Source organism: Ambystoma mexicanum, chromosome 2q, assembly GCF_040938575.1.
Source record: "Ambystoma mexicanum isolate Mex_15411 chromosome 2q, UKY_AmexF1_1, whole genome shotgun sequence".
NCBI classification, from domain to species: Eukaryota; Metazoa; Chordata; class Amphibia; order Caudata; family Ambystomatidae; genus Ambystoma; species Ambystoma mexicanum.
This window is the reverse complement of record NC_090924.1, coordinates 624,931,790-625,075,968: the sequence shown is the minus strand read 5'-3', so window position 1 is coordinate 625,075,968 and position 144,179 is coordinate 624,931,790. Positions and strand designations below refer to the sequence as shown.

General features: G+C 47.6%; 1 protein-coding gene across 1 annotated transcript; it reads left to right on the top strand.

Moving 5' to 3' along the window:
• Positions 1-47,469: 47,469 nt before the first annotated feature.
• On the top strand, positions 47,470-142,781 carry SNN (stannin). Its single transcript, XM_069647794.1, has 2 exons — positions 47,470-47,599; positions 142,354-142,781. The coding sequence occupies exon 2, from the start codon at positions 142,379-142,381 to the stop codon at positions 142,640-142,642; it is 264 nt and encodes an 87-aa protein (XP_069503895.1). The 5' UTR covers positions 47,470-47,599; positions 142,354-142,378; the 3' UTR covers positions 142,643-142,781.
• The last annotated feature ends 1,398 nt before the right edge of the window (positions 142,782-144,179 follow it).

Below are 144,179 nucleotides of genomic sequence, written 5' to 3'. Positions count from 1 at the left end.
CACTGTTCAACTATATACAAATCACCAATCCAGGGTCCATGAGGCCAACAAATGTAATGAAACCTACAAAAAAGACCTACCTAATAATGAACTATATACAAAAATGCGGTGCATTGTCCAAGCGGCCCAAAATAAAAAAAAACAGAATGGAAACCTAACACTATCTAACTATTTACAATGGCAGCGGGCTAGTTCGACGGCTCACTTATTGATGTCCCGGGCCAGGGCATCATCGAACTTCCGCTCAATGTCCTCGAGGCGGTCCTCTTCCATGGCCCAGAGGGTTTGCAGGGACGATGACATGTTCACCTCCAACTCCCTGCGAATTGCCTCGCAGCACTCTGCCCGCCTCAAGGCCCTCCGCATGGAGTTCTCCGCCCTGACCATTGTGAGCCGTGCCTCTTCCGCCCGCTGCCGCTCCGCATCTATGGAATGGCCCAACCGCTGCCACACAGAAGACACTTGAAATCCGGGGTCCTCCTGCTCTATGGCCGATGCCTGCCCCTCCGATGTTGAAGGCCCCGAGCCATCATTGCTCTCACCATGTTGCTGCTGCTGTGCCTGCGCCCTGGCTCTTGCTGCCTGCACATCCTCCTCCGGCTGGGGTGCAGTTGTCGTGGTGGCCACCCCTGCTGGACGTCCGACTCCCGACTGTGGCAGGGATGTGTCCTCCACCAGCCTGGCCGCTGGGTCAGGGGCAGCTCCACAGGGTATCCAGGTGACACAGGGGTGGGAAGATGGCATGGAGGACGACTGGCGCGTAGGAGGTTCAGGTGAGGAGGGGGTCGCAAGAAGGTCCAGCACACGGAGGAATCCAGCACCGGTGACCCGTCCCAGTAGGTCAACGTTTTCAAAGAGGCATGTGAGACGACGTGCAGTCTCTCCACGAAAACACTGCAGGTCACCTCGCATGCCCCGTTGACGCAACGCTATCCCACTCAGGACAGGCTCAACATGGTCCCGGATAGCCACTTCCGCATGGAGAGGAAGGCCAGTTGTCGTGCGCTCATCCCCTCCCTGAAAACGGGTCTGGACGTAGGCATCCCTGCTGGTGCCAGATGATGCAGTGACAGGATCAGGAACAGGATCACACACAGGCACCTCTGCGGCGGCCTGTGCTGCCTCCTGTCCCTGCCCCTGCACTGCACTACTAGCACCAGTGGAATCCCCACCTCGAGACCCCGTGTGTGTCCCTTCCACGGCCTCCTCCTCCACCAAACCCCCCACCAACCTGGATGACTCTGTGCCATCTTCCTCTGTTGGACCCTGTGGGGTCTCAGCTGCCCCTTCTGCTGCCGAGGAGTCCACCTCCGACCTCTGCCTCTTGGACCTACCCTCGGCAGCTGTGGCCTGGGACACGGCACCAGACTCCTCACTCCCCAACGAGATGACAATCTGGGAGGGGAGCCGGGCCTTGCGTCTCCGGCTGGTGGTGCGATCCCTGCCGCTGTGCTCCACAGCACCCTCTCCGCCCTCTTCATCAGTTGACGCTGCAGACAGGGAGAGATAAAACACAGACATCAGGGCACTGTACAATGGACTGATACACACATGACAGTTGCACATGAGTGGCAGTGTCAAACTTCAGACATGGCATCACACTCCACGACACACATGTCATTTCAACTCACACACATGAGCATTTCCACAGCAATATTGCACCAGGCAGCAACATCCATACACATACAACAGCATGAACAGCCGAAGGTGAGCCTGACCTCACATGAAACACAGGGAGTGCACTAAACACGCACACACGCCACCACAATTACATGCATGTCTACATCTCCTCCAACTGGAGCAGCGATGCGATCGCCATACATGTCACATGTGGCATTCAGCCTTCTACATATCAGTGTCACGTGCATCCATGTTGCATCACAGTTGCACACTTGTCAAATACACACACATGCACATGTACACAGTGCAGATACATGCAGCAGGAACCACCATCCATGTGTGACACCACAACCATGCCAACGTACATACACAGAAATTCAAACATGTGTGCTACCACACCTGCATTTGCACATCATGCTTACCAACACATACACCATTGATGTGTCTCACACCTAAGAGGACTCACATGTGGCAGCCTCACACCCCTGTTCATACACATCCCAACATGGCCCTATGAAAACACATGTGCAACCTGCATACTACTGGCACACCACGACACGCACAGCGTCCAATCAGTATGCATGTACACTTACCACTCAACTCCAGACGGGTCTGTCTCTCAAGGACCTGGACGTGGAGCGCTGGGCATATGTGTTCCAGGACCCTCATCTGGTGGTCGGACAGGTGGCCCTGGTGCCCCTTGGCATCTGCTGCCTTCAAGAGGTGCCGGGCCTTGTTGAGGGTCCTGGACCTGAAGTCCTCCCAGCGCTTCTTGACATGGTGTAAGTCGCGGACTGCCACCCCCTCCGCGTTGTTGGCAGTCACGATGTCCATCCAGATCCTGGTCTGTCCTTCCTTGTTGGCGCGCGAACTTCCAAAGAGGGCATCATACTGACCCAGGACTTGCTCCACCAGGACACCAACTTCCCTGGCACTGAAGCTGGTGGCTCTCTGCCTCTCTGGCTGGGGGTTGCCAATGTTGCCAGATGGTGTTGTGCCCGACATGGCAACCCCAGAGGCAGGAGTGGGTGGGCAACTGGATCCTGGGGCTGGGCTGTGGAGCAATGGTATCCCAGTCGGGAGTCTTCGGTTCCAGCAGGGGTGGTCACAGCAACTGCACCCCTGGCTGACGTGCAGGCAGCAAATAGGAGGGCACATGGGCAGCAGGCAGTCAGGCAGCAGCAGATAACAGGTGGGAGCATGCTCGTGGCTCTGGGGGGCAGTAATTCGGCCTTCTCGGGTGGAGCGTGGTCTTCCGTGTGTTGTTGCGTGGCCAGCTTGATAGGGAGTGATTTGGCACGTGAAAATTTTGCACGTCAGCGTGTAATTCGAGAAAAGGCATTCACGTGTAAGCGCGTCAGCAGACGTACGCGGTTTCATTGGACCAAAGGCCCTTAGCGCGTAAGCGCTTCTGTGACGTGACTCGCGCGGGCATTTCACTCGTGACGTGGGCATAGTGGTTCAGCGCATGTGGAAAAACTGCACGTCCGCGTGTGTATGCGTGTAATCCGAGGAAAGAGCCTACGCGCATAAGTGACGTGACGCACGCGGGCGTTTCCATCAACACGGGTGCATGTTCATCGTACACGTCCAAAAACTGCACGTCCGAGTGTCAGCTCGTGTAATTGGAGGAAAGGGCCTTAGCGTGTACACGCGTAAGTGACGCTGTACGTGTGGGCCGCTTTAAAAGGTACGTATAGGACCCCATTCCCTTGTAAGTGCTCTTCGTGGAGAGCGAGTGGGTGAATTCTGTACTTCTTGTCGGTTCACACGCGATTACTTCACAGCGTTTCAAGTTCGTACTCCCTGTTACCTATGACAGCGTTCTTTATTTTTTTTGGGCCTGTTTCTTCAAACAGCGTTCACTTCTTCTTGTGTCCTGTCTCCTCAGACAGTGTACAGTTCTTCTTTTGACAGGGGTGTTGCCTACGCGCACACGCACGTTTTTTTCATGTTATTTTTCCAGGCAGACGGTGAGATACGCACGCATTTACCAACTGTGCTTGCCCCGTGTGTCGCCGTACCCCTTCAGAGGTCATTGTAGGCTGCGTGAAACACACGTACGCTTGTTTTTGTGTTTCTGGGTGCCACAGCGTAGTGCGGGTTCATTTTTCCACGCACATGGTCTACGAGGGGTTGCGTGCACGTTACTTTTTGTTTTTGGGGTGCCTGTGCGTTGCGTGACTCGTCATCTTCCCCCAGGGGTCACAGACAGCCTTGCTAGAGCACTAGGGTACGAATTCCATCTAGTACCCTACCCCTTTCATCCCCAATTGCCCAGGACAATTGTTTACTGCAACTCCCATACGCACAACAACATCAGTGCCATGTTTGGGAGGCGACCTAGCGGTAAGGGAGGCAAAGGTGACCGACCTCCAAAAGGTGGGCGTGGTGGGCGTGGTAGGGGACATGGCCAGGATTTGCAGGGTGCCCCTAGACCCCCGTGTGTGGAGGACCAATCAGGGACACCCATGCCCTCCCCTGGTTGAGGGAAACGTAGCTGACACCATCCTAGCTCAGCCCTTGTTGGACCAGTCCATTGTGGCACCTGAGCCGGCACAGGATGACTCCCAGGCTGACTTCCAGGTCAGCAAGTCTAAGCCACGTGTGTCGTTGCATGTTGGTGTCACCAGGCCACGTGGATCTGGGGCAGCGATGTCATCTGCTGCCCCAAGTAGGCAGGGTGGGGAGGCTGCAGGGGCAGCTGCAGCTCTATCCACCCCAGCTCTGAGTCTCCCAGCGGGACAGTGTCGGTCCTGGTCCATCAAACTGACGTTGCCCCTGCCAACATCACACTTCAGCCAATGCCTGCCCCAAGACCTATGGTCATTGTGCCTTCGCACACTCCGAGTACCCAGTCCGCCCGCGCTTCTGGCCCTACTGACCAGAGCGGCGCAAGCCACTCAGGTTCAGCTCCACCTTTGAAGAAGAGGAAGAAGGGTGCTCTGGCACTACAGACTGAGACCCCAGACACGGCTACACAGTCCGGCACGTCAAGAAAGCCTAGCTTTAATGACCCCAAACTTGATGCACTTGTGAGCTATGTGTCGGCACATAGCCGCGAAATGTTGGTGACTGCAGGGTGCAAGACCACACCTGGTCAACGTAGGGCACACTGGCAGACCATCGCGGACCGCATAAGTGCCCTTGGATTTGTGAGGCGCACAGCTGATGATTGCTACAATCGGTGGAATGACCTGAAACGCAGAGCAAAGAACAAGCTGGCCTCAAATCATGCCGCTACTCTGGTGACTGTCGGTGGGTCTCCACAAGAGGACAACAAACTCACTGAACATGAGTCTGTTGCTGGGACCTTCATCACAGAGGAACAGATCCAAGGTGTGGGAGAACTACCTGATTACAACGCATTGTCCGGTGGGTGCCCATGCATGTGTGTGTAATCCATGTGTATGTTGTTTGGGTGACGGGTTCTGATTGAGTGCCAGGTGAGGGTTTGTACTCCTGAGTGTTATGGGTCACCCATTTGCTTCCTCCCATACATTCACGTGCCTTGGATTTGAGTATGACTGTATCCCTTCTGCCCACAGTTGCCAATTACACCCACATTAGTGCACTTTACCTTGAACTGTCATCTTGCAACTACATTGTTCACATTTTGTAAGTGTTCATTCAGGCTGATTGTTTCCACTCTCCCATTGTTACTATGCATTAATCTGCCCTATTGCAACATATGTGATATGCTTCGGTCATTGTTTACAGCCCACACTGGGCCACTACTTTTACCTGGTTATGTTAATGATTACACCATTCAGGCCGATGGAGTATTGGGCTGCAGACCTTTTTTACTAGGGCCTGTTTGCATGTGGAAGATGACAGATGTCTCCTGTAATGTTAAAGTAACCAAGCATTGATCAGCCCACAATGACTGTGTTATTGGACACTGGATGTGTTTCACTGTGTGGCACATGCATATTTTGCAACACTATTCAGCATCAATCTTCGCATCATGTCGATGTGACATGGATGTGTGACAGTACTCATTCACTGACATATTGCTGTAGTTTTGTAATTTACCGTGGCTATGCTACATGACATCTGTGTGGTGGCATGGGTCATGTATGTGTATTGGACATGCCACTCACAGCCTGATGTGTGATACCAGTGCTACCCAACATGCTGCAAATGTGTTGCATATCCATCTTGCTCTCCCCAGTGTCTGCCTTTTTGACTCCATTTCCAACTCTTTCACAGTGCATGCATGGCAGGGTTATAGTCATGTGGGACATGTGTAAATTATGTACTGGATCTCTGGCTTGTCAAGGCCTATGTGTGTGCTATGGTGCTCATGCCTGATTCCATTTGTTGTCTTTCATGTTTTTGCAGGTGATGACGCACTTGGTGCTGTTGAGGAGATGGTGCAGACCGAGGAGCAATCTCAGGCACGACCAGGCACCAGTGGGGGACGTGGTGTGGTGGTGGGTGAAAACCCAATGTTACTGCAGACCATACTGTCCAGGGGTGCCTCTGGGTGCACCTCCCCAGACCTCTATTCAGGTGCTGAGTCGGATGATGGGACTTATGCGCAGTCGCAGGTAAGTGTTTCTGGCAAGGATTCTGTTCTGTCCAACCCACCTGGACCAGGGGTAGAACTCTCTATGGGGATGTCAGTTTTGGTAGGTCCGCCTTTGGCAGTTACGGATGCAGGGTCACACTCCACAGCATCTGATCCTGTTCCTGGGCCAGCAGATCAGAGGGGGAATGCAGTCCTGCAGCCTCAGGCAGTGCCAGCACAGCAAGGTGCAGATCGCCTTGCCCCAAACAGGTGTGGTGCCCGTCGACGCGGAGGCCGTGGCCCACCAGGCAATACTGTATGGGAAAACTCCATGTACAGTATGGCAACCCAACAGGCAACATCAGTAGAAATGATGGCTCAGGCAATGGAGAGGGTGGCCACTTCCATTATCCCCCCTGAAAGGCAGATGGAGCAACAACAGCAGGCAACAGACTCCATTTGCCAATCACACAGGGAAGACATGTTGGCATCCAACAGGGACAGACGGGCAGCACTGGAGACTCTGCGCGAATCCATATCAATAGAGTCCCAGGGCCACAGGGAAGCCCTGAGGGTAGAACTACATAACCTCAGACAGCCTCTGGTTGCACTTGAGGCTTCCAGTAATTTAAGGGCAGAACAGCAGCTGGAGCAGCTCACACGTTCGCTCTCAGTTGAGCTGCATGCAACACGTGAGGAGATCCAGGCATCACGCGAGGCCATGCGTGCAGAAATGCAGGCAACCCGTGATGTGCTGCATGGGGATCTCCGCACTTTAATCCTCCAGAATCATACCTTCCAGACTCGCATGCTTGCTGCTATGGAGGACCATACCAGGGCTTTGCGTGGGCTGCCTCCCATAGTGCCACCGCCTCCTGATGCAGCAGCAGAGGATGAGCAGAGCGACAGCAGTTCTCCCACAATGGCATAGCCATGCAGGCCATGAGCCCAAGGAGGAATTGTTTTCACAACATCCACGCAGGTGGGTGTTCGTGTGCACCCTGTCCTCGAACCTCCTGGGTGGCCTCCCCCACCACCCCTTGGCCCCCACATGGCCATTTTTGATTTTTGATTTTTTTTTTACAGAGTGTTGCCTTGTGTGGCTCCCGTGGGCATCCACTGTATTCCGGCTGGGCACATGCAGGCTTGTCCTGAGTTTGGGTTAGATGCTTGGGTTCGTGAGACACACACCCCTCCTGCTTCCCGTTTCCATAGGCTTGCAAAGGGTGTGACCAAGTGACAGTGAATTACACAGTGACGTTGGGCTCCCATGAGCTGTGTGGGCAGTCTGTAGTCAATACTGTGTAGACATCCCTAGTGGATATTGTTGTTGTATTGTACACTGCATGGTGTATTGATATGTGCTTGTGCATCCATGTCTTCCTCCTAATCTGCAGGTTCCTTCCTCATGTCTTCACAAGGCCGTCTACTTTGCAGATGCAGTTCATGAGACATTTGCGTGGCAGCAACACTCTACAGTTGTAAGTAAGGGGTCGATGTGCTGGCGTATTCAGGTTGTAAGACTACCACTACTTGAACTTAGTACTGTCATGTTTTTGCATTTTTCCATGGTGTGTTGCAGCATTGTGTTGGTGGTAAGTATTTGGTAATGCGTGCTGTTAGTTATACATTACTGGGAGCATATTGTGTGTGGGCAGTTTCCATTAGGGACAGTGTACTTTGTGACACTTGTGTCAGGTCTTGTGCATTGCTTTGTTTGCTTTCACATTGCATGACATGCCATGGTGTGTTTGGTGGTGGATCTGGGGAGGGGTTGGGTGACATGGCGCTGTTCTCATGTTGTATTTAGCAAGGGGTAATGAATTTAGCAGCATAGATGTATGTCTTTTGATGACACAGCATTGGTGGTGTCACACTTCCAGGTGACCAATCTCAGGCTGGTATGGTTGTGACAGTTGACTGTCCCTTATGTCATCATCATTGATTGTCATTGATTGTCAGCTGGTATGTGCCAGGGCTGTGTGCACTCCACAGGGGTGTGATTTTAGGTGAAGTAATTAGCCACCAGCTGCGTACGGGATGCCTCACCACGTGCCCTTTCCCCTCCCATGCGCAGCGGCCGTGCATGTGGTTGGGGATGTGGGGGCACCACCATGTCCACCGGCAGGCCCCGGCGTGTTGCAACGTTGTGCAGGACACATGCTGCCACTATGATCCTGCACACTACTGGGGGAGCATATAACAGCTGCCCACCAGAGCGGTCAAGGGAGCGAAAGCGTGACTTGAGCACTCCGAATGTGCGCTCCACTATGCCCCGGGTTGCAATATGGGCTATGTTGTATCTTACCTCGGGTGACGTGGTGGGGTTCCGAATTGGCGTCATCATGTGGGTGCTGAGAGGGTAGGCACTGTCCCCTGGGGAGGTGGTGATGGGTATCATTAGTGGGGTTATGAGATTACTCAGTATCTGACATGCATGCATGTGCAAAGGCATTTATACTCACCAAGCAGCCATGTATCGCCATGCCGCCCAGCTTCTAGGTCCCGGTTTAGGGTTGACATTCTGTAAATAAAACTGTCGTGGGTGGACCCTGGATAGTTGGCATATACTGAGGTGATGATTCCCTTGGCAGCACATACTACCTGCACGTTGATGGAATGCCAGTGCTTGCGGTTTCTATAGATGTGCTCAGATGCTCTGGGGGGACGTAGAGCCACATGGGTGCAATCAATGGCACCTAGCACTTTGGGGAATTGTGCCACCCCATAGAAATCCTGGACGGCAGCCTGCCTTTCTGCAGGTGTTCTGGGCAGGTATATGTGCCTGTGGACTGATGGGCGTGCAGTCATGATGGCCAACACCTGGTGTTGCCAGCGTGACTGCGTGGCCTGTGACACCCCCCACTATAGCACTTGGCCGCTGAAATGATCCAGTGGCCAAGAAGTGCAGTACATTGAGGACCTTCACCAGGGGGCTGAGTGCTTGGGAGCACAGGGTGGGTGATGTGAGGTCATCCTCCCACTCACTCACCAGGTCGAGTATTATGTGAGGTGGAAACCTGTTCCTCCCATACACCTGGTCATCAGGCATCCCAAAAAGGCTGGCTCTGGGTGTAAAAATTCTGGGCCTGACTATCCTCCTCCTCCTTCTTCGGTATCCCACGACCACTGCTGCTAGGAATGGTATATTCATCTTGGGTGTTTGAGCTTGTTTGTTGTTTGCGCGCACTTTTATGCTGCGCGGGTCCACGTACGCCTGCTTCCTGCTGGCGTACGTGTTTCCGGATTAGCTTGTCTTTTTTGGCGCACGCATTAGCCCCGTTCGATTCCATGAATATGTGTTGTAGACACGCGTGTGGGCGTTCCACGCATTTGCCTCCTGTACTTCCCCCGTGACGCCCACATCCGTTCCCCATTCTGCGTGTTACGCCCCCTGTTCCGCCTACTTTTGTTGTGTGCGCTGCACTATGTGCGCTTTCGCTGTGCGCTTAGCGCACGCTGTTTGGAGACATGTGCGCCAGCGTGCGCCACGCAGAATTTTAGCGCACATCCAGGGATTTACACGCGCACGGACTTCCATGAATCGCTGTGCGCGGGTTTCACTGCGATTTTCGCACTTGCACTGCGATTCGCACGCTTGCGCCGAAAATGTCAGCGCACATTAATTCCGTGAATCGGCCTCTAAATCTGTTGTCTGTGTCTTACTTCATGATGCCTTCCCAGAAATCAGTACAAAACCATCAACTAGCATTGGTTTTGTTATGAGGACAATTTATGATGAACAGTGACTTTGGGAGGGTTTGTTGATGCGTATGTCCAACATGTTTCTGAATTCCCTCCTCTTCTGTCTTCCGGTGGGTCTCTGTGAGGTGGTATGGCTGGAGCAGAATGAACTTCCAGTTTTGATTTGGTGTACCATGTCAAGGGCCCACCACGATCATTCATAGAAGACTTCTGAAAACTGTTACAGGTTGATCCATGGGTCTTGTCGTTGGTTAGCCTCAAGATTAGTAGGGATTAGTTATATTAAAGCTTGTGTGTCTGAAGAATGGTTTCATTAGGGAGGTCATATCGGGTTGTCGCCATACTTGCAAAATGCGATGTGATAAACGTGACTGGTCCTCCTTTTGTTGTCCTGTTGACCTAGGTAGTTGTGGTCACTGAGTACCTGTGTAATACGATAGGGTTCATGTCACTGGGCAGTTAACCTTTTTTTCTGATGTTATCAACAAGACAAGGACCTGGTTTCCTGCCTTGAACCTTCTCTGTTGAGTCCCTCGGTGGTACAGCACTTTCTTTTTCTCCTGGCTATCCTGCAGTTGCTGTTGGGCAAGACTCGGATGCTCCTTATGTGGTCTTGGGTAGCTGTGGCGAACTCTGCAATCCCCACTTCCTTATCTGGATCGTCTTTCCCTCCTTCCTTCAGAATGTCAAGGATATCACAGATTTGCCCTCATAGACCAGTTATAAGGGAGAATAGTCTAAAGAAGGTCAGGGCATTTTCCTGCCAGAAAAGAAAAAAGGCCACAGTAGCAACTCATTCTAGCTTCTGCCGTCCATTCATACACATTTCCTGAGAAGGGTTTTTAAAGGCTGATTAAATCACTTCACTAACCCATCTGCCCAGCGGTGGTAAGTGGAGATGTGGGGGGTCTGCATTTTCAGCAGTCTCTTTATCTCAGTCATTGTGTGGGACAAAAATGGGGTTCCCTGCTTTGTCAGTATCTCTTTTAGGAGCCCTATCCTGGAGACGTAGGGCATCAAGCATTTAATCATACTCTATGCAGTGTACTCCTCATGGGGAAAGCTTGCGCATACGAGGGGCATAAGCAAATTTAACAAGGATGTATGGGAAACAAGACAGCCATGCCTCATGTGGAAAATATTACTTAATAACAGGCAGGAGTTGGAGGGAGAAACTCACAACAATGAGCCCTTCTGGAAAACAAGGTAGTCCAAGCACCATTTTTGGTTTTGTCTAATGGACCAGTGGACAGTAAAAACAGCTGTGTACATGTTCCAGAGTTTTTGTGACCCCGCCTTGCCATTGGTAGGGCTCGGGAAGCTGAGGACTAGCAACATTGTATCCTCAAAACTCCTGAGATTACTGCGGTTCTCCCGAACTCTGTGAAATTACTTCTTTGATGTTACGTTTGAGGCTATAACTGTATCTGAACACACACTACGGATGCTGAGTAAATAGAAGTGAGTTCCCAGGAAGGGAAAACGTGTGTTAACTTTGCTGGAGCTTTGGATCTGTTCAGAGAGAGCTTCAAACTTTTGCAGTTGCGGAGAAGCTGTGTTCATGGTGGTACTGTGACCGTCCTCTGCCATGCGCTTGGGACCAAGGACAGTTGACCAGGGGATCATCCCCATTACTTTTACTGGACCATCATCCTATGCCTCACCAGCCCCCTATGTCACCACCAATGTAGTCCCTACAACCAGACAGGAGACTATGTCACAGTGGTTAAGATCCTTGTTAGGAAGAGTGCTCCTCCCCTGAGACACTGGCAGGCTCAGCACATGCTGTCGACATTTAAGGATGGAGTGAGAAACACCAATGAACTTTGGGATTTGAATACACCAGAGGGTCTCACGTGGAAACAAGTACACGACTGGGTCGGACGAACAGATGAGCAGTGCAGTTGTGGTAATTGTTTGTTTAACTTTTACTTGGCATCTGTTGAAGAAACTGGTTTTCTGCTTAGTCCTCAACCTGTGGTGTTTGTTCTTGCTAATGAGGTATGGGGGTGAGAAGGTGCTCAGAGTATGAGTTTGTTTTGAACAAACTACTCTGTGCATGTCCAGGCACACAAAAGCAGCTTCCTTGTCAGTCACTGCAGTTCGACCTAACAAGGAGAATGACAGTAACGGAAAGAGTCACTGAACGATTGAGAAAGAGAGATGAGAGATGAGATGGTAAGAAAGAGAGAGAGAGAGACAGAGAGAGTGAGAGAGAGAGAGAGAGAGAGAGAGAGAGAGAGAGAGCAAGTGAGTATTATAGTGAAACATAAAGAGGGGAGAAGAATAAGAATAAATGATACGAAAAAGGAAGGAGGAAGAGAGTGCCTGTTAGAGTTAAAAGGACATGAGAAAGAGGGAAGAACGTGAGAGTGTGTGAGAAGGAGAGGTGGTGTGGGGGAAGCCAATCCGAGAGAAGGCAAATGAAGTGACGAGAAAACATGAGAACTTGTAAAGTAATTAATTTATAATACACCCATAGATAGAAACATGGTTGTAGAGAAACAGGACTAGAGAAGAAAAGTGCTTTACAAAGAAATGCAAATTAGAAAGAGTGACAGAGACCAAGACAAAGTGAAATGGTAAAAGAAGAACGGCGAGAGTAAAAGGGGACAGATACAAATTGAAAGGGTGAAAGAGAAAGAAGGCAAAGGTGACACCTGCATAAAGAAAACATCAAAATGGAAAAAGAGAGACGCACTGAAAGTAAAACCACAGGTAAAATGCAAAGGAGAGGTTTTCAGAGGGAAATGGTTAAAGAGAACTGCAGATGAGAAGAATAAATAAAGCTAAAAGACCCGCACACTCAGAAAATGATCCTCAGAAATAGAAAAGGTGAGACTCACAGAGAGAGAAGGGGTAAAGAGACACACATTATGTTTGCTTACCTGATTACCTGCACTCTGCCTACTTCAAGCACTGCCTTCTGTGCTTACTGTGTAAAATGGTATCTGATCAATTCATGCTTAATGGGTACACATGAATCTGGCCAACTTGTGCTTGCTGGATATAATGGAATCTTCTCATGCTATACTAACTAGACAATGGAAACTGGTTGCGACATACTAAACTGGGCATAATGAAAACTAGAAGTGATGTGCTAATTGAATGTTATAGAAACGGTGAGTTATATGCTAATTGGAACTAATAATTCTGTTAATGCTATATTAACTAGGCACAACTGAATCTGGCGGTGATGTGGTAACTGGACATAATGGGCACTAGAAATGATGTGCTCACTGGACATAATGGAACTTGACCATCTGGGCATGGTAGGAAGTGATAATAATAATTTGCTAAAAGGTGATGGAAACTGAAAATGATAGGGTAACGGTGTACTGACTAATGTTTCAGGGCCAATATGCTTTAAAGTGCACCATTTTCCATGCAATTAAATGTGTGCCATGAACGGACAAAGCTATGCACCCCTCATATTCTCTCAAGATCAGCCGGCAGCAAAGAGGCCATCCACTGGATGGAAAAAGCCTGGCAACAAATAAAGTCACAAACTGACCTTGCAGTACTCAAACACTTACACAGACCCGCGCACACCCTCATAAAAACCCTCAACCACATAATACTCTACAACCATAAGTAAGGTAGCTGACAAATGTAAAACCTTCTTTCGGGCCCCGATAGACCACAGACGTATTCCTATCTCTGAACCCTCCTACCACAGTCAATGGAAAAATGTGGTCCCATGAATAATGTATACAACAATAAAATATCAAAAATGAAAACTCTTATTGATGACGTCACTCTAAACCAGAACCCCCACGGATTTTGCCATGGAAGGTACAAAAATGGTCAAAGTTCATGCCCATTTCTGGAGACAAATACTTCAATAATCTTAGATCCCTCAGACCTACCACATTGGAGAATTGTCAGGTAAGGACAAAGGCAGTGAATATGGCAAGGGAAATGTGCACAATATCACACAGTGGATAGCTTGAGTCAAACAACATACACACAGGAACCAAGACTCATGTATACTAAAACCCAGTAGTGCAAACAGAGTGTGACAACAATACAAATATATGAAAAGGGATGTGGGGTAAGCACTTAGAAGCTCCTTATGACTGCAAGGAAAGTCGGCAAGCTCCTTTCCCACAATTGCTATTACAGGTACTGACAGCGCTAAACCCACGTACAGGGCAAGCAACGACAGGATCTGTGATCTAACACTCTTGATGGTATTGAATAAGGAACTTAAAAACAGTACTCACGAGGATGAGAAATACCACTTGAATGTCAGCAAGCCCACGAAACCTGTTGATCAAACAGGGACCCAGAAAGGCTGTAAGAGCAATGGAAGGATAACTAAATACATAAGACTCAAGACAAGGGGCAAGTAGGAATAGTAATTACAGAATAGTGAGGAAAACATAGGCATTCACAGAGGAGCTAGCTACAACCGCACACTACACCTAATAATCAATGGGAAATATATGCAAAGGTGCAAGGGAAAACATGGAATGGATTCCAAGAGAAAGTAAGGGAACAGGAGCAGGGAAAACGAAATTACAAGGGCAAACTTCCCCCACCCATCCAAGGAAAAAGGCAGGAAGCTAATCTAGAAAGAGGAAAGACTAAAGTATCAAGGTTTACAACAGCAAAGGACAAAGAAATATAGAACACAGGAAAACTGGGCTGCACCGAAAGGGAAGGCACTGAGAAAAGCTGCCTGGTAACAGAGGAAGACAGAAAGGGAATCTTGGAAGCAGAAATCAATTAAGCACATCAATTCGAAATCCAAGGATAAGGAACAAGAAATAGAAACTTGGAACTAGGTACAAAGCTAAGAACCGGGAACAAGGGACTAGTCACAAACAGGAACACTGCATCAATGACCAGCGCTGGACTGAAGCAAACATAGGCTTTTAAACCTGCTTAACGAGCACATGCCGCAGGTGTGCTGCTTGCTGCACCCGCAGCCACAGTTGTTGCCTATCCTCCACCCAGCCTTTTCCTGCAAGGGTGGAGATGAAGCTGTGGGCCAGGCATTCTGGGAAGCATAGTCATTTGATTAAAGCAGCATACTGGCTGCCAAAAACCTGGAATGGATCCAGAAGGGAAGTAGTTTGGAAAATAAGGATTTAGTGCTCCCAATTCATCACAGCACTGTAGCATAAGGTTCGGAAGGAAAGTCCAGTAGGGAATAAACCCCAAATCATGCCCCCAAGTGGTGGGAACGGGAACGAAGGGACCGAATTGTGACAACAATTGCATCCTCCCCTACTCCATCACCAAACACATTAAGGGTCGTGTTTTTTTGCCGATCGTCCAAAAAATAATTGTTAGCCTCTCACAAGGCAACGTCCCCCCTCCCTCTAAAAACAGGTATATGTCAGCCTCACAAAAAGATGAACCTTGACCCTGGCGACCTTTCAAACTATTGAATAATTACCAACCATCCATTTCTGGGAAATGGAATTGAAAAAACATAACCTTACGGTTTCATTGGCAAATAGGCAATCAAAGACTATTATAGGCCTACCAATCTGGGATCAGGACGAGATGTAATCCCAAAACAGCAACCATGCAGGCCCTGATAATGCCCTGCACATCATGTACAAAGGGGGCCATGTCCTCCTGGTCCTACGTGATCTTTTGGCTGTGTTTGACACAGTTGAGACTCCTCCTCACTTCACCCAACATGGATAGGCTTAAGGCCTTGAAATATCCACTCGCCCACTAGCATAGCCGAGTAATTTTTAGACGGGTCAAGTACCATTGTCATTGTACTTGCCCTATCCTATCCTCCTCCTCTCCCACCCCTTGTTCCTGTTTAAGGTTGACACTACCCCAATTGCCGTCAGGCATAGTAATTTGTAGCTGCCTTCCTTCTGCAGTTATCCTCCTCTCCCTTCCCCCTTTTCCTTTCTATTATCTAAGCACTTACTCCTATTATTGTCCCCTGACCATGATATGAGCTTGTCTTTCCCTCTTGTCCTCCTTGTCCTCTCCTCCCTCCCCCCCAGTACTACCTTGATCAGATGCCATTTTGTTCCTCTCCTCTTCCCTTCTCACCCATACCCCTCTCCTCCTCCTCGTCCTTGTGTCACTCTTGCACTGCAACAATTGCTGTCAGGCATAGTAATGTTACTGTTAGTATTGTCTCCTTTTTTCCCTCCCTCACCTCTCCCTTACTGTTTCATGCACTTGTACTATCTGTTATGATATGATCGTTATTCTCACATTCTGATTTGTTTCAAGGACCTTTAAGAATGTAACTGTATTCTCCCATGCCCCCTCCCTCCTTGAAGCGCTTTGAAACGAATTGTGTATAGGCGCTATACAAATCAACAATCAATTCAATTCAATACTCGACACTGTGGTCAAGTGTCTCTTGTCAAATGTTTATATGCACGAATGTCACTGTCTGTAGCTACCCTCAAGTAGTGCACCAGTTTAATACTAATACCTGTAAGTCATAGCTAGGCAATTTGGCAATTTACCATTCAAGCTCGTTTGTGAAGTTGGTATAACGGGTGGGCACTGGAGCTTCTCTGAGGTGTATATATGTACTGAGAACTAAGGGGCCTGCCTGCCAGGGGATCAGCCTGCTTCTCATTTCTGTAAGAAGAGGAATTCACAGAGGCACCATCACTGAAACCTGGAAGTAGTTGGCACAAAAACCGGTATTTGTGTGGCCCAAACCTGGTGTGGTACAATAAAGATCGTGCATTGGCAAACCAGCCCTGCACAGAAATAATTAGATTTCCTAAACGTGTCTTTTTATGCAATTGACAATTTAGTCCAAAAAATGATTCTCTATCGATGTGTGTATATTGGGAATTTATAAGCGCAAATCCAAGAGTGTGGTAGGCTTGGTAGCTCAAGCTCTGCTTTTGAGTAAGAGAGGCATTGCTAGGGCCATGAAAAATGAACACATTGTCCTTAACAGAGTTGTTTAACGGCGGTGTGCTGGTAAGGCATGGTGCTCAGAGAAGCCGAAGCCTTGAAGGTGGCCTGGGCTGTGAGGCCAGAAGTGGCCATGGAGGGCAAAGGATTACCCGACATAGCTGCCAACAGCAGTTTCAATGGCACCTGGCACACCATCTGTGAGGCATTGACCGACAATCCCTGCAACCTAGCCTCCCAACTCAACAGTTTCAGCAGCAAGCACTGAACCAACCACTACAGATTCATTTTGGGGTTTGGGAACCCAGAGCGAAGGCTAGCTGAGCTTCAATTGGAAGACTACAAGAAATCTGAGGAAGTGAGAAGGGCAATACCACATCGACATAGACTTCGGACATATGCACATTCTTGACAGGACAGATCAGAAATGAGGGACAGGGAAGTAGGGGCAGCTGCTTAGGATCCCAGAGCATGTGGTGTCCATGGCTGTTGTGGTCACAACGCACCTGGGCACACTAGTTACCCAATGTTGAGCACCAAAATAGATATGCAAGTTGTTGCGCTTCAAGTGTAGTTAGCTTGGAGACAGCAAATTCCTAGTTAATGTATATTTATGAAAGGCCCTGCTCAGCCATATTTTCACGAGTGAATATTGTGCCAAACGTAGGCAGCTGACTGTAGCCCGTTCTGCATGCCTCTGCCACTGCTTTAGTGAAATAAGACAGACATCATTACTGAGGGGCTGCACTGTGAGACACAAAGGACTGACTCTTTGAATAAACACATGCACTATTACTCTTATTAATATCATTCTGTATCCGTTTGGAGCAAAGTATGTTCTTCCTGGTAAGCTCATGCACTATTTAGTGTTACTTGTGTTTAGTAAGTCCAAACCCTAATTCATACTCTAACCTTATCCTGGACCTTGGCTGATAGTCCGTTGTCTATGGGAACATTTATCCTAACCCTAACTCAAATCCTAATGTTTAGACTTATTCTAACGCTAACTGGAACCAACAAGCTACTGCAAACTCAACGCCCATCAACGCCCATCACCGAAACATATTATAGCCCTTGCATTAGCCTCGCCTAATGGTACTTCACAAGTGGGAGATATTGTACTCTCTCTGGTTTATAGAAAATTCGGTTCCAACATGTCCAGGAGGAGGAGAATATTGATAAGGCACATTAACATTGCTGATAATGTTTCTTTATGCGTCACCATGTTTTTTTCAATGCAAAAAACATGATGCCATCCAGTTCATGGGTAGAGTTCAATTCTCTTAGGTTGTGTAAATAAACTAACTTACTTGACCTGCAGGTCCAGCAGGATTTGAAAGATTTTTTGAGCCATGGCCTTTGCCGCCTTAGACAGTTAGACATGCATCAGCTGGTCCAGACAATGGGAAACCACAGATCACTGGGCCTTCCGGGCAAGTGGAGAGTCCCTCTAAGCTGCACCTTATGACAAGTCGTCTCCATCCTCTACAACAAGCCTCTAGGAGTCAGCTATCTTCTTTCATCAACATGACGAATCGTACTGCAAGGCGATACCCGGGCCTCTCTCCCTTTCACAGAATCCCCGGATCTAGGTGTAGCCTCGATCTAGGTTTGCCATACACTTAAACTTCTGGCACTGTGAAACACAGGCCTTTATCCAGTACAGGATCCTCTAGGTTTCGACTCTGTCTCTGCTTATTATACAATGACACCAGCTACAATATGAAACCTGGGCACATCACTACAGGACTCTCATCTCTAGACCTGGACATAAAAGCATTCTCGCAGCCTACGGTACGTATAACTCACACCACTAGCCTGGACACACGCCGCAGGCACGGCCAAACATCCATGCACGATAGCGCATGTCTATGGCTAAGCACATCCGGCCTAGTTTCACATATAGCCGCTCCGACTGAAACACCTGATGTACCCCAACACCTCTGCCACTAGCATACAGTGACCACCTCCCGAAAGGAACCGGTATAGCTGGCCTCACATAGACTCTCCTGACAATCAGCAATCTATCTATAACCCTCAAGGAGCACCCACCCACGTGTCTAACCTCTTCTGGGCTGCTTAGCCGAGACTTGCCAGCCACCCAAGTCTTAGAATGGCAAACATGCACACACGCATCTAAGCTATTCCCCTAGAATCTCTAACCACATCGAATACGGTCACCAAGGGCGTTCAACCAAGGAAAAAGCACATTGAGGCCACACAAGTGGGGAAAGAGCGCTATATATATAACAAAATACAATACAATACAACATGCAGTTGATACTGTCAGACAAACCAGGCTCAAGCAACAATTACAGGTGATGGTAAACAGGTGATTTATTTATTAGCTTGCAAGTCCAGGAAAGCAGCATCCTGTCTCTAACCAAGATACACCTAACTGACCTGACCAGCTCTCCTTATAAATCGCTGGTCACCTGGCAAGAGAAGATAAAAGAATGCTACAACTAGGCCCGCTAACACACTTATACTGCCTCCCTGCAAAACAATGAGCCCATTCATTATAGAGGCTAGCCACCTTTACTTTTCATTGTTAAAAGTGATGTGAAGTGATATTGTTCCAGTCAAGCATGACCTGACGAGGGGAGTGAACCTCTTCCTTGAGGGGTTACTCCTAGTCCCACTTCATCAGTCAAAAGGCATAGTTCCCCCACCCCCTATGACAACATCTGGGTTTAATCAGTGATCCATTGTTCTATCCAGTTGAGCCACTCAGCTAAGGTCTGCAACCTTGCTCCAGTAACCAAGAGGAGGCCAGAATCCAGAGCCCTCAGTTCTGAAGCGCATGTATCCTCCAGTTTATTTATTTATTTAACCGTATAAAGCGCAAAATATGGCCCGAATGCATCTTAGCGATGTTGTTTGGCGGTACAGAGAAGACTCATCAGCAAGAAATGCCTGCTGACCAATTAAAACAAGAAGGACTTAACTGCCCTTCGGAAGGAGGGGTGCTCCTCTGTAGCTCGGAGCGCCAGAGGGAGAAGATTCAACAGCGTAGGAGCCGTGACCGAGAAAGAGTAGAGGAGCGCAGCTGCCTAGTTGGATAGTAGCGCTCTATCTTGTCTTTCAAATACTCTGGCTCTACGTTATACAGAGCTCACTGAGTGACGGGGGCATCATGTGCCAACCTTGCTGCAGCATTCTGGAGTACCTGCATACATTGTAGCTGATACCTGGGTTGTGTCAGGTAAATACTGTTACAGTAGTCCAGTGACCCCATGATCGTTGATGTAATCAGCATGGTATGGCTATCTGAGGGCTATCTTCCTAAGGATTTTATGTTTCCCAAACCCAGCATTACACACTGCTGAGATGTGATTTTCTCGTGACCCACTGGGGAGAGGTCTCACCCCTAGGCTTTTCACCAGTGCGCAGACCGTTGGACAAGGGCGGAGCGACTCGGGCCAGAATTGAGAATTCCACAGGCTACTGGCCGATTGGGGACCAAACACCAGAACCTCTGTTTTATCCCCATTCAGCTTTAGCCAGTTGGCCGACATCCATTTGCCTATCCTGTCCAAGCAGTCCCGAAGTTTGGTAGCAGGTTCAGATTGAGGGGAGTCAAGCTGAAACATTGATTGTCGTCGGCATAGGTATAAAAAACAACTCCAGATTGCCCAATCAAATCAGCCAGCAAACACACATAAGGATTAAAAAGAAGAAGGGATAGAGCAGATCCTTCGGGAACCCTACAGGTCACACCATGGGTTGTGGATTGGCAAGCTGGAAAGGAGGCGGTCTGTGTCTGTTCCTCAATGAAAGACTCAAACCATGTCATTAAGGACCCAGTAACACCCGCCTGCTCAAGGCGGGTCAGAAGGATGTCATGATCCACAGTCTTAAAAGCCACAGGGAGGTCCAGGAGAATTAACAATCCAACCTCCCTGCGGTCCAGGAGTAGGGCTAAATCGTCCAACAGAGATATCATAACGGATTCCGTACCCCTTGCTGGGCGGGATACAGACTGAAAAGGATGCAGTCAATTGTTATTTTTCCCGAAATGTTGACAGCTGTGGTATGATGACAGCCTCCATGAGCTTCATTGTGGCCGGGAGAAGGGAGATGGGCATATAAATGGCCACCGCCTGAGGATCTACATTCAGTTTCTTCAGAAGAGGAGTAACCACTGCATGCTTCCGCGCATCTGGAATTACCCCAAAACTGAAGCAATACTGAAGAGCTGCTGTAATCATGAAGAGGCGCTGTAAACAGGCAAATGGTTCGCTGCAGGAGGGCCTTTAAAATATGGAGTGGTACTGCATCAAAAGGTGATGCTGATTTCAATCCATTCAGGGACTTCCATACAGTGTCATCATCAATGGGATCTAAACAGAACAGGTTTGCCACGGCAGGTGCAATAGGGCCCCTTAGAAAGGGACTCTATGGTCCATGTTCCCCGTCGGCTACTTGTCCATTCGTAATTGCCTGATGAATATCCCAGATTTTGTCGGAGAAAAACACACTACTAGCATTACACTGTGATTGTGGATCTGGTTGCCTGCCCTGTATTTTGGCAGGACAGGCAGTCCGTTTTTTAGCCACCCTGAACAATTCCCTAGAGGAGCATGAAGCTTGCGCTATCCTAGTAGCATAGAAGTTAGATTTCTCCTCTAGGATCATCCTGTGGTATGTTAGCACAGCTTGTTTGTAAGCATTGTGGGCTTCAGCTTCGTAATTAAGCCGCCATTTCCTTTCAAGGCAGCGACAGGCCTGTCTCTGGGCACAAAGCTCAGAAGTAAACCATTTCATTTTCAGTGATGGATTCTACAATTTTGCCAACTGGGGCCTTATTACGAATTCCAAAAGGCGAGGTTACTGAGAATGCCAAGTTTACTTTATTTGGCAAACTGGGAATGTTAGAATTTCCTTGGAGTGTCAAATTGGGAGCATGTAGCAAATGTCAAGCTTACTAGGAGTACAAACGGTACAAACGTATGAGTGTACTGTCAATGTCAAAGTGGGACTTACTTGTGGTGTCAGAGTGGGAGCCTGCTGAGAAAATCAAGCCTACCTGCAGCTTGCTGGGAGAGTCAAACTGGCAGATCGCATGGCATATCAAACTTGTAGCTTACAGAGAATGTCATGTTACAAAATGACAGTATACACCACGACATGACAAATCATGGCATAACATTTGACATGACATCACATATCCAGATATATGATATGTCAAGACAAGACATATCATGAGCTGGGATACCACATGACATGTGTTCTCGATTATAAGTAACCAAACATCTTTGAGCTATCTAATGTCACAGATCCAGGAATTGGATGATCAGCTAGCCTTCAGCGAGGCATTCAAAACCTGGTTATTCCCAGCCGCTGACTAATCTGTCAGCCCATCTTTAGCCTGCCTTCAACACCAAGATACCTTAGGGCAAGACTCTGCAACCTTTGACTTTCCAGATGTTTTGGACTACAGCTCCCATCTGCCTTACCCAGCATAAACAACGGTGAGGGATAATGGGAATTGTAGTTGAAAACATCTGGAGAGCCAAAGGTTGCAGAATCCTGCCTTAGGGTGAACAATGCCCTTTTTCAATAAGTAAATAATTAAATCATGAAATAACATTAAAATGGCATCGAATGACCGATGACTTATTTTTATTTGGGGTCTTAGTATATTTCGAAATTCCCCCTCCTGGTTGCTTTTTCTGAGCCCTTTGTAGGAAAAGAGCAAGAATGGAAGAGGGGAAAGGGTTAAGTAACAAAGAAGTGTCTAGTGCTTTTCTGAATTTTTGATGGTCTGGTTGAAGTTAGGGGTGTAGAAGAAGAGTTGCAGAACAAGGGACATGATTCATTATGACATTACATAGCATGACATATCGCAAAATGACATTGTAGCATGACAGGATAGTCAAATATTTGTGCTTGCCTCTTCTTTTATGGCAGGCATGAATTGCTGGGTGTAGAGCCAGAGCACTGACCACGTTCACGCTGATCTTAGTGTGCAGCAGCACCTGGAGCGTATCAAGTGCTGGACGGGATAACAATAACTGTTTTCAGCCCCAAATAATCTGTCTGACTCAAAGAATATGGCAAAGTACTGCTTTATTATCAGTTCAATAAAGTAGGGGAATATGGCAAGCATAACAGATCGCAGCTCACACACTCTCAAATGCATTTCCATTACACAAAGTCTTTATACCCCAATATACGTCAGCTAGACATGAACCTATGTGGCAAATAGTAAAAACCTATCGGGCGGAGGGATACATTAAGGGAACATACCTACAGCTTATTTAGGTGTTAGTAACATCATTGGTTGCTACTTATCAAGTAGAATATTAGAATAACAGCAGTAGATTGGCTTCTGTAACAATGTATAGTCCATCATCACATGGGCCATCCTGATTGGCTGGCACCCTCTATCTACCTTAGACATTCAGCTTGATAGCAGCACGTAAGCAAAACGAAACTCAGGTGGGGTGTAACAACGTCAGACAACTGCCCATTTGGCCTATTAGCCTATCATCTCTCATCAGCTAGGCTCCAAGCCAAGGCCTCTTCTTTGCAGTTGACCTTTTTGACTGTTCTCTTTTCCAGAACTTTAAAGGGAGTCTGGAGCCTTATGATAGGCATTGTTTTCTGGTCTTGCACCACGTGTGAGGAGACATGGTTTGTCAATATTATCCACCTATTTAGTGCTATTTGATTTAATTATACTGGGTGCTATTACTCGCTTTGGCCTCTGGAGACTTGGTTGCTCCGTCTGGGTTTTGCTTTCTGCATTGTTAATTGCCCAATACTTGGCACTCGGAAATGTTTAATCCTTTGCTTAATCTGCTAAAAATATGTCTTGTGCACATGGTTTATCCCCTTCAACTCCTTTTGTACCCTGCAGTTGTTTCTTGCTGCGGCATACTTGATCCGAAGCCAAACAAATATTCTTTGTTCTTACACAAATTTGTATCCCAGTGCCTGTCAGCTCTGCAGCCTTGGTCTCTCTCCTTGGGGTTTTTAGCTTACTATTTTACGAAACCGACGTCCATTTTGTCATCATGGCTGCTTTACCTGTGTTATATTTTTTACTGTAGCAACATTCTATATTTCTCATCTACCATGCATTTCTGTTTATATACATCTACTGCATCTCTTCTCACTTATCTTCTCAGTATATATGATTTCCTTCCCATCCACATGTTTGTTTACTTTGTTACTTCAGTCACATCTTCATTGTTTAAGTATTTGTATATCGTTTCAGTGCACCATTGTGTCTTGTCTTCATGACGACACTTTACTTCTGTCAGACTTCACTTATATTTCTTCTATGTCCCATGGTGTCTGCACACTGCCTTCTACCATTTCAGTTCAAGGGTACATTCAGTACCGTTGTCTGAGCGCATGACCTCTTTCTTATCTTCGATGCGGTATTGGAACGATACCAGGCGTCATGCACCGTGATTTCTTGCTACTCTTCCAATATGACGGTGGTGAGGGGGTGGGCTCCATGAGTGACATGTACATCTACTTCTCTACATTAGCAATAAAGCAGTGAGAGCATCATTGGTGTTAGAGGTTGTATGATCATGTTTCCACTGAAGCTTGTATCTGTTCTAACACCCACTCAAGTGTCATTCAATCGGGGTTCTTACCAGCCAGATTTGCACATTGTGCTGCTGCTACAATTAGCGATGCAGTTGTGGTCACCGAAATTGTGCTGTCTCAGTGCTGGCATGAAGACCGACATTGGGCTGGTACTGCCAATGATGTAAATCCTGACATTGAGCCAGTGCGAAACACATCTATGTTCAGTAATTTCACTAGCACTACACCCGGGTCTAATCCACCCACTGCTCCACCACAAAGACTAGTGTAATTTGGGTCATTAGACCAGTGCGCTTTGAACCAATGTACATGTGCCATAAAGAACTTTCCACAGGAAAATGCTTTTTGAGGCCCCATCCAGAGCTGAGTCCTTGCAGACTGGCTCGCCTGCACGATCAGCCCCACGCCATCCACAAAGTGAATAGACACGGCTTGTGGGGGCATGCTCTTAATTGCTAAATCCACCAATGAGCCCAATTCCAGAACAGTCTTGGTGAAGCCGGGATGCCTGGTCACCCTACCCCACCCCCCACTGCGCTTTGCTTTATCTAAGTATGGAGGGAAAAAAGAAAAAGAAACTTGCGTGGGAGTGAATGATAGTCTACAAGTTGCGAGGCAGCCAACCCTCACAGTCCACTTTCCTGTGCACAAAATGTTTTCTCCTGGAGATTCTGGGGGTCTCTTGACCTGCCCAGATCCAGACTGAAGCAGCAGCGTGTAAAGGTAATTAAAACCAGCACTGCAGGTGGGCTCACCCCGGGCTTGACGGTAACATTGCCCTGCCGCAAGTAAAGGTAATTAAAACCAGCAATGCAGGTGGGCTCATCCCGGGCTTGGCAGCAAACGCGCCCTGCAGCGTGTAAAGGTAATTAAAACCAGCACTGCAGGTGGACTTACCCCGGGCTTTGCGGCCACGGCTCTGTGCAAACCCGACCCATGGAAGCCCCGAAGAGCTCATGGTTTCTGAAGCAGCTTGCAGACACGGTATGGGCCTCATTACAACGTTGCCAGTCCAGAAACAACGGTGCTGGTAATGTTACCAGCACCGTTGTTTCCAGACCGGCAAAGTACAAGTCCGCCTGCCGGAGCCACTGTGCCCGACAGGTCTGACCCTCCCGGGCACAGGGCCACGGTAGGCAGACTTTCACAGAAGGGAAACAGTGCCAGTGCTTCCGTGGTCCCCATTCCCACAAGGTATAGGAATGGGGACTTACAATTTACTGGCATCTGACTTCCCGGACCACCAGGGTTGGAATCCCCTGGTGTTACGGGGAAGTCAGGTGCCAGTAAATCATTCCGAGTCTGGCAGGGTTACTGCTGGACTCGGATGAGGCCCTATTTATCAGTTGGCAAGTGACAGCAGCTATGCTTCTGGTTGTGTGTCATAGGTTCGCAGGTTCACCAAGAATCCCCGTATTTGCTGTGATTTTCCTCGGGCTGGATAAACAAAATTGACATTTCTTAATAATTCCATCCGCGCGCACAGCACGGCGAGAGTGCATGCACCATACAGCAAAATTAACATCCTCACCTATCATCTGATGCTGAAAGACAATGGCCCTCACTATAACTCTGGTGGCTGCGGCCAGAGTTGTTTTTTCCCAGCACCCACGAATGTGCGGTAACCGGGTCATGCCGAGTTTGGCGGACCCAGTAATTGCCTATTCGCGGGTGCCGTTATGGCCGGCCTCCTGGTCCCCATTCTGCCCAAAAGGAGAGAATGGGGGTTGGGAGCATGGTTGCACTGGCACCGTTTATAACGGTGCTGGTGCAATCATGAGTTCTGTTTGCGGGTGCCGGTCTGCACGCCTGGTCAGACCAGGCGTGCAGAACTCATATTGTGTTGGAGAGGTAACAACGGCGCCGGTAGCCCTACCAGCGCCGATGCTGCCTCTCCGCCACACTCATAATGAGGCCCAATGGCTGCCCAAGTAAACACACACAGACTGGAGAAACACCCACATCATACTGACATAACACACTGCTCAGCCAATCAGTTGCTGCTTAAATCAGAAACACTCGACCAACACCCCACAAATCACTATATGAACATTTTGAAAGACATTTTAGACCAAGACGTAACTATTACATTCACTTGTTTATTTGAAATACAAAATACATTAAAATGTGTAACATAACTTCAAAGCTGTAGTAAATATTGTTTAAGGCATCAATAAAATCAAATAACTTTTTCTTCACATTAAACTATATGGCCGCCATTTCGGAAGTAAAAATGTCTGACAAATTCACCACACTATACAAATGAAGGCAAAGAGTGCAAAAAGGGGTGTAGTTTGGGGTGAGATTGGTGGGAATGGGAGGAAAATCATATAGATTTCACTTGGGTGTTAAATGGGTGGGACACATAGCCAAACAACACAAATCCATTCTCATATGTCATCTAAATTGAAAAGCCTTAGAGACCCTCATTAAAAGCCCCTATTTGAAGCTCTTATGTTAAAGCTCTTACTTTAATGACAATAGTTTTGGCTTAAAGGTAGCGGCTTTCAGTGCCACCTAATAGCCCAAACTAAAACGCACAGTAGTTTTAAGCTAACTGACAGGATAGCCACACATTCAGTTGACAGATGTTTTAGTGATTAAAGGCTGACACTGAAATTGATATGTTTAGATATGTTTAGATTGACAATGTATACATCCATGCTCAGTTCTATTTAAGCCTATTCGTGGACCCATGATTTGTAGTGCATTATCTAAATTGAAGCAAAAAGGCATAAAATAACTTCCTGTGAGTACTCGATGGAAATCTGTCAGCATATTTTTGTATGTGACCCAACTTCGGTAAGATATTGTAATATTTCCTCAACAGAACATGTTTTGAGATCTTAATATAATGTTGCATTCGATTATACTCAAGTTATTTGTTTTATATCCATTGTCATATTGTTTGGGGACACACCAATCTCTGTCAATAAAAATGTGCACTGCTTCGTGTAGGCAGTAACAGCCTGCTTTCTTCTTATAGATCTCCTATAAATTGTTATACAACATAGGATTGGCAGCGTTATATTTTTCATATATAGGAAAAGCTGTCTCCATTTTATTACTTCAGCAAGAGAGGAGAGGCCCAACTCCACCCTAATGATTGCCATAGGAATAGAACAAACCTTTCCATACGGTGCATTCCAGAACAGATGCGTTCCATTTGCTAACCATATGCATTTCTAAACCATATAATAATGTAGGCATCACTTTTCCTTTATAAAGTTGGTTCAATGGTAGCAAGGAAAATCCTCCAAATCTATAATTGAATTTACTCAGAGCCACACCAAGGGGGAGTTTTTGTTCTTAGACTGTTGCGAACTAGGGCCTCTTCATTAGAAGATGAAATAAAGAAGGCTACATCAATACGTAACTTTATTTCTTCGTCTTTGTAAATTGACAAATTCCACACACAAATCTAATTCTTTTTCGAATTTATCAGGACTCGGGCTCAAATGGTTTGATTTGACATTTTGCTCTATAGCAGCGGTATTCAAACTGTGGGTCGCGATCCCCCAGGGGTCCGCGGGTGCATCCCTGGGGGGCCCTGAGAGCTCAACATGAAATATAAAAAATAAAAATAAAAGATTTTTTTTTGGTGGATTGGAAGAAATGGGCAGAGGTGGCTCACATGGTCGGGCTGAAGCATGAAACTGTCTCAGGCAACAATGAAAAAGTGGCCCGCAGTTGTAAATGGATATTCATTCCTTTAGTCACAGAGTGGGCCTCATTACAACTATGGCGGTACGGTAACAACAGTGACGGTGCGCTAACAGCATCGTTGCTACCGTACCGTCATAGTACGAGTTGTGCTTGTGGGTGCCTGACAGCGTGCCAGGTCTGACCTGGCAGACCGTGTGGCACCCACGAGCACAGCTCGTTGGATGCACCGGCACCGTTATTAACAGTGCCGGTGCATCCGAGCTCCCGATTCCCATTGAGCCCTTGGGGCTCAAATGAGAATGGGAATCTACCGGTACCGGCACCCGCGAAAGGGCAATTATCAGGTCCGCCTAACTCAGCATGACCCGGTAATTGCCCATTCGCGGGTGCCGGACCCATATGCAACTCCGGCGGCAGCCGTGCCAGTTTTAACGGCACAGCTACCGCCAGGGTTGTAATGAGGCCCACTGTTTCAATAGTACCCAAGGGGGTGCTTTGTGTTAAAATGTAAGTAAATAGTGATATATTCAGCAACAATGGTCAAAATGACTAACTGCATAGTTAAGTAACTCATCAAACTGGTCCACATTGGCCAAAATGGTGGCCCATTTTGACTGGCCCACATCAGCATTTTACGTTTTTGGTACAGGCATTGCCCTAAAGGCCAGTCCGAGCCTGGCGGCTCATCCATAATGGCGAGGGGGCGCCCACCCAGTGGCCCCTCACCCATTATGGAGGAACTAAGGAGCCAGCCCAGTGAAACCGTGAGCACTCCCTCAGCTGCATTTTCCAGCTGATGGAGTGCTCCTGGGCTGGCTGAGCTGTCAAAGGGAAACACTGTTTCCCTTTGACAGTTCAGTTTAGTTCCCCAGCCGCACATGCTCACTGAGCCATGCAAGTGCTGCAGCGTTTTGATTCGCCAGCATTGCATAGCTCATTGGAAATGCTGACTGGGGCACTGCATGTCTGTATGTCCGAGGGGGAGCTCCTGCGCTTACTCGCACATACAGACAGAGCAGCCTGGAGCAGGGCGTTTCAGCACCCACACGCAGGCCAATGCAGAAGGTACGTTTATGTTCATTGTTTTTATTTAAACATGTGTATGGATGCGTGTATGCTTATGTTATGAGTGATTGTATGGTGATGGATGTTTGTGTGAATGATAGAGTGATTGCTGTATGAATGTGCAGCGCCTTGCATACACACATAATCATGTTGATTGTGTTAGGCCCAGTGGGGCCTAGGGGACAGGGATAGTATCTTTTTACGGGACATCTATCATAGATGTCCAGTAAAAAAATGTCATGCCTGCCCCCTGGGGGCCCCCCAGCACCAATTACAAACTGTTTGGCTATTTACCAATTTTTTTGTTAAAGGTATGCTCTACAATGCAACATTTTAACCCATTATTTAAAACAAAATCACAGGGGGAAACCCCCCCGAACCCTCCTTTTTGGTTCGGGCTCCCTCACTATGCTCGGTCCCTATGGCATTTTTGGGGGAAATAGTTATGCCCCTCCACATAAAAAAAATCACCAGTCGCCACTGGCCCTCATACTGTGTTGCGAACGGGATGGGGGGAACCCAGGGACTATGGTGGGAGCACAATGGGCGGGAACCATGGGATAGTGGTGGGAGCAGAGTGGGGAGAGCCCAGGGTGTGATGGGGTGGGGAGAGAACAGCAAGTGGGTAGGAGTGGGATGAGGGAGACTGTGATGGGAGCAGGTGACGGTGCGCAATACATACTGTCCATTTGGCATTTCTGGGAGGTCCTGACCTGCCCACATTTTTCTCAGGGGGGCCCCGGCCAAAAAAGTTTGAAGAGCACTGCACTATTGCCTTGAAGGTGTTCTGTAAACCAATCGGCCTCTAGACTAAAATTAAGATATCTGCAGACGCCAACCATAACACCCGTTGTGCTATTTTGGATGGGGGGGCACTCTTTCCTTGCTGTAATGTTTGTAACATATCACCTATATATAAATTACATAAGCAGGGAGCCAAATAGAACCCCTTCTTTAAACCTCTGAAAGTAAGTATTTCTTTAGTTAGTACACATGAAGTGTACGGTATACAGTGCTTATGGCAAAAAAAAAACAAATGACATTTTTAACGAAACTGAAATAACGAAAATACAGAATTTTTTTGTAAAATATATGTGGGGGTGGGGTAAAGGGTTACATCTTGTGGGGAGGGGGTTGGGTGCGTTTTTAGCAAGGGGAAAGAGGAGTTTGGGGGGACACCCCCAAAGAAAACGTAATTTTTTTCATTATTTATATTTCGTTATAATTTCATTTGTTATTAATTTATTTGTTTTATGCCATGGAACCGAAGTGTCCAACCTTACTTGAACCACAGTATCCATGTAACACAACAAATTTCCGCACAACCTCAGGTACTCGCATCTCTTTCAATTGTAACCATAGATTCTCTCTATGTACCTGATCAAAGGCAGCCCAAGGCTGATTCTAGGGACAGGGAAACCAGGCAATGGCCAGGGCGACATATGGGAAAAGGAGGTGCATCAGGGATACAGGGATAGCCTGTAAACCTCCCACATGGGAGAAACGCAAGCCTTATTATTGTAACATCCACTAAAGGCAACAGGGAAATGTGGACAGAGGCAGGGGACAATAGCCTGCCATTCCCATATCCATCTACCAATGCAGCCAAATGCTTAAAGGAATGGTTTGCCCAAAAAATGTTATTGCAAAAAAAGATGGGCAATAATAAACAAATTCGATTGCCACTTTATTTTTTTAAGTCCCTATGTAAAATTTTGAGAAAATGAAGCTCAATAATTTAAAATGTAAGCACATGGGGGCATGCATTTTGTGAAATGGATGCCCGCCTGTGCTTGCTTTTGCGGCAGTAATGAAGGAAAAGCCAGCCAGCTGTAGTAAACAAAAGCTACCACTGGGTGGCTTTTCTTTCATTGGTGCCGGGACTCGGAGCTCTTGAAGCTACCGCACACATCAATACAATGTTATTGTGTTTGAAAACGCTACGGAGGAGCCTGAGAAACTTGGAAAGAAAATCTGCAGCGTTTTCAAACAGAACCGCGTGGGGAGCCCGAAAGCCCCAAATGGGAAAGCAGCTTTAGGCAGAAACACAACGTGGTTGTTTTCTGAAATGCTAAACGCTGCAGTGTTTCTGCCTAAAGCTGCTTTCCCATTTGGGGCGTTCGGGCTCCCCGTCGGGAGCACCGGAGACCCAAAGTGATAGCCACGGCAGCAGAAACACAACATGGTTGTGTTTCAAAAATGCTGCGGTTTTTCTTTCCAAGTTTCTCAGGATCCTCCGAGCCGGAGGAGCCTCAGAAACTTGGAAAGAAAATCTGCAGCGTTTTCAAACACAATAACCTTGTATTTATGTGTGTGGTAGCTTCAAAAGCTACCGCAAACATAAATACAACGTTTTTAAAGCTACGGTTTTATTTCTAAGTTTTCCGGGCTCCTCCAGCCCACAAAACTTAGAAAAAAACGCAGCTAATGTTTATTTTTATTTAAAGAAATAGCACTTACCGAGATGCAGCTGCAGCTTTTCTGCCTGTAGTCTCCGGTCTCCGTCCTACGAGTCCTGGCACCAATGAAGGAAAAGCCACCCAGTGGTAGCTTTTGTTTACTACAGCTGGCTGGCTTTTCCTTCATTAGTGCTGCAAAATCCAAAGCAAGCACAGCGGCGGGCATCCATTTCACAAAATGGATGCCCCCATGTGCTTCCCTTTGAGCTTCATTTTCTCAAGATTTTACATAGGGACTTAAAAATAAAAGTGCCAATCGATTTTTTTTATTATTGCCAATCTTTTTTTGCAATAAAATGTTTAGGCGAACCATGATTTTTTTAAGGAATGCTTGCGCCTCCCACATTAGCATCTCTTTGTGAAACTAAACATCCTTACATCGCCCCACAACCTTGGACAGTGCGATAATTGCTAAACAGGGACAGTGAAATGCCAGAATGAAGGTTCGGAGTTTTATGATAGACTAAAAAGGCCTTTTCTTTTTTTTTGCCGACTAAATCGAGGGCCAGAGGCTGCCTGCAAGAGTAGGAGGTTGTGTGGCCATGGGTGGAAGACAGAAGTAAAAGGCCAAAGGAAGGCTTAATATATAAGAAAGGGGGGGTGGGCATTCATTTATGGTCTTGTAGAATGTAATAGGCTCATTTGCTTCGCTGTGTGAAGTTTTAAGACGATCAAATGTATGATTCCATGCCATTTGGACACCATGGTGGATTCTTTGGAATATCATTGTTTTCTGGTCTGTTAATTTAGTTGAAACCAAAGAAAGACTACAACACCCAGAATGCACTTATCTGTTACATGAAAGCCAGGTCTATCGAGCACTCTATCGAGCAAGTGTTAAGATGACATGGAATCACAATGCCAAACCATGCTGTTTTCTAGGAGACAAAGAAAACCTTGAGTAATAACGGAAAAAATCATATTGTTACCCATTAGATTTGCTGTTGCACTTAAAGTTTTAGGAACAAGGCCAGGAGTTGGAAAAATGGGAGGCTAATTTTAGAGTTTAGGGGATAACTGTGTTTGTTTGGTGTTGAATGCATCTAAAAGCAAGTTCTTGCATTCGTGTGTGTCTGCTATTTACTGTGAAAAACGGTATGTGCAAAGGTAGAAAACAAGCATTAACAAAGACAACAGTTTTAACTTTTGTATAGTGAAAATGTTTTCTTTGCTGCTATTCTAAACATTTAGGTCACATGTACCCTCATGATTTGCCTAGCGGTAAAATAGCATGTCCATGTTACCATAATTTGGTAGATTTTGCCTGGGTATGTTCACATACAACATATTAAATGTGTTGTCATTATACAGTAAGGTACTTTCATCACTGACAAGTACTCAAACAAATTGCCAGCTTTTATCATCAGACAACAGCAACTCACACAATTTACTAGGTGTTTCAATATGTTGGCCTTACACCTGAATTGTAAAATAATAATTTTGAGATTTCATAGAGCTTCGTGTAGATGAACCACTTCTAAGCTCTGTAATAAAAAGTGCAATTCTATGACAAGACTGAAGGCGAGCATTATGCTTCAACTTCTTTAATTTACCACTCTTCAGCAGTTTCAACAAACTCAAAAAACCATAACAAAACACTGAAAACAGTCTGAACAGACTTTTCCTTCTTTTGAACTACAATCCCCATAGTCTCTGTAGTCCATCTCACGCCTTGCTCAGTTTATGACCACATCCTGTCCCTGAGTTCCTCCTCTTCTTTTACTGCTCTTCAAGAAGATAAGTACTATTTTATTCAGCTCCCTATAGCAATGTAGTAATCATGGAATAGGGGTAGATTGTGCACTTAATTAATGAAGGATACCGCAAAGGCGGGCAGGGAAATCATTACAATTGTAAAGTTATCGTTGTCTCAGATTGCAAGTTTAAGGTTGCAGGGGCAGAGCGCGTACGTGTTGTAGCACGTTTCATTTTCGTGTGAGTTATCTGTACTATCGCCTTCACGGCGAGTACTTCCCACGGCGCGGACACCCCGTGCCATATGACCGGCACTTCAGGGGTTGCAAGCCGATGCCGTGAGAACCTGCGGTGAGTCGAATCGCGCTGTCAGGGAGCCGCCGGCCCCTCCTTCAGGGTAGCCGAGGCAGCTGTATAGGAGAGCAGCCACGCTACGGAGGCAGTAGCAGGCCCCTCCTTTATGGAGGCGGAGTCTGCCACTCTCGGGAACTGAGGCGTTCCCCGGTCCCCTCCTTTGGGGAGGAGGGGCATTATCTCAGCTCGTTTCCGCATCGCATGTTCTCTGCGACGCGGAACAAAGCGGACCGTGTATTGATAGCCAAGCCCGGCAGTGAAGGAACGAGCTACGCTCATAGCGAATTCTGGAGTTCCCCCGTTACAGAATTTAGCAGAGCGCTTGACTACACGCGCTGACCACTCGGAAGCAGGCTGCGCACGCGGAGTGCGGGAAGCAGCTGGGGGCAGGAGCAAGCAATCTGATTACCTAATACAAGGTGCCCAGCTCAGAGGGGCCCACCAAGAGACACACGCCTATCCCAGGCGACCAAGAATAGTGTAATAGTCCGGTGCCGCCACAGTAAAAAAAAAAAAAAAAAACTATTATATTTTGTAGAATAAACGGGAGGAAGAAGAGAGAGTTGATTCTATCTCTGTCCCGTCAATAGCATCTACAGTGAAAGGGGCGTGCTGCGACAACTTTCGAGGTATTTAAGGCACACAGCATCCTTGCGAGATGTCGGAGTTCGAGTGGAGCGCAGAAGAGCAGCCTTCAGACCTAGCTGCCAGCTTCAAGGAGGTGCAGGGTAACTCACTGATAGATGCAGTGGCTCTAGGGGTTAAACCCCTACAAGATAGGCTGGAGTCCTTAGAGGCGATGCTACAACAGCCAGTAGACAGCACCATACGGACTGACCGCACGCCCGCAGAACCCTCAGAGAAAGGGTCACAGGGGAGTATCAAGGCCTGAAAGAAGAATGCCCCTCTCGACCTCCAGGGCCCTTTGGAAGGGGCAAAAGAAAAGGCCCCAGAGGTCACCGACGCCTTCGCAAAGCTCTGAGCAGCATATTTGCAGCGTCAGACAGTGCCGGACCGCACGACCCCCTCTCCAGGGGAAGAGTATGATGGAGAAGATAACCCAGGCTCGGAAGATGAGCCGGAAGATGGGGAACCTCCCTCTCAGGATGAGGATGAGTTGAGAGAGGAGGAGGAGTGCAAACCCAGCAGAGGAAAGAGACTCCGCAAGGAGAAACACCTCGAATAAAAGGAGGAAGGTATGTTTGATCCGGACAGCATCCGCAATCCGAGGTCGTCAGACTGGCAGCCCTCGCCGAGAGTGGCACAGTATTTGACCAAGAGGCTAAGGAAGGCGCTGGACAAGGAGGTCCGTCAGAGACTTCGAGCGAAGTGCCCAAGGCCAGACCTTCCAGGAAAAGTGGCCGAGACGCCAGAGTCAGACCCCAAAATGCCAACTTTTGTTTCAAAGACAAGCAAAGACCCCCGTAAAGGCATTGATAGATCTTGGAGGAGTTGCCAGGAGAAGGTGCTGGATCTGGCCGGACCACTCGTGAAATCATGGACCTGGCAGAGAGAGCCAGGGATACGGGGGAAGAGGTAGACCCCGACGCCCTAGCAGGCTGGGCACAGAGGGCAGTACGCCTTTTGGGGAATGCGAACTGCGCCATCGCTTCCGAGTGCTTTCCAGCGATGCCTGAGCATTACAAACGGTTGCGGGTATGAGCCTAGAATTCGTTCACCCGGCCGCGCAGGGGCACAAGCCTCATCAGCAGCGTCTGGGGCGCGCAGAGCAGAAGCTTCTAGACCAGGAGCTAAGCCTACTAGCAGCAAAGAACGCCACAGAGAGGTGCAGGGGGGACCCCGAATTTATAAGCAATATGTTTCTGGTGCACAGAAAAGAGAAGGTGCGCCCAGTCATAAACTTGAATGAACTAAACGGTTGGATAGTTTACCGACATTTCAAGATGGAGGGCATCCATCAACTCTGAGATTTGCTCAGAGAAAAGGATTGGCTGACGAGACTGGATCTGAAGGATGCCTACCTAACGTTACCAATAGCAGAAGAATTCAGAACTTTCCTAGCTTTTCGCTGGAGAGGACAGCTTTGGCAGTTCAGGACCATGCCCTTCGGGCTTGCCTCTGGGCCTTGGGCCTTTACCAAGGTAATGAAGCCAGTAGCGGCGGTAATAAGAGAGAAGGGAATAAGATTGATCATCTATGTAGACGACCTTCTGCTCCTAGCCGAGGATCGAGAGTCCCTCAAGTACCAGACGCGTTGGGTTCAGGAACTGTTAGCTTCCCTAGGATTCCTAGTGAACATAGAGAAATCGAATACCGAGCCAGCACAGACACTGGACTTTCTAGGCTTTCTACTAGATACTAGGAAAGCAACGCTCGAGCTTCCAGCCCGGAAGATCTGCAACATCACAAGAGAATTGAGAATATGCCTACAAAAGCAGGTTGTGTCCCTCTGAACTCTAGCAAGGATTGTGGGGCTGTTAGTAGCTTCTATTCAGGCCATATTTCCACGGCCATTACATTACCGAGCTCTTCAGAGGTTGAGGATAAGACATCTGCAGCAAGGCCTGAGATACCATTAATTAGTACTGTTGGATCAGGAATCCAAGACAGAACTGGAATGGTGGTTGAAGAATATGGACGCCTGGAATGGTCGTGCCATTTTCGGAGACAGGCCAGATCTGATTATAGAATCCGACGCCAGCCGTTTGGGCTGGGGCGCTCGGTGCGGAGACCTCCAGACCTCTAGACAGGGGGGAAATGGAGCGAGGAGGAGCTCCAGTTGCACATAAATTGCCTAGAGCTGTTGGCAGGATCATTCGCGATCAGAGCCTTCATGAAAGGGAAGATGAGATCATGTGTCCTACTGAAGATGGACAACATATCGGCAGTGCGATACATAAACCACCTAGGCGGCACCAAATCCAGAATGCTAGCGTAGCTAGCGAAGGACTTTTGGCACCTCTGTCTACAGTCAGAAACGTCGGTCACAGCGGAGTACCTCCCCGGGATGCTGAACGTAATAGCGGACTGGAACTTGCGCTACTTCACGGACTCCAGCGATTGGAGGCTGGATCCGGCGGTGTTTCAGAGGATGACCAAGAGATGGGGGCCAGTACACATAGACCTGTTCGTATCCTGGTTGAATGCCCAAACAGCGGAATATTTCAGCTGGCGGCTAGACCCGGGAGCTCAGGGAACGGATGCGTTCTTGCAAGAGTGGGGCAGAGGCCCGCACTACGCGTTTCTGCCGTTCATGATGCTGAGCAGAGTTCTAGTGAAGTGTCGGAGGGAGACAGCGGAGTTGCTATTAGTAGCGCCATGCTGGAATTCGCAAGTATGGTTCCCGACGCTTATGGAGCTAGCAGTGGATTACCCGAAGCTTCCCAGAAGGAGAGCACCTGCTCACGGACCCAGCTGGGTCGTATCACCCTCTGAGAGTGAGGGGGACACTCCCGATCATCGCGTGCAGGATATCAGGAGACGCTGGGCGTTGCCAGGCATTTCGGCTAAGGCTGCGCAGCTTATCGCTGGATCCTGGGCCCCATCCACAAGAAGGAGCTACGACGTGGCTTGGGCCAAGTGGACAAGCTGGTGCAGAGGGAGAGGTGTTCATCCCGTTTCTGCACCTGTAGTGATGATTTTGAACTTGTTAGCGCAATTGCTGCAAGGTGGTAAAGTGTTCCGCACCATAGGAGTGTACAGGTCCGCCATATCCGCGGGGCATCTCCCGATCGAGGGCGTGCCAGCGGGAGAGCACCCCGCAGTGGTTCGGCTTATTAGAGGAGCCAAATTCACAGTACCCCCAGAGCCTCGATATAAGTCGGTCTGGGATGTGCTGTCTGTTCTTAAGCTGTTAGAGAGTTGGCCAGGCAACACATATTTATCGCTGAAACAACTATCTGGAAAGTTAGCGATGCTACTGTGTTTAGTTTCCTGCAAACGCGTGTCAGACGTGAGAGCCCTAGAGGTAGACAGGAAGTCTTTCGGACCAGAGGGCGTAACTTTTACAATTGTGGGGAGAACTAAGACGGTGACACCCTCAGTTCACTACCCATATTTTCCGAGTAGACCAAAAGGGTGTGTAGCAAGCTGAGTAAAGGAGTACGAGAACAGGACGGCAGAATATAGAACAGCGAATTTTGGGCTATTGCTTATAGCACGCAGGAAGCCTTTCAAAGGTGTATGTTATGTTATGTTATTTTGCATTTATATAGCGCCTTATATACCATTGGTATGGTCTGAAGGCGCTGGTAGGTTGAACGCCCTTGGGAACCGAAGTTCAGGTCAGTAGAGAGAGTAGAGAGAGTACAAAAAGTGCGTGTGCGCACCAGGTATGTATGCAGCTGGTGCGGAATTCAAGTGGTAGCTGCTTCTTAGCGGTAGGTGTGGTGGTTGGGAGATCAGGAGTATGTGTTCGCTCTGGCCGGCTTTATCCAGGACGAGTGTGGCTGCGTTAGGCCTGAGGAGAACGCCTGGCTGGGGGGTGTGAAACCAGCAATGTTTACTTAGAGTGATGGGGAGTGAGCGGTAGATGTTGATATGAGAACAGTTATACAGAATGGTGTCATAGTATCTCTGTGTTCTAGTTAAGTGGTGGTGTAAAGGGGAGAGTAAGCGTGGGGTGTGGTATGATGTATGTTGCTTCAGGTGTTCCCTGTATTCCAAAGCCTGTTATGGACGTCACGCAATTCCTGCAGACAGGTCCGTTCTATGCATATTTGTTTGTTTCAGTCGTTCAAGATTGTCCTACACATTCATGTCTGCTCGACATATTCACGTACTCTGGTTCACTTTGCATGCTCAAGCCTATCCTTTATTCTCCAGTGTGCTTCACGCATGCTCTCATGTGTTCCATATGCTCCGTTCGGCATACTCATCCGCTCTACAAATCAATCCGCCCCATGCGTTCATCCGCTCCACACACTCACCTGCTTCGTACATTTATCCGCTCCACAGACTCATCGGCAGCACATATATTCATCCGCTCAATATGCACTCATTTGTTCCATACATACTCATCCGTTCTACACATTCGTCCTCTCCCCATACACTCGTCCGCTTCACACATTTGTGCGCCTCACGCATTCGTCCGCTCCACATATTCGTCCAGTCCGCACATTCGTCGAGTCCACACACTCGTCCAGTCTACACACTCGTCCAGTCTACACCCTCGTCCAGTCTACACGCTCGTCCAGTCTACGCGCTCGTCCAGTCTACACATTCGTCTGGTCTACGCACTCGACTAGTCTACACACTGGTCCTGTCTACACACTCGTCCAGTCCGCAACACTCATCGGCACAGCCTACTACTCGTCCGCTTGACAATACTATTCGTCTGCTCTGCGTGTCCATCCGTCCCTCACACTCATCCGCTCTATGTATTTGTCCCCTCCACACATTCCTCTGTTCCACACACTCATCCGTACCACACATTCATCCGCTTCATACGCTCGTACGCTCCACATATTCATCCACATCAGACATTCATCTGCTCCATACACACATCCGCATCACAGACTCACCTTTTCCGCCCAATCATCCGCTCCATCAACTCATCCGCTCCACGTACTCATCATCTCCACGTACTCATCCGCTCCACGTACTCATCCGCTCCACGTACTCATCCACTCTCCAACACTCATCCGCTCTCCAACACTCCTCCGCTCTCTAACACTCATCCGCTCTCCACACTCATCCGCTCTCCACACTCATCCGCTCTCCACACTCAACTGCTCCCTACGCTTCAGCGATCTCCATACTCAGCCTCTCTCCACACTTGCTTCTGGGTACACTCGCTTCTGCGCTTTCCACATTCAGTCGCTCTCCGCACTCAACTGCTCTCCACGCTCCTCCGCTCTCCACGCTCCACTGCTCTCCACGCTCCTCCGCTCTCTATGCTCCTGCGCTCTCCATGCTCCTCCGCTCTCCACACTCATCTGCCCTCATGCTTATCCGGTCTCCACGCTCATCCGCCCTTGACGCTCATCACGCTCTTGCACACTCATCCGCTCTTCCACACTCATCCGCTCTTTCATGCTCATCCGTTCTTTACGCTTATCCGCTCTCCACGCTCATCCGCTCTCCATGCTCATCTGCTCTCCACATTCACCCGGACACTACATTCACACGGTCTCCAGATTCATCCGCTCTCCAAACTCGACCGCTCTCCACACTTAACCGCTCATCGGCTCTCTACGCTCATCCACTCTTCACGCTCATCCGCTCTCTATACTCATCCACTCTCCATGCTCATCCGCTCTCCATGCTCATTCGTTCTTCATGCTCATTCGATCCCCATGCTCATCCGATCCCCATGCTCATCGTCTCTTACATGCTCGTTCGCTCTCATACGTTCGTCTGGCCAAACGTTCATCCAGTCTATACATTTGTCCATTCAATATAGTTCGACGCCCTCTTGCGTTCTGAATTTGCTTGCTAGTTAACTCTACACGTACTCATCAACTCATTACGGTCGACCGCTCTACACACCCAACCATTCTAGATACTTATTGGCTTTAGTATGTTAATCTATTTCATCCGGTCTCCATACTTATTTGATCTTTCTAGTCGTCTGTTCTTCCACTCATGCACGCTTCCACTTAGTGTATTCATCTGTTCTATACGCTTCATCCATTTTAACTATTTCATTTATGTCATTCACTGTGTTCCCTCCTCATTCATTGTGTCCATTTCATCGGTTCAGATCTCATTAGTTTCTCATTGATTTATTCCTATTATCCGCTTCGAGTTTTGATCTACTTTACTCGTTTAGGTCCGTTTGTCTTACTAGTTTACATTCAAGTTTATTTAGCTGTTTTACTCGATGGGAGAGGCATAAGGTTTTGAAAGCCACCCTACGGGCTACTGGAAGCCAGTGCAGTGTCTTAAGGGCTGGGGATACGTGGTCTCTTGGACCGAGCGCAAGTAGCATTTTGGCCGCTGCGTTTTGTGCTCTTTGGAGTTTATTCAGTTGGTAGGCATGGATTCCGAGGTATAGGGGGTTTCCGTAGTCCAGTCTGGATATAACGATTGATTGGACTGCAGAGACTCTGTTGGGAAATGAGAGGTATGAAAAGATGCGCCTAAGGGTTTTAAGGTGGTAGTGGCAGGACTTTGAGACATTGTTGACTTGGCGCGAGAGTGTTAGGTTGGAGTCCAGGGTGCATCCAAGATTTTTCACTGAGTTTGAGGGTGTCGGTGAGTTGCCCATGGCTGGTGGCCAGGGTAGTGGGTGCGGAAGAAGATCGGAGTTGCCGCAAACCATGATTTCTGTTTTGGAGGGGTTTAGCAAGAGGTGGCTTTGGGTCATCTAGCGTTCTATGTTAAGGAGGCAGGATGCCAGGTCAGGTCGGGGGTTGGGTTTCGAGTTCAGGAATTTTAGAATTAGTTGAGTGTCGTCGGCGTAGTTGTAACATAGGATGTTTAGGATGTTGTGTGAACGGATTATTGGTGGGAGGGTGATCAGGTAGAGATTGAACAGGAGGGCGGATAGACATGCTCCTTGAGGGACTCCTGTGTCGACTGGTCGAGCTTGGGAGGAAAAGCTGGAGAGTGTCTTTATTTGGTGCCTTCTTTGAGGAATGAAGCTATCCATTTGAGAGCGGTTCCACAAATTCCTAGGGAGTGGAGGCGGTCTAGGAGGATTGAGTGGTTGATCGTGTCAAAGGCAGCGGATAGGTCGAGAAGGATTAGTGCGGCACATCCCACAGAGTCTGCTGTCATTTTAAGGTCATCCCAGATCGAGGTTAGGGTGGTTTCAGTTCCGTGACGTGTTCTGAAACCTGATTGGGCAGGGTCTAGGAGATTGTTGGCTTCGACAAAGTCATTTAGTTGAGAGTAGGCAGTTCGGTCAATGAGTTTGGCAAGGAATCTGGTGTTTGAGATTGGGCGGTAGTTTTTTTGGCTCGAGAGGGTCGAGCGAAGGTTTTTTAATTAGAGGTTTGACCTGTACCGTTTTGAATGCTTCGGGGAAGATACCGGAGGAAAGGGAGGCATTTATGATAGATCTTGCGTGTTCTCCTGCCCAGGTGGAAGCAAAGATTTCTTTAAGGGTTGTGGGTGGGCCAGGGTCCAGTGGTGATCCAGATGGTTTGCGGGCAGATAGAAGTTTGAGAAATTGTTCTGGTGATATTGGACTAAAGGATTCGAACTTTGGTTGCATAGAGGTCGTAGCTGACGGGCTGGCCGGTACGGGCGGAGGGTTGTCAGGTGGCTGTAAGAGAGCCAGTTTGGTGTTTAGAGTTTTTGTCCTTTCAATAGCCGTGGTGTAAAAGTGGAGGGAGAGTGAGTCACACAGTGATTGTGACGGGGTCGGGATGGTTGTATTACAAGCTGGATTGGTGAGTTCGGAGATGATTTTGTGGAGTTCTTTGCTTGGGTTTTTGCAGTTTAGGATTCAGGTGTTGTAGTGGGCTTTTTTTGCTTTCCGGATTTCGGCCTTGTACCGGTACAAATGTCGGGCCAAGGTGGTCCTGCTCTCGTGGGTTTTTTCTTTCTGCCAATTGCGTTCTAGGTATTTGTAATGTCGTTTAGTGGTCTTCAACTCAGGAGTGAACCATCTGGGGAAAGGGCCACGGCGGGTTGATGGTTTGCACGGGGGGGGGTGAGTCACATCAGAGATGCGTTGAGCCATGAGTCAAAGGCCTCAGGTGTTAGTTGGTTGTTGGGACGGCAGGTAGGTGGTGGAGACTGAAGGAGTGCCTCGGCTAGGTCCGGGGTGATTATTAGTTTTTTCCAGCATTTGCATAGGTTTGGAGGTTCAGCTGAGAGTACGGGAAGGGGGCCGGGTGAGGGGATGGCGAACGAGAGAAGGTAGAGATCGGACCAGATGATAGGGGTGGGGGGTTTTAAATGAATCGGGGTGTTGGCGCTAAAGATGGCATCAAGAGTGTGTCCTTTAAAATGAGTCGGGCCGTTTATGTGGGGTTGGAGATTAATTGCATCTAGACCGTCAACCAGGGCGTGTGTCATCGGGTTGGTGGGGATGTCGAGCCATATGTTGAAGTCTCCAAGAAGGGTGAGGTTGGGATGGTTTATTTGGAGGGTGGCAATAGAGTCGCAAAGGTTGTTTGCAAAATGTCTATCGTAGCCAGGGGGCCTGTAGATTATTAGGAAGCTGTGTGAGAGCGACGGGGAGAGGGATAGTTTAACGAGGAGGGATTCGCAGGATGGAATGGAGGGTTGGTTGTCCATGATTGAGGTGCGGAAGAGAGATTTGAAGACGAATGCTACACCCCCTCCTCTGGCCGGACGGTTCAGTGGGATGAGGGAGTAGTCAGGGGGAAAGGCTTCATTAGCGATTGGGCCGAAGTCATCAGAGAACCAGGTTTCAGTGATGAAGACTAGGTCTGGTTTGGCAGAGGCAAGGAGGTCGAAGATGCAATGTCTGTTTTTTGCTACAGAACGGGCGTTAAATAGGATACAGTTCACGTCGGGAGGCAAGGTTGGTTTTGGTGCTCGAGCGGGATGTGGCGGTGGGGGAGAGAGTGGAGGGAGAGGGGTAAGGTTGGTGCTGTTAGGGAAAAGCGGGCGAGCAGAAAAATTTTCAGGCTTCGGGTGGGGTTGGGTGGCTGTGAGTGATAGAATGATTGGGGTGGAGGATTTGAGGATGTGGAGTGGGCGGTTGGGAGTTTCAGTTGCAGTTGAGGAGAAATCGAGGGAGAGGGGTTTCAGGAAGGGAGAGGCCACTGGGGAAGGAGGGGATTGTGGGAGAGAGGTGGTGGGTCGAGACAGGGGAGGCGAGGAGAGCTGAGAGGTTGAGGGGGACCAGGAACGTTTTCTCTTCAGCATTTTCTTTGCTGCGACTGGTGTGCCAGAGAGGGTAGGGGGGCCAGAGGGTGAGGGGGAGGCAGCTTCGGTTCTTGCTAGGGCTAGGCGCGCAGTTTTTAGGGAGGGGAAAGGGTGCGGTCGGGGGGAAGATGGCAAGGGTATGAGGGCAAGGCGAGGGGTGGGTGATTGCAGGGTGGGGTGTTGCAGGTATGATAGTGAGGGGAGCGGGTATGGAAAATGCTAGCGGGTCGGGGCTGGCGTTCGGGGGATGAGCGGTCTTAGGGTGAGTGGTTCGCCATCGGGCCCCCCTGGCTTGGTGCTTGGAGAGGGGAATGGCAGGGGGTGCGGAGGAGGGTGGGGTGATTTGGGAGGAGGGGGGCGGGAGGGAAGGCAGGTTGGAGGGTGCGGGTGGTCCACGGGGGTCGTTTCTGATGGACTCTGGTGGAGTGGGTGCGCTCATGATATTCGTTTATTAGGTACACTTCTAGGTTCACCTGTCCACAGAGATGATGTTCGGTCAGCCTCAAGATTCAATTTGCTAGCGGGGGTATTTAGATTATTAGTTACCATTTTAGATTCTACTTTATACAGCTATACTGCTAGTTATACTAATATGATTGAGTAGGGTGCACTTTGAATTCAACTTTCTCAGAGAGGCTATTGGTCACAACTACTAAATGCAATTGGGTACCCTTCTAAAATCAGGTTTTCTCAGATAGGCAATTGTGCGTAGCTCCTAGGTGCGGTTGGGTACCCTTCTAAATTCCACTTTTCTCAGAGAGGTTATTGGGCGCAACTTCTAAATACAATTGGGTACACTCCTAAATGCAATTGGGTACACTTCCAATCCAAACTTTTCCTCAGTGATGCTATTGGTCACAACTTCTAGATGAAATTGGGTACACTTCTAAATGCACCTTTCTCAGAGGGACTATTGGGCGCAACTTCTGCATGCAACTGGGTACAATTGGGTACAGAGCAATTGGGGGCAATTCCTAACTACAATTGGGTACACTTTTAAATCAGCTTTCTCAAAAAGGCTATTGGACGGAACTTCAAATGCAATTGGGTACACTTCTAAATGCAATTGGTATACTTCTTAAATGCAATTGGGTACATTTCTAAATGCAATTGGGTATACGTCTGAATTCAACTTCTAAAAGCACTGCAAAATCAACTTTTCACAGAGAGCTACACTTCTAGATTTGCTTCCAGAGAGAGGCTATTACGGATTCCATCTAAGTTTGGCATATGCTAATAATCACACTTCTGGCCAGAGGCGGCGCAGGCTAATCTCTGTGGTTTTCTCGGGCTACTGTACTGTTTTACATTTGACTGCAGGCCATTGAAAGGTAGGTTAGAATGGCAGGAGCTTACTGGAGTAGAGTAATTGCTCTACCCCCCACCCAAGCCAGCACTTATAGTTTTTTTTCGGTGTCTGGTGGCTTCCTTGGCTTCCCCTGCGGACACCTGCTGACACTTCCTGGAGCCGCTTCTGTGGGAGCCGCCCTTGGCCTTGGGGCCCTTAGCCGCTGGGGGCTGCCGGGCAGAGGGCTGCCCTGGGAGGAGCAGTGATGAGGGGCGGGATGGGCAGGTCGGGAGGCGGGGGGCGGGCCCACGAAGGGGTGGGGGGGCGGGAGGGCTCAAGTGGACTGGAAGAGGTAGTGGGGAGGGAAGGAGGGAGAAAGCACGGGGCTCAAAGGAAGTTCCAACGCCTTCCCAGGGAGGGAAGGTCGCTGTGGTCAGGAAGAGGGATAAGGGAATACTAGGGGCACGGGGGACCTTGGGCACAAAGTAAAACAAACAAAATGCCCGCAAGATTAGCTTTAAAATAAGCGCAGCTGCGCCACTCACCTCGCTCGCGGTGGAAAGACTATCCACAGTGACTATCGCCAGATGGGTCAAAGAAATCATGCAAGCAGCAGGCATAGATGTGGGGAAGTATGGAGCGCATTCAGTGCGCGGAGCTTTGGCATCTAAGGCTTTTAAGACAGGAGTATCCCTTAGAGATATTATGCTAGCAGCAGATTGGTCGAATGATCGAACTTTTAAATTTTATTTCAAGCCAACCAAGGCTTTAGCGGTCGCTGTGTTGGGAAGCTTTGAACAAGCATAATGCTCGCCTCCAGTCTTGTCATAGAATAAAGATTACCCCTGCTAGTTGCGCAGGGAGTATTCATTCTATTAAAGACTAGGAGGCGAGCATTAAATTCCCACCCGAATGATGTATTGAGCATAATATTGGATGATCGTATGTGATAATAATATGATGATGTCGTCAATACATGGGCACCACCCTGATTTTTCTGCTTTCTATTGTTCCTAGGAGAGGAGCAGAAGAACAATTGAAGTAGGAGACTAGCAGAGGTAGTCGCCTGAGTCGAGGATGTTCGACATTCGTTTGGAGTGTTTCAAGTCATTGCCAGTTGCAGGACTTTAGTGTGGAGTTCTCAGTTGGACTTTCAGAGCGAGTAAAAGAGAGGAGGAGCTCAAGGACAGGATGTGGCCATAAACTGAGCAAGGTGTGAGATGGACTACAGAGACTATGGGGATAGTTGTAGTTCAAAAGAAGGCAAAGTCTGTTCAGACTGTTTTCAGTGTTTTGTTATGGTTTTTTAAGTTTGTTGAAACGGCTGAAGAGTGGTAAATTAAAGAAGTTGAAGCATAATGCTCGCCTCCTAGTCTTTAATAGAATTAATACTCCCTGCGCAACTAGCAGGTGTAATCTTTATTACCCACTGATGGAACTTGATTCATCGCCCACAGAAGTATGAAGGGCCTAGTCGGCATAGTCAGGCTTGCAACTTGTTGCACTGCATTGTCCCATTCCTGAAATGCTGACGTTCAGCATGAGCTGTCCATCCAGTGTGCAACTATTCGCCAAAAGGTATCATTATATGCCCAGGTCCTCACAGCATTATGCAGCTATTGCCATGACATGCCTAAGTTGTCATTCCATGTTCTACATGTTGCCATCCTATGCTTAGGTGCTCTCACTATATGGCAGATTACTTATTTATTTAGTTCTTATGAATTAGTTTGAGAATATTAAAACCTACATACATATGTTCCATATAGGGACATTTTGCCATTAAATGCTCATGCACTCAGACCTTTTGGCAGGTATTTTGTTTATTATTGGTGTTATGTACTGCATCATATGGCAATATGAATGCTTAACCTCATAGCCTACCCACTTCGCTTGCCTTCCCCAGTAGAGCTATAGGGCAGTTTCGAGGAACTCTTTGTTTCCTAAACTTGCTTAATATTGCTGGGAAATGTCCCCTTTTTCCCCCAATGCCTGACGCTTTCCATTTCTTTTACATCTCTCTACTATTCCTCCTTACGAGCATTTGAAGCGGCCTCGTTGCTCACCAACAGGAGATGCCTACTGGCTCTTGCCACACTTTCAGTTCTGAGTGAAATTGTGCGCTTCATTTAGATAATAATTAACATAAAAATAAGCAGGTTATAATGAACATGAATTCTTGTATTTAATATTGGTGCGTTAATTTTAAGTAGAACTCAATAAAACGTTAAATTCCAATTATTTATTCATTTTAAAGATGCAGTACAGTGTGGGTTAACAGCATAAGAGCAACTTGAGGGTGGCGTATTCTAGTGTTTCACCCAGGCAGTCATTAAATCTACGCACGATTCATACAGGGCCAATTTCCTTTAATTTGTAGCTTTATCGTTTAATATGTTCAATACATTATAATTTAGAAAAGTTGAAAGCCCTGTGTTTTTTTAAAGGGACAGCCATGCAGAAAAAAACTTGCCCCAAAAAATGACCCAAAATTACAAGTACGGTTGGGCACCTCCTTATTTGCATGTATGAAGCTCTCGCTTCCAGAGTCCTGCATTCCGCTCTCATAATACGCTCACTGTTCCGCTATCCCGCTCCCTCCCTTCCGCTTCTCCTCCCTCTCTGATCACTTCCCTCACGCCGCTCTTGTCTTTCCCACCCTCCCTCTCACGCTGCCCTTCTCATTACTGTCATGATGCCCCCCGCCCCCTTTCTCCAGCTGCAGTTGTTGTTGCTAGCCAGGCATGCTAACTATGCTCTGATTGGTCACCTCCCTGACCGACGTCACTTCCTGTGTATAAAAAGTGTTTCGTGCGGCGCAGGGCTTCAGATTGGTCTTGCAGCTGTCAAGGGAGGCCGGAGTGCCAGGTAGGCGCTCGCGGGAGCCAGAGGCGTAGGAGCCAGACTAGCTGGGCTCAGGGCCGTGGAAGCGGGCAGCCTGGACGTTCCTGAACGCAACGCTTCTGTATTGGTGCAGCGGCCATTGGAGAGGGAATCGTCGCGTGTAAGGACAGAGCACGGACACAGAGAGACAAAGGATCCGAGTGCAAGGTGAGTCCAGAGAAAAGGCATGCGGGGTTATTCATTACGCAAGCAGTAATACAATTATCTAAGTGCAATCGCCTATGTGTGCAACAATCCATCTTATGCACGCGAACATCTTCACTGCTGCATTCGTATGCTGCGGAGCCCTGTTGTGCAGCATTGCAACCCATGTGCACGAGTCTTTTTGTTGCATTGGAATGTGTGTGCATGCATTTCTGTGTGCAGCACAGAAGTGTCATGTGCTCGAGGCTCGCTGTGCTGCAGTCTTGTGCATGACTCACCAGAGGGGCAATCGAATGAAGGTTTGTTGCGTTCTATGTTCATCCCTCACTGTGCAACCCCGCGTGCACGAGTTTCCAAACAAAATCTTGCATTCATGAACCATGGAGTGCAGCAAGCAATTGTATCGTGTCTGTGCCCAGCAGTGGAACATATCGGTGAAGTCCCTCTAGAGTGCAAAAATACAATTGACCATGTATGACTTCAAGGGTGCCGAAATAGTTTCATTTGCAGGACCCGCATTGGGCAAAATGCACGCGCCCAGTGAAACATTAGAATTCCGAGCCTCATTCTGCAAGAACACATTCGTGAGGCTGTGTGCAACAGGTGTGTTCTGTTTTTGAATATAGCGCGCCTTTACCATGTCAACGTGCAGCTATATAATTAGATTTACTTCCTCAGTGTGCAGCAATGCAATTATATATTAATGCTCCCTGTGGTGCAAAGAAGCGCTCGCGAAATGCACGTCTCGCCCTGAGTATGCTGCGCTGGAATCCTAGTGTCTGCGTGAAATTGTGGTGTCGAGTAAAACATGTAGGCGCGCATCTGTGAGCTCTGTTTGAGCGGAATGGTGCGCGCTCGTTATTTGAGCTGTAGTCACCGCGGTAGTCGTGTTATATGCGCAAGCCTCTGTGCAAAATCGCGCTAGTGCGCGCGAGGGTCGGCGTGCAGCACTGCGGCGTTGTGCAGCGTCGGAATCTTGCTAAGTGTGCATGCCGTGAAAGCGTCTTTTACGGGGAGTCGCCAAACACTGACACATTACACTCATGTGTATACCCATGGTAACGTCACCTGTGTTATCACACGTTCTTTATTGAATCCAGTGTGCACGTGCGTGCTAGGGGACAGATTATCGAACGTGTGCACCAGTGCCAAAAAAACAGCATAGCTTTAGATAATACGAAAGAAGCAATGTTTTATTATTTATTTTTTAAGCGGCGAGACCGTTTTCATGTTCTTTTTTCTCCTGATTTTTTTTTTTATTTTTAAAATAATGCGGATTATGGCAAAACCCGTTTGCCCTGCTCCCTGTTGTACAAGCACCAACAATGTGCTAATGGTGTAATAATCTTGCCGGCACTGGCCAGGTAAAGTTTACCTTGCGGAGAGGCCCGTTTTAGTGGACAGGCCACGGCACGATAAGGAGCGGCTCTGTGGGTAACGGCCAATGCTGCAGACTTGTTGCGGTCTTTAATACATGCCTCTCTGCCCCTCCGCAGCGTCTGCAGGCACGAACAGTTAGTACATTGTTGGGCCCCAACGCTGCTGCATTGTGAGTTCTACACAGCCCAGCATTAGTCATCCCGTGCTGCACGCATCCCCTTTGTGCGACATCTAGAAATGCAAAGCGAGCTCAATGAAAGTGGACCACACTCGGCCGGGTGGCAGGGACGTCATTTCACCAAAATGCCAGGGTTAGTGAAAGTGACATCACACGACCCTTGACCCCCCTGATGACATCACAGGAAGTGATGTCATTTGACCCACCCCAAAGCGATTTTGTGGGAAGCATGGAACATGACCTCTCACCCGTTGACAAAAGAGGAAGTGGCATCACATATCATTGTACACTATGAAAAATATGGTTAAGATACTGTGATGTACATTTCATACAAGAATGGATGCCATGTGTATCGTTAAGATCAGTGTGTATAGGCCCATATTACCAAATTACTGTGAATGCAAGCAGAAGTCCATGACCAAATGATAATGATGTGTTATATATATATATATAGCACTTAGACTTAAGCACTTTACATAGAAGAAATATACACCCAATATCACCCAACCTGCGTTGGTACCCATTTATCGACCTCAAAAGGATGAAAGGCTGATTTGAGGCGTTTAAGAACAGACTAAATCAGTGACTCACCCCCTGAAGTGTGCCTGAAATAAACCTTTAATGAGTCTAGCAATTATTGTATAGAATTCCAGAAAGAGACATTTTTTGGCATTCCTATTCTTTCTTATTTAGGGTCAGTGCTGAAAGTGACTTGTGGCACTCCTGTTCTTATTTTCTTCTTTTTTTTAAGGGGCCTGATCAAGAAGGCCAGCCACTCCAGAATTAAAGAGCCACATGGTGCTGGCCACAACCCAGGAGCTTCCATTACAAAAAAATATTTATATATTTTGTTTTATTAGAGCTCGCACGGGAGACCACAGAGGTCGCACTTGCGACCTCTGGCGACCCCCAAATGACGTCGCTGCCGGGTCGTATTTCTTGTGAATGGTTTAAGGTGGAAAATATAAGGGGCGCACTGGTCTATTCTAAAATTAAATCTGTCAATAAGCATGTATCTACAGAAAATGTCAGATTATGCAAGTATACTGAGCACAATCCCTGAACCACAGCGCCATCTGATCCATTACAACATCTGTGTTCATTCACATGAGTAATCCATGCAATTCAAAGGCCCTGGGCCCAGCGTTGTGACACTTGGGCTATGACGGGTAAATGCCCAGAGCTCAAATGTGACAGTCCAAGGGGAGGATATGACTTGCTCTCCCCGTTTCCTGCCCTGGTTGCTTGAAGGTCCCTTGCTGTCAAATTGCTCCCACTTCCCCTCTCCAGTCTAGCTCTCTGCTTCCCTCACATGTCCTTCCCCCTATGACTTGTGAAGTGCTCCATTGCACTCAATAATGAACATTCGTCCCCTTGGACTCTGGTTAACCATCTAACAAGTCTCCATTCTTTTTCGCCTGGGATCCTGTCCTCGCTGATGGGCTCCTTCAGAGGAAAAATGTCTGTTTTTCCAGCTGTAATCAATACAGCTTCCTACAGACTGCACTGAAATGTCCACAACCATTCATGTTTTGTATATCCTAGGTCTGCACTGTTGCTTCCCAAATTGTCGCATTTTGTCAGTAATGCGCATCTCGGTGATGGTATTGGTGAAACGGTGTGCTCCCTGGGAACCGTACACATAGCCGTCTCTGATAGCACCAACGCAGTATCGCCGTATGCCATGCATTTAATGCAGCTCGTAATCCGCTTCCAGGATGTAGAGTTTGATTTTTTCCTGGTCAAAAGGTGAGTGCTACTGTAGAAGAGCAACAGTAAGCGCTGGAGCGGATAAGGCAGGGGACCCAAAGGCTCAGTATGCAGTTACTATGCTGCAAGTCCGGCCCAGTGGATGTAATCTTATGCCCCACTTAGCACCTGTGACTCTTACCTCCAGGGCTGCTACCCTTGCAGGCCCCATGGCACCATGCTAGTTCAGTCAAAGGAAGGCCTCCTTGAAAAAGTTCTGCTTTCAACAATTTTCTGAATGTTGGCTCGTTAGGTGGTTCTTAGATCCTGCTTACGAGCACTCGGGAGATTCGGGGTCTTCTAACTATATAACTCTGCCACATGCTTATGGTGTTGGACCCTTTTCTCACACATGGTATGTGGGTCATCAGAACGGAGGGTTGTGATTTCCTGCTTAAGGGAATGAGTCCTCTGCACAAGGGAGCTTGGGAATGAGTCCTGTCCACCAGGGAACCTGCAGAGAAGGTACCCAATGGCAGTCCAAGCTTCAAGGAAGCACAGCAGGTGAGGGAAGCTGACTGATGCTTACCTGGGAACACTCCTTGAAACTGCGCCTTGGAACTCCTTTAGCGTTGGGAGGGCCATTTATACCTTTAAAAAAAAAAAAAAAAAAATCAAACCATTCTCCCAAGTTGGGTGGGAGAGTTACAGTAGTCTGTACATGCTAACTTGATAACATGGCTTTCCAGACCTGCACAATTCGCATGCGGTTCTTAATGGCCTACATTTAATTACATGCACAAGCTAGAAACGTATAACCAAGAACACAATTGCATTCGAGAGAACTAATAGAAAGACAGTGATATACATATATGAATGTAAATGTAATTTGTTGATAGCGGATCTTTGTTTCCATCAGTTGCTGGTGTTATTGGGGGGGGGGCAGGCAAAGCTCGATGTATCTTTTGCAAGTGTATCTTTGTGTAGTTTGGTATTGTGTTGATGGCTAAGGAAGCGTTGACGTTTTAACCGACAACTGGAAAAGATGAGACTAGAAGGCCTATTTTTATTCAGAACTATATGTCTGCTTTATCATTTGGATGCATGTGTGTATGGAATAGTGAGATTCCAACGGGCAGGTTATTTTCTTTTATTGTGGACTTGCTGCAAGCTGCTAATTTGTAATATTGCAGTAACCTCCCCCTACATAAAGTTGAGGACCACCTTTTGATTCCTTTTATTTAAGTAAATCTGAGATTTTATCAAACCGTCTGTTTCTTGGCCCTAACTGTGGGCTGGGATGTGTGCTAGGGGGTATTAGATCAGGGATGCCCGCTTAAGTGAAAAGCCATACATTAACAAAAATATATCTCGCAACAGCCACCATGCGAGTTGCTGATTATGCACAAAAGAAAAAAGCCCCCTACTCACTCTTCCTACTATTTGATACGGTTGAATGAAGCCCTTTTCAACGTTCTCGCCATGTACGTCAGATTTGACGGAACTGTCCTGCAAAGGACTGCCTCCTGCTTCTCCAACAGAGTGCAACAGGTCTCATTGCTACCCAGAAAGCTGAGAAATTCCAGGCCACATCATGCACTTTGTCGTCTTAATCTCTCCATGGAACATCTAGGGGAACTCCTTGCCAGCTTAGCCTCAAGATACTGCAGCTTGATTGAAACATCTGTTATATGGACTCAAAGCCTGTATGCCAAGTGCCTTCCTAAAGCTCAACCCAAAAAATACTGAATTCATTCTCCTAGGAAACCCCACCAGACATGCCAAAGTCTAGAATTGTCTGAGAGACATGATGCATGTCTCAACTTTCACCAAGTTCAAAAGCGCTCAGGGTTTTCATCGACTGACCTCTCCTTCAAAACACATATTGCCAAGAACGCACAAGCAGAAGGGTATGAGCTTGTGCTCCTCCTCAACGGCAAGCCTTACTTGCCTGTCCAACTTTTCAGAACAATTATCCAAGCACTTGTAATCTCCCATCGGAATGTGGGACCACCCCGCTCACAGGAGTCCCAGTTAGCACCTTGGCCCCTCTGAAAGCGGTCCACCTTCACAGAATTATCATTTGCCCATTTCACACCCATCTTTAAGGAGCTGCACTGGCCACGCCTTCAAGTGTGCACCATGTTCAAGACAGCCTGCACCACCTTCGATATACTCTCAACCGAAACACCACTCTACCTGGCTGTGAAACTCGCCATCTCTGGAGGCCACTGTATCGCCATGTTGGGAGCAAAGCAGGAAACGGGCCCCTTCTTGCCACACGTCCTATCTCTGGAGGAACAAGTTACCAAAGCAGATGACACTGGCCCCACTCCATCCCGTGCTCTTCAAAGAACTTCTCAGCAATTGCTGATTGCTCCTCTTAACCCTAATTCTCCCCCTCTGGCGCTTCCCCTATCCCCCCCGCTCGCTTCTTTCTTCAGCTGAGCGTGGAGAGCGGTCGCCGGTAGCCCAAGGGGAACAGCAGGCCTGGGAAGCCCTGCCTGGGCCTCCGTGAGTGTTTTGATGTAAAATATTGAATAATTGCTTTTTCGCGCTCTGAGCGCGGTGTTTGGCCTGCTCCTGCTCCCCCCTCCCACTTCCTGGTCCTCCTATCCCTGCCCGCCCACCCCCCCCTCTGATTGGCTGTGTGCCTGCTTCCCCTCTGGCCTACTCGACGGCCGTTCCCCCCCGCTTGCTTCTTTCTTCAGCTGAGCGTGGAGAGCAGTCGCCGGTAGCCCAAGGGGAACAGCAGGCCTGGGAAGCCCTGCCTGGGCCTCCGTGAGTGTTTTGATGTAAAATATTGAATAATTGCTTTTTCGCGCTCTGAGCGCGGTGTTTGGCCTGCTCTCCCACTTCCTGGTCCTCCTCGCCCGCCCACACCCCCCTTCCTCTCCCTCTGCCTATAACCTCCCCCCGCCTGGGCAGCCCTCTGCCCGGCTAAGGGCCCCAGGCCAAGGGCGACTCCTACAGTGCGGCTCCCTGTGTGTCTGCAGGTGTCCGCAGGGGACGCCAGGCGCCAGTTCCACCTGTTCTCCGTTCCCCGGCCCACCCCTCCTACTCCTGGTTCATCCGCATGGGGCCTTGCCTCACTGAGCTCTCCCCTCGCAGGATTCTCAAACTTAGGTGGCCCGGTACCTAATACGCATTACTGTTTGCTCTGAACTGTGGTAAACTAGGGTGTTTTTCTCCCCTCGCAGGATTCTCAAACTTAGGTGGCCCGGTACCTAATACGCATTACTGTTTGCTCTGAACTGTGGTAAACCAGGGTGTTTTTCTCCCCTCGCAGGATTCTCAAACTTAGGTGGCCCGGTACCTAATACGCATTACTGTTTGTTTGCTCTAATTGTGGTAACTTGTGCCTGCCGCTCACTTCCTGTCTGCGTGCTCTCGTTTCGTCTGTCCCCCCCCCCCCTCCCTCCTACTCCATGGTGCTCTCTGTCTCGCCTATCTTCTCTAACTGCTTCTCCATTGACTATCCTGCTCTCCTCACTAAATCTGGTAGGAAAAAGTTTAAAAAGGACATCCTGGTCTCCAACCCAGGCCTCCCTATCGCTGACACCTACACTAGTGCCTGCTCTAAGGAAACTCTCACTGACATCCTCTTTTTCGTGCCTTCGTCTGACCTATGGACCCTTCATATGGTCTCTGTGCTCTCTCCTTTCTCCTCCTCTCCCATTAATGGTGGCACCCGTTGGGATGTCCTCTTGGCCCCCTTCCGCTCCTCTAAGGCCATCATTAATGTCTACGCTAATGGGACCATCTTGGTCCAAGGCCCTCAGGCCAACCTTCACCTCTTTGATAGACGCTTCCCACTCCTCATCAACTTCCTCTCCTCTCCTGCTGTCCCCCCTCCTCTATCCTTGGCTACCTTGCCTCTACCCTCCCTCCCTGCCCCCTCTCGTGCTCCCTCTTCACCTCCTTCTTCAACACCTCCGCAGGGCGTACCTCTGATCTGTACCCCTCCCCAGAAGTTCTTCAAGGATGGCAACCTTCTCCACATTGCCACTCTAAATTCTCGCTCTGCCATCAAGCACTCCTCTGATATCTGTCACCTTCTTGAGGAACTGGACCTCAACGTCCTCTGTCTCACTGAGACATGGTTCACAGCCAGCTCTGCCACCAGCTTTGACACACTCCTACCTGACGGTTACAAGATCCTCTCCATGCCCAGGCCTAACCGTGCAGGGGGTGGTGTTGCCCTTATCTTCCCTGAGTGGATTCCTGCCACTGTCACTCCTACGCAGACCTACTCCTCTTTTGAATGTCTTGTCTGCCGACTCTCTCTCTCTCCTAGCCATTCCCTTACCGTGGCTACTATCTATCGGCCACCTGGTCAAATTTCCTCCTTCCTCTCTGAGTGGGCTGACCTCTCCTCCTCACTCCTGTCCTCAACCACTCAACTCCTCTTACTTGGCGACTTCAACATCCACCTTGATGCCTCCAGTCCCCCCACTGGTCTCTTTCGTGACCTCTGCGACTCTCTCTCACTCTCTATTCTCCCGTCTGGGCCTACTCACTCTGCTGGGCACACTCTTGATGCTCTGATCTCTTCTGACCTTCCCCTCTCCGTCCCTCTCTCCACTCCTCTCTCCTGGAGTGATCACTTTCTCCTATCCTCCCACCTCACCCTCCCTACTCCACAGGCAAAGCCACCCTCTTCACTGCCACCCACCTTCTCGGTCATCCGACCCATGAAGCGTGTGTCATACCATAGCGTACCATTCTCGCCCCCCCCTGCCCCTTCGGCTGACTCCCACCCTGACACAGCCCTCTCCATGCTCCACTCTGCTATATCTGTTACTCTTGATATCCTTGCCCCCGTCATGAGAATCCGCCTGAAGCCCAAAGCCAAATGTAACTCCTGGTATGACTCGGATCTCGTCACCCTAAAACGCAAGTGCAGGGTTACAGAGAGGAAATGGCGTGCTTCATGTTCATCCTCTGACAAACTGGCCTGCCAGCTGCTCCAAAGGCAGTACCGGCTCTCCGTTCTCACCAAGAAGAGAGCCCTTATCCAAGCCCGCATCTCTGCGGCATCTAACAACTCCGCCGAACTCTTTAAAATCTGCAAGGAGCTGGTCAACCCTGTTGCAGTCTCTACCTCTCCTGTCCCCTCCCAGGCCCTCTGCACTGCACTGGCCTCTCACTTCATCTCTAAAACTCAGGACATCCTGTCCTCGCTCTCCTCCTTTCACCTCCCTCCTTCCCTTCCCGGCTCTTCCTCTGGCCCTTCTGCAGTCACCCCTCCTCCCTCTTTCTCTGCCTTTCCACTTTTCTCTGCTGACGAGGTTTCCAGACAAGTCCGATCTATGAAAGTCTCGTCTAAACAGGTTCACCCCTGTTCCTCCAAAACTATCAAGGACCACATCGACTCACTGGCTCCTGCCCTGGCTGACTTTTGCAACCACTCCTTCGCCTCTGGAGTCTTCCCTTCCCCCCTCAAGCACTCCCTTGTGCACCCTCTTCTCAAGAAACCCTCTTCCGACCCCTCCTGCCCGGCTAACTATCGCCCTATCTCCATCACTCCCTTCCTGGGCAAGCTCCTGGAGAAACTGGCCATCTCCCAGTTTAACCTCCATGCTGAATCTGTTGGTAGTCTTCATGACCATCAATCTGGCTTCAGAGCTGCCAGAAGCACGGAAACTGCTCTCCTGAACATCCGTGAAGACCTGCTCTTGAACCTCGATTCGAACACTCCGTGTGTTCTCATTCTGCTCGATCTCTCCTCTGCCTTTGACACTGTCAACCATGCCATCCTGCTCAATCGTCTCCGTGAAAACCTGGGTATCACTGGTCAGGCTCTGGCGTGGCTGACCTCTTTCCTTTCAAATCGACCCTCCCAGGTCCAACTGGGGTCCTTCCTCTCCGACATCTCTTTCTCCACCTGTGGTGTCCCCCAGGGATCTAATCTCTCTCCCTGGCTGTTCAACCAGTATCTGGCACTCCTTGCCCACCGCATCGCCGCTCTCTGCCCTAATTTCCAGTGCTATGCGGACGATACCCAGCTCATTTTCAGGCTACCCTCAGCCTCCCCCTCTCCTTCCCTCATCTCTGACTGTCTGTCTGCTATCCAGGAATGGTGTGCCGCCAATGACCTCTGCCTTAATGCCAGTAAGACTGAGATTCTACTCATCGGTACACCCACTCCCTCCTTCCCTGCAGCTCTCTGGCCTGCCTCCCTTGGCCCCCTCCCTGCTCCTACCTCCAAGGCAAAAAACCTTGGGGTCATCTTCGACTCCACACTCTCCTTCTCTCCTCATATTTCTGACGTCGCTAAGAAGTCACACTACCAGCTGCACCTCCTCAGAGGCATTCTTCCCTTCCTCTCCTTCCCCCAGAAGCTCACTGTCTCCCGAGCCCTGGTTCTCTCGAAGCTGGATTACTGTAACAGCCTCTATCTTAATCTGCCTGCCTCCACTCTCCGCTCTCTGCAACTCATCCAGAACAGAACTGCGAGACTTGTCCTTGGCCTCAAGCCCAGGGACCGTATCTCTCCAGGACTGAAATCTCTACACTGGCTCCCAGTGGCTGCGAGGATAAAGTTCAAAACCCTCTGCATTGTCCACAAGGCGTTCTGGGGCCTGGGTCCTAAATACCTTCAACTCTCTCTTCCCAAATATCTTCCTTCCCGAGCCCTTCGCTCATCCGCCTCCAACTCCCTCAGGATCAGCCGCTTCTCGAAGCAACGAGCTGGGGGTAGATCTCTCTCCGCGGCAGGGGCCTCCCTCTGGAACAGCCTTCCTGCCTCCCTGAAACTTGAGGAGAACCATCTCCGGTTCCGGAAGCACCTCAAAACCTTCCTCTTTGCTTCTGCTTTCTCTCTCCCTCTCCCCTGCTGAACAGCTAATATCCTTCACTGAAACTGCACTGATTCTCCAACTGGACCACTCTATACGGCCTCGGTCCTGGGCCCAGCCACTCTCCACTTGCACTGATGCACTGGAATCCCTCTGCACTGCGGGACTGTCTCTGTATCCCTACAGCCCCCCCCCTTTCCCAGCACTTGTTCTGCACTTACCTTGCACTTGCCACCAGCTGGCCCTATTTATTTATTACTTTACGCCACTTACCTTGTACTGCACTTCCCCCCCTCCCCTTCTCCCCCTCCCCCATCCCTGCACTTGCGCGATCTGAATGACACCTGGCCTAGTAGGATTGTTGTCTGTCTCCCCTTGTTCCTCCCCTCCCTGCCTCGTCGCGCCTTGAAACACCTGTGTATAGGCGCGTTACAAATGCCATATCATATCATCCCAGCTCCTCTTCCAGCACTGCAACCTTACTTGTTAACCCCACCCCCTACCCCCCCCCCCCCCCCCCCCCCCGGCTGCCTCCCGTATGTACAGCGCTCTGTTGTTTCACGGCTATGCTTGTGCTTTATACATCCAATTCATATCTGATTTCACCCCCTCTCCCCCACCACTCCTGGTTGTCAAAACTGTAGTCTAATCCCAAGTGGTAAAAGTTGGGGGGGGGGGTTGGTGGTGTTTATGTGTGTGTGTACACACACACACACCTTTGCACAGAAAATGTGGACGCGATTGCCACTCCTGTACGCCTATTCGGCCCTACCAGTGATCCGTCCCATTACCAGTGATCCGTTGTGTGTCTGAGAGGTTTGCCCTGAGGGACCGGGACCGTGTTTAACTGTTCGTCAATTACTTGTACATTACTGGAGTTCCAGTTCCACCCAACATTCCTGCCATGTTTGCAGGCAGGATGGGATTTTTTTCGTTTGGGATCCTGTACAGCCCCTATTATTCCATCGGGGAGGCCCCCGGTCTGTGTGTGTCTGTGTTCTGCCATCGCTTCATTGCTGATGGGGAAGCAGAGTCCCGGCACAGAACAGCCTATTTATTGCTCTTCCCTCCCCGAGCCTCGATCGTTTTGTTTTCCGTGCGTTCGTGTGTTTAAACTGTGCATGTTTCCGCCCTGCAGAACTATTGGCGGGAGGCGTGCATGCAGTTGCAAGTCTAACGTCACTTGGGGGTAAGTGTATGGTTTCATACTTCTAGCCAAAGAATCCCCGAATCAGTAGTTCTTGCAGCTGGCCTAATGTTACGTTATAAAGACTGTTTATACAACCGTCACCAGCACGACCTTGTACATCGCCTGTTTTTTGCCGAAAAACTCATTGAACATATGGGGGGGGCAAGGGGATATAAGGGGAAGCAAGCTGTTGGGAAATAGGTAGTAAATAACGGAGGAAATTCCCAAAATAAAAAATCGAGGATTTTTTTCTCTGCAATAAACTGACAGAAAAAAACGAATCGAAAAAAAACAAGCAATGTAAAAACCTAGAATCCTCTAACCACCGTCATTTGGTGCTCAACCTTGTCCGAATAGGTTAATGGGGTATTGGGACCGTGCCCAGCTGTCGCAGGAATTGGAGATGAGGAAGGGGGGTGATGGGGCAGGGGAACAGGGACTACTCCAAAGGGGTGCAATTCGGTAGGAGGGATCGGTTGCGAAGAAGGCTGGGGAAATATGGTACTGATAGCAGGGATGAAGAAGGCTGGGGCAATATGGTACTGATGGCAGGGATGAAGAAGGCTGGGGCAATATGGTACTGATAGCAGGGATGAAAAAGGCTGGGGAAATATGGTACTGATGGCAGGGATGAAGAAGGCTGGGGAAATATGGTACTGATAGCAGGGATGAAGAAGGCTGGGGAAATATGGTACTGATGGCAGGGATGAAGAAGGCTGGGGCAATATGGTACTGATGGCAGGGATGAAGAAGGCTGGGGCAATATGGTACTGATGGCAGGGATGAAGAAGGCTGGGGAAATATGGTACTGATAGCAGGGATGAAGAAGGCTGGGGAAATATGGTACTGATAGCAGGGATGAAGAAGGCTGGGGAAATACGGTACTGATGGCAGGGATGAAGAAGGCTGGGGAAATATGGTACTGATAGCAGGGATGAAGAAGGCTGGGGAAATACGGTACTGATAGCAGGGATGAAGAAGGCTGGGGAAATATGGTACTGATAGCAGGGATGAAGAAGGCTGGGGAAATACGGTACTGATGGCAGGGATGAAGAAGGCTGGGGAAATATGGTACTGATAGCAGGGATGAAGAAGGCTGGGGCAATACGGTACTGATGGCAGGGATGAAGAAGGCTGGGGAAATATGGTACTGATGGCAGGGGGATGAAGAAGGCTGGGGAAATACGGTACTGATAGCAGGGATGAAGAAGGCTGGGGAAATATGGTACTGATGGCAGGGATGAAGAAGGCTGGGGAAATACGGTACTGATGGCAGGGATGAAGAAGGCTGGGGAAATATGGTGAAGAAGGCTGGGGAAATACGGTACTGATGGCAGGGATGAAGAAGGCTGGGGAAATACGGTACTGATGGCAGGGATGAAGAAGGCTGGGGAAATATGGTACTGATGGCAGGGATGAAGAAGGCTGGGGCAATACGGTACTGATGGCAGGGATGAAGAAGGCTGGGGAAATATGGTACTGATAGCAGGGGTGAAGAAGGCTGGGGAAATATGGTACTGATTGCAGTGATGAAGAAGGCTGGGGAAATATGGTACTGATAGCAGGGATGAAGAAGGCTGGGGAAATACGGTACTGATGGCAGGGATGAAGAAGGCTGGGGAAATATGGTACTGATGGCAGGGATGAAGAAGGCTGGGGCAATACGGTACTGATGGCAGGGATGAAGAAGGCTGGGGAAATATGGTACTGATAGCAGGGGTGAAGAAGGCTGGGGAAATATGGTACTGATAGCAGTGATGAAGAAGGCTGGGGAAATATGGTACTGATAGCAGGGATGAAGAAGGCTGGGGAAATACGGTACTGATGGCAGGGATGAAGAAGGCTGGGGAAATATGGTACTAATAGCAGGGATGAAAAAAGCTGGGGCAATATGGTGCTGGGGCAATATGGTACTGATGGCAGGGATGAAGAAGGCTGTGGAAATATGGTACTGATAGCAGGGATGCTTTTAACTGGACTGTAGAGTGATTGTTGAGAGTGTTGAAAACATGACGCTCAGTTTAGGAGCACGCTATACTTTCTAGACCAGCCGATCCATGCTATGAGAGGTCATTAGTATGCGCCTGCATGCTGCACCCTTCAGGTGTGGAGGCTTGCATCAGATTCGTCGTGTGGGGAGAAACCCCTGTATAGGGCGAATCCTGGGTTTGCCAAGCCAGCTGTCAGAAGTGTCGCTGCCAAGAGTTAGGGGTGTAAAGAAGAATCGGTGGGGACAAGGGGTCGGGGAGGGGATGCTGAGACAAAGTGGGAACTATTCATAAAAATGCAAAATGAAAAACTACGCAAAACGCCCACAAGCAAACCCAAGAAATTCTAATTGTGTTACAATATTGTTGGGATGTGAGAATTAGAAGGAAAGCACAATAACCCATGAGTTATTGACTCATGGATGGCGTTCGATCAGACTACCGGCCAACCTCATGCACTCTGTGTAGGTCCTATGATTGTTTCAGCACGTGGTGCCCCTTCATCAGGGCCAGACTTGGTGGCAAAACAAACATTTTTCAATAGGGAGCTGATGCTTTGCATTTGTTATTAAATGCGCTCCATTCCTGGGAGAGGGCGCATTTAATTTCGATAAGGCGCATTCTCCCATTGGGCCAGCTCGGGGACACCTTGAAAGACTACCCTTCCTGCCCCTGAGCTGGCGTGGTGGGGGGCTAATGGCAGGATGCTCCGGGCAGTCGCCAAGGCCGCCCACCCCTAAGGCCGGCCCTGGCCTTAATGCTGTGGTCAAGTGACCACTCAAGTGTCTGCTCCCTCTGATCACTGTGTTCCAGGTGGTGCTGTGCACAGTCAGTTGCTGCTCTGTTTTTGAGTGTCCAACCTCTGTGGCTGTGCATTGCGTGCAGAGAACCTTTTCTTTATTGTCTTGGCTGCACTGCAGTGGGGGGCCGGGTCTGTCAAGCAGTGTCCTGCGTACGACCTATGTTTTCCCACCTTACCTGGTTTTTGGATATATTATTACCTATAACATGTAAGGGGAGGGAAGGGCCAGGCACTAACACCTACCTGCTCACTACTTTACTTCCCCGCCCTATCCCACTTCCAGTCTTATTGTTGCTCTGACCTTTGCTGCACGTGGTCCTAAAGGAAGAAGAGTTTGTTTTGAGCGGATTGTGTCCCTTCCCTCCCTCCCTCCCCCACCCACGTCGTGCCCTCCCTCCACTCGAGAGATTTGAAAGAGGATCCTGTCACCAAAGGGCACATGCCATCTGCGGCTACTGATAATAGGAAAACATAAACATACAAATCATCAGTGCCAAGCAGGCACAGGAAGATGATAAGCCGGCCATGTTTTTCTGCCTTCTGATGTTGACTTCAGCTCTTTGCATTTGAGAATGGCTGTTATTTATTCTGCATCCACTTTGCTGTCGGTCCAGATGGCGTTTGGCTCCCGCGGTGCCCCTTTGACCGCGGAGAGCAGCCCCAGAGAGGGGCCTGCCGGTTCTCCAATAACACAGGCGCTGGGAATGTAGCCTCCCTCTGTTGGCGGCGGCGGCGGCGGCGGGGCACCCGCTCCTCCCCTCACATCACGTAACGTCGAATTGCTCAGAGGTCAGAGACGCGCTTGAGGAAACGCTGTGGCCTGCGTCAGCCCCGGCCATGTTCCGCAACAGGAAACCCGCAAACCACTCTTGGGTTATCATAGGCCTCGGCGCGCTGTTTCCTTTCCGGGAGTGCGACAAACCCACCTACATGCCAGCTAATGGCAGTTATATCCTTTTTTTGCGCAGAGACGTGGGTGCGAAGGAGGGGGTTCCCAGTCGCACGTTTCCTGGGAGATGGAGATATCGACTGCACGTGTTTCTTGCATGCGGACTGTAACGGCGAGAATTGTGTTTACATAGTGCATAATATCTGTGTTCTGCCTCTTTTGCAGCCACATTTTGGCAGGCTGGCTGAAGCTCGGGGGTGAAGGGATGTGCTCAAGGTCACACCGTTTGAGCCGAGTTTAACCATTCAGCCACCTAGCCCCTAAAATGCGCAGGCCCGTCAGCTCTATCGTGTAACATCCTGCTATGTTTTCAGTTGGGGGTGCTGACCGGGCTGTCCTTGATAATCTGAACAAAGGCCTGTCTTGTTTGACGCCAATAGTGCGCAGGTTTAAAGATGGCGAGGATCTGCTCTGTCCCCGAGTGTGAACGCGGGAGAGGGCCATTTGAGTGCCCATAAAAACATCTAAATCCGTTTTCAATTGCTGCTGTCGTTGGTTTGTTTACATTTCACTTACCCGGCTCAGTAGAGTGCTGCCAGGGAAGGCAGCAGCGTGAGTGCTGTGTACACAGTAACTGGGGTAATTGAGGTTTTCAGAGACACGGGCCCCCTCCCGCTCAGAGGAAATTAATCCTTAATGGAGGGAGGGTTGGCCTAGCCTCCACTGTGATGCCCGTGTCAAGGCTAAAACCTTTGGCTCGCAGGTCCTGTGACTTGGGGCTACCATCAATTCTGACCCCCCAGGGCACCGTATACCCCCCTGGACACATATTTGTGGTAGGAAACATCTAGGTATTGAAGCTAATACATTGGAAACCCTCTGGTTGCATTGCTAATAAACAGACTGCAGTCTGCATCTGATTTTTGCCATAAGGGCCCCGGGACACAGCTTCCTGTTTTTGGATCGTCCGAGGCAAACTTCACCGGGCACCTGTTTGGGTCAATGACCTCCTTCACTGAAGCACATTTTGGTGCTGATGGGTTGTACATCAACCAGAACTGCATTGGCCCTGCCTTTGGTACTATGGCCAGTGGTGGACATACCAAATCTTTACAGTGCGAGTTTAGAAGCTGGAGGTTGACCAGTGTTCGCAAGCACTGTTGAGTGCAGTGTGGCCGGCAGACAATAGAACCGTGCAGGGGTGCCCCTCGCCTTCTTGCAGGTGTCCCTGTCCGGTGCCAGCCTGGCTTTAAAGTTCTGTGGCACCCTCTGCTTCCTGTAGGGGTGAATGCCCTCTTGATTATCTGAGTGGCCGGGGGCATTAGCTGTTCTTCGGTTGCTTAGTGGCCCCATGCCCAATGGCACTGCCTCCCCATGATGGGACGGGCCTGCCATCCATAGTGACGGACTGCGTGAATGCTACAACCTTCTCACTCAGACTCTATGCCACGTCTGTACATTTTACATTTACGCAGCCTATTGGCTCTGTTGGATATATATATATGATATTATGATATTTTATTTATATCGCGCTTGTACACCAGTGTTTCAGAGCGCGACTAGGCAAAGGGAGGGGAAACGGGAGAAACAAAAACGACGATCTCACTAGGCCCAGTGACATTTGTTCGTTTTTATTTTGTCCTTGTGTATCGTGCTAAATTTCAGTAAACTGCTTTGAAGCGCCATTGGCTGGGCCTAGCTGGACAGGTAAGGGGAGGTATTGAGCAAGGAAGAGAACTTCTGAAGTGGGTGGGGGGTATATTCTGGTAATCCTTCGCAATGCATATTGACCATTGCTGGGTAACTGGGTGTTGCCTTCTCATTGTGGCTTTCCTTGTGGAGTGCTCTTCATGGCGTGTCTGGGTATTGCGACGCGGGTGTAGTCGGTCTGCGTGTGGTGACCATCCAGGTCACGTGCTCTGTATTTGTAAATGTTCTCCTATGACTGTCTCGGTACATTTGCTTCATCTGGCTCAGTGCTTTCCCCGCATTGGGTTGGGTCTTGTGACGTTCCTCTACATGGCCAATTCCCTGTGTGTATTTGTGCTGCCCAAAGGCCTTGAAATAAAATAAAAGATACTATGCGGAGTATGAATCGCCTGTGTGGATTGCCTGGAGGCGATTGAGTTCTGCGTGGTCTATGCAGGATGGCATAGGCAGACATGTTACTAGCAAACGGCCCATTCAAGGGCAAGGGAAGTAGGTTCGGGTGAGCTAGTTTGATCCTAGATGCTGCTTGCCTATCAAGCGAAACCCTGTGCCCCCACTTTAAAATGCTCACCTGGACCCTTAGTGCGTTCTCGGAAAGGGCCCAATCGCAAGAAGCCGGAATGGACCCGAGGGCCACTAACCAGCGTAGATCACCATTGGCCATCACGAACAAACCAGTAGCCATAGGCGACCCAGTCGTGTCCAAGGACTACAGATCTGGAATGCGTCATACCCCCTCCCCCTTCTGCCCTCTCAGCGAAATAGGATAACCACCAAAACAGGAAGGCCAAAAAAGTGTTGTCCCATCCGGAACTATAAAGGTGTGAGGCTAATGGATATTGGTTCCTCCCTCTATGTGTGCAGTTATTATGTTGCACACATCTTGCAAACTTAAACACAGCGAGTGTCCTTTCTGCGCTCCCTGAGCACAACTGCGAGCGATGCTTAGCGGTGCATTAAAAAATGAGCACTGCACAGATGCGGCAGAGGCTACAAACCGAAATATCTAAGTGGTGCTTTCTACAGTCCGATCGTTGTAATGTAAGTAGCGGCTACTCCAGAGAACTTAGTCTGTTCCTGCCCCATGATCCAGGGACAGACATGTTGTAAGGAGTATTTATGATGTAGAAAACAGTCAAATTCCCACTGGCCAGCTTTCTGCAGTGGTTATTGCGAATTCCAGGGGCCATTGCATTTTTGAAACAGATGTTTGAAGAAACTTTCAGATTTCCCAATTGTTGGGTCAAGGGTATAGTTTTAAGTGTCGCCTTGTGTTGGAGACGTGCCGGGAAACCGTTTTTTTAAAAAAAACTAATGAGAACCAGAGGGTGTGCCCCCAGCCACGAAGACTCTGGAAAGAGGGGATCGTTTAGGTCCGGAAGAGTGACCCGCTGCATCTTTCCCACGAAATAAGTTTTCCAGATCGTTTCGTAGCAGGGCAATTAAGTAACAATGATTTTATGAAAGTTATTTACAGGTTTTCTGATGAATACTATTCCAAAGACCAGTTAGTAGAATTGGAAGCATGTTGTACAAAACCAAAGTCAGGGCTCAAGTCGAGGGTACACAGGGTACACGCGGGGGAGGGGAGGCGAAGTCCACCCACTTTTTTCAGAGGGTGGACTCAGTCCCCCCAGCTAAAATGAAAAACATTGAATGTCATATTTGAATTAAAGCCGACATCGGCGATCGAACCCTTAGTCTTCAGGTTTGCAGTGCGGTCTCTTCACCACTGCACTATAAATATAACCCGATGATAAATTACAAACACCTAATGGTGAAATGTTGCATTTCGGTACTGCAAGCTCCAGGGAACACATTTGTATTGGATCTTGGAGTTTAAAACATGCACACCTTTTAACCTTTTCAAAAACACTATTCGAAGAAAATATCCTCTCTTGGTTTTGTGTGTGTGTTGATTTTATGAAAGGCAAATGCCATTCGTCCTGTGCAATTTGGATGGTCATGCAAAGCCAATGTAATGAAATGGGCATATTTGACTTTGATATGCCAATTTTTGGTGACGTCACATCTCATTTCGTTTGTTGATGAGTCCCACCACTTTATTTTTTAGGACTTCACCCGTGACCAGTGATCACAAATTTGATACGTGGAGTGGAATGAGGTTTAGACTGGCCCTATACACCGTTCTGTAGATTCATTCCAACGCTGTATACAATGTTCTGTTAGAACACAACGTTCTATTGTGTAAATATGGATTGACGATGAAGGAGGCCAGCGAGGAGGCTAGGCGTGGGACAGTTTTGGAATGTTTGCATGAAGCTCCACGGGGGCGCTGCCTTCTGGGCCTTCATCGCACTGATGAGAAATGGTCTTCCCAAGGTCGCCCGAGAGCACGAGCCAGCTGGTCATTTATAGTGCGAGAAGGCCTGATCTAATTGATGACGAAACACAGTTGCACCCATAAAGGCCCGCTCCACCGAATGCCTTGCACACTGCCTATTCTGGTGACTATATCGTCATCCTAATATGCACTGGCCGGGTGAGGCGTGGAGTAGGCCTTACTTCTCAAAGTAAGGACATTGCCACACCACATAGCAGCGTACAGAAAAATGAAGTAGCCAGGCATGAAAAGTCACTGTCCCCCGCCACCTTGACTTCTCTGCATACACACAGTGCACCTCGCCAACAGTCAATTATCGTCAGCCGTTGGACACTTTGAGGCCACAGTCTACCCACCAAGGTTAGTCTGTGACTTCGTTACATAGGGGACATGTTTCCCTAGGCTAGCACTCGACGGCCTTTTGTAGCATTTATCATGTGACCTGGAGGTGCATGTTGGCCTGGCCAATAGCTACCCAATGAGGTAGCTCGTCAGGATAATGACTCTGCTACAGTGATCTGCGTGTCACCAGCAGTTAATAGATTTCCATCCTGGCTGGGCGGACTAGGCCCATCCAGTTGGAATAACGCCACACCTGTTGATCGGACATCAAGAGACAATTCAGCACCAGCTGCACGGTGTCTGTGATTGTTTGAACTTCTTTGAGAAATATCTGACTTTACCTGACTGTCCACTTTTGGTCGATGTAGTCCCCGGGCGTTGTTTTGCAATAGCTGAAACCCAAGTTTGTATTGCCCTATTAAGAACTTGCACATTCACACTTTCTCCATCTTCCTACAATCCGGTGCTACTGGGACCCTTGTGCGTACATTACCCTACGTGCTCCACTGCAACTGCTACCCATGTCCGCCCGGACGCATTCTATTCTGCACTTTGGTCTTTGCACTTGAAGTTGGCACTGCTGTCACATCTGTGAGTCGCCTGACTGCACTTCTTTTGCAGAACCCATTTTCATGCCCAGTGAAGCCTACCTCCTGCTTTCATGGAGATGCTGTGAAGCGCATCAGCAACCAAACTGTAACCACATGATGTAAACGGACCTCCTTCATGACACGACCTTTCGAGTCCTGTACTGGAGCATTTTTGCTTCGTTTATTTTTATAGTAATGTTGAATTACACACAATATATCCTAGTACAATTTGCCACCGACGAGCAGTGTAGTCAACGTGAGCATTTCTCGGGAGGATAGCTCTGGGGCAACGCATTCGCCTGATGTGGAGCAACACAGGTTCGATCCCCGGGTCCGCGCTTAGAAACCTCTGGGTATTAAGCGCGTTATAAATAACCAATTACAATTTAGGAATTGCCTTTCTATTTGGGCAACTTTTAAAGCGAGTATTGTTGAGTAATGGTATTGCCTTTTTATCAACATGAGATGACAAAAGCCTGAATTCTTCCACTGACATTTGAAACCTTGACCTATCAGGTATGCTCTGATCACTCCAGTGGGTGCACTGGTCAACTCTGCCAGTTTCCCAGTTTATTTTGAATGTCCCTGAACACGTATCTGTTGAACAGCAAATGCGATTCATTTCTAGATGAAAGGCAAAACCTGTGCAGACACCAGGATGGGGAAATGGCGCATGCGCAGATGCAGCAGGGATTCTTGGCCTTCCTTTCCATACACTCGAGGTGTTGAGCCGATTAGAATGTGGGATCCCAGGGGTGCTTTCGGTAGTTCCCTCCGCTGCTTGGCCTTATCATTATCCCTTTCCATGCATAGAAGTGGCGCTAGACAAGACCACCTTACGTTCACAATTGGAGAAACTTCCCAAAATGTGAATCGAACTTCTAACATGGACACAATGCGGTTTCGTGGAATGGCTTTCTGGTGCACAGGCTGGGCTTTAAGTGGGGTAAGAAATCGAGGGGGGCTCTTTTGGGGGCCTGGCATAAAAACAGTACACAAACCATAGTAAGGCATGCAAATAAATATATAATTTCATGTAAGCATTTATATATTTGTATGCATACCTTACTATGGTTTATGTACTATGCAAGCCATCTTTTATAAATATAGAAATATATAACATATTTCTATGTTAATAAAAGATGGCTTGAAAAGTACACCAGGCATAGTAAAGTACACACACAAATATATAACATGTATATATTTGTGTGCATACCTTACGGTTTGCCTACTTTTCAAGCCATATTTTTTTAACATTTCGATGTTTATAAAAGATGGCTTGAAAATTACACAATTGTCACGACCCGTGACCCAGAACCCCACTGGCATGGTCACATGCCAGGTTGGGTCAGGACTCGGGGTTCATTTGGGGCCCCAAGGGCCTTGCATTATCATCATAGACTCTCCCGGAGTCAGTCCCTTTGGCGCCAGGCTCATGTTCAGATTCGGACTTTACCTTGAAGGGACTACTTTTCCTGTGAAGGCCTGCAGCCAACATGGAGGCACCCATACAGTCTAGTTCCTAGGAACCAGTGCAGTGTTTTAGGGTGTGGTAGCCTGGACTACTTTACCTGGACTACTTTACAGAGGGCTATATAAACCGCACCCAAGCTACAGAACATGCTTCGCGTTATTCTGCAGCCAGCAGCGTGACGCTCATCGTGTTCAGAGACCAGCACCCGGCGATCCTTGAATAGCGGACCTGCAGAGGAGACAAAAGAACATCATTAGCAGTCTCTGCTTACCTGCAACTTCCCATCTGTCGTTTCCTGCTGCTCGCGGTCTTCCATCCAGTTGGCAGCAACATCAGGACACCACGCTCGCACCGGAACGAAGCACCTGGAGGGAGAGAGAAAGAAGGACAACGTTAAACAGGTTACTCACGGCATTCACGGCAGTAATCACAAAATCCTCGCCTGGCTGGGCATTTCTTGACTGGTTCCGCTCCGGAAATCTTCACACGCCCAGAAAGATCATCGCGACCTGAAAAGGAATAAAGAATATAGGTTAGCAAGAAAATACATTACCGCGCCACACTTTGCGCTTAACCTACCATTCATCATACGCTCCTGTGTCCATCATCCTGGCAGGTGCCTGATCCAAGTAGCGCACCCACCAAACCTCCATGCACCTAAGGGGAAACAAACAAGAAAATACATTATTAGCAGGAAAGGAAAGCAAGGACATTTAAAGACTGCTATAACCAGACTTACCTCCTTAAAGACACTTGAATGGGTTAGCACCAGTGAAGTTAACTCGTTCGCTTCAACCCGCAGAAGACTACGCGCCCCTGCACAGAAGGCAGGACGGAGAGCACGCCAGACATCATAACAAGGTGAGGAGTGGGCCATCGGGTCGTGTCCAGGGGGGCTAGTGGGAGGAAACTAAGTCTGTTCCTAAGCCCAGTCCTCCTGTGTTTTCAGGCCGACCGCCACCGAAGGCATCTTCCAGAATTGGGAACGTCCAGGGTGAATCCGGCAACCAGGGCATAAGGGCGTCCCCGTGGATACCAGGTGAGCGTAACACAATTCAATCCATCTTTTAGATAGCTCTGATGACGGTCAAAGTCCTAGGCGTCTTTGTCTGTCGGCAAAGCTTTATAAAAGATGGCTTCAATTGTGTACTTTCAAGCCATTTTATACAATATTCGAAATATACCAAGTAATTCCCCGGTTTGCTGACGGTTAAACGCTCCCCTGCGACCTTGGGAGGGTGTGGGGAGAAGAGGAAAGGGAGGGGGAGTGGAGGGGACAAAAGGACACCAGAGGAAGTTACAGTGAATGACAGAAGTTCAAGCCGGCGGCTGGCCAGCGCTTCTGCCAGCTTGCCTGACTTAATGACGGGCGCATCTCCGGTCGCGGCTGCGGCCGCAGTGGGATAATGTGTCCCGCCAACATTGTGGTGGGACCCGGGGCCCCGGCTCAACCACGCTTTTAGGAGACTGCCGGGGCCCAGCCCACTTAAAGCACTGTGCACAGGCATGGCATTTCAGGAGAGGAAGCACTGGTCTTTGCACCCCCTTTGCCTGAGATTTGGGACTTTGATGACTTCTGCACCCTTTCCCAGCCCCCCACCTTCCACCACAGGCTGCACCGGCTGTGATGGAAGGAAGAGGACTGGGTAAAGCATACCTGCAGGGTGGTGGGTGGAGAGGTGACCATGTTAGCTACGCTTCCTTTGCAGGAGGGCCTCTGATCGCCTCTAGTGCTAAATCAGCCAAAGTGTGTGGCAACCCTGCGGATTGGCATTGGAGGTAATGCTGTGTAAATGATGGCATGGATTACTTGATAAGATTAAATGCATTGTCCTTGTTTCAAACTATATTACCTTTTTTGTTTTGAAACAAACTACTTATTAAGTGCAGAAACATTATTTTGACTCCTACTTTATAACAAAATAGTCAAGTGGAGTACACATGGGTCTCATCACTTTATGAAGTGACTCGACCTGTGGATGGATCAAGCCCCCCCCACCCTTCTTTTCTTTTGTTTTAATTTTTTATTTTTTTTACTCGAACCAAATATGTTTATGTGTTTTCCCTCTTGGAGGGTGAGACTAAAAATCGGATACACCTCACATATAGTGACATTCCCAGCTATATAAAGACATTATTACATTATTGAGCCTTTGGAGGCTGCATTTAGCATAGGATTGCAGCACCTGCACATATAAGGTTGTACCCTCACATATGGGGGAATATACCAGGAATATTCTTGCATTAATGTGGGGTCTGAGCCTGTCGTGTGATAGCCCAAACCCGTTGGCTTTGCCAATGCTTGTTTTTATATTTGTGAGGGCCAGGACCGACTAGCCTGCTTCCACAGTGCAATGAATGCCACCTGCCAAAAGGCTGCAGGCGTCGGATGATGTCGAACTGTAATGTAAGCCTGTCTTCTGCCTGACCTTGGGCTTTAATCACTCTACTAAGTTAATTTGAATTCGTTGTCAAATAAATGATTGTCTAATAAAGAATGTTTTCATTAGATATCCTTGGCAGTCTTGCATGGTCTGTCATCTTTGAAAATTAAATTGTTTTCCCCCCCACAAGCTTTTTCGGCTTAATTGTACATTTTATTGTGTACTGAAATCTCAATGATACCCCATCCCGCTGTAAGTGTACAATTAAGCTGCAAAGCTTGTAGCAAATAATCAACCTGTTCCCACGCCAGTGTGCATGTGCAAACGGAACAAAAGATATGGTCACACCAGGTGCAATTTGCACCAGCCCTTCTTGGCTGTGCTTGAATGTGTGCCTTGTGGCGCAGCTCTGATGCACTCCCCATGGAAGTGACTGGAGAGAAGAGGGAACCAGCATTGCCAGGCAGGTTTCAACAGAATTGCTGTCGGGAGGAGTGTGCTTTAGAATGGCGCTGCGGATGGCAGGAAAGCCCTTACAGGCATTGGTTCCATTTACAGGTGCGCGTGCACCCTCACAGTTTGTGATTTCCTTGGAGCGCACCTTTTTGTATTTTAACTGGGCACCTGTTTATTCTTTCCTCCCCTCTCCAGCTGGTTAAATGCCCCCTGAGTCCAGCGCCCTGCAAAAGCTCGGTAGTGTTCAGAAGGCATGGTCTTTGCCCTGGCTTTTTTCAGTCACAGCTGCTCCTCCCTATCTTCATTATGGCAGTGGACAAATGTCCTGCCGAGGTTGCGACCATGGCCGTGGCAGGGCCAGGAGCCCCGGCTGCCGGCTGAGCCGCTGCTCAGCTCCACTTTCTGGAAATTGGCCCTGCCCACTTAAAGCACTGGATATGAGACAGAGTGCGGGTCGAAGGCCCTGTTTTTACTGACCGGAATCATGGCCACCTGAAAACTCAAGCAGTCGCTCTGTTCTTTTATGTACCAAAAGAACTCACTGGCCTCGAGCGCACGTTAGAGCATTAAATCGGAGCTGGGTGACACACATGGAATGCACTCGCCCCTTAAGGACGACGCAGCTGCATTTTGCAGAAACCTGTGCAGGCTTAACCTCAGAGAAATGCTCTGTCCAGTCCGCCTTTGATTTTCTCTGCATTATCATTAAGTGACAGCAGCTGGACACATTTATCTATCAATCTAACCTCACAGCCCCCTTACTCGGTATGCGCATTGTTCTGGTCGGACAATGTTCCATCTCTCTTGGGAAAAGAGGGAGTCCTACCGCGGCGGACATTCTTTCTTTAAGGCAACGCCTGCGTTGTCTAAGCTCTCTACATTCTGATGCTTAAATAAAAGTGGCCACAGGGAAAATTGAGCAAATGGTAATTGTTCATCGAACATCTTGTTTTTTAGTCGCAGAAACTGTTGACATGCCCAACTTTGCCTTTAAAACTGGTATAGTGTTGGTCTGACGAGTCACTTGCCCCCCCACCCCATTATCCACACGCACGCAAAGCACCATGTCTTACTTGCCAGCAGCGAGTTACCACTCGCCAGTGGAAATTGCTGAGTGCACATTTTGCGGCCTACATAGGTTATCCTGTACCTTCCACCGCTACGGTGCCGGGGCCATTGTTGTAGTAGGGTACCTTTGCCAGTGCTAGCCAGGTCAGTGTCTTCCAGGGCAGGCTGGGTGAGTTCTTTAAAAAAACACCTGCTGTCGGTGGATACCAAGTCTATCTGTTCTTTATTTTTTGAATGGAATTATTAGGAGCAGCTGATCCTCAACATGATAGGAGAGAAGGCCAGGGACGTCATTTGGGGGTCACGAGGGGTTGCAACTGCAACCCCTGATGCCTCCCTTGCTACACCTGTGGTCTCCCTTGCTGCCCCTAAGGTAGGTTTTTATAAATGGAAGCTCCTGGGCTGTGGCCAGTGCAATGTGGCTCTTTGTTTTTGTGGCTGGTTTTCTTGTTTAGGCCTCTTAAAAAAATAAATAAAAAACAGGGTGACCCACAAGTGTAACGCTTTGAGCAGTGACCCTAAATAAGAAAGATTAGGCATAACAAATCATTTGTCTTTCTGGAATTCTATTCGTGAATAGTGAAATGATTATGCATGTAGGTGGGTTAGTACATCAAAGGTGTCTGTAGTTTCATGTACTGCTTTTATGTTTGTAAACAATCTCACTACTTTGTGTTCTTGTTAAGAGCTAATCGATATGTGCTAGTTTAGCTCCACTATTTTTCTAAAAAAAACCTACCAGAGCGTTAATGACTAGGGTAGCTTTTGACTCCACTTTCTTCCTAAAACATTCGCATTACCCTCTGGAGTCAAGCCCCCTACATAAAAAGAGGGTTCATTGCCTTATTTCATACATACATTTCTGGAATTCTATACAATAATTGCTAGACTCATTACAGGTTTATTTCAGGTGCACTTCAGGGGCGAGTCACTGATTTAGTCTGTTCTTGAACACCTCAAATTCACAATGTAGACAAAAACCTCCAAAAGGCATTTAGAGTAGAATGAACATCAATTTTGGACTATGTATTTTGCTTTTCGCAAGTTGCAGTTATAGCATGTTTTTTTTTCTGCCGTTGTCTCTGTTAAGATCAACACAAGACATTCCATCTCGTTGTCCTCGGTCACTTGAAAAAATCCTAGTGCCTAAAAGCTTGTGTACAGTGTAGAAATGTTGGACCATAGCACATAAAGTGGCCCTTGATTTCATTGTGCCACAATTATTGCTTTGTTGTAATGTGTCTGTTTCCTGTCTCCATGGCATGCTGTTCAGGATGTTTGTTTGCATGTATGAGGTAACGAGTGCAGGATGCCGTGTGAGTGCACTGCTTTGCCTGCGCTACTCTAAACTCTTATATACAAAGTTATGAACTCTCCCAATGGAATGTATTTTGCCAACCTCTGAAGCCTGAAAAGTAGATCCACTCAGGCTTGACACGTGGCCAAATTTGCACCATACCTGCAGATGAAATGGCCTTCTGTTCACAGTTATCAGTTCAATGGTATCCACTATAGAGTGTAATTTGCCTTCTGACTTTGAGAACACTCAGGCATGTAATTGCTCATTTTGCTATAGCTGGCAAGATAGCTATGCTCGGTAAAATAGCTCAGTGGGTTGATCGCTCGCTGCTGTGATGTGTGTGTATGATCTGCAGGTTCGAAACCCGGCAAGGCCAACTCAGCCTTTCATCTTTCTGAGGTTGATAAATGAGTACCATACAAAACCCAAGGTGGGAACCTCAGCAGTCACTGGCACCTTGAGGTAGAAGCATACAATGAAATACAGAGTGGTGCCAGGATGCGGGACTAACTAAGAGACTGAAGGCAGAAAGCTAAACAAATCAAATCATTATTTCATTTCATTTTGATTTAAATACAAAAACATTACACATTTTAATCAATTTGGTTATAAAAGCATTCTATAAAACATGCATCCAAACATTCTTTCATTCAGTCTAAATAAATCCCTAAAAATGTTTTCAATTATTTTAAGATACAAAAGAGAAATGTACAATTAATTTCCAAATCTCTTCACATATACATCTAACAATAGTTAATTCCAAATAAAGTATCAAAAGAGAAAAGTACAGTTCATTTCCAAATCTCTTCACATATACATCTAACAATAGTTCATTCCAAATAAAGTATCGACTATTGGTGCCCATAAATGCAGATCTTCTTTATAACACGGGCTTTCCAGTTGGTAAATAGTTTCGACTTGACAAAATATATGTCTTCATCATATCATATTATCATGAAATTAGATCACTAGGGAAGGCGAGAAGTAATGTTTTTGCCTCCCTTTGTTGAAGGCAGATTAGCAGGCGTTTTTAACCTGATTCCCAGGGATCACCTCTAGAGGACTCAGAACTGTGTGAACGGCGGATCCTCTTTCAACTGCCCTGCAATTTGTTTTTTTTAAACTAGGCAAACTTTTTGAAGGATTGCACTACGATGCTGATGGGCCTATTGTCCACTGTCGCGATAGTCCATGCAGGCATTGGTCAATGGGTCTTCTAGAGTCTAACCTGATTTTAGATTTTTTTTTTTCCTATGTTTGAATAGTTGCCACGTCGGTTGATATTCGTCACCCGAAATAACTCCTCACATTCTTATTGTTTGCCCCTCTTGGATTCCTACACAGCGTTGTTTTGTCCCAGCCTGTCTTGGAATCTACTCTTCCCCACAGAGGCCTTTATTTATTTTAGCTGCTTTAGAACGCTGCGCCAAATGTGGTCTCCGACCAGTGAATACTTCGCAGCAGAGCAGGGCAATATTACTGATCAATCTGTCCAGCTTTTAATGCACTTTTTTCGCATTGCGCTGCAAAATTATATTCTTTGCTCCTGTCTAGTGGAATAGGTTTTGCACCCAAACCCAGGTCGCTAATTATTTTTTTTCTTGGAACTATTTTTCTTAATTGCATCCTAGAAGAATTCACTTTGACGTGGCTCCTGAGATGCCCTCATTGCAGTATCTTCCAAGGCCAGTTTTGTAGTCGCTATAGATCATGGGTGCACAACATGCGGGCCAGTTGCGGCCCGCCATGCTCTTTTGTCCGGCCCGCGAGGCACAAAGACTTTCCTAATGGAGGGCGGCCCGCGGCCGCTCTCCATTAAGAAGGTCTTTGTTGTCTTCCGGGCCGGACAAAACACTGGCCCTCATTGGCTCAGCACACACACGCACCACATCGCTCCTACGAGCCACGTAATGCGTGTGTGCTGCACCAATGGAGGGCCAGCACTACGGCTGGCGTGGTCCATAAGGCTTGATGCCGGAAGGCATTTCAGCCTTGGACCACGCCAGCCGTAGTACGATTCCAGCGTTCTAGCTTACCTGCCTGCCTTCCAGCACGTCTCCGGTAAGTGGTCTGTTTGTGTTTGTGTGTCGGGTCTGTTTTGCTTTATGTTTGTGTGTGTATGTTGCGATGAGGGGGGGGTCGGATGTGTGTCGGATGTGTATGAATGTTTGGATTTGAATGTATTTTGTGTGTATGTTGAGATGCGGGGGTTGGGGGTGTCGGATGTGTATGAATGTTTGGATTTGAATGTATTTTGTGTGTATGTTGAGATGCGGGGGTGGGGGGTGTCGGATGTGTATGAATGTTTGGATTTGAATGTATTTTGTATGTATGTTGAGATGCGGGGGTGGGGGGGTGTCGGATGTGTGTCGGATGTGTATGAATGTTTGGATTTTAATGTTTTTAATGTGTATGTTGAGATGCGGGGGTGGGGGGTGTCGGATGTGTATGAATGTTTGGATTTGAATGTATTTTGTGTGTATGTTGAGATGCGGGGGTGTTGGATGTATATGAATGTTTGGATTTGAATGTATTTTGTGTGTATGTTGAGATGCGGGGGTGTTAGATGTATATGAATGTTTGGATTTGAATGTTTTTTGTGTGTATGTTGAGATGCGGGGGTGGGGGGGTTGTCCGATGTGTATGAATGTTTTGATTTGAATGTTTTTTGTGTGCTGATTTTGGGGGTGGGGGTTCGGATCTGTATGGGTGCATGTTTGTGTGTGTGCTGAGTTGGGGGTGGGGGGTTCGGGTCTGTGTGTGTGCTGATTTGGGGGGTGGGGGTTCGGGTCTGTATGGGTGCATGTTTGTGTGTGTGCTGATTTGGGGGTGGGGGTTTGGAGTTGGGGGGTGGGGGTTCGGGTCTGTATGGGTGCTGGTTTGTGTGTGCGCTGATTTGGGGGGTGGGGGTTTGGAGTTGGGGAGGTGGGGGGTTCGGGTCTGTATGGGTGCATGTTTGTGTGTGTGCTGAGTTGGGGGGTTCGGGTCTGTATGGGTGCTTGTTTGAGAGTGTGCTGATTTGGGGGGGTGGGAGGTTCGGGTCTGTATGGGTGCATGTTTGTGTGTGTGCTGAGTTGGGGGGTGGGGGTTCGGGTGTGTGCTGAGTTGGGGGGTTTGGGTGTGTGTGCTGATTTGGGGGGGTGGGGGGTTTGGAGTTGGGTGGGGGGTTGGGGGTTCGGGTCTGTATGGGTGCATGTGGGTGTGTGTGCTGAGTTGGGGGTGGGGGGTTCGGGTCTGTATGGGTTCTGGTTTGTGTGTGTGCTGATTTGGGGGGTGGGGGTTTGGAGTTGGGGAGGTGGCGGGTTCGGGTCTGTATGGGTGCTTGTTTGAGAGTCTGTGTGTGCTGAGTTGGGGGTGGGGGGTGCCAGGGTGAATAACATCCGAGACAACGGGCAGCCTTGCCTGGTGCCCCGTAGGATCACCCAGGCAGGTGAAATGTGTTTGCCAGTGCATACCCTGGCCACTGGCCTGATGTATAGCAACTGCACCCAGTGTATAAATCCCTGGCCAAACCCAAATCGGCATCACCACGTAGATCTGTTCCCATTTAGTGATGCTCTTTAGCATTAGCTGCAGTCCCCTAAAGATCATACTCCTAGGTCCAGAATTGTCCCTGGACATAGTATGATAGTAACAAATGTTTGCCCCCCACCCCCACTTACTATCCCCTCTCCCTCTCCAGCACTATCTGAAATGTCGTCAGGCCTAGTACGATAAAAGCTTGTTTTGTTCCTCTCCCTCCTTTCTCCTCCCCTCCCCTCTCCCTCACCTTGTGTAATTCTCCGGCTCTACCAGAAATGTTGTCAGGCGTAGGACGGTAGTCGTCTGTCTGTTCCCATTTCCTTCCTATCTGTGTCGCTAGGCCGAGTACGATAGTTAATTTCGCATTCTTGCTGTTCATGGCCTGTAAGAATGTTTTGTATTTCCCTTGTTCCCTCCCTTGTCGAGAAGCGCTTTGAAATACATTGTGTATAGGCGCTATATAAATAAACTATCATAGCATCACTAGAGATGTTGGGCCAGAGTGTTAAGGGTCAGCAGTGGGTGTGGTTTATTTGTACATTCCTAAAGCTTTCAAAATCGGCTTCAGCCTTTTCTAGTATGGTCCTGGATGATGTCTGCTCCTGTAATTTTGCCACTAAACCTCGATCAAGCGTTTGAGACCCATTGAGTGTGGGTAATTGTTACCTTTCTACAACCCCATCAAGCATTGTTCAGGGGGCTAGAAGCACAAGCAGAAACTATTTCTCTGGAGCAATATGGCAGAGCTCCTGTCAGTTTTGCTCTGCCCAGGAAGAAACTGAGATAAGTTTCTTTGTATGTTCACTAAAGTAATTGGTCATCCTGTGATAATTCCTTTCAAAAGCTCATAATTTGGCAACAGCTTGTGCTTTGAAATGTTATTTTTTTTAAGTATGTCCTCAATTTCCACCTTAATCTCAAACATAGCAGGTTGATATGCTATGCAGCCCGCTATTCCTGAAAGTATCCATCAATAAGTGCATGAAAAGGTATGCTGGCAAGGCTATGTTCTTTATCTGATCTTGTACTTTTGTCGCTTCTAGGATTGTCAAAAAAGTATATAATTTGTATATACTCTAGACTTGGACCGTCTTAGTGGGAGCATAACAGTGGATTTCGTATCTTTATCCAAAGATGTCCCTGCCAATGTTCAGTGCAGTAAAAAAAAAGAAAGATTGACCAGGAGCACCGTCAATTTAAGGATGAGTGGACTGAAGTATTTTTTCATCGAGTCCAAACCTGATGTGTACTCGTGTCTCATTTGTCTCGAACGCATAGCAGTCCCTAAGGAATATAATATCCGCCGCCATTGTGAATCAAAACATTCACAATATAAGGATTTGCAGGGGGAAGCGAGAATTAAGAAAGCTGGAGAGCTAAAAACACAGTTGGCTAAGCAACAGGGTGTTTTTGCCCAGAAAAAAAAAGAATCTGAATGTGCCACCTTTGGGAGTTATACTGATGGAGATTTGCGAGGCAGCGTGTAAAGAAAAAAAACATGCTTTTACAAATGTTCCCCTTTCACGTATGAGTATCCAGCGGCGTATTTTAGATATGGCTGACAATTGTTACAGCCATCTGAAAATGCGGTGTAAGGATGTCAAGTTCTTTTCAGCTGCCCTTGATGAGAGCACAGATGCAAGTGACACAGCCCAACTCTTAATTTTCATTCGGGGGGTCGATTATCAATGCAAAGTATTTCAGGAACTGGCTTCCCCGGTATCTTTGCATGGCAGGACTACTGGTGCTGACATTTTTAATGCCTTTCAAAAAGTCATCGATTTAAATTTGCCATGGGATGAGTTGGTAGGCGTGACGACTGATGGGGCGCCAGCCATGGTTGGGGAGCGAAATGGGTTTATTGGCTGCTTGAAAAGGCATTTGGGCGAGAAGGCTGTCCATTTAAAAAACTATCACTGCATCATCCACTAGGAGGCATTATGTGCAAAACATTTGAAATTCACTCAAGTGATGGACTTTGTTGTGAAAACGGTTAATTTTGTCCAGGCACGCTCTTTAAATCACTGATTGTTTCAGGCGTTTATAGAAGAGGTAAAGGCGGATTATGGTGATGTCCTATATCACATCGATGTTCGATGGCTTAGTCGTGGCAATGTGCTGAAGCAATTCTTTGCTTTACGGCACGAAATAAAAGCATTCCCTGATGAAAAGGGAATGGACACTTCTGTCATGCTAGATATTAACTGGGTAGCTGACTTTGCTTTTCTGTCTGACCTGACAGGCCATTTCAATGATTTAAATTTAAAGTTGCAAGGAAGCCAAAATCTCATATCGGATCTGTTTGAGGCAGTTTGTGCCTTTGAAATAAAGTTAAGGCTTCTGACAGCCCAACTGGAGAAAGGGATGCTGGCACACTACCCCGCATGTGCAGAGGTTTTCCCCCATGACAAGTATGTAGGGTGGTATTGGCATGTGAAGGTCCTGAAGGAACTTCAAAATGTTTTTGAGAATCGTTTCTCACAATTCAAATCCCAGCGAGCCTCTTTTAAACTTTTTGCAGACCCTTTCTCAGCTGATGTTGACAGTGTGCAACCTGAACTGCAACTGGAACTGATTGAACTTCAGTGCTGTAGTGCCCACAAAAATAAGTACAGAGAGATGCCTTTATTAGTCTTCTATCAGTCTCTGGACACTGCTCAATTCCCCAATCTGTCACGGGAAGCATTAAAGATGGTATCTAAGTTTGGCAGTACTTACATTTGTGAGCAGGTTTTTTCACAAATGAAACTAAATAAATCCAGCCTAAGGACAAGACTAACTGACCAACATCTCCATGCTTTCCTGAGAGTAGGAACAACCTCACTGGAGCCTGAGATCCAGAAACTGACAGCTGAGAAACGCTGCAATGTTTCTCACTGATCAACTATGTCTGGTTCACTGCTTCATCCTGTATGATTTGTGGAAATGTATAGTACAAAATGTAAGTTTTAAATACAAATAAAACGGTACACAGCCAAAAAGGTGTTTTTTCCAACTGTCATAGTGTTTGGTTGGGGGTGAGGGGGCCATGGGGCATAATGTTTGGTTAGGTGTGAGGGGGCCATGGGGCATAATGTTTGGTTGGGTGTGAGGGGGCCATAGGGCATAATGTTTGGTTGGGGGTGAGGGGGCCATGGGGCATAGTGTTTGGTTGGGGGTGAGGGGGCCATGGGGCATAGTGTTTGGTTGGGGGTGAGGGGGCCATGGGGCATAGTGTTTGGTTGGGGGTGAGGGGGGCCATGGGGCATAGTGTTTGGTTGGGGTGAGGGGGGCCATGGGGCATAGTGTTTGGTTGGGGGTGAGGGGGGCCATGGGGCATAGTGTTTGGTTACGGGTGAGGGGGGCCATGGGGCATAGTGTTTGGTTGGGGGTGAGGGACATGGGGCATAGTGTTTGGTTGGGGGTGAGGGACATGGGGCATAGTGTTTGGTTGGGGGTGAGGGACATGGGGCATAGTGTTTGGTTGGGAGTGAGGGACATGGGGCATCATGTTTGGTTGGGGGTAAGGGGGGCATGGGGCATAGTGTTTGGTTGGGGGTGAGGGGGCCATGGGGCATTGTGTTTGGTTGGGGGTGAGGGACAAGGGGCATAGTGTTTGGTTGGAGGTGAGGGGGCCATGGGGCATAATGTTTGGTTGGGTGTGAGGGGGCCATGGGGCATAGTGTTTGGTTGGGGGTGAGGGGGCCATGGGGCATTGTGTTTGGTTGGGGGTGAAGGGGCCCTGGGGCATAGTGTTTGGTTGGGGGTAAGGGGGCCCTGGGGCATAATGTTTGGTTGGGGGTGAGGGGGCCATGGGGCATAGTGTTTGGCTGGGGGTGAGGGTGCCATGGGGCATATTGTTTGATTGGGGGTGAGGGGGCCCTGGGGCATATTGTTTGATTGGGGGTAAGGGGGCCCTGGGGCATATTGTTTGGTTGGGGGTGAGGGGGCCATGGGGCATAGTGTTTGGTTGGGGTAAGGGGGCCCTGGGGCATAGTGTTTGGTTGGGGGTGAGGGTGCCATGGGGCATAGTGTTTGGTTGGGGGTGAGGGGGCCATGGGGCATAGTGTTTGGTTGGGCGTGAGGGGGCCATGGGGCATAATGTTTGGTTGGGGGTGAGGGGGCCATGGGGCATAGTGTTTGGTTGGGGGTGTAAGAGGATTCAATTCAACACTACAGCCAAGTCGACGCCTAGTCTAGAATACTGAATGAAAATCCTTATTGATATACCTTTATGTCCAGTTCATGCGTTCTGGATGACTACCCCTATATAACACCCCTCTCTTGGAATCCTCCTGACCCCACTGAGCCAAGAAGTAGTTCTGTTTTGCAAGTTAAAAGGTTTATTTGATAATTTAAACAATAGATATAGATATCACACTTTATAATAAATTAATTGAATATCACACTTAATCTGATATGATAAAGATGAACAACGGAGAATCTGGCACTAACACGCTTCTCTATAATCAATAAGGAGTTGACATGAAATGGATAAGGTAGCACACAGGTGAATAGGAACAAAAGAAGAAGGTGGTACAGAATGCTTTATGTAAGCTCAGGTGGATGCAATATTCAATGAATGCAGTACAGAAAATACTCAATATGATTTCAACCAAACAATGTAATCACTTTTCTCTGGCTATTCACTCCCCCCTCTTTATGCAATGTAAGGAAATGGGAGGACAGCACACAGTTCTCAGAAATGCAATCAATGTAATTCAGTTCAATCCCCCCCAAGCACGCTTAAAGAAAACAGATAGGAGTTTTGAAAACACAGGCCCAAATGCTTTTATATGTGCTAGCAATGGATGAGAAATATGCTGGAATTGCTTTTAATAACCTTTCAGAGGTTCAGGGTGAGTGGTATCTAGTTAATATTAGTCCAGGCTCACTCTTGTAATGATTCAGGAATGATTAGCAGGTTAAACGAATTTCTGGCAAATGGAAGGCAAGCAGCAGCAGATTTTTTTACACGTGGAGAAATTTGCAAATCGCGGTAAAATTCGCGAATGTGCCGGGCGCTATTACAGAAGAATTACAAGGACTATCACTATTGTTTTGGGGCCCTAGGATCCCAGCTTCCAGATGAAAGTTACTGCAAGTCTCTAGCACAAACGGTCGCGGAGATATGAGCGATTTTGTGAAGGTCGTTTTTCAGATTTGAAATTTTAAAGTTCAAAAAGACAAGTGCAGCTTGCAACTAGAAAATGACAAGTGACAGCTTTACAAATGACAGGTGACCGTTAGGAGACAGTTCTACTTAGATTAAAATAGGTTGAATTATATTATTTTAACTAAGAGATTGGTTCTGCACAGTTTTCTAGGTACTCACACTATATTCTTGAATGAAATGGGCCTCGCCATGGATCTGGTCAGGTTTTAGACGGGACTCTGGTCTCTGCACTTCACAGTGATCTGGGTCTGCTCTCTCTCTGGATTCTGAAGATTGAGGGATTTAAAGTCTGGATCTTTCTGCACAGCTTTCTCTGGAGATTGATGGAGGTAAAGTATGGATTTTCCCGGCAGAGCTTCCAGCTGCAAATGGATTTGAAAGTCCCTATCTGTCCTGACTGTCTGCTTTTATGGGTTTTGAGAGTGGGTGTGTATGCAGCATCACTAGACCCTACCCCTCTCCACTTGCCTTTGGTCAAATTTCCATTTCTCATTTGATTGGGGAAGGAAGTGTGTGTCAGCGTGATGTCATTTTATGGCTTGCAGAGAGGACACTCCCCAGTCAAATTGCACACATTCTATATTTGATAACAAAAGACATATTTGCACTGGTAAACATTGGTTTAAAATTACATGCACACATCACATATCACAGGAGATATACCCTGTCCAAACTTTGCTCTTCCTGGGGGCTTGCATTCAGAAATGGCACATATTTCACTTTTTAACTGATTTTGCAATTCCGGACATTGACCCAAATTTACACACATGTGCGCAAGGAGTATTGACATTAGTTGATGAAGTGTCAGATTTTTCACATGCACACATTTTGAGTAATATCCTCTTTTCCGCTAAAACCCCCCTGAACATGCCACCGGTTCTAAAAACCTCTTAAAATGTGGGCAGAAAAATCACAAGAATTATGGTGTCATTTATACAATTTTCACATGTCCGCTCTATGAGTTATTCATCTTTTTCTAAAACCATATTCTGGCTATAGAGGTGTGTCTTTTCATGTCACATGGTACAGAAACCAGTCTTTCCAGTTTCTGGCAAGCTCAGAGACCCTGCCACTCCCAGCTTCTGCCAAGAGGAAGCTCCATTTACGACTCCCGCCAATAAAACATTTGCCTGAGTCAGGACAGGGCTTTGTTCAATTTCCTGCAGAGCCCAGGTAATTCAATCAGGGAAGTGTCATATCCCTTTTGGTGTGAGCAGCAAAAGGGCAGCTAGGCCTGGGAACACAGCTGTGACTCAATTTTCACTCCTGATGGGGGTAGTTGCCAGGCAGAATTCAGTTCCTTAAGCCAAGTTTCAGATAAAATGTCACTTTTTGTTCCCCAGTTTAAGTCAAGACATTTTTTTACATATGCAGCTAGAATGCTGATTCTAAGTTCAAAACTATGACATTTAAACAATTGCAACCTATGTGACACTCAGAAATAGGTCACTCATTTCTTTTAAACATTTAGATTTTTAATGTCTTTCAGTCCACATTTACTTAAACTGCTGAAATCACAGCTCAGCCAGTCTTGTTATAAACCTTCAAGTCACTTCAGAATATAACTTTAGATTGTATCCACCTCTCAGTAAGTCTTTCTTTGGCCTGTTTTGGGTTCATTTATTCAGTTTTGCAAAAAGTAAAATCTGGTGTTGTTTTAAAATGCCGGCTTTTGGATAGTGGTGAGTACTGGTACTGCACCCATTTTTGGGATTTAAGAAAATGAATTCCCAACAGTTATGGGTTTGCTTTTGGCAATCAGCATTGCCATTCCCAATGGTTTCAGACTACTGTGTGGGTAGTCCAATGGTGGTTTTAGGCAGTGTCCTTCTGTGCCCATAACATCGGCAAAAATGAGTGGCAGCCTATTCTTCATGCATTTCCCTGTGCATTTTCTGGGAAGCTCTGGCCATCATGATGTTTTCATGTCAGTACTGCACAGTTTTGAGGTATGGCTCGGATGCATGGGTAAATACATCCCACAGGGGTGAGGGACATGGGGCATAGTGTTTGGTTGGAGGTGAGGGGGCCATGGGGCATAGTGTTGCACTCCAAGAGTGAACCCAATAATAAAGCTAAAACAGGCACAGTTAGGAAATGTTCATCTTTGGCTTTTTGAGGAAACCTGACTCAACGAAGGCCATACTCCTCTTGGGCAACCCAAATGGCAAACTGTAGCAGTCCAGAATAACGGCATGTCCAATCTAGGGTCAATAAAATATATATAAGTTAAACAGGCGAGATACAATAACTAAATAGAAATAAATTATAACAATGGAAAATGTGTAGTACAAAATGTAAGTTTGAAATGCAAATAAAAATCGTTACCCCTCAAAAACATTCTTTTTCCATGTGTTTAGTACAAATTGGGGGTTTAAAAAGCCTTCTGGCACGCCCCGCCTACCGCCCCGCCCACATTTACTTTTCGGACCACTATAGCCCTCATGTGAGGTACTTTCGGCCCTCTGTCAAAATCAGTTGTGCACCCCTGCTATAGATCTTTTTGCAGTTCTTTTCCGCCTCTTCGTAGTATTTACTGCCTTTCATCACTGTGTCCATGCACTGTCATTTTTATGTGCACATATTTATGGAGCACTTATGCTCTGTATAAGCATCCACGAATGACTGCCATTGCACAGAGCCGCGAGTAGCTCGACTTAAGCCCTAAGAGCGGTTTTGGGGTTATTTCGGAATCATTAAATCAAGGCTGTGTACAACTAAGATTGTGTGAGCACGGACCCCAGTTCTACTCCGCTTGTAACATGAATACCTTGCATGCAGCCTGCCACATTTGTCATGCAGTTGGAGGTTTGCTCGGTTGCATGTAATGTTAAAGGTACTTGTACTGCGCACTGTCATCACCAGAGTGGTCCTCGGGCGCTTTGGCAGATCTGAAAAGGAGTGTGTGAAATAAAATAAAATGAGGGGGTTTAGGGGCGGGGTTAGTAGGCTGTAGTGGGAATAGGAAAGTGAGAGTTGTGATGTCCTGTTGGCAGCTTCAGTTCAGTCTGCACCGTTCGCTGAGCTTAAGTGCAGTTTTCGGATCGGTGTGAATTCCCATGTGCTGTTGTGCTGGATTATGTGTTGTTTGTCTGTTGTTGCAATGTGGTGAAGTATGTGTGTACCTGCGGATTGCTGTGCAGAGAAGTGGTTGTGTGAGTTTCTGTATGAGAAGTGTTTGCAGAAAGTTGAGGTTTGAGAGTTGGGTTAGTAGATTTTCCTTACCTCTCTATCTTTGTGTTTCTGCGCTCAACATCTGTGATTATCCTGTTTGTTTGGTATTGTAGTTTGTCCACCTAGTTGGCAGGCCTGTTGAGTGGCAGTTTTCCTCTGTATTCCTCTAGTGGTATGTGTACCTACCTTATGATGGGGTGTCCCCTCCCCTACTACCCCCCCTGGTTTGGGGATGTTTAGGTTAGAGGATTCTGGTCCCTCCCTGCCCATCCTGTGTGGGGGTCTTACCTACCTAGGTTTCCTCTGTGGGATAGCGGTATGCGGACATGGGTGGCCAGGGCATCCTCCTGCCTTCTGGTTTGGGACGATTAAGTTAGAGGTCATGGTTTCCTCCTTGGGATTCTTGTTTTCCGTTGGGTCTATGCTTCCTAGTTGTGTCTTGCTGTTTCTGGAGAAAAGAACCAAGTTTTGAGTCGTTTTCTGAATTTCAGATTAACCCTTGTGTTGCATATGTTTTTTGGTAGGTCATTCCAGGTTATTGCTGCCAGGTGAGAGAAAGATGATCCTCTAATTGTTCTTTTATTTTATGGTTTTGGTTCTAGGCGAATGTTGTTGCTTGATCCGAGTGGTCTTGTCGGATGGTAGACGATTAATTTCTCATTTAGGAAATCTGCTCATTGGCTGTGGATTGCTCTGTGCGTTATGCACATCGTTTTGAACTTTATTCGCTGTTTTATTGGTGACCAGAGTAGCATTTTCAGCACTGCAGTAATACGTTCTCTTCGTGGTAGTTTGAGCAGGAGTCTGGCTGCAGCGTTTTGGATGCGCTGAAGTTTCTTTTAATAATAATCGTTCTGACATTCCTAGCTATAGGCTGTTGGCATAGTCTACTCTGGACATGAGTGTGATCATGGTGAGTGTTTTGTGGGTGAAAGAGAGGAATGTAGGATGCGTTTTACCGCGTGTAGGAGGAAGAACCATTTCTTGATTATAGCGTTTACTTGTGGCTCAAGTGTTAGTTCGTTGTCCATCAAGACTCCCAGGATCTTTACTATCTTTGATGGAGACAGTGCTGTTCCTAGTTCCGTTGGCCATGGGATGTAGTGATTGTTTTCCCCGCTTTTGGATATGATCATTATTTCTGTTTTGCCCGGGTTGAGTGTTTATCCAGCCGTAGAGTTCTTGTAGGCAGCCTTCCAGCATTGTGTTTTGTTCCTCTGTATCTTGTACTTGTAGACGAAAATGAAAATTGGCGCTCGCTAGGGTTGGGTAGCAACTCTTGCACATTTCATTAGGGGCTCTGAAATGGCAAGAGTTGGGGCATGCCCTATCCTATTACTACATATTTCATTGAACACATTCGCTATAGTAGTGGTACAGGCTCGGAGCTCAATGGAACCATGTTACCATTTTCATTGAATGCTTGAAGTGGGCCTTGTGGACCTTTTTAGCTCCTAGGCCTCAATTGGCATTGTATGAGCACTTCTTTGTGACTCCAAAACATAAATGTAGGGAAAGGATGTGTGCTGAGAGTGGTAGGAGGTTTGTGCCTTTCTCTGTAATCCTGTCCCACGAGGCTGTTCTAGAATGGTACTGGTGTCTCACGCTGATGGAAGAGTCGGGCGTGCCATTTTTGGGTCCTCTCCATATTTCATAGGGAGTCCGACTCCAGTCGGTCAGATTGGGGATGCCAGATGTGGGACGTCTCTACTGGGGGAACTGCAGGCCTGCAAATGCTAGCTGTTTCTGGCAGTATCAAGTCTCTTGTAGGGCACAGCATGTGATGTTGCAGACATCCCTAAAGATAAGGAAAGGGGTGTATCGGCCACTTATATTCTTTACAAATGGGAAAAGACTCCCAAAAAAGAGAAATGGGGAGAAGAAATACTGCCTACAAAATAATCTGTTACGCACATAGAAGCCTGTCCTCCTTCTTTCGCCCGCACAACTCCTTGGTTGTTTGGACCAGTAGTGCCCATAGAGCCACACATAGAAACAGTTCTTACGGCCTCTTCTGATGAGGTAATAATGTATCATTTAATGGCATACATAACTAAATCTTTATTCAAAGTAGTGCGATACATCAGTCGACTTGGAGATCCCAGGTCCAGGCACCAGGCAGATGGTTTCTGGCCCTACTGTCTCTCTACAGGAAATGGTCTCAGTGGAGTGGCTTGTCCCATCTGAGTCAGAGGTGATCCCTTCCTGATCTTGGCGCCTTGTGCCTGGATCAGAGCATCTTTCAAGAGTTGATAACCATATGGGTCCTATTCTGAATGGATCGTCGTACGTCTCACCTGAGCGGCCAGCTCCCCAGATACTCCACCAAGATCTTTGTGCTTTTCCAAACTGACCTAGTGATGGTTTCCTCCGGTCTCCACAATCACTCGGGCGTTGCCCCACTTTGTCCGAGGGAGTTGGTGAGGTTACTTCTAGTGGCAACTTTCTGGACGTTGTAATCTTGGTTTGCAGCCTACTGTAACTGTTAAGGTGCTTTTCACTTGTCCGTCGGGACCCAACCTCTGATAGTTGAAGTGAAATTGACTTTTGTCATTTTGGAGCACTATCAAGCATGCCCATTGCTGCAGGGATCTCTAGTGACTCTTGAGCCCCCTTGAGGGCACACAACTAGAGATCAGACGGGGCAGCCGTGTGGAGCAGGACCTCAATCCCGTTTTGGAGCCCGTAGTGAGTAGTCTCTATTTCTTTTAGCATGGGAGGGTCGTTGGAGGGGAGGGTGAACCATTTCGAACTATCAAGGTGTCTGCTACTGCAGGGCATGATTGGTCAGTATTCGTTTACAATAAATAGACCAAAATGGCAATGCCAGTAGCTTCATGTGCAGTTTTTCCGTCTAGCTTCAACCCTGAGAAAGTGACTGAGAACAAGCCGAGGCGGCTCTTTGGGGGCGAATCTGCTTGTTTTTCGTCTGAAGGCCTTATAAGGTAGTAACTTCTCTCCTGCTAGTACATGTGCTGTGGTGGGTGAAACCCAAGTGATGATTTTGGGGGGTTTTCCACTAGCGTTGCCTTTACCTCCCAAAGCGTTTGAAGCTGGGACATTATTAGAGCGTTAGGTTGGTCTGGTGATTCATTTTTTTTCATAATGAACAGTGGCGTGGCATCATTAGTGGTTAGCCAGCTGCAAGCAAGCCTATGACTCTCCAGCAGTCTTTCCGTTAAATTCCCGTAATCGTCAACTGCTTGCGAGCCTTGGATCTAAATACGGAGGCAACCATGATCTACCCCGGCATTAAATAAAATCCAGTTGTTTATGGTGCGAACAGCGTGTATCCTTTTGTGCAGTTGTATGCTTCTTGTTTGTGGACCCTTGCGTCCCTACCAAGGTCTGATTTTTGTATGTTTTGTGACGAGGTTAATGCTTCCAGAAGTCATCCCAAGGACTCCTTGGAAATATTGTCAATGTGGGTAATGATTGATCTATTTTTACAGTTGACGTCATGGGCTTTTTCCCTGTTAGCTTGGCGAAATCACCAGCAGGTGTGGATTTTCGCATGAAAGAAAGAGGAGCCACTGAGAGGCCATGAGGTGTCCTTTTTTTCTGTATGGCATGGATGGGTCTGATCGGAGAATTTGTGTCAACGTTTTGAACTACAGAATTGTCCGGAGATTTCTGGGAAATGCAGTGCTCAATAGTCCTGATGTGGAAGAAAAAGGGTGTGATGCAGAGTACGCGTCTCCGCCTGCGCTGGACAAGCCTGGGTAATCTGCAGATTACATGTGCCCATGTCCTTGGAGCGCCAGCACCGCTTTATGTGACCGACTTGCTCACCGCCTTCAAACTAAATGCATTCGGTGCCTCTTCCAGAAAGATTCTACCCTTTGAACGTTTCCCTTGGTCGCTTCATTTGCACGCTAGTCATGGATCGCTTCCAGTGAAACAGCTGACTATTACCCAGAAGCCTGATGGATTAAACCTCGATGAAAGGCGCTGCTGACACTCACAGGCATCCGGATCCAGGGGGCTTCGTGGCTCGCAATGACTTCATTCGTTTATTTATTCAGGCGCCCTCCCACCCCCACTAGACCTCTTAGTGATCAGAGCGCTGGGCGCAGTTTCACCCATAAGGCCGGGTAAAAGTGCCAACATGGGTATCGAGTGGCATTGTACTCTTTAAAAGTCATTCCACTGCAGTATTTTTAGCCATAATAATAATTATTTAATCTCTAAAGCCTACTTCCTTGCACTTTAAACGATGTTTTTTTCTGCTCTGATGGAATCGGGGATACGAAAAGATCGGTGTAGCTGTGTGGGTAGAAGCCCGGGGCAGACGCATTTGTTGGCGCCCTGCTTCTATCCACAGCGTTTTTTTCCTCCTATGTTTTTTTGGAATATTTGACTTTTGGCCTTTTTTGAGGAGTAAATGGCATGCTGCTTATTTGTAGGGCCCACCGAGAACTGCATCACACAAAGGGGCTCCTGCTGTTGACTAGCCAAAATAAACTCACCTGCCAGCACAGAAAAGGTTAATATGTTCTTTTATTCATGGTCCAAATATCATATTAATTCCTTCCTACTCATCCCACATTAGTGCAAATATGAACATTGATTTTCTCACATGTATATGCCATGTTATTAAGGCCAAGGTGGTTTTTACTCTGATCTTATTCATCTGCCCCCGCACCCCTTGGAGGCAGCATATTGGAGCTGGCACTGACAAATTAATATAGTTAGCAAATCCATTGCCTAAAACCTATATAATACATCAAGTGCACGGGCTTTTTCTAAATTCTATATGTAATCCATCCATCCCAGTTTTAAACATGCACACTCACAATCTCCATCTTACAAGTCACACTCGTGAATCAAACCGCAATTCACACTCATACAGCGCAAAGTAAATTAAACCACTCTGTTCTCTATTTCAAATCCTAATGTCACATATTGACATGGCTCATTCTGCTGTGGCTATCTAACACTCGGGGTCATGTCCAGCATGTTTTGTGCCCATGTCCTAAAGCATTTCATTTCCCTATTCAACAAATGGACCCCAGATGGAAATGGAGCCGTTACTTGGTCCGTGCCCGTAGGATGGGGTTCGAAATGGAGATTCAGTGAGCAGGAGCTAAAACCAGCTCCTGGGTGTTGGGCATCACGCAGTAGGCAGGAGCTACTTCGGGGGAACCAGGGGCTTCCAAAGATGCTCCTTTAACTTGTTGGCCATTTTGTATGAGCCATTGTGTTTAAATGTGTTCTAATTCTTCTTTATGAACATTCTCAAATACTCAAAGTTAATGTCACATTTACATGTTTAAAAGGCACTAGGTGGCCCTGAGAGCTCCATTTCGAACCCTGAACATGGTCATGCCTCTCATAAGGACCCACCTAGAATCAGTTCCAATCATTCGTTGTGTTGGGTACATCCTGAAAAGTTTGGTCATGAGTTCAGCCGTTGTCCAGTGGGTGTGCGAGGTCTAACCTTGTTGTGGGATGCCATGTTGTGCAGAGGCATTTCTATGGTGTGGCTGGGAGTGGGGAGGGGTAGGTGGTATGGCCCGGGTCTTTTGGTTGTACCCCGGATAGAATCTCAGGGTCTACAACCACAAGGCTATCTAGCTCAGAGTCCTGACAGTCCTGACATTAGCGTAGCCCCGGATCCTTTACAAACCTAGCAACACCCCTGGTGTTGTGCATAGTGCTGTGGGTCTGATTGCTCTACACAGAGTGGTTTGCAGATTATTTTATATTACTGTGTTCCGATTTTGCTAGTCACAGAGTGATAGAATGTAGGAAAGATGGAATTGCGCCCGCAATTCATCACATATACTTGTGCAAAGCAGTCGTGTTCATAAATATATAGTGTCTCTTGGCGAACGTGTCTGTACATGGTGGGTATGTTGGACGGTCACCCATTGCACACCCTTCAAAGCACATCCTAGTTGCCCTATGCACAGCGATTGAAGCTCTGTCCTCCGGCCTCCAGAATAGCGTGCATAATTGAAGCTGTTCCTGTCGCACACCTCGTCCACCAGTTAAGGCCCAATACTGTAAGCACTTGGAGGGACTATCAAGTGCCTCCCAGGTCAGACCGCCCCACTTACCTCTGTTGTGCTGTGTCACAGCTCCCCGTATACTGGATGTTGAAAAAGCCATGGTGTCCAGTTGCTGTGGACGCTGTGGTGTCAGAAAAGTGCACTTTCTGCTTCAGACGAGCGCAAGATTACAATGTTGCCTTTTCGTTGTATCCATGGCCGCTTTGGAGCTGGTTGTAGATGCTCTACCATCTCAATGCGGTTACTATAAGTGAAACAGTATGGTCCGCCGTTGCCATAAACCAAACAAAGTTGGTCGCTTTTATACAGTTCTTTACTATTCCTCACTCGCTGTAACCGGTGCCACACAGATTTCCACCTATTCCCCAACATTGCACAATCTACACTCAAGTGGGCATTGGCTGTTGTGCTGTGTTTTAGTGGGGCATTAGTGATGGGTGAATGGATGAGCGTCCACTTAGCGGAAAAAGGACAAAGCTGGGGTGTGGGCGTTGCATCTGGGCAATCATTTGGGAGTTCATAGGATACAGGGAAATGTCAATGCATATATGTTGAAACTGTCTTCGTGTTATTCGTATTCATTCACACTACCCTTGGCTCCTCCCCCTTGGCAATTTTAGCAAAGTCCTTTCTCGCTCCCTCTTTCAGAGCGTATCTGCTCTGCACCTTGGATAGGAGTACTTTGTGTCTGTTAGCTCTTCTTTTGACTTCGGTTCTCACTTGTATGGTGATGATTTGCAGATCTTTTCCCTATTCCCGGACCAAAATCACTCTTCTGCCTGTCTTTTCTCCTGCCCAAAGTTTGATACTCTCTCACTTCTTCTTAAATTGACGTTCTGTCCTTCACTGCTCCCATCCCCTTTTCATCCTCTTCCCCCAACCCTGGGTATACGCCTTGACGCGTCCTTTCTCTGCGCGTATCTCTGATCTAGCTCGCACCTGTCATGTTCAGCAGTTCAATATTTGCAATTTCATTCCTTGGCTTCCTTTTCAAGCTACTAAGTCCCTCAGTCTCGCCCTTGTTCTCTCTCTCCCATTTTCGTTCCCAAACATAAGTTCTTTTTGCCAGACATCGATTCAGAAAATGATTAGATTTGCACTGCTTTGATCTGTACTTGATTTTTCTTATTTTTATTTGTTTATTTTTTTTAACTCCTTTGTACAGCGCTTTGGCAAAACCACACTAGAAATAAAATGCAGTTCCCAATAATGCATGTCTGCTGGCCTTTTCGCATTTAAAAGGCCAAAGTCCGAGGTTGGAGCCTGGAAGTCAGTCTGAACTTGTGGGTTAAAGTACAGATTTCCCTTTGTAGTTCTGATGGAATCCCCGTGCCCTGGCACTGACTGTAGTGCTGTGAGATATGATGTTCTGTGTGGCAGCTGTCCCCAACACATACACTCCTCTGCATCTGCTGACGTCGACGAGCAGATGATGGGATGATCCTGGGACGCAGAGCGGGATCACGGAACATCTGCGGACAATGTCCTGGGAAACGTCTGTCTAGAGTTTGTTAAATGGTCCATTCAGATTTATTTAAATGTGAAATCAATTCAGAATGGCATTCTGTAAGCTAGAACTCGGATTCATTCTTTGTTGGAATTCTACTTCACAGGCTCGCTGGCCGCCACCTTGTTTTTTGTTTGCATAATGGGTCCTTCTCCTGCTCCCGTTACGTTCAGAATATTCGCACCATTCTGGAGCGTGCCAAAAAAAATGACGCAGCATGTTTTTGACTGAAGACAGGTTTGCAACTTGTGAATAGCAAAACAAAAGAGGTGATGGCTGGAAGGTTTAGAATAAATCTTAACCTCTGTGGGTTGGCCAATATGAATCTTTCAGCAGCCCTAAATGATGGCACGTGCCCCATTTCTCACAGGGCAACGATGCATGCGCCTTCTGTGCCGCCTTTTCGTCCGTGCATGGTATTCGTTGAGGCCCCCAGGCGGTTGGTTACTTTTGGCCCTATGCATTAAGTTTCACTATCCTGCTTTCAATTTGAATTTTGTGCTTTCAACTTGTGGTGCTGCCCCTTTAAGGACACATGCATGCGGCGGAGTGACGTTGCACTCTGCCGCACGTGGTATAAATAAAGTGGGTGTTCCCAGCTACCGCAGAGCAACCGGGGAGCCCGACTTGACTACAAGTGTGTGTGCGTGTGGCCTTTGTAGGCGGACATTCCGGATGCAACCAGAGACATATCACGGTGGCGACGAAGCAGGATCCCATTAACCCGGGCACTGCAGTGAAAGGCAGTCACTTTCTTTGATAATTTCACCATTCCTGGATGCCGCAGAGAGGGTGAGGTACATGCAGTTTGGCCGCCATTTTGACTACATGCTCGGGAGGGCCACGGCTCTATTTTAGAGTGCCTGGGTGCCTTCCGAGCAGAATTTTGGGATTCCCTAGCAGGGGAGCAGATGATGCTGTACATTCTGTGCATTTTGAAGTGTTTTGACATTTTTACGTCGAGTATTAGGTGAGGAGTTTTGGGGAGGCCTACAATTCCTTTGTCTGTTCCCCTGGGCCCACCCTGTTTAATTTCTGAAGACACTGGAGTGTCTGCAATATCTCCCTGATCTGTGCACTGCTGAACTGGGGTGTACTGGGTGCATCCTTGGTGCCCCATTTTTTCACGTTTTGGCCATTTTCCAAGAGGTGCCTCAAAGGACGTTCTGGGCTTTTTGCATGGTGGTGGAGTCATCAGAAGATTTGAGCAGTGCCTGACGAACATCGCCACACTCATCTGTGTGAAGGTCAGTGAGTTGCGCCACATTTGGTTTGGATGGGGTGACTGTGCGCTCACTGCCATGCAGGACGATAGCCAGGGTGCGGCAGCACCTCCTGTTCCCCAAGCACCGCTTGTGATGAGACCGCAGGGGGCACATACACCAATGCCTGAATTTGAAATCTCGGGTGCCCCGTCCAGTCTGGGGCCGAGATGGAAGATGTGGCTAGACAGGCTGGACATGTACTTCAGATACACAGGTGAAACCAACGACGACAGCAAGGTGGCAATGCTGTTGTATTCCGCAGGGCCTGCAGTCCATGAGGTGTTTCAGTCTCTGCAGCCTCCCAATGCCACATGACGAAACATTGGACAACTTTTTGGCAGGTTGCGCCGATTGTCTCTGCCATGTGCGTGGGACAATGCAGACACGATGATCCGCAACCAGTTGATTCAAGGGTTATCGTCAGGCAAGCTGTGCAGACAGGTGCTGCACTCTGCCGCATGTGGTATAAATAAAGTGGGTGTTCCCAGCCACCGCAGAGCGACTGGGGAGCCCGACCTGACTACAAGTGTGTGCGTGTGGCCTTTGTAGGTGGGAGGGGGGCTCTCCGACACTCAGGATGCAACCGGAGACATATCACACAACTTGCCCCTTTTTATTTCTCTCACCCCTTATGTTAATTGTGGCAAGAGTTACTGCTGCAGTGCTGCTTGTAGTCACATGACCTGCACGCCGTTAATGCAACTTCATGCCTTCCAGTCCCCTTTCATTGCCGTTTGTTATGCAATGTCATTTCGGTCCACTGAAAACCGGCCAAGCTGGCACACTGGGAGTTGCCATATCGCTACGAGGCCGTACTTTGTTTTGGACCCCATTCAGTACTTTTTCATCCACTGTACGCAGTATTGTCCAGTTTGGTGGGTTTAAAACTTTGTGGCAAGGCTTCCTATAAGTTTTATGAATGCACTTTATTCTAAATTTGTGTAAAGTCTGTAGCATTTAAAAAGAAATAATGATAATTACATTACAGTCCTTGTTTGAACATTGATTGACACTCGTGAATCCCGCCAGGACAAAAGCACTAAACATAATTATTACATATTTGGCACTAGAAGTTGTTTGTGTAAGAAGTTTAATTTTCAGAATTGGATTTTAGTGCAGGCTCAATTTTGAATGTTTTCTGACGAGGTTGAAAACTTTGCTATGCCCACCCAAACAAAAGGGGCAAAGTTACTGTGCTAGTACTAGTTCTCACACTGTTCGCAAGGTGGGCGCGGTGGCGTAATTAAACTTCCGCACATGGAGTTCCGGAAACCATGGCATGCATAGTAGGGCTGGAGTTGCTTCCGACAAACTTGGACCTCGTTGAAAACGCAGTGGGTTTGGGGGTTTATTACAAAGCCTGACTGTACCTTACACTGACGGTAGACCTTGCACCTAGTGCTGTGTGTCCGATCTAATGGAGGCTGATGGTACTCTGACGATTGGTGGAGCTTGATGGCATGTCGCTGCTGTAGCTGCCTATTGCCAGATGATGCTACTGTCTTACAGTGTTGCCAGAAAAAGAGCCAGGACTCACCAGGGGCGAAACTTGCACTGTTAACTAGCTGCTGAAGTGGAGTTTCCTGAGGGCAGAGGCAGCTGACGTATTTGGTTGGGAATTCAGCCTGCAATGAGGGATGTCCAAGGGTACCCAACAGTTTACACTACCATTCTACCTTGGAGAGGCCCTGACTCTCCCAGGGCCCAGTTGGATGGTGGTTCTCCTCAACATAAGGTGACAGGACAGAGGGGCATCCTCTGTGTGACCGCATGCAGTGGCAGCTGGACCAAATGGTTTGTCTCGTTCCCTCATCTCTCGCTCTATTTAACCCCCCGACCCCCAATCGGTTCTATGCCATAATCCTGACTGTTAAAGGCCACTTTTTTAGGTCGATTTTGTGCAGCCTTCAGTGGCTGGGATTATGGCAATTTCACCGCTCCGCCCTCCCACCCCCCGCCATCTGAACCTCCCTGGGAGCGCTGCTCCACCACCTTTTTGGAAAGGGGGAGTTACACCCCCGAACCCCCTCTGCTTCTAACCGCTGTTCCAGCTACTTAGTGTGTCATGGCTCTTCTGTCCCCTTTCCCACACTGGATCATAGCTTGTAAGAACGCTTTGCCCCCAGTACAGCAGACACTGCAACACTTCACACATGTTGTCATGCTACGTCTTCATATCACCTCAGTCATTGACGCAGGTCTTATCTGAACGTCATATCTGCCAAGGTACTGAGAGCTTGTGTATTTTTAGGACATTTGAGAACCTCGAGACCATTGTTTATTTGATTTTTTTGCTGGATAACATGGTACACCTTCCTAGAGATTGAGTTGTGGCCCTCAGCCCCTTCGAATCCCCTCTTTCCCCCCAAAGACTTCCTCTGCACCCTCAAGGGGACCTGACTAATAGTTGCAGCTGTTCCTTCTCTAGCCTTGCACCATTGTTGCATCTTTGCTAGCTTTCCCAGCACCCAAACATTCCTGCCTGCATCTTGTTTCCTGCCTCTAAATGCGGACCCTAATACCGGGGGTTCCTGCGAATGATCTTTTCCCTTGGTGCTGCCCCATTCTACTGATCTTATTTTCCCCACTCTTGTTTCTCTGCATCCAATTGTAGGTGCTAGCCTTCTCCTGTGTGTGCCACCTGCCCCCCACTTTTGCATTGGGCTTAGTATTATTCAGTGCCTGCATGCCAACAGGAACCCATAGCTAGTTCTAGGATTAGGCATTATTCAAATGGCTATCGGCCAGTTCTCTCACCACTTTCTTGACCTCTAGCGCATGTGTCCAAATTTTGCCGTTGCTTGTACTGACCTATGACCACATTCCCACCCACGCACCCCTGTTTCCCTTTCCTGTTGCAAGGCATGAGAACCAGTAGTCACAAGTTAGACTGTTGGTGGCCAGACCTGAGGGATTTTCCCTAAACGTCCCATTCTCTTGATGGCCTTACTGTCCTGTGTACGGCCATGCCAAGATGTCTTCTACCCTTATAACTCGACCTGCAAACACTTTGGAAGCCTCAAAACTCTCCTAATATTTTCCACCCCAATAATCGGCAGTATTTCTGCCACTCATCCTGCAGTTACTATCCGCCTAGACATTCTACTGCTCTTGAGAGCATGGTCCCCCCATTATGGCCACTTATTTTGACGCCGTAGCCCAACCTGCAACGTCCTTACACATTGAAGACTGTTAGACTTCGAAAGTGGCACTATCCACCCTGAAACCTCTGCCCATGTGTAGAAACTGTTGCCCAGTGTAGCCTAATCTTAAATCATTGCCTACCATAACAGTGTGGCCGACTTGTCAACGGGTATCCGGATGTATGTAATTTCTTTGAATATATTTCACCTAATGCAGATTTCACTGAATCCATTTCACCGAAAAACGAAATCTACTTTTTACTTTTTCTACTGTTTTTTTTTTTTTTTTTTAAATATATTTTTATTTTATCTCAACCAAACAACATTACAACGAAACATAAATAAAACACTTCAAACAACAAAACCAAACAAACAAAAGAACAAGTTACTTTCTTACCTGGTAACGTTCTTTCGATGGGATGGTCCGACGACGTATTCCATATCAATGACATGTAATCACCACAGCTGTGCTGCTTCGGAAACTTTTTCGGCGTCTGCGTCCTGCGTCGATGACGTCGATGCGCCGCCGTCGAGGACCTCCTCCGACGTCCGACGTCATCCGATGTGATAAGTAGGACGCACGACGCCAGTAGCCTCAGTTGTAGTTTTTTCCCCCAGAACGTGTGACATTAGTCAACTGCCAGTCCGACACAAAGCCTTGCGGAACGTAAGCTGCAATCGCAACAGAAATTCTGCAGCGGGGAAGGCAGGGGGGGAGCGATATGGAATACGTCGTCGGACCATCCCATCGAAAGAACGTTACCAGGTAAGAAAGTAACTTGTTCTTCGAGGGGATTGGGTCCTCCGACGTATTCCATATCAATGACAGACTCCCAAAGCAGTACCAAATCAAGGAGGAGGGAAAGAATTTAGAAACAAAATTTAGAATAGCCAATCAAATAGCAGAGCAAAGGACCGCCTTGCCAAAGGCCAGATCCTGCCCTCTGATGGAATCGAGGGAATAATGCCGTACAAATGTATGTACTGAAGCCCAGGTGGCAGCATCACAGATGTTGCGAATAGGAACACCCCTCTGCAGGGCAGTAGATGCAGCCACGCCCCTGGTAGAATGGGCCCGCAAGCCAGCCGGTGGGTCCTTACCCGCCAAGCGGTAACACTCCGAGATGGCCAAAATAATCCAGCGTGACAAAGTCTGTTTCGTCACAGCTTGCCCCAAGCGCTTACCAGCGTAACCAATAAAGAGTTGATCGTCCACTCTGACCCGGGACATGCGAGAAACATAAAAGCTCAAAGCTCTCCTAGGATCAAGCCTATGGAGCCTCTCCTCTTCCTTACCAGGATGCGGAGGAGGATAGAAAGCCGGAAGAACAATCTTCTGGGCCAAATGAAATTCCGTCACTACCTTTGGAAGAAAAGAAGGACGAACTCGAAGGACAACCCTGTCCTTGTGAAATACAGTGAAGGGTGGCTTAACAGAAAGTGCCTGTAACTCACTCACTCTGCGAGCGGAAGTAACCGCAACTAGAAACGCAGTTTTCAAATTCAACAGTCTCAAAGGGCAAGAATGTAAAGGCTCAAACGGAGCACCCATAAGAAACCTAAGAACAAGGTTTAAATCCCAACCGGGCACCAGGAAAGGCGACGGAGGGAACACATTAGTGAGCCCTTTCAGAAACTGTGAAATTAAAGGGATTTTAAAGTAAGAACATTCTTCAGATGAGCGCTTAAAGATGGACAGCGCCGCCAGGTAACCTTTAATGGTACCCACTTGCAAGCCCCTGTGGGCCAAAGAAAGCAAAAAGGACAGAACCATGGGGATGTCACATGCAAAAGGATCCACATTCTGAACTCTGCACCAGTCGCAGAACTTACGCCAACGGTACAGAGACTTAGTTGCGGGCCTTCGGGCCGAAAGCAACACCTCCATCACGTCTTCAGGGAGGTCCCAATCCTTATACCTCAACCTTTCAGAAGCCAAGCGTGAAGGTTGAGGGATCCGACCTCTGGATGGAGAACCTGACCCCCCTCCCGTGAGAGCAGATCGTCTCGGTAGGGAAGACGACGTGGAGGGCAGATGGACAAGTCGAGAAGGTCCGGGTACCACGTCCTCCGAGCCCACGCCGGAGCAATGAGGATCATTCGGGAACCGAACTTCCGCAACCTCCGCAGCACTTGCGGGATGACGGGGACTGGAGGAAACGCGTACAGCAGCGGGAATGACCACTCCACCACAAACGCGTCGCCTAAGGCTCCTTTCGGAGGAAATTCCCGCGAGCAAAACCTCTCGCACTTCCGGTTGACACTGGAGGCGAAGAGATCCACTTGAGGGGTCCCCCAAAGGGCGAAGATCTCCAGGAGAATCTCCTGAGCCAACTCCCACTCGTGAGAGATCGCGCTCTGCCTGCTCAGAGCGTCCGCCGTCACGTTTTCGTCTCCGGCCAGATGAACTGCCGAGATCGAAACTTCCTGCCGGATGGCCCAGAACTCGAGCTGCATCGCCTCCCTGCACAGAGGAAGTGACCCTGCCCCCCCCTTTTTGTTGAGGTAGTGCATGGCCACAGTGTTGTCCGTCATGATCAGGACAGCCTTTCCTCGCACAGTCGGCAGAAAAGCCTTCAGGGCTAGCCTGACGGCCCTCAGCTCCAACAGATTGATATGGAGTCTGGACTCCGACGGAGACCAACGACCGCTGACTGTCAGCCCGTTGGCATGAGCTCCCCATCCCGTGAGGGATGCATCCGTCACGATCGTCACCTCCGGCCAGGGTAGCCAAAACGGAGCCCCCTTCATCAAGTTGCCTTCGACAGCCCACCACAGAAGGTCCCGGGCGACCGAGGGCGGCACCTGAACCGGGTCCGACATCCTGCCGGAGGACTGCGACCATTGCGTCTTGAGTGCCCACTGCAAAGATCTCATCCGCAGGCGAGCCTCTGGCACCAGAAGAATGCAGGATGCCATGAGGCCGAGCAACCTCAAGAACTCGAACGCCGGGAGCGTCTGGGCATGCTGAAACTTGTGCACCATCTGCTGAATGTGAAGAGCCCTCACCTGGGGAGGAAAACACTGCCCCAGGGAAGTGTCGAGCACTGCTCCGATGTACTGGAGCCTCTGTGTTGGCGTCAAATGGGACTTCTTTAAATTGAGGGAGAAGCCCAGCCTGTGAAGGGAGTGGCAGGCGACGGACAGATGATCCAGGACTTGCTCGGGAGAGCTCCCCCTGATCAACCAATCGTCCAGGTAGGGGTAGACGTGAATCCCCCCTTGCCTGAGATGCGCTGCCACCACCACCATGAGCTTGGTGAAAACCCTCGGGGCGGAGGTCAAACCGAACGGCAGGACCCGAAACTGAAAGTGCGAGTCGCCAACCGCGAACCTCAGGTACTTCTTGTGCTTGGGATGGATCGGCACATGGAAGTAAGCATCCTTGAGGTCGAGTGACACCAACCAGTCCTGAAGCTGAAGGGCCTGGAGGACTTGAGAGAGAGTAACCATCTTGAACTTGTCCTTCCTGAGGAGTTTGTTCAAACCGCGCAAGTCCATGATGGGTCTCAAACCCCCGTCTTTCTTCGAAACCAAAAAATAAGGGGAATACCATCCCTTGCTCCTCTCCGCTACAGGCACCAGTTCTATGGCGCCTTTCTCCAGCAGGGCTTGAATTTCCTGCGCAAGGAGCGGATCCGGACTCTTCAAAGAGAGGTTCCCCGGTGGATTGTCGCGAGGCCTGTGCCGAAAGGGAAGACAGTAGCCGTGGGAAATGATCTCCAGAACCCACACATCTGAAGTAATGGCACGCCACTCTACAAGATGCTGCGCCAGCCTTCCCCCAACCGGCGAACCATGGTACATGGCCTCATGACTGAGTAGGAGCGGCTGCGGCGTTACCTGAGGGCAAAGAGGCAACTGCCCGAGCGGCCTTGGCACCACGGGTACCTTGTCGTCCACCTCTGGTACCCCTGCGTTGGCCCCTTTGACTGCCAGCTCCTCTCGCTCTACCAAAGGACGAGTAATAGCGAAAGGAGCCACCCCTCCACTGCTGTCCCCTAGGACGAAAAAGCGGAGGTTGGCGAACTGCAGCGCCCAACGACTTCGCTGCAGCTTTTGAGGTCTGCAACCTCTCAAGGCTCTCGTCAGCCTTGCTGCCAAAAAGATGTTCACCATCAAAGGGCATGTTGAGGAGCCGGGACTGCACATCAGGAGCAAACCCCGACTTCCGCAACCACGCAAACCTGCGTATCACGGTGCTCGCCGCCATGGACCTACTGACGCATTCAGCCAAGTCCAAACCCGACTGAACGGACTCACACATGGCATCCTTACCATCCTGGACCATAGCAAGGAAACCATCCCGTTCGACCCCTTCGGGAATATGTTCAGCCGCTAACGCAACACAGTTCCACAGAGTGTGCGTGAAACGCGACAAGGCACAAACGGAGTTGGCCGCCTGAAGCGCCATACCACCAGAAGAAAACACCTTCTTCGCCCAGCCATCAAAACGTTTGTCGTCCCTATCAGGAGGGATGGTAGGGTACGACGCCTGCTGGGCCGTGGCCGCCTGCACCACCAAACTTTCCGGAGTGGGGTGCCTGGTCAAGTAGCAGGGGTCGCCACTGGCTGGACGGTATTTTCGCGACAAGGATCTGCCCACTGCCGGGAGACTCTCCGGAGCAGTCCAAGCCGCTGCCACCCTACGCTGTAAAGCCATATGGAACGGCAGTACCGGGTCAGTTGGGGGACCAACATCAAGGATGTCCGTCAGATCATCCTGCACAAACTCACCTGGGGGAGCAGACCATCCCAGATACTCAGACACCCTAGCCATAAGGCGCCGGTATGAGGAATCGGCATGGGAGCCAGGCTCAGGCCGACCAAATTCCACCTCCGGAGAGGTGTCCAGTCCACTGGCATCATGCAGCGACTGCCTCAAATCGTCAAATTGACTATGGCCCGAGACAATGTCATCCGGCACCTGACTAGGAACCAGGCCATCCGAATCCTCATCCGCCTCCGAAATATAATCCAAGTGGTGGAAAGGCACCCGAGAGTGCCTGCTCTTAACCAGAGCCTTCCTAGGGGGAACACCAGAGACACGGGGCACCTCCGACACGAAAGGCGTCGATGGCGTCGAGCGAATCGGCGCCGACGTCGAGAAAACCGGCAACGGCGCCGAGAGGATCGGCGTCGACGTCGAGGAAATCGGCGTCGACGTCAGATGCAGCGCCTCCAGTATCGGCGGCGTCGACACAGCCCTCGAAGCCGGAGCTCCGAGCGTGTCCCTCGACGACCTGACCGTCGACGGCTTCGACGACTTCCTCGGAGCCGGAGCCTCGAGAAAGCCTGTCGACGCCCTCGACGCCTCAGACGTCGATGTCTTCCTCGAAGACATCACAGGTGCACACGGTCTCGATCGCGTCGAGGACCGGGACCTGGAACGGGTACGGCGAGAACGAGCCCCCTTGTCCGAACGGGACCTCTCCCGTGACTCGCGCCGACCACTCTTGCGAGCGGTGGCTCTCGACCTCTCACGGCCGACCCCACTCGGGGGCGCGGACGGATGAGTACCCTGCGACTCAAGAATCGCCAACATCTTCTTCCCGAAGGAAGCCCATTCCTCCGGCGACGCACGGCTGGTGGGGAAACCGACGTGCCGGGCAGAGTCCTCTGAAGAGGACCTGGAAGGCGACCGGTGTCGGCGCTTCCGAGAATGCCTCGAAGAGGCCGAGGAGTGGCGAGACCGACTCCTAGAAGAAGACCGACGAGACTTCCGACGATGACGCGGAGAGTCACCCCTCGAATCATCCGTCGAAAGCCCCGCCGACTTCGACTTCCGGGGCTTGGACACCCGACCTACCGACAATTTCTTCTTACGTTCGCGTAAGGCCTTGGACGTGAGCGACAGGCAGTCGACACAGTCATCCGTGTCGTGGGCCTCCCCGAGGCACCAGAGGCAGGCATCGTGCGAGTCAGTCACCGACATCTTGGACCCACACTCCCCGCACTTCTTGAAGCCCGGACGCGGGGTTGAAGACGAAGTGGAAGACATCGTCGAAGGAACAATTCACAAACGAACAGGTTCGAAGAACCGGAAAGAACAGAACTCTAATGAGTCGAGGCTAGAACCGAGAAACACGAAGCAACACGTTCGCGGAAAAAACGGAACTGAGGCTACTGGCGTCGTGCGTCCTACTTATCACATCGGATGACGTCGGACGTCGGAGGAGGTCCTCGACGGCGGCGCATCGACGTCATCGACGCAGGACGCAGACGCCGAAAAAGTTTCCGAAGCAGCACAGCTGTGGTGATTACATGTCATTGATATGGAATACGTCGGAGGACCCAATCCCCTCGAAAGTAAGGCACTGCAATCCCCATCCCTCCCCCCTATGAGCCTGCAGAGTGTCCACCATCAGTGTCCGTTCCGTGCGGTGGGGCCACATCGCTCTCAAGTCCAGCCGAGGCCGATCCCGCTCCAAACAGCTCAGCTAACAATAACTTCCATGCCGTGAGATATAATGCGGGTGGAGACCCCGCGCCAGCCACCTCACCCCTCCCCACCCGAACTTATACCCTTAACCCACACCCCACTTATTATGCATTGCACATATACCATTTTCTACTACCATTTTTGGTGAAATAGATTCGGTGAAACGGTATTCGAAGAACTCTAGGGTAACGAGGGATATCCATCATGGCCTGCAATTCACATTGGGCTGCTGCCCACCGCGTATCCTCTCCTACCTTGAGATCGTGGCAATTTTGAACGGTCCGTCTACCCAGAGCTGTTGTCCACCCTGATTGAGTTAACAAACTCATACGTTCTGAGAAGCTAGGATGGCCCTCTGAGAATGTTGCTCCCTTCAGGAATAATATTTTCTCTTTGAAGTGCTTCCCTTGCGATTATAGCTTAAGCTGAGAATTGGGCACTCTTCCAGTGTGCTGCATTAATGTAATGCAAGGTGGTCATGTATTACTCAAAATGCCATTTTGTCTGTCTCGTTGGACATGGATCTACAAGTAAAGAGAGGGGGGAGTTTGGGGTGTAAGGAGATATTGGGAGAGGCAGATGCAAAACCTGTTGTGCTGATGGATACAGAACAGAATGAAAGTGGCAGAGTACCGAGTACTGGTGTAGTTCCATGTGGTTTGTGTCCGTGAAATATGGGTAGGTGTTATCTAGAATCGAGAACTCAAGATCTGTTAATCTCAGAAATGCGATATGGGGTTATAGCTGCAGGTGTGGCAGGGATTGGGGGAATGAGTGCGAGAGCTAAAGGAGCGAGCTGTGGCATTTCTCGGGGTTAATGTGACATTGGTAGGAAAAAACCTATCTGTGTAAGGTGGTCTGTTTGTGTAGTGCAAGGAGGTAGGCGATGAAGGTGAGTTGGTTATGCCCTCTCTCTTGCACACTACAATCTCTATGTATCCATATTTAAAATGGTATTTTTGGCGTGGATTTCTGAACGGTCCACACACTACCATGTAGCTGCCTCTCTTCTGAAGTATTCCTCCTGTATCGCCTTCTCCTGGGCAGTGTTCCTACCAAATTGTTTTACTGCTGTGTTCGTCAAATTGATGTACACCACTATCCGATCTCCTTTGTAATATCTATTTTAATATGTCCATTTCTTGCACCAAAAGCCTTTAGCCAAAGCATGTTCAAATAAGTCAACTGTGAGGAATCAGAGGATGTCATCACTGCTTCTGTATGGAGAGCCCCTTCCCATGAGGCCAGGTGGTACTCGCCATGGATCTCATGGGAGGGCGCCTATGGGACAATTGGGAGAAAGCAGTAGCCGCCTTATACCCCCTCCTCTCCTGTGCTCTCCTCTCCTTCACCCCCACTCTCCTCACCCCTATAGGCTTCTGTAGTATGCAAGAAGTAGGAAGGACTGAGGTGAGGAAACATAGCAATAAATACAATGAAGATCTGAAACAAGAAACTGTGACGAGGAAGAGGCGTGCAGATCACTCGGAGGAATCTGTCTGAAGGATCTAGTCTTCAGTCGCAGAGCTTGATGGTTAGTAGCATAAAGAGGAACCATGAGAGGAACCGAGGCTCGCAGAAGAGGCTGGCAAGAGCAGACCCCCAGGCACTGAGATGCTGATGGGGCAGTCTCCACCGGAACTGCGAAACAAACCGAGAGGCTGGATGTGGGAAGTACGAGCAGCGCAGCCCAACAGGATCACACGGTCCGGTGAGGAGGCAGAGGCCGAAGTGGATCTGGAGCCACGGAGCTGCTGTGGAAAGCCGACAAGAACAGCAGAGTACCTACCTGCTCAGCAAAAAAAAATACTGGAGGTAACTGGGTGACTTAGCCTGTGGTTGGGGGTCCCCAGAGGGTGAAGGAACCCCAGAAAAGCATAACAAATGAAAAGTGGGCAAAAGAAGACCGCCCCTATGCGATCCTAAGGGACACTTTATCAAGATATGGTAACAAGGGGAACATGGTCTCCAACCCTTCTTGGAAAAGGACATATAAAATTATAAAAAGGCATCATCTTTGTTGCAGTACTTGGAGGGAAGGTGACCAAGGACTGTCGCATAAGAGAAACCATAACTGTGAGAGTGGCAGGGGAGTAAACCAAGTCTATATGTGAAATCATAGAGCAAACTCTGAGAGTGATGCATGTGAAGATAGTGCTTAGCAGGGGAGTACAACAAGTCTGTATGTGACATTAAGGTACCATAAAAAGCACTGAGAACACTATACAAAGTAGCACAGGGCTTGGCAGGCGAGAGAACCAAGTCTGTGTTTGCAACTAGGAGACTTGAGGGTCGAGTGTGGGTTTCTTTTGCATGAGACAGATCTGTCCCGTTTTCAGTGCATCTGGCGGTATTAAGTCTGTTATCTGACTAACAGCTGGTCAAATTGTTTTTGCTTCAATTTCCCCCACAAAATGTAGCTAGTGAGTTGGGGGTTAGGCAATATGGTGGAGCAGGGTCAAGGGCTGCATAAGGGCAGTGGGATGTGGGGGGCAAAACAAATTCGAGCAACACAAATTTGAGTAATAGATCTACAACCCATTTGGAACGTTCCTTGTGTCAGGGATGTGCTGATAACATTTAGTGTGTTAAATGCTTCATCTGTGATGACCCCAACGCTGATGGAGAGGAGGATGCTGTTTTGGTAGGTGGTGGGTTTGAGACATGAGTGTTGTTTATGTCCATCAATCTTGGCATTTTGAAGACGGTATGAGTAGGAAGTTTATGGTTTGTTTGGATCTGTCAATGTACTGCCTTATCTTGTCTATCTGCCTGTGGGGACGTTAATGATGGGATTGCAGGGTCTGGTTCTGGAAGAGGGTTGTTGCGGTGCTTCACAGCTTGTAAGGTAGTTCTGCTCTTGTTGGATGCATCCATAATGGTGGTTGTGTGGTAGTTTGCTTTGGCTATGGTGAGGTGTAATGGTTATTTAGTTGGTGGGATTTTTCTTGGGCAGTTTTCTTGTCTGGTTATGGGGATGCTTGTTGTTGAGTTTCTTTGTGTACCACGTTTCTAGTGCTTATGTTTTTGAGTCAAAGTTTCAGTGGTTCTTTGGTAGTGGTGGCTTCAGTTAGTGTGTGGATGAATTTGCTGAAACAGATGTTGACATTCTCGAAGTGGTCGTTTGTGGAGGCCTAGGTCATGTTTCCTTCTATTGCATCCACGGGGAAGTTCAAAGAGCGGTGGGGTGTCTTGAATGGATTTGTTTGGCTGTGGTAGGGGAGAGCTTTCTTGGAGCAGGATGGGAATGGCTGTGCGGACTCTCCAGCCCAAAGACAGGGGGGGAGCGACAGAATGGCTGCACAGGTGGTGAAAATTGGGTTGTGTGCTGCCTTTGTATGGGGTGGTTTTTTAACTAATTGTTTGATGTCCATGGTGTCAAGCAGTAGTAGTCTCTCTCTGGTTTTCTTGGTGGTGTGCATCCTGCATATATGTTGAGGTCTGTGTGGAAAATATGAGTTGTGTTGTTCACGGATGCTGTTGTGGTGAGGTCTGTGATTTCATCAAGAAAGGCCTTGTTGGGTTTTGGAGGGTCAGTATATCAGTTGCAAAATAGCTGTCTGAGTGTGGGTGGACAGGAAGGGGCAAGTGAGTATTTCCGTGTGTACAGGTGTGGTGTGCTCTTGCAGGGTGCACGTCCATCAGGTCTTTTGCATAGTAGCAAGCCTCCCCAGTGTTCACTTTGGTTGTGTCGGATGCTGTATCCTGCAGGGATGAGCCGGATGCTGTATACTGCCGGGATGAGCCTGACGGGATGTGGTTGGAGGTGAGGGTTAGCCATTTCTCCGATACTGATTCTGTGTTGTGAATAGTAACGAAGTCAGCAGTGTCTGCTGCATGTGGAAATTGAGAGTTTTTTTGGGGATAAGTGTGGGTACAACTTCTTCTGTTGGGGACCTTAATTTATTTTGAAGCTTCTCAGCCGCGTCGCATCCGTGTGGCAGTTTCTGGAGGAACCAATCCCCTACCTCCTTGGTTTGAAAACAGATCAAGTAGTTTGCCACACAATGATTGCGCCACCAATCATTGTGGGCTTTGTGATTTCAAATGGAAAACTCTTTAAGTTGCACATTGAGTTGCTTCATGTGATCAAACTCGCAAAATATAAAGGAACGTGTCTTTTTTTTTAAGCTTGTGTGGCACAATCATTGTGTGGCAAATCACTTGATCTGCTGCATGTGGCACTGATGAGTACAAAGTTGTATGTGTGCTTTATTTTTTTTATTGTATTGTTCATTTATAACGCGCTTAATACCAGCGAGTGGTTTCTAAGCGTGGGATCGGGATTTGGACCTGAGCTGCGCCGTATTGTCTTGCTTCCAAGACTAGCGCGTTTTCCTTGAGCCATCCTTCCTCCCCTTTTGGAGGTGATGTCTGGATGTGGTGGTGAGTGGGGATGTGGATGAGCTTCTGTGGGTTGAAGGTGCCTGGGAGCTGGGTGATGAATGGGTGTTTGCATGTGTGGGCAGAGAGAGGTGTGATGCACATGCTGATGGTGCATCTGGGATGCAGAGGGCAGGGTTTGCATAAAGCCCTTTGCCAGATACTAACCGAGCCAAACAGGAATTGCCCTTTTCGTCATATGCCCTTACCTCGGACGCCTGGGGGAAAGAGAGCCTGTGACCAAAGGGAAAATAGGTGGCGTAGAGAGTGCTAATGGAAGGGCACACCCTGTTCTCCCACTACATTGGGAAGTGTGTACTCCACGGCATTCCATGTTGTGCGTCCTTTGCAGCATGCTCCTTTACATACAATGTACCTGTTAAAGGGCTATGAACACCGACTGGATAGTTACATCTGCAACAGTTGGCATGGGTGGCTATTCCACCAGTCAGCCAAAACTAAAAAGTGTAGCCCAGTGTATTGAACAGTCCTGGCTTTCTTCTACCTACTGCCGCCAAGATGTAACTTTGACTGCCCTTAAGGCTTATGCCAATCTTGTTGATGGTTTTCAGACGCAGTGACATGCATTGATTATCCGCAACAAGAGAGCAGCACATTTCTTTTACTGTACACCACTGGACCACCACTAAATGTCCTTGCAAGCTGCCCTGGATAGTAGTACCTTTACCAGGCCCGTTTCTTGGCCCGGGCGAGGCAGGCAGCTGCCCGGAGCGCAATAGCCCCGGTCCCTGCCCCTGGCTGGAGGGGCTCACATGTCTGGGTTTGTGGCGCTGATTGCCGAGGGCATAGAGTTCGGCAGCGCCGTAGCAGGTGCTGGCGCTGCCTCTTCTGACTGTAATGTCACGTAGTACGTATGTACTACGTGACATTATGGAAGTCAGAGCAGGCTCCCAGCCCACCCCCTCCCTTGACTTTCCGGCCACTTGGGGTGGGGGCATAAAAAGGCGCCTTTCCTAATGGCTGCCCACCTTTGCTGCTGGCTGTATCCTGTGCTTGAGACTGCAGAAACATTTCTTTGCAGCTCGGATTTGTTTGTATCCACGGTGCACCGCTTCATCAAAAAGAAGGTAGGTGCCATGTTTATTTTATAATGCTTTGTTCTTCTAAGTCCTTGACCCCTTCGTTTGTGTTTTCCCCGTCCGAGCCGTACTATGCATGATTGCTCTCGTGCGCGTGTACTGAGTGTGTGTACGTGTCAGCGTGAAAGTATGAGAGTGTGTGTTTTCACTGGTCCCCTTTTCCCACTGTGTACCCCCACTGTTTCCCAATGTGTGCCCCTACTGGTCCCCATGTCCCAATGTGTGCCCCTACTGGTCCCCATGTCCCAATGTGTGCCCTCACTGGTCCCTGTGTCGCAATGTGTGCCCCCACTGATCCCCGTGCCCCAATGTGTGCCCCCACTGATCCCCGTGCCCCAATGTGTGCCCCTACTGGTCCCCATGTCCCAATGTGTGCCCCTACTGGTCCCCATGTCCCAATGTGTGCCCTCACTGGTCCCTGTGTCGCAATGTGTGCCCCCACTGATCCCCGTGCCCCAATGTGTGCCCCCATTGGTCCCCGTGCCCCAATGTTTGCCCCCACTGGTCCTTGTGTCCCAGTGTGTGCCCCCACTGGTCCCCGTGTCCCACTGTTGTGCATCTTGGTCTTACAAATCTTCTCAGAGGATAGAACATGGTAGGCATATCCAACTGTCCTATTGTAGAGGTTAGTTCTACAAAGTTATTGAATCATGATTTAATAAAACCTATTTCATTTGTTTAGCAGTGTTATATTGAGTTTGGGAGTGGTGCGCGGTGGGAGTGGGGCGCGGGGGACGCATTTCTAGTGTTTCGCCCTGGGCACCAAATGGGCTAGAAACTGCCCTGGTGACCTTTTACATATGTGCATGGTATTTATTTATGCGCCAGGAACCTAAAGTGGCTAATTCTGTGGGTGCCTCCTCGTCATCCTAGGAAACTGTCACGGTCTTGTAAACCTCGTATTTACCACGGTACAGCGCTGCGCAGCTTCCTGGCTAACGTAGCGCTACATAAATGGCATATGTGCATAGTTTTTTGTGAGATGCTAAGTCAGGCTTGTCTTTCCCGAGCATGGTCCTCCCTCTGTCAGTGGCATGTGCGGGGGTGTTGGAGGGCTCGGTTTTGCAAAGAAGCGTTTTTCCTATACATGCTCACTCCCCTTTCTCTGTTAATACAGTTTCAGCAGAAGCGAAGTTGTTCAACAGCTGTTGTCATGACCCATCCTCTACCTATACTCGGCCCGCTTCTCCCCTACAGGAGCGCATGATGTGCAGCGCCCGTTATCGGTGTGAGGTCGCGCCCCCGGTACTGGCAACCTGTGTGTTTACAGGCTGTATGAGGGCTGCGGGGAGGTTGCTCCGCCACTTCCCTTTCCGCGGTGCACGCTTCTCTCGCATCATGTAATTGTGGCTGCAGAGGCTTCTGAAATCATTAAAATGCATGAAGCGAAATTACAGCAGTCTTTCCGCTCATCTAACGCGGTACTTGGGTTTACACGTGCCCTGGACGGGTGCGTCAATTCATTGCGTTTCCACCGTAGGAAGTGGCGTATATGGAAATGCTTTGGAACACGCGTGTTCTTATGTGGCACTGTTCACCTGGCTTGTAAAAGTTGCTGAGCCTTGTTCTCTTTGGAAAAAGATGACATTTCACTTGTTTTTATGCAATGAGCAAGAGTAGCATGAAAAGGGCGGGCCTGGCTGCCCAGCAGGAGGGGAGCGCGGGGGCTCGCAACATGTGTAGCTCTTAAAACAATAGAAGAATCAAAGGGAGCACAAAAGCCCGTCTGGAGACTAGAACGTTGCGCTAGAAACGGCAATGGGCAAACCAAATCGTTACCTGCAAATTGTTTCTCTGACAACCACATGGGGAGCTCTCATGTTGGGGTCTAAAATAGTTCACATCTATACTGAGGAGCGGTGCTTCTCTCCCTACACCATCTTGCAAGGGAGCAATGCACATAGGTTTCGGTGTTTTTGTGGCGCGCTACCGTATCACCTCGGGGCTATTTTAGGGCGATGTTGTCGGCCAGGTTTCGTGACCATCGCACACAAGCATCCCGCCGGAAGTGTTACTCTGGATGGCGACATAGCTGGAGTACACTGTTCGCCACAGATCACAGGGCTGCTGTGCATCACATTCCTTCACCTCATTGTGCCGATACATTTTCTTTTCCCTCCATGGAAAACGAGACCTCCCAATATATTTCTTGCCAAAGAGCACCAGGCTCCACTTTAATGTTCACCTCTTTCTCCCGGCACTGCCTTTTTTATGCTTTTAACCTCATGGAGCACAGGAGTTGAGTGCCTGTGGTGTGTGCCCAGGACCCCAGGTCTTGCACTTAAATGAATCCCTCCTCCCCCCATCACGAAGTGCTGATTGCTTCCCTTTCCTCTCGATGGCTACTGTTTTATTAGCAGGGAAATACATCGGGCCACTTACCAGTATCTTTAATAAACTAGAGAAAGCGTGCAAACATTAATTAAACCAATCTCAGAAATCGAGGGCAAAGATCCCAGCTCTCACCCCTTAGAAACAACAAAGCCCTGTGCCCTGAGTGCTTTCCATCTGTATATTCTGAACAATTTTCAGAGGTACCTGTCCCCATTTTACTATGTTTTGACGTTGGACACACTTGACCAACCTTAAAATCCTCAAAAAATTCTTGCAACTAGAATTCACACATACATATATGCTATATTATATATACTGGTCAGATGGAGATTTGTTAATGACTATGTCTTTCAACATCTCAAAAAGAAAAGAGATGACTGGAAGGTTTAGAATAAATCTTAACCTCTGGCATTACTCTGGGCAACCCGCCAGACCATCATTTCTCACCTGCCAAACCATTACAAAAGGGGAAAGACCATATGCAAATCAGGCTTGGTCCCTCCCCAAAAGGAGCAGTCCAGCCCAAACTGCTTGGTCACTTTCATTCTGCACGAGACCACATGCATCCCCAGACATGTTTCGACCTTGTTGGGCCTCATCAGTGAGGAGTTCTCTAGGCCCAGACGTGGGTCCCATGCCTTATGGGCAACTAGGCTGGCATTTTTAGCAAAAATCCAGATTCAGGGCACTAAATTTGAATCTTTACCCTCTCCCTTGACTACCCTGCAGTAGGTGGGTCAGTCTGCTCCTCTCCCTTCTCAGAGCCATGTGCTGGCTTGATTATTTCATTTAATGCCTTACATATGACCTACGGGTATCCAATGAAATTTCACAATATTGATAATGTTCTGTCATGGTTATGCTGGCAGGGTTGTGGGACGGAGGGCGTGTTTATACGTTTCCTTCGGAGTTGCTCAATTATCTGCCAGTTTGTCAGACATCTCTCAGATGATTAATGGTATTACTTGTGAGGCCCCTGATCTGTCATTGGTTTGAAGAGATGGATCTCCCGAACCCCTTCAAGGAGGGAGAGCAAAATCATGATGAGCTCCTGCTTCTGGTAGAAGGATAGTCCTGAGACTTTAGAAGCAAAATAGCACGTCATGTTCAAGGAAAGGATGGATTTGATGTTGGTGATACCAGCATTTGGAGATAGGTTTACAAAAGGCCACGTTCCAATGTATAATCTTTCAGGGCTTTGGTTCAGGTTCTTGGCAGTGTACATAGTTTTTTGGTAATCACTTTTCTCAAATGTCTCGTACCAGGAGGCCGTAGACCGAAGTATATTGCGCTGTTTGTTGCTATTTAAAGGTACCTAGCTTATTTGATGGGCATCAGGAAGCGATGGGGAGTTATGGGAAGGGATGTGTTGTGCGAGTGTAGGATGTTTTAATTGGGCGACCTCTAATTCGGGGAGCTTTGCACTCGCCCCAAGCCAGAGACTCACACTTTTCCTTTATTTAATCAAGTTCTTTTTTTTTAAATAAATCTGGCACCCCCAATTTAATAACATTGATTCCTTACAGCTTCCCTCCCCATATGGGACAAGCAACACAGATGGTTGCACAGAAGGTATATTTATTAACCAAATAGAAATAATTGAATCAATTTAAAAAATAAATAAGTTATGCATCCATAACTGCTTACAATCAACACACTAGTCACCTCAGTTTTCAATGCCACAGTAATGGAAATGGAGACTTTGTAACACACACTTCGCCATAGGTAGCTATGTGTTTGATTCACCCTGAGCTGGACACACCCTGGATTGAATGCAAGTGTCCAGGAGGAATCTTTCATTTGTGAAAAACAACAAATTAGTTTAAAATATCCCTGCCTATCCAATTCTCGCTACTTCCCCTTTATTCAAAATACCAACTCCCTTACTCAATTGACAGACCTATCAGACTTTCAACAACATTTTAAACTCAATCGCAATAAACTACTGGACCTTCAGGTATGTAAATGGCTTGTAAAAAAAGAAAATGTATGTTTAGCATGCAGGGAGGCTAAATTCCCTTCCGTGATGTTTCTATTTAATTATCGTGTAAAAGCGTACCTCTCATCACTTTTAATAGGAAATGTTAAAGAGCAAGAGAATGGGTTGCGAATAATCACCCTCTCCCTTTTGCCTGGAACACTTAGCTTTAACAACAGCATTCTGCTCAATTGCGTATCCAGGAAGTGATTTTACTTTATTTTTCTATGTATTTACACCGTGAGATGTCCTTTACTCTTACGTGCTTGCACAGTGCACAGACGAGTCAGGGGGATCTCACTATATACAGACCATAGGTACTATTTCATTGATCTAAAATTCCAGAAGCACGTGAGCTTATGAAATATGTCCTTATTTCCCAGGATGTACAGTCAGTTTCTATCCTCCTGCCCCTTAGTACTTATCTAATTCCCTTTATAGTATAACTCTCCTCAGGATGGTTTCCCCTTTAGATCATGCTTGTATATGAATTTAGTTTTGGCTGGATCACAGACAGGTGGGCACCCTCTTAAGGACTGGTTCAATTCCTCCCCCCACCCTCCTCTAGGAACCGGTGGACATCAGTCAGCATGATTGGATCAGCTTTCCTCCACAGCCTGTCTGCTGTTTCTTCCACCGTAGAAGGGCCGAGCCTTTAACTCCTGCTAGACCTCATTTAGAGTCTCTGCTAATAATCCATAATTATACCACCCAATAAAGTATTTCTAGCTGAACATTGCAAAAGAAAAATGAACGATCTGCACGTTTTTTGTTCACAAATTGCACCTTGATGCTCCTGGGTTTAGTGCGCTTAATAAATGCAAAAAATAAAATAACTAAAAATTGTGGCTAAAATAGTGAATCCTACTGTAATAAAATAATTTTTCTAATATCAAATATTAAATGGCATCTGCAGTTGGGTCTGTCACCCACAGAGCATTTTGAGTCTTCAGTTCTTTAGCTGTTAGTTTAGGGCTAATCGTTATGGTGATGAGGTCTTTAAAGTTTGGTTCTCCAGGGCTTTGTGACCTTTGCCACTGCCCCCTTTGGTCAGTTCCTGGTTCTGTGGAGTCTTCAGATTAACCTTTTTGTTTTTCCAGATATTTTCTTTTCTGCCTTCACGAGGGCCTGGGAGATCCGATTAGGCTGAACCCTCCCCACCTCCCCTTATCTGAAGATGATTACCATACTTCGATCAATCCATAAACGCCAGGTTAGGATTTACAGTTGGGTCCAGTTCTAATCTTTATGGCCTTACACTAGTTCATCTTTGTGAGAAAGGATGGTATCTGTTTCACATCTCATTTTGGGAGAGGTGTCATGGGCAGAATACAAATGTCAAGAATTTAGTTTTGGCTTCTTTTAATGTGGTCCCATTCACACTTTCTGCTTTTAAAAGGGTACGTTTTCCTGTTCCCCTTGATTTTACATTCCCCCAAATCCCAAAGCACAGCATAAAAGGCACATTAATGTTTCTTTCTTGCAACTGCCATTCTCTTTCTCCTCCGGTTAGGCAGTTCCCCATTTTAACAAAAGTTGTAGGTTATTTTCGGGTACTTTAAATGTTCATCGCAGGCAAGGTCATTTACAATTTTATTTGGGAGACTGCAAAACATTTCACATGTGTTTTCACGTGTGTTTTCCAACTGCTGTGCGCAGGCGTCAGTTTGTGTGTTTTTTAAAATTATGACTTGCTCTGCTTCTTTTCTAATGAGTTAGACTTCCCTACAGGAGGGTATTTTTAAACACTATCTTTTTGCTGTAGAACTTTCCTGTTGCTGAACATTCAAAAAGTTTCTTTAAAAGTACAAGGTTTAATATCCAAACTTTGAAAGAGAAAGGAGTACATAAAACAGTGCAGACAGGGGGTACAGCTGCAGGAGCATGCGTCTGAAAAGTTTCACGAGGTGTTAAAACCTTTCTAGAGTACAGCTTGTGGAAAGTTTTCACGAAAGCAGTTGTAGACGTTGCCATACACGACTAAATAACCACTCGCAGCAAGTGAAGTCTGCAAAGCCCATCCAATGTGCCCTTTTGCACCCGAACCCCTATTTCTGTAGCGCCCTAATTATGCCATCTGTGCCTTTTTGCTCATGCAAAATGCTGACATTGGGCCTCGTTACGAGGTGAGCGGTAAGGGATTACCGGCACCGGTAATCCTTTACCGCCCTACTACGAGTTCCCTTTGCGGGTCCTCCCTTAAGGCCTGGTTTTTCCAGGCGTTAAGGACGGGACCCGCAAAGGGACTGTGGAGCTAATAACGGTACCGCAACTTGCGGTACCGTTATTAGCGCCTTCCTCATTCCCATTGAGCTCTATGGGGGCTCAAATGAGAATGGGGAAGGGCCTTGGTGAATGGGGAATTACCCGTCCCGCCAACCTTGGAATGGACCGGTAATTGCTCCATTCACCATGGCGGAGTAGGAAGGGTTTTGGAGGCAGCCATGGCGCTAATTGCGCCATGGCTACCTCCAACCTCGTAATGAGGCCCATTGTCTTTGAAACTATCTTTGTTTAAACTATGAAAGTATATCTTGGCAAACGTGTTACAGGGGCAGTCTTTATATCGAAAATGATATATTATATTTTTTTGTTTAGTTCCTTCAGAACTTTACCACATTTTTCGCTTATACATAATCTAAACAACAATTCACAACATCAAACTAAATCACCACAGTTAAATCACACATGTTAAAATTAAGATTTCGTATTTCAGATTAAACATACTGACATACAAAAACGTTAAAACATTAAACATTTAAAACCACGTCGAACACGTAAAAACTGTTGTCAAGAAATTAAGAGATTAATGGGCAAGGAGGACTTCCATTGTTTACAATGTGTAAATGTGCCATCTAGTTCCCTGCAGGTAAACTCTTTTTAATTACTCCCCACAATTGATACAGGGCAATATGAACTCTTTGACTATCTGTATTCATACCGAATCACTTATATATCTAAACCTATACCTTGAAAACCCGAATATCCAATATATTTTCCGTGGGGTAAAGGGTTCATTTTTTGGTGGAACTGGTTGGAATGGGTTTTTAGGGGTCGGAAACTGGAGTTCTGAGGACGCCGCCCCCAACCCCTTAAATAAATGAAAAATAAAAATAAAATTCAGTATTACGGTTTTCAAGTATATGTTTCGATATAGAAGTGATTCGGTATATAACATCTCGGTATAAAGACATGTAACCGTGTTACAGTGCTTCTAATCGGTGTGTTGCACAGAACATGTATCTGAGCGAGTGGAGTGGATCAGGAGCTTGCTCCATCCGAGATTGAAACGCCATCCTAGCCACTAGGTGAGAGATTTTTTGCTTTAATCAACTAGCTACCGGAAATACAGAAGGGGTATGGGTGAATTTACCTCGGCATACACGTCTTGGTAGATTATGCCAATGTGAACTGGAGACCTTAGGCCATGTATTGTTGCCTGTGTGTGTTTCCAAGGTCAGAAAGAGTATTCATTTGAGCTAAATGGGTTGATCAGTGGGAAACGCAATTAATGGATGAAGTGATGGGCCTGACTACTCGACTTCAGTGGTACGAATTTAGATATGCTTAGGTCACGGAAATAAATCTTAATTTGCTAATGTTCATCCCTACTATGCGTGATTCTTGATTCTTGAATGAATCATCTTCTACATAGTAATCCTTGTGTGAAGGACGCAGTTGCCAGGTTAAATACATAAGCAGTTTAGCTGTGTTGTTTTTTTTTTGTCTGTGTGAATGTTAAATAGAATTTTGATTAGGGAATTATAACATTTCTTTTTTGGACTGTATTCATTATAGGATTGTTGTATTTAAACTGAAAAATGCTTTAAAAAAAGAAAAATACACATTTTACAGAACACTTACTTGGAAGACGCCACCTGACGAGAGGAGAGCACATCTTCGTGTTGAACACAGAAACGTGTTTCATTGTACACAGAACACAGCTAGACTGACATGGGCGTAATTTTAGGGGTGGGTCAGGGGTGTTTGTCCCCCCCAACTTTCATGGCTCACTATTTTGTCCCCATTCATTTGGCTGGGGCACCTTTTCTACAGATGTCATGTCCCCCCCCCCAACATTTTCAGTAAACTTACTCCACTGTAGACTGATGTGTCCATGGTGTTGGTCTGTCCGTCTTATGTGTCATCGGAATACCTGAGCAGCCGCATACCGGGGGTGAAATCTGATCTCGGCAATTCTGCAATGGACCGTATCTGACGTTGGCGCGGGGCCAGAGCAGGTTCCTCTTTATCTGTATTTTGTGCAACAGTGATGCGTGGCTGCGCCGCCCGTGTAGAACACACTGTCCAGCGCTGCAGCCACACCCAGCTTGCCAGCCGAACCACCGAGATCGCAGGTTTCGCCTCCCTTTATGGAATCCTCTGCAGGGGTGTTGATAGGTCTATAAAAGACCCTTTAATCTAATGTCGGGACCCCGGGCTAGCTAGCCTTTTGGTTGTAGCCCCTGAGATTCTATCTGGGGCTACAACCAAAAGACCCTGGGCTATACACCCCTAACCCCCCGCCCCTGGGCACCCACCGAGCAACGCCTCTGATCCCCTGCAATGCACCACGGCTTCAAGCATACAAGTCCCCCAAACTATGATATCTTTCCCTCGAAGTTGCCAGTATACCATCTTGGATGATGAGGGGAAGGGGGGGGGCGTGTTATTCACCTAGACTAGTTCTTTTAGTTTAAGTATTTACGGGGTACTGCATATCAGTCCGTGTTTAAGGCACACATCAGATTGTGAGGAGTCCTTACAACATGCCATTTATTATAGCGGGACATATCCAACATTTGCAGCCAGTGGTGAATATATAGCAAGTAGTGCGTAGAAAGGGCTCTAGGGTGGAACGGGGGACTGGCCATAAAAGGGTGGTCGTTAAGAAGGATTGTATATTGTGGGGTCTGAAGAAGCTGCTCTTTGAGGAGTGTCTTCATTTCTAATCCGAGTTACAGGAGGATGGGAGGAATTGATTTGTGACTGGTGTTCGACTCCACAGTCATGGATGTGGTTCAGGAATGCTTGTTTCCGGTTTCATTCTTTTTTTTACATTTCTGTTCTCTAGTCTGGCCAAGATTTCACTTCAGGTGATGCACTGATCGCTAGAGATAATTAAGGAGCGTGCATGGCGACAGTGTTGTGTGATGCTCCTGGCTTTGACTGTGATGCATGCGTGTATGGCTAGGCAGTGAAGTGCAGCGAGTAGAGGGCATTATGTGGTTGTATTTGTGGATACCTTTGAGGAGGAAGAGGCGGTGCTGGGCGCTTCCAATACGTGTTATGGTGGTGCTTAAGACATTTCCTCTGTCCCTGTGGCAGGACCAGGGCCTTGTCTGATGGACCTGTGGCTAGGGTTGGTGGGACAGGCTTGATTTTCCACAAGCGAGAGAATACTGTCGATTTTTTTATTTTTTTCTTCACTGTATATGTTTTGATGGCGAGGTGGCTGGTGCCAGCTATGCTGTAAAGCCTTCAAGGTTTGGATGTATTGTTTTAGTAAAGGGCAGGAATTCTGTCTTGATGGGGATCCGTTTGATGTAGGCACTGGAGCTCTAGGTCTTTGACACAAGGTAAAAAAGGCAGGCATTGAGTTGGTTGAGGTCTTCGATTCGATATTTTCAGATAAGAGTAAATCGGTCTGACATTACCAGATAACAGCACGAACACCCTTCTCTCAGGCATATCTTTGCCAATGGGGCCAACCGGAGTAGCCAGTGAGGGCCACTATAATAACCTAGTGCTTTGTATTGCTGGGAGTTTCAACCAATTCTGCTGGTCCAATATACTGTAAAACGGGCCCTTTTCCGCAATGCTTCAAAAAATATCTCCATGTACCACGTAAACAGTATGTACTGAAAAGTAACAAATTGCGATTTGTGAATGTTGCCTACATTATTTGGGAAACCTGGGCTACGTTTTGTCCTAGATCAGTCATGCTCTCCACGAGCAGGAATCCTGCTCTTTTTTTTTTTGCATTTAATATATCGTGCACAGTGTACTTTCGCGACTTGCATGGAGGCGTAGTATGTTACAGTCTGAGGTCATGTTTTCCAGTCACGGGGAAGAAAGCAGCCCGCACAGTAGTAGCCCCTTACGGGTTGGAGCAGCCTTGTGATCTTGGGAAAACAATATTCTCGGAAATCATGTGCTCTATTATGAAACAGCGCACACCACTGTGTAGCAGAGCTTTTTCGTATGTAGCCTTCTCCTCAACCTTTCCCACCACTGCACAGATTCAGGTTGCAGTCATTCGATCTATTCCTCCTCCTGCAACTTAAAATGGCAGACAGTGCATCCCCTAACTGAAGAAAGCAAAAAGCGTTGTAAGTACAAAGTGACAAGAAGCAGATTTTGAACATACAGGTAGTTGGTTACCACTGGTAAGTTGATGGCTTAAGGATCCTGTCAACTGAAACTATTTCTGTTTAAACATAGGCCTCAGATACTCTTCAGTGAACTGCATTGTGTGATTAGTTTTGTTTCCATGGAACTCTCCTTAAAGTATACCTCAACATGCCTATTTTCTTTAGCTTTAAAAACTGGCTTCCCAAGGCAAAAAGACTGCTGGATCACTTCGGCCCACCATAGAAGGCACTCCAAAAAACACATATGTGCACCCTTTGTGTAATTGTTTCCAAGAAGTTTTAGAAAGTTGGTGGAGGGAAGTTATACATCACTTTTGGTAAAGTGACTTGTCACATTTCTAGTATGTATATTAAACTGAACTATGAGACCTGGCTCACTTAAAATAAGGCTGTTGAGCCTGCTGGAAGCTCCGCAGTAGGGCAGACATTAAGTGGAAGTCTGGATTCTCTTCAATAAAAAACGTTGGTAAAAACTAGGCGTGTACTGCACTTCAGCTTTGAGTAACTATTCAGCCAAATTCATGGTTCCTGTTGAATATTTTGTCTTCTCATTTTAATGCCATGTAACAACTCTGAGATGCAAATGTTGAATGCATATTGCAAAATATAATGGAATTAAACATTGTCTGACCGTATTCCTGATCAAATATCAGACTACGGTCCATATGTTTGTGTATTAGAGAATGCGTAGTGAGGACGTTTTGTAACTGGGAAAACTTTAGAATTCACAAAAGGTATCGGGGACTGAGGTAGTCTGTTTTATGTCGGGTAGAGAGACATACCCCTCACCTGAGGGGGCCTCTCTGAGGAACTTCTTGTTGGGAAATCACTCCAGTTGCTCTGTGGGCTAGTCTTCCAGGGGCTGGGGGTAGGGGTTGAATAGAGGGATAGGTGTGATGACTGTTTGTATGGAACATAGTGAGCTGTTGGTGAAATTCATAGAAGTGGAGGCTGATTGGAAATAGGAAGACTTCCAACAGGTGTGCTAGGTCAATAGGGATGGGGGCGAATTAGTTACGCGTCGGGCAGTGCAAGATGTTGTTAACCTTTCCTAAGCCATATTGGCGTCTTGGAAGATCGGGGCAATCTCTCAAATAGCATTCCAGGCTAGTCTGCCGCAACAGGGAACGTGTGAGAGAGGGAAGCACTTTGGTGTGTGGACAGAGCTGGAGAGCACCATCTCTGTTGGTGTTGTGGGGTAGAGAGTTGACAAGTGCGAGGCATGGGAAAAGCCACCGGGGGGGGGGGTTGCATCCTCTAATGTGGTGGGAAGGAGGTGAGATAAAATGAGAGATATGGTGGAATTGAGCACAGCAGGCAAGTGTCTTGGTAGAGCGTGTAAAGTTTGAACAGATTCAGTAACATGTCAGGCTTTCTTGTGTTATTAACCCTACTCCAGCCCTGTTGGCCTCTCTGGGAGGGCCCCCTCTGGCACTTGGCCTATGGGAGGGTGGAATAGTCTGGAGATGCAGTCCATTCACCAACCATGGACCATGGACTTGCGTCCTGCACCAGCGGGTAGAGGCCATTTATACATTTTGTTGTCCGAGACTCACATTTCACCTAAACTGCCTCGCAACTTTCAAGAGATTGTAATAGCAATATCGAGGTACAATATACCTGTTGGTCATTGCAACCTAGCACTAGGCATTGACGCAGCATGTCACCTTGACTACCTGGTTTTACATATGCAAGCATATTTGGTCGCTTGTTTTTCGGGTTGGTTTTTGTGGTAATTTTCTCTTGTCTGCCTTGCGTAGTTTAAATAAGGATGCTATGTTTTTTTTTTTTTTTCAAGTTTGTAAGATACTATTCGTCTTTGGTGGAAAACTTGAAATATTTGGTATTCGGCTGAATACTAAATACGCTATTTGGTAGACCCCTAGTAAAAATCAATAGGCCTGGTTTTAGAAATGTAGAAGGCGTGTAAGGAAAAAACATACCATCAACATTTTTCAAAGCCATACCAACTTGCTTTGCTCATGCTTGTTGACATTGCACTTGATTTGGGCAGGAGCTGGGGCTGTGGAAAGGACAGACTCACTTCAGCAAACTCTTGCCCCAGCCGGAGTGGGAGCTCAGGTTGTTTGATAAAGTTCTGAAAGCTTTACTTCGCTCAGGGATGGTTGTCCGTCACATCCGATGGCAAACCTAGACGAAGGCATTGGCTTTTCTGTTGCTCGGTTTTGTGTTCTCGTGGCTGCAATGAAGTTTTCTTGCACGCTGACTTGGCAGTGGCGTTTTTTTTACCGAGATTTCTTTTTAAGTGTGAAAGAGTTGTATGAAGCAATTCCGCGCAGCCGGTATACATAGAAAAGGAGCCTTTTAGCCAGCATAGATTTCATGTTGATCTCCCGCTACCTTACCATACCAAACTCCCCGTCTCCAACACTTTGATTGGATGCAGGGTTATTTCTGAAGTCAATTGAATGCGGATTTATAGTCGCTCAAGTAAAGTTGGTGTAATACATTGGACGAACTTACAAACCTATATTCACAGGAGAGACAAATTAACACAGGAGGAACACACTAATGTCTAGAAGAAAAGATACAGTTAACTTGATCTACTCATTATGTGGCCCTCTAGATGTTTGACTACAATTCCCATGATATTCATCACTCGCTTTACTGGTTAGCGATGATGGGAGTTGAAGTCAAAAACACCTGGAGGGCTACAAAATGAGTAATCGTAACTGGCACCCACCCACAAACTTTATCGAGTGGTTTAAGCCCAGAATCGAGGCACAAACCGAGGTTGTGGGTTCCCAGAAGTGGGCATTTATTTACTACCTTCCATTATTGAGGTTGTTTTGTAATGGACCCACGAGGCATTTTTACTCGCAAAACATATGGGCCCTCTCTAAACGGGTTGACATGCAACATTACCTTTTGGATTTTAACATTTTTCTGAGGATATGCCATTGGGGTCCTTGAAGCCAACTAGTGACAGTTCTATCAAAGTGTGTGTGCACCGTTTCTTCGAGTGCCTTGATGATTTCTTTTTTTTAATTTTTTTTTTAACGTTTTTGCCCTATAACCACACTTTTTCTGAAATTAGTGTTTGTACTGTCTACAAATGGGGGGTGACTTTGACTACCGCAAATACCTAAAGATGGCAATGTTACCCAGATTGGTGTGATGACCCCCCTATAAAACCCACCCAAAGGTATAATGTAATACTTTAGGAACATGATATTGGTTTTGGTTCGTTGTATTGTTAATTGGTCAAAACAAAAACAGGTTTCTAAGGGGTTTAGGCGCTCTCGCACTCAATGTAAGAACTATTCAGACACACTGTGGTTTTAAATACACTCTTATCCTAGTAGATTGTAAATGGCCTGGTTATCTATTGTGTTTTAAACACAGGGTGTACAGTAGTTTTCTCACTATTTTTCTAAAGTAAAATGTCGCCCAGTGTTGAATGCTGGTTAAATGAGGACTGAGAGTCAGGTGGTATCGCACCAAAACATGGAACCATTTTACGGTGAATCCCGGAATGGGGAATTTTTAGGTGTGTGTGTGTGGGAGGGGAGCGGTCCAGATATTATTTTGATGCAGAAATGGGTTAAAAGAAATTCGATGTTATGGGACTCGCACGAAAAACTGTGCTTTCATTATTTATTTTTTTTTAGGCAGAACCAGTCCGGTCCAGTGCTTCAGTCATGGAGATTTGCAGTACAGAAAATGAGTAGATGTTCATGGGAATTTCAGATTTGCACACGGAAGCATAAAACTGGAGCACATTTGGAGATGGCTGAAGAATATTTGAGGTGCTCATGCTTCAAATGTGATTCTCAGAGATTTGCCTCGGGACATGAATGCTCCAGAGAGCTCGAGGTGTGCTCCACTTTTAGGCTTTCTGGTTTGGGCATAAGGGGTAATGGGAGCAAACACGAGATGCTCACAGGCATCACCGTGTTGGCTTCAGTGCAAATCGGCTCATTATTTCTAGTAATAATTGTAAAATGTGGCTGCTTCATGCTGCATTCCCTTAACAATGGAAAGGAACAGATAAAAAGTACTCTGGTGCAAAACCTTAAATAAGCATACATTTCCAATAGCATCATCTTTGGAATTTCCCCCAATTGTTTTTTCAGAATGTAGTACAATTGTGCAGCACATACAATTGCTACTCTTCTGTTCTACGGTAGTTTCCTGTCTGAGGGGCCTGGTCAGATTATGCAAGCATGTCTCACTTTCCTCCCCTCAGAATCGATGCTTACCCATGTCTGGGAGTCTGTCTACAGGTTTCAGCTCTGACCCTCGGGTTACCTGTTGTCTCATATCTTCGCTGCTCTGCCACAAGCTAGTTCCACTTGACTTGCCAAACGGCAAGTCAAGTGGGATTGTCTCACAGATACTGGCCTGCATTCCAGGGATCTTCCTACCATCTACCTGTCTTAGTTTCACCTTCTCCTCCAACGTAGAACATCTTATTTCCCCGTTGCTTTCCCTCCTTTGTTACAGTGCTCTGACTCTCTTCCTTTCACTCTTCCTCCCCCCCTATCGCCTCCTTCCTAATCTTTTCATCCTCCGTTCTTTCCTCTCCTTCTTGGTCTTCAACTTCCTCTGCACTCTCTTCTCCCCTTCCACCCTCTTCTGTACTTTCCTCTCCCCTCTACCTTTCTCCTCAGGCACGAGGCGACTCTGTGCACCACAACCACCTCCTGCTGCACCCTCTGCTCCTCCACCTCTGGAGAATTCCACCTCGTCCTGGAGCGTCTACTCTCTGCACCGCCACTTCCCCCCGCACCGTCAGCTCTCTCTCGCTGTACCCCACTTCTCCACCGTTCTCCGCACCCCCACCACCTCCTGCACTTTCAGCTCTCCTTACACCTCTGCTTCTCCTGCACCTATTCAAGATGCTCACAACAGAGCCCTGATTCTGCACACGCATGAGGGTTGCTAACCCTTCGACCCTGAATGTGCCAGCATCATGGGTTTGCAGATAACTGTCATTATTTCTGCCCGGCCAGGATTGGGTAAATCCCAACCGTGCACTTACGTCAGGTGATAAAGATTGAAACTGTCTTGTGTATAGAGCCTACAAGAGGCTGGTCCAGCATCTTGGCATTTTGTTTGGGGTTTGCCAACATGCACATATGGAAGTCTTTGAGAGGGGCCAGTGCCGCCTTTGCGGAGTTCAGCACGCTGTTCTCTGTCTGCTCGCCGGCAGGTTCTGCTCGTTTCTCCTATCAGCAGGTATGGTTTCCTATCCTCCCCTAGTTCCCAGTGACCGCCCATGAACCATGCAATACTGCCGGGGTCTGGTTCCCAAGTCTGCTGGGTTGCTACTTCTGCACTCAAGGCTTGAAAAGCCAGCACCCTCTGTGACAAACCACTGCTCCTTGATCAGTGCTGTGCGGGTGGGGTGGAACGCCCGGAAGATCCTCACCATTCTTACCCTGGGCCCCACATCATGTTATGGGTGCTAGGCCTACCCCTCTAAGTTGCCACCCCACACGCCGCCGCCTTCACCACATAGGACCTGGCAGGGGACATATCTACATAAGTTTCAGGCAGTCTCCCGCTGTTCCCTATGGACCAGACCACACCTGGCCTAAATTATCAGCCACATTCTTGGAGAGCCGACCTGCCTCCTGTTAGCCTGCAGTCCCATACACATTAATAACCTAATGTCATTGTAAATTGTAGCAAAAATGGCTCTTGGGGGATTTCTCCTACATGTACATTGTGGTGGGTTTTCACATTTTTTTTAAAAAAGAATGTTGCATTTGTTTTATTGTGTCTTACAAAATGGGATGGTTATTTTTTTGCAAAACTACATTGTACAAGCTTAAAAAAAACAAAGGGTAATCGTGATGACGTTTTTCATTCAGGATTCTGCCAACAGTAGTCCTCCGTGTACTATTATTATCGCATTCCTATTTATACTTGTGTTTGTGCCCCTGCGGGTAGGTATTTCGTCCCCCGATGTCTGTTGACGTAGTAGAACTCGTGACCCTCTCTGGTTCCGTTTCGTTTGCGGTTATGGCTTCCGGGTCACAAGTTCTAGCCTTCGACCGCAGATGTATGGGAATGACTACACCTCCCAGCAAAGGGCGTTTTTTGCACTCGTGCAAAAATAAATGTGTAATTTTCTAGTGTGTCACAACATTTAAGAAACTCCATGACAAAGGCCCCAGGCATGCACTACAGAGCGTTTTCCCTTTGGTGAGCTTTCTTACAAATGCATTCTTTTTCTAGACCTAAATAATAGCCCTCATGAATGTATACTTTTACTAGAGCACCTTTTGTGTCCCCTATAGAGTGGATGCTGGAGACAGCATAACGCTTCCAGTGCTTTTAGGCACTAGAATGAGTAACACGGTGGTTCTGGATTGATAACGAAGTGTTTTTCCTGATGAAGGTGGTAAACATCTCTATTTCCCACGGAAACCGGATGTGTTAGGTAAAGCTGCACGCCAAGGAGAATGCACATAGACATTCACATTCACTGCAAAGGTCATTACCTCACAGACTCTTTTTGACAGATTGTAGATCTGATACCGAAATATGCAATTACGTGGGGCACAGACATATTAGACACTATTGATTAGGTGTTCAAAGCAGTCTGTCCTGGACTCTAGGAGGTTACATAATTGTATCATCCGTTTAGTCTTTTAATAAGCCATGCGGACAGTCAATAATAAATGTTGTTCCTCATACTAGTCCGGACACACCTTTTTAATGGTCTTAGAAAGATTTGATGAAGTAGTTTAGAGAGGGCAAGTCTTCTCCTTCTGTCTTTCATCTAGATAGGCGGCCCAGCACCGCTCACTAGGGTTTACATGCCTTCCTTCAGGGACATTTGGAGCCTTTGAAGGGACAGTTACCTAGATTTTCCAGGTCTCAAATGATTTAATCCTCTTCCTCTCTCTGCAGTGTTTTCACAATACAAATTGGGCGTTAGTGAGGAAGTGAGCTTGCCCAATAGGCCTCAAGTGGCTTGTGAAAAGCCCCAATTTACCATTTTTAATTAGACAAGGAGACAGATCCATTTCCGTGCAGTATCACCAAATGGCATATTGCTTTCCGACAGCCATATCCTGTAGGGGAATACCTGTTGATCGCTTCCATAGAAATCCCAGGTTTTAGTGACACGATATTGGGGAGTGTGTGCACAGAGTGCTGCTGTGGGGGTGCATGTCTTTAAGTCAGCCAGTCCCTAGTTCGCTTTTAAAGCCGGACTGGGATGTGCCCCTTCCCTCGTCCCCTCTTTCCTCCTTTTGCTGACCACAGACCGAGGCTTGTGAACCCTCAATGCCTAGAGGAATTGCAACACAAGAGGAGCCAACTGGACACATGAGCGCCTGTGTTAACTGCATTGTTGCTAGAAGGAAACCCTTTGTTTTGCGTAAATATCCCGTCCACCTTTAGCAGCAACCTGGAGAGGGTATGCTTTATTATTTTGGGAGTGAACTGGAATAGTGACACTACAGGGCTTCTGTTTTGGGGTGAAGAGCTGCCTTTTTGATATTTTCTCCATCCCTTGCAACACCACATTAACCACTAGAGCTACCTTCACAAATTCTGGGATTTACCACTTGTTTTGAAAGCCTGGCAGAGGGCCCCAGCTATTTGGCCTTTGAGGACGTAGATCTGTATTGGTCGATATAGAAAGTGGTCTTTTTAGTGGCCATTACTTACGCCCATAGGTTGATAGAGTTGAGGACTTAGATGTTTTCACAACCTTAATTCAGGGTTCTCCCAGATAAAGAATTGCTGTGGACATGGTCTTCCTTCTTGCTGAAAGACCTGTCAATCAAGAAACTACATTGTCAGTTTTCTATGCAATCCAGTCTGCCCGGGAGGAGGAGTTGCTGGGCGGCAGGTGGACTGCGCTGATTTATCATTTCCACCAGTCGGATTCTTTATTGTTGATATTCGGTACATCTAGACCAGGATGGTTGTTGTTGGCCATTATAGTGGCGTATGAGTTCTCGGGAGTTCCCTTTCATCCTTTGTTGAGGGGTAGATCGACTAGGAGTGTAGCCTCCTCCTCCCGGGAGGAAGCAAGGTGGTTGTCACTTTTGCATGCATGTAGGGCCTCCATTTGGGCTTCTTCTCACGCCTTTGTTTCTCATGATAGGGGGGAGGGTTGGTGTTGAGTCTGATGCATACTTTAGGAAACAAGTTTTTAGTTCAGTTATGGCTTCACTTTCAGTCATTGTTAATTTGTGTGTTTGACATGTGAACATCTTGTGGTAGATAACCTAGCACTTTGCAGAAGAGCTGGTCTATGCTGTTTCCGTTTGCCGATTGGTTGGGAGGTGGATTGTCGTGTGATTCACTCTGGTTCCCCATTACAAAGTAAGGGGATGAGGAAGAGCGATATTCACCAGTGTATCGCAAACACCTGTATATCAGTCTATATTTTCACCAAGTAACTGCAATACTCCCCTAATAAAGCACAAGTGCTATAGTAATATTTTGTATTCCCCACTATGGCTATTGGTGTCAATCCCTTGTTGCAGATAGTTCATATGGTACATCACAATACCAAATACCAGCAAAGACTCAGTATTTCCTCTTTATGAGGTTGATAAAGTTGTGTGTATAGAAAATCTGGTAATAATGACGCCTACTGCGCAAAAAGAAAAGAGTACTTGCATTGGAAAGCACTAGTTGGAAAATCTAGCATAGCATCAATATAGTGCTAGTATGGAACTCGGTTCTTCCAAATAAGGCTGGTAGAAAGGGGGCTGCCACTGCCCATGATTCCCCAAGTTCAAGACCGTAAACCAAGGAGTCAAGGTCCATACACGCTTTGAAACACATTGTGTATAGGCGCTATTTAAATAAACTATCAATAGCTTGGCTTTGCTGCTAGATGTTTCTGTGATCTTGGGCAGATCATCTCACCGTATTGAAAGACTGGTGTTTTTTATCAAATATTTTGCCTTCTTGCATTGTGGAGCCCTTCTTTAGCCTATTAAGTGCTCTTTTTTTCCATTTCATGAATGTTATTTATGGGGAAGAAGTCTTAGAAGAGAGATGTTTTCAGGTCTTATTGTACATACAAATGGTTGTGCTTTTATTTCTATAATTTCAAATAGTCTGTGCCAAACCATGGGTAAAAGGTGACCAACCTTATTGCACGTCGTCTTTTGCTGGGTACATTTAAATCTTAAAAATACAGTACTATTTTTTTTTTATTTATTTTTTTTTTTTTTAACCTTGTATCAACTCGGGAGACTGGTACTTTTAGACTTCTATACATATATATTGGAAAAATAAAAGCTGCAATCATTATTAGGTTATTTTGTGAACTTCGAAGTCCGTTCCAAACAGGATATTATTTGCATTATTGAAAGTCAAGCATTACAAAATAAGTACGCATCTGCTTCTTAAAGCACCTGAAAACCATTTCCTTCTTTTAATCTGTTTGTTTAGGGGAACACCCCTTCGCAGTAACTTCAGAGTCCATATTGTCTATTAATGCTATGGTATGTGTACCTTCCTGGTTGCTGCCAGTCTGTCTTCTGTCTTTATGCTTGAGCACTTGTACATTCTGTGAGGGCAGCTGCTAATCTGAGCTCTGTCTTTGTTGAAGTAGGAGTAACATTTTCTTACACATCCAAGAGGTTGGGCAGGAACTTGGGATATACAATAGAGAAAACGACTATCCATCCATATAGGGATACGCTGTGTACAGCGTAAACATCCACCAGTCAGTCAGAGGGGAGTTTGGACTCCATGCCCATTCAACTCTTGCGTTGCCACTCGGCTGAGACTGACAACATGGTATTGGGTACTATAAAATACATCATATGCGATACTGTGTCCTACCTCCTTTCCATGCGCAACGGACACCCCTAGCCCTGTCTCCTTGGGATGGACGTCCAACCTGATTGGGCCTAATTCATGGATTTAGTTGTGCAGAAAAAAGGGTAATTGCACGTGATTCTGCGCTCAAATCCCTGTTCGTCAATTCATGGAATTAAATGTGCAGAACTTTACCTGGACTTGTGTGGAGTTTGCGCTTGCTCGGCACATCTCTGCGAGCTGTTAAGGGCTGTACACGAGACTCCACACAGAGAGTGGGTGTGACTTGCGCAGAGGGCTGAGAAGGGGGCAGAACACCAAAAATAGGCAACAACTTGCGAAAAAGTGGGTGTTCCGAGGGACAGCCTGCAGGCAGTCCCTTGCGCCCACAATTGCACGGCATGCGATGTATTCATGGATTCGGTCGTGCAACCTATCGGCCAGAAAATAGCCACGCAAGTCCTTCATAGGAGTTGCTACCCAAAGGCAGGCGTAAGTACACTTGCGTGTAGGATCTGCAGCACGGAGGTGGGGTTGCATGTCATATTTCGCAGGGTGCGTGTACTTAACCGGGGTTCCGATGTAACTTGGGGGTGTGCATAAGCAGTGCAGCAGGGTGCCGGAACGGTTTATGGGTGTTCGCACTCAGATTTTCAGAGTTTAGACCGAGTTATGATTTTTTTTTTTATATATGCAGGTTGTCGGGGTGCCAGAAGCAGTTACGGGGAACCCTGTGCAGGGTCCTCCAGATGCAGATCTGCTTGCAGGGAACCCCACAAACTGTTTGAAGGGTGTGTGTATTTGCGCCCGGGGAGCACGCAAAGGTAGCTGACCTTGTCATTTATGCTTTGCGTGTGTGTTCTGGCCGCGACTTGCGAATACGGTTTCATTGCGCAAACAATTCCATGAATACGCGAGGCGCACATTTTTTATTCTGCACGCAGGCTCCTTCTCGGTGCGCGGCCCTTGCAGGATTTCTGTGCACTTTTCTATGAATCGGGCCATAGGTCTCGATAAAGGCCTTTTCTTGCTGGGAGAGACCTGCCTTGAGCGAACAGACCATGACACCCACCCTTACACCTCTAAAGACACTTTGTGTTCTGGGGCATTTGTAAACTGCACCCCTGCCGTGGCATTTAAGCGAACAACAGTTAAAATGGAAACGTCTGCATATCTCCACTTTTCTGTGCGTGCGCTAGAAAATGGAGCTCGGTTGCACGGGCCACCTTCAAAACCATGTATTAAGTAACGTGGGATGCGCGATGGATGCACGCGGATACCTGTAACCCACATGGGTGTCTGCGAGTTGCTTCATTAGCCACTAATTGAAAGCCTCTACTTTTAACCTAGCAAGCTCGGCTGACCAGGGCGCAAACCAGGGCCCAGACTGTGGCCTTTGAAGGCTGTCCACAGGCTGCCCTCTGGAGCTTCCACGGAAACCACCGACTACATTATTTATGCTGTCACCTCCCTCACTTTACATTTCAAGTCTGTACATGTTGGACATATTTTGTCCGCAAATGCGCCTCGCCTTGCCAGCACGTGGGTATGACGGGGAGTGAATTCTATGCCTTGCTCGTGGCAGCTGGCACACTGAAATATTAAGCCCATATATGGCCAAGTATTCCGCAGATTGCCTACGTGATTACAGCATTACCCCTTCAAGAGAGTTTACTAAAAATAGTAAAGATGGCAGAAGAAGCAGTCTTTTCCTGCCCGCTCGCCCTTTTGTGTGAAAAGGCCCGGCTTCCAGGGTGGCGCTTGCAACCTGAAGCCTGGTGGGTGAGGCTGCCCAATCGGCTGGCAGTTACTATCCTACCATTTCGACCCCTATTCACGAGTTATTCCATGCCTCCCGTCGGGTTAAGCTCTGTTGCGATTTACTTACTAAACCTGTGCCTTTTGGACAGGACTAAGCGGCTCGAGTAAAAACACACTCACCCTCTGGCACAGTCACACTTGCACTCTGCGTTTGCGAGGCTCACAGGTCCGCTTCTGCGAAGGTGTACACACTTTCAATTTTAAGATGAACTAGCATTGCCAGAGCCAGTTGGTCTGGCTTCTTCGTAGATTAAATAGTTTCTCTATTGTTGAGAGAGTTGATGCGCTTGTGTGAATCGGTTAGTGGGTGGTTTGGTCAGTGAGTGGTTTGTCTTATTGTTGAAAGCTCCGACTTCGCTCGAGAGGTGCAGCGATGTGTACAGGGTGTGGATAAAGAAGCGTATGGGTAGCATTTTGGAGGGATGGGTGACTTGTGTGCTTTTGTAAGAGTTTTAAACATTCGCCTATGCTGAGAAAAATGTGCCTTTTATATGTGGGCCTCGCTGATCAAAGAATTAAACGTTTATCTTTTTTCAAATAAGTTCTTGAAATGGAGGTCGGGCACCCCCCCCTCAACCCCCCGCACCCCACACAGATTTATGGATGATTTTTTTCTGATCACCGCCCTGCATGATCCTTATTACAAAAAGGAAAACAAATACACATTTTAGTCCGATCCTGTCAAGAGCCCTACAGGAGCATGCCCTTTGCAGACTATCAAATATTATTTTAATAGTACCTGTAAACATACTTCCTTCAAGAATTCGCCTGAACCCATGGAAGTAGAAAACAAAACACATTTTTGTAACCGCACTTTAAAAGCTGTGGTACTGGTTGTGGGTTCTCATTTGTAATGGCCCCATGTGAACTAGTCGAATGCCACATTTGTGCAAGCAAAGCAAACCTGACGAGTTGGTGGACAGTCGGAGGGATTTTGGGTGGCCGTTCACTGGTGTATGAACCCTCCGATGGGAGCGGGTGGCACAGTGTGCAGTGAAGCCGACCTGCTGCAGTTCCATAACTCGCGTTTCCTTCCCATCAACGGATCATCCCTTTTACTTCCAGTGCACCCTTCCAAGGTATGCAAATGAACTCCCACAATGTTACCTCTAGAATGATAACATCCAGAATGATCGTCATTCCTTTTATGGGGCCCAACATGAAAACACTTTCAACTGAATGATTTGGGAGGCACTGGCGTCGACGCCTTACTCTTATCATCAAAGGGGTTGTAGACTAGTTGTGTGTTATAGCTGTGAACGATTTTGCAGTTTGTCCCCACTCCTCCCAAAAAGCGTTTCGTTGCTTTTTCGTGTCAAGGGGAATTCGCTTGTTGACTATGTCTCGTGGTCAAGTTCAGCTTCTCCATCATCATAGCCAAAGGGGAGTAGGGGGTTGGTTCCCATCCCCACGAAGTATAATAATACCTAGCATGGGGGGAGTCCGTGAAAGATCCAACTCTGGAGAAGTCCTTTTACCATCTATGTTGTGTTTGCTATGTCTGGCCTGTCACTAGTATGGACCATATTTTGGCTTTTAAAACGAATAATGGGTTTATAATTGTTCTTTTATAACGGAGATTGGTTTCTAAGCACCAGATCGGGATTCGAAACTGTTACGCTGCGTTGTCTTGCTTCCAAGACCAATGCGTTGCCCCTGAGCGATCTCCCCTACAGGTCCTATTTTTTTTTTTTTTACCAATGGCAGCATGGACATTTTTTTTTTAAAGTTATTTCTTAATTGTGGGCTACATTGCCTGTAATTACATTTGAATGCCAAAAAATAAGTAGTATTACTGGTTACACAAAACCCCCTCTCGCAGGTCCTCCACTGGTAAGACGTCTGACACTCGTCACGTTTTCTTGTGGAAGCACACGTGATATCTGGGAAGTCTCCAGTGTGAAGGACGTTATGGTCAGAAGGCTGTTGGTTGCCAGCAGAGCCCTTAAAGTTTAGGGCCTAAACGCACTGTACACATTTAGGCTAGAGATCAAACTCTCTGCAACCGGGCCTAAAAAGGCACCATATCTCCCTACAGCATATGCCAAGAGACCTTCTCGGTCACCCTTGCCCCAACCTAAAAAACACACAACCTTGCTCAACTCAATTCCGGTGCCCCGTTGCAGCCATGCCACAGTAATAGTCATTGCTTCTTACACATGGTGCACCATTGCCAGATGTGGCGCCGCACCTTTCATCAGGGTCGGACTGGGACAAGAAATAGGCCCGGTGACCCAAAAAAAAGTGCTCCACTTCTCACCTCAAAAAAGTGGCCCACCCCTCCCTCACCACCCTTGACCTCTGATGACATCACCGGAAGTGATGTCATTTGACCCCACCCCAAAGTGACATCCCGGGAAGCGATGAAACACTACCTTTCCCCCCTTGACAAAACAGGAAGTGGCATCAAATAGCATTGTTCCTAAGTACACTAAATTACTGTGAATCCAAGCAGATGTCCAAGGCCAAATGATAATATGGTATTATATAGCACTTACGCTTAAGCTCTTTTTTTTATAGAACAAATATGCATACATTATCACCCAACCTGTGTTGGTACTCATTTATCGAATCGACCTAAGAAGGATGAAAGGCTTTTTGAAAAAGAAGAAAAAATAGATTTTTTTTTTCTATTTCCTTTTCTTCCAAACCAGCCCAGACATGGCCAGAAACCAGCCCCCACTCCCAGGGACGATTTCGGCCCTGCCTTTCATCACCACCATAGCCCGGCAGCACCCACTGTCACTGCTGCCTCCTGCTCATATTATACAGTGCGTTCTGTGAGAGGGAGCGGAGCGGCATAAGACTGTTGCTGGGCCTGCTCCTTGCTAAGTGAGGTGTTTGGGGGGTGGGGCGGTATTCCATTATAGCATGTCTCTTAGGCGTCCTTCCTGTACGTTTGTATCTTCTTTTCAGACGTTTCCCTGATGAAGAATCATGTGGTCTGAAACACATTGTCACCTGTCTCCATTTCATCTAGGCCACAGATGCTGCTATATTAAGGAACGTGTCCTTCATTAATCCTTTGACCATGTTGTGCATCTTTGAAACCTCAGTGCTTGTCGCTGCTTGGGCACACCCAAACCTTTTAGGGCGTTGAATTGTTCCACAGGGTGCAAATGTGGCTGTGCGTCTGTACCAAATATTGGCTCTGGATGAACGTGTGCAATTTGATATGTATCGTCTATTTAGTGGCGCCCACTCCATCCATGTAATTCAATGATTTGCACTCTCCCATCAGTGTCCACGCCCATCCGGCCCAAACATAAGAATTTGTGGAGTTTGCTTCAGTATACTGCTTCACACACACCCCAGCAATTATTTAAAAAATCATGGAGCACATTCAATTACTGAGGGCATGATTTTTTGGGAGAGGGGGGATTTTTGGCGATAATTTTATTTTCACATTTTCAATAATGAACATCTCCCAAACCCCGAGTTAACTGGGGGCATGTTTTGACTGATATAAAACATAGCCATGAGACGAGATTGCGAGAGTTCTCGTGGAGTCTGCGCATGTGTGATGGGATTTCCCTGCGCGTGCTCGAGGTTTTGAGAGCGCACGCCCTGGCTGATGGAAGTGCCTGGAATGTGCAGCTATAGAAAGGGTCTGCTCTGTGTGATACAGATTTGCTGGTTTTTGCCGAGTCGTCCGGTCAGGACTAGCAACTTTACTAGATAGATGTTTCATTCAGATGTGACCGCGCTGCGCATTGGCTTCCCGGAAGTTCTCTGTCCCCTCTGGGAAACGCTATTGTTTATTTTCAATGTAGTTGCAGTTTTTTTTCTGATCGTGACGTTGCTTACAGCTTAGCCTGGGTGAGTTTTACGTGGGGACAATACAATGGCTGACAAATTAGGTATTCGTGTTGGCGAGTTTGTTTGGCACTTCACGATTGGCTGCAGGGAGATTGTATATGCCGTTAATTGGCAGCTTCTAAACACGAGGTACGAGATTACCAATAAACCATCAATGGCACGTGGCGTTCATAGTGAGTAAAAGCAGACTCTGGTATGGTACACAGTTTGACTCGTCTGACCTATATCGTTACAATCGGGTCTGGCCTTAGTGCAGAGTGGGCAGGGCGACCGTCCAGGGTGCCTAGCCCGGCCGCTACCACCCCGCCCCCCCCCCCCCCCCCCCCCGCCATGCCAGCTCGGGGAGTCCTCCAAGAGACAGGACTGCTCTCCCCAACACTGGCGTATTAGCAGTCCTCCTGTGCAATTTTGAGTGCTTGCACCATGAAGTGCAAATGCATGGAAATTCAGCTGGACCCTGGTTTACAACATGGTTTTGCAGGACACTTTAGACAGTGGCGCTTCAGAAGCAGTGGAGGGCGTGTTACCATATGGCATCATTTGCGCCCTATACCTCGCCATCCACATTTATGGTTCCATTAGTAGCAAAGTAACACGAACAGCACAAACCAATAACATTATAGGACTGGACAGCATAAAGGGCACCGACTTGTTAGATTTATCTCTAGGGCCTGTGTTGGCATTTCCAAGGGTTCTATGTGATATTTTTTCCCTTTTGAAGGGTGAACACAAAAAGACAATTTATTGGTATCCGGTAATAATGTCATAATACATAATGTCGCTGGGAAAAGCCATTGGCGACACTATATAAGGTGACAATGTGTATGGGGACGGGTTGCGGGGATGTCCTCTGCTCCCATTGTTTAAAAAATAAAAATCGGGGGTTGCAGGGTTGTCCCCCGCATGTCCATGCAAAAAATTTGACATTTTTGTCAGGGGACATTTTTGCGGGGACATTACATGGAAGCAATTTATTTTAGAAGCATGTATTTGTTGGCCTTCAAAATGCCAAAATATCACACAATGAAACCCCCCAGCCCAACACATTCCACCCTCCTCGGCCTCTCCCAGTCATGCACACAGTACCCCCCTCCTACGCCCCCCCCACTGCTCTCACAATCATTCCCCCCCTCCTCTCTCGCACACACCCGCACTTACTGGCAAAACACACACAACCGCTCTAACACACAACTCCCGCGCCTGTCAGTCCTTGCAGGCACCAGTGTGCGGCAGGAGCTTGACAGCTTGATTTTGAAAGACCGCTCGCAGCAGTCTCAAATTGGTATTATTTTGCATTTTTAAAGGCGAGTTATAAAAACATGCAGATCCCCCCCCCCCCCCAATTTGGAAATGTGTTGACATCATAGGAAATATCATTAAAAGGTGTGTCATCAGCCTTTGCTACTTTATGATAGCAACAAATGAACGGTCACGATTATCAAGAAGTAACAACTCTATAGTTTTGTAAACCAGAGGAGAGGATTTTTAATAGCAAAAGATGAACATTGAATCCGCTTGTATGAACTCACAATGTTGCTGCACAAGGCACAGTGAGATTAAATGATTACACAAATTCGATACGTCCCGAACGTGACATTAAATGAATCGCCTTAGAAACATATAGCGTACAATTAATAGGAGTATGGCTTTGTTTTACCCAGCCTGACTAGAACGTCACAGTAAAAGCCTACACAAGACGAGTTTTTAAAACTGCTTCCCCAGTGAAAGAGAATGCAGTGCAGAGCAATGTCATCTGCTAGGGTCTTTATTTCACACAGCATGCACTGCTATCCCCCCCACCCCCAAACCACCTCTTAATGGACATTATTTCTTCCCCAGGCACCCCTGTGCCTTGGCTATTGAGCACGAATCAGTCTCTCTCTCTCGACCCCCAGCTAAACCTCAGGGGGGAGCAGCTGTCCGTTCCTGCCGACCCGCCAAACTGCACACAATTAGAGGTGCAGATTTCGAGAGCCGGTTAGAGACGCCCATTTAAAGCACCGTGTAAAAGAGTTCCAAACATTTAAGTAGTTCCTCCATAAAACGTTGCATCTCATGAGCTAATGGTGGGGCTGATTGCATATGGGAGCCTGTGATGGGAGAGGCATGGGGGGAGGGGAGGAAATGGGTGCGGGGGGTGTGGGGGGGTTCATGAATGCAGGCTCTGGTGAACCAGACACACCCACTCCTGCGATTGGCTGCCCGAGCACCTTTGGTGCAGGTGTCATTTGAATGATGTGTCCCAGTGCACAGTTCAGCAAGGTTCTGCGTTATTTGGAGTTTAGTCGGTGGTTTTGATGGGAGGCAGTACAGACATTGTTACACTAGTCTAAACTGGGAGGACCTCTGCACGACACAAGGCAATCTCATAATTGCGCACACAGAAGAGGTGGCGATGGAGCTCAGTTTTAGGCCGGGATGTCACTGGAGGGGAAAGGTCATGGTTAGTTGAGTTTGTTTGGAAGTGGGTGCCAGGGAGAGGAGAGTGGAATGATGTCATTGTGGATTGTCCACAACTCGTTAGTACAGGTTGTGTATGGAGAGGGGGGGCTCTGCAGCTTCCACCCCTGTGCCAAATTAGACCTACAGATCCAGGTTTTTTTAAATTTCTGAATTAGATATTTGACCCCAAACAAGCATCTGATTTGGCGCGAGTCGCCATTCTTTGCTGCTGTCTAAGGAAGCTCTAGGTTAGCTTATTTGTAAGGAGTAATTGAGCACGAGCTTGCTTTTTTTATTTTTTTTTAAATTCCAACTGGATTCCTGCATTCTTGGAATGGAAGTAAATGTACTCCAGCATCGCATGTGCCGTCTTGCATTTCCCATCACCCACCTTGTCCCAGTAGTATTGGCGTCAGATTAATGCACGTCTATCAGAATGACAGAAGATTCAATTATAGAGAAGATCAATAGAGCAGGCGATGGGGTTTTCAGTGTCAACTCAGCCCTTTTCATGCAGGAAGCATCGCATGCTTTTCGATCTTCCCTTCAATGAAAATGATGCATGTAAGTCGAGCACTTGAGATGCGGCCATGGCAATGTTGGGGGGGTATCCTCGCCATGAAACGCAGGATGTGGTTAAAGTAAACTTTCAAGATGGAAGAGCTATTTCCCAAGCAGCGATGTGATGTGGAAGCGCAAGTGACGTCAGCACTGGGCAGTCACAAGTGGTGCGCATAGTGTTGCATCGTCTGTCCCTAGTTTACAGACGGGGCGCTTAAAGTATGCTGCTGTCTTGATCGCCACATTTCAAGCACCCACTTCAGTAAATAACCACTAGCAAGAGGTGGTTGCGTAGCGACAAATGGTATTCTCTTCAGAAGGGGAGGTAGAGCATTTTTAATTTGGCATTCATTAATGATCACTGTAATCTTGTAATGAAAGTGTGCACTGAGAAAAGGTCACTGACCTGCAAGTGATTCTCTAGCGTGTGCCTTCCCCCTTATATTCACTTATTTCTGAGGACTATGTCCGACATGGGTTACAGTCGCAGAACATTTCTGATATAATTCAATGCAGTAGCCTTCTAGCAGCACTGAGGTCTAGACATATTCACTCACATCTTTATAAAGCAGAGTCATTCAGTCTCAGAGACTGTATGACTCTGAAGAACACCAGAGTTGTTGGAATTGAAATTTGTGCTAAACCATTACAAATTGTACACAGTGATTTACCACTGAACCTTGTACCTACCTCTACAATTCATTGTCCACTAAGAGGTTTTTGTTTCCTATGACATACAGTGAGTGTGAATATTACGAAATTGTTTGACTTTGACCATTGTTTCACACTTTTGCTGATTTAATACTTGTTTTAAAACTTACTATATTTGATTAAATTCTAGTTTTTAAGTGGCTGTTCTATTTTTGTTTATTTAGCGACTCTTCCACTTGGCCTGTCGATCCTTGTTCTATTTTTCTATATTTACTGTCAGTGATAACCTTCACATGGCTGGCCAATTGAAACAGTAGTTGTCTGGCTTTCTTTTCTGTAGACTCTTCCTCTTTCAGACTTCACGACCAGCAGTTAAATCCCATACAGATGACCACCCTTGCATGGGGGTGGGTGGATCATGTGTGGTCCTATGGTGTTTCTGGCACCCCAAATGCATTAAAACTAAGCATTAGCAAAGACAACCCGCTTGCTTTTATGTAGGCAGTGGATCTGCATTTTGCAGGCACTACCTGGCCATACGATGCTGAAAGCTGGCAAATGGTGCTAGTACCTGGGAATCTTATGGCTGATGAATACCCACCCACGAGCCAAAACTTTTGGCTTTGCCAATGCTTTTAACAGGAATGGAGTGCAAGGGCATGAATACTGCTTATGAATGAACCGGCTGAGAGCTTATTGAGCGAATGTATAGATGCAGCTAAGCTGAAGGCCGCTCGTAAAGCACACAGCTAGACTCTGAGAACCCAGGGAGAATGTCCTTTGGATGGGGAGGATCAGGCAGTAGGTGGATAGGGCCATACAAACTAGCATGACCATTGCTGGCCAATGGATGGTTAAATAATCAAACGCTCCCCCCAAATGAGTGAATGTGTCTGTGTGTGTCTCTCTCGCAATACAAAACTAAAAGGGCTTTGTGGCGCATGTTGTCATCTGGAAGTTGCTGTACTGATTAGGCAGTGTGCATTCATAGGAATGTAGTCCATTTGTGCCCTCCTCCATTGAAAGGAGCAGTGTGCGCTCGTTGGCTTGGGACCTTGTGATTATTTGAGGCGAGCTTCTGAATAAAGTGAAGCAGGTCACCTGCTGTGACATGTAGCCCTGTCCTCATATCGGTTCTGAGTGCATTCTCGGAAATGAAGTCCTTTGGTCTCTACATGGTTAGTCAGAGTGCAACTTTGGATATTCTTTTCTGTTGGGCACTCTGACATAATGAGGCATGGTGTATTCTAGAACCCTGAAAAGAGCCCAGTGGTGCCTTGGAACTTTGTGAAAGAGGAGGCATGCTGGCATCTAGGCAGGTAGGAGAAAGTGTTAGCCAAGTTCTAGCATGTGGTGAGAGCAGGGTGACGAGAGGAGATGCTGCATTGATGGCGGTGTTCCAATCAATGGACTGATTCTGGTGGAAGGAGGCTGGGCATACCCAAGGGCCTGCAGCCTACCTCTTTATAATGAGATGAGATGGGCTGGCAGACAGTGACAAGCCTGCGCTTGGAGGGGAGTTCAGGTTTCCAGAGGGTACTAAGGACTTTCCTCCTCACAGTTACCACTTAGATGACGATAGAAGACTGCAGTCTCCACTCATCCTGCATCATATTTAGTTAGTTAGGCGTGAGAGTGAGTTTACCAAATCTGCCTGGTGGAGGGCTTCCATAAGGATTTCATTTTTGTGGCCCCCAATGGACAGTGAGTAGATCTCTCGGGATCTACCTGGTAAATCCATGGTGCTGTGTATTTCCTTCTGCATTCCACTGGCCCCCGGAGAATGTTTTCTCCCACATTGGACTTTTAGCTACTTTTTGATGTCCCCCCGCCCCCCAGGCATAGTGGCTTACAGAACCAGAGTATTTCAACATGTTTCGCTGCCTCTCCCTCTGGCCCAATATGTGGGGTCGGCCTGCTCATTAACATTATTATATGGGGGATCCAAAGCGGCTTGCCTCGAATCTCACAGGACTCACGTGGACTATCTTAAATCCATCTTGGTGTCTTTTTCCACAGTTTCCAAATGTTTATTGGACTTATCCGGCTTTTACTTTATGAATGTTCAATGTTTGATTCTTCCTTCTAGCAACATGTTACCTCTACAGAGAGGAAAGGGTGTTCCCCTACTGATTAATCCCATACCGTACGCACATGTCCCTAGGCTTTTCAAGAAGCTCTGACTAAATAAGCAAAACAATAGTTTTCTAAATCATAAGCAACATTGAGCAAAAACACAAAGCCTAATGTCGCCCAGAAGCAGGTGTGGGCACACTACTTTCCACTTGTAGCAGATTTGTGCTGTATAGAAGGAAAGGTGGGGGGGGGGGGGGTTGGGGAGGTTGCTGAAAGGCATTATCCAACCCAGATTATTTCTTGAGGTGAATGCATGATTTAGGTCTATGGTGAATAGGAGTGCTTGGGCTTACACCATGCGTTCTTGAAGTACTTATCATTTCATTACCACTCCCTGCCCAAAGGGAGTTTGCAGCATTGTTTTAGCATCATAATTCAAGCAGTCTAGCATAACTACTCTCCAATTTAGCACCTTCTCTCAGTGTATTTTTGTTTAGACTTCTTGCATTTCTCAATATAATGCCATGGCAGGTGGATATCGATGACTAAGGAGGTAGTGACTTTAGTTAACTGATTTTTCTTGCCAGCTTTGTTTGGGTAAAGAAATGTAAGGTCATTAATGACTTTTTTTATTAATAATTTCAGATTCCTGCCACAAAGAGCATCAGCCATGTCGATCATGGACCACAGCCCCACCACTGGAGTGGTCACCGTCATAGTCATCCTCATTGCCATCGCCGCTCTCGGAGCCCTAATTCTGGGATGCTGGTGCTACTTGCGCCTCCAACGGATCAGCCAGTCCGAGGACGAGGAGAGCATCGTGGGAGAAGGTGAAACCAAAGAGCCCTTCCTCCTGGTACAGTACTCGGCTAAAGGGCCGCGCGTGGAGCGGAAGGCCAAGCTTGCATCCAACGGCACCGAAGTTAACAGCTAACTGGTAGAAAGACCAACAGACTTCCTAATGTCTCTAATGAGCAGCGTTCAAACTGTGAAGACTACGGACACTTTGGGGAAGACCCCTTTTTGACATAAGACTAGCATTGTTTTGGTTTGTCACGGCATGCACTGAGAAGGTATATTTTCCAGCAACCCTTGTATTTTAATAGCATTTTGTTACTTGAATGTTTGGGCGGGGCGGGGCCTATTTTGATTAAGTTACTACTGTAATGTGAATTACTACCAAAACTGTGAATCTGTACATAGTGTACCCAAAGCTTTGCCTTTTTATAATTTGAAGTGAATATGGTGGTTTTGCAGTTATCTTTTGGGTGAAAAGGGTTGTGGGGTCGGGGAGAAAGTAGGATGCCGACGTGAGATGGGTTGTCGGAGAAATCCGGACCTGTGGATAGTGTTTTTATTTCCAACCGCCCCACCGCAGTTACTTTTCAGGATGAGCGCAGAATCATCGCTTGCTTTGGAAACGTGGTTGCTTATTTAAGAACTTTTGTATCTGTCCTCGGCTGTGACTGCCCTCAAGGGGTTCGTTAGTGGGAAACGGTCACAAGTGCAGAACAATATATTTTTCTTCAGATAGATTTTTACTGTTTGTGTGACTATTTTTTACCAAGGGAGCGGCTGCAAGGACACTGCTTATTTTGCTCGCACGGAAGCCGATGATGTACTTTGTTTCGTTTACTGTAAATGGGACAGGCCGGAAGGCTTCCACGAGACTTGTAAAATGGCGGCAGAGCGGTTGTTTCACTTTGTTTGCAAGCAGGATGGCCTTGCAAAATGGAGATATTATACAGATATTTTAAATACTAGCATAATTATGACATGCTCGCACTGCAGCAGTTTCCCGTCAGCGGGTTACATGTACACCTTTATTTTTTGCCATAACTGACCAAATGTGAAGTGTCAGTCTGTATGTTTTTTAAGAAAAATCTGTGTGTGTGTATATAGTGTATCCTCTAATCTCCTGTGTTTGCTTTCTGACCCCTGAGCCAGAGACGTGGAATGAATTCAGATACCTGCCAGCAGGGGTGTCTGATGACCTGCTCATCTGAGGAAGGGAACCCCGGGGGACGGTGTCCCAGTTCCCTGCACGGACTGTAAACGCCTCCTAGCAGATTATGTACTGAAGTCATGGGCTATTTGCCATGTAAAACACACACATTGAAGATGTTGTACAAGTCACCTTAGATGATATGTAAACGCTGACATCGTTAAGATTGTGCTACTCCAGTCAGCCAAATTACCTTGCACATCCTCTGAAATTGGGGTAGATACCTGGAGATTTCAGACTGCTCGTTAAAACAAAGCCCCCTGCACGAAAAAATAAAATTCCTGGAAAATCCAGAGTAAAGGTAATCCTGCAGTCAGGTTCTTTGCTTTGGGGCATGTGAATGGACCAGTTCCTGGATGATTATTTGCAACCCATTTATTTTAATTGGTTTTTTATAAAGTGCCTAAGGTTGGTAAATGCGGATCCGGGATTCGAACCTCTGTTGCTCTGCGTGGTCTAACTTCAA

Coding starts and splice junctions, on each gene's coding strand:
- SNN (XM_069647794.1), top strand. CDS start 142,379: ATGTCGATCATGGACCACAGCCCCACCACTGGAGTGGTCACCGTCATA.